Here is a 144,179-nt window from a genome sequence, read left to right on the forward strand (position 1 = left end):
ATAAAATGCGCCGACAAATGACCCTGCTACAATCTGACGAAGGGACACAACAAGAAGCTGTCCGAGGCTGGAGGACCGCAGCCTTGGCCGCGGCATCTGCAGCTTCGTTCCCAGGGATACGGACATGGCCAGGAACCCACATAAAGCTAACCGGAGAACCGACGTCCACCAGCTGCTGAAGAGAGCGTTGGATCCGGTGCACGAAAGGGTGAACCGGGTACGGATCACTGAGGCTCTGGATAGTGCTCAGGGAATCGGAGCAGATGACATATGCAGAATGTCGGTGGCAGCAGATGTAAAGAACAGCCTGATAGAGGGCAAAGAGCTCAGCTGTGAAGACCGAACAATGGCCATGGAGCCGGTATTTGAAACTTTGTGCCCCGACAATAAAAGAACACCCAACCCCATCATTGGTCTTAGAGCCATCTGTATAAATGAAGGTCATATTAATGAACTGCGAACGAAGTTCGACAAAACGGAAGTGGTAGACTGAACCGGGGGGTAACCTCCTTCGGGAGCGAGCAGAGGTCAAGGTGGACGCGAACCTGAGCCTGGAGCCAAGGTGGTGTGTGGCTCTCTCCCACTCGAAAGGTTGCAGGGAGTGAAAAATTAAGGTGTTGAAGGAGGCGACGAAAGCGAACTTCAGGGGGTAGCAGGGCAGAGACATACAACCCGTATTGACGGTCGAGAGAGTCATCAAAAAAGGAACGATAAGACGGGTGGTCGGGCATTGCCAGTAGCCGACAGGCATACCGACAAAGCTGTATATCGCGCTGGTAGGTGAGTGGCAACTCACCAGCGTCAGCATGAAGACTCTCGACGGGACTAGTATAAAACGCTCCGATCGCAAGTCGTAAACCCCGATGTTGTATGGAGTTGAGGCGGCGTAAGATGGATGGCCGTGCAGAGGAGTATACGAAGCTCCCATAATCCAGCTTGGAGCGGACGATCGACCGATATAGGCGAAGTAGGACGGTTCGATCCGCTCCCCACGACATACCGCTGAGAACACGGAGGACATTTAGAGAACGGTTACAACGGGCAGCCAAATATGACACATGTGGAGACCAACTAAGTTTCCTGTCAAATGTAAGACCTAAAAATTTTGTTGTCTCCACGAATGGGAGAGCAACGGGACCGGGTCGTAAGGACGGTGGGAGAAACTCTTTGTAGCGCCAGAAGTTAATACAGACCGTCTTCTCGGCAGAAAAACGGAAGCCATTGGCGACACTCCAGGAGTAAAGATGGTCAAGAGAACGCTGAAGACAGCGCTCCAGGAAACATGTACGCTGCGCGCTGCAATAGATGGTAAAATCGTCCACGAAAAGGGAGCCTGATACATCAGCTGGGAGGCAATCCATTATTGGATTGATCGCTATGGCGAAGAGAGCGACGCTCAAAACTGAGCCCTGTGGCACCCCATTCTCCTGGCGAAAGGTGTCTGACAGGACAGAACCCACACGTACCCTGAACTGTCGATCCATTAAAAAGGAACGAATAAAAAGAGGGAGGCGACCGCGAAGGCCCCATGTATGCATGGTGCGGAGAATGCCTGCCCTCCAACAGGTGTCGTAAGCCTTCTCCAAATCAAAGAACACAGCCGCGGTCGGGCGCTTCCGCAAGAAGTTACTCATAATGAAGGTCGACAAGGTAACCAGATGGTCAACAGCAGAGCGGCGCCTACGAAATCCACAGTGTACATTGGTAAGTAGGCGTCGAGACTCGAGCAGCCAAACCAATCGAGAGTTAACCATTCGCTCCATCACTTTACAGACACAGCTGGTAAGTGAGATGTGTCGATAACTGGAAGGCAAGTGCTTGTCCTTCCCCAGCTTAGGAATCGGGACAACAATAGACTCGCGCCAGCATGCGGGAACATGTCCCTCAATCCAGATGCGATTGTAAGTACGAAGAAGAAAACCTTTACCCGCAGGAGAAAGGTTCTTCAGCATCTGAATATGAATAGAATCAGGGCCTGGAGCGGAGGACCATGATCGGCCAAGTGCGTTTTCGAGTTCCCGCATGGTGAATGGGGCATTATAACTTTCACGATTTGAGGAGCGGAAGTTAGGTGGCCTAGCCTCCTCTGCCTGTTTGCGGGGGAGGAAGGCAGGGTGGTAATGAGCGGAGCTCAAAACCTCTGCGAAAAAGCGGCCGAAGGCATTGGAGACAGCCTCAGGGGCCACAAGGACGTCATTCATGACCGTCAAGCCAGAAACTGGTGAGTGGACCTTAGTGCCAGATAGCCGGCGCAGGCTACCCCATACAACAGAAGAAGGAGTAAAACTGTTGAAGGTGCTTGTGAAAGCAGCCCAGCTGGCTTTCTTGCTTTCTTTAATAATACGACGACACTGTGCACGTAATCGTTTATAATTGATACAATTCGCCACTGTAGAGTGGCATTTAAAGGTGCGTAAAGCACGTCGACGAGCACGTAAAGCGTCTCTACACGCTGCGGTCCACCAGGGAACCGGTACGCGGCGTGGAGAAGAAGTAGGGTGAGGGATGGAATATTCCGCAGCAGCGAGAATGACTTCCGTGAGGTGTGCGACCTGACGATCGCAGCTTGTGAAGGTTTGATCCTGAAAGGTCGCCCTGGAAGAGAAGAGCCCCCAGTCTGCTTTGGAGATGGTCCAACTAGATGAGCACGGAGAGGGGGTATGCTGCAGGAGATGGATAACACACGGGAAGTGGTCGCTCGAATATGTATCAGAAAGTGCGTACCACTCAAACCGGCGTGCAAGTTGGGGAGTACATATAGAGAGGTCTAAATGGGAATAGGTGTGACATGTGTGTGAAAGAAAAGTAGGGGCGCCAGTATTGAGGCAGACAAGATTGAGCTGGTTGAAAAGGTCTGCTAACAGGGAGCCCCTCAGGCAGGATGCTGGAGAGCCCCAAAGGGGATGATGGGCATTGAAGTCTCCAGTTAACAAAAATGGTGCAGGTAGCTGAGGAATAAGTTGCATCATGTCTGCCCTGGTAACGGCAGACGACGATGGAGTGTAAACGGTACAAATGGAAAATGTAAAAGTGGGGAGAGTAATGCGGATGGCAACTGCCTGCAGGCCGGTGTGCAACGTGATGGGATCATAGTAAATATCATCCTGGACCAGCAACATAACCCCTCCATGAGCCGGGATACCTACCACAGGGGGTAGGTCAAAACGCACAGAGGTGTAGTGTGCCAAGGCAATTTGATCGCATGGGCGTAGCTTCGTTTCCTGGAGGGCTACGACAAGCGGACGGTGCAAGCAGAGCAGCAACTTCAAGTCCTCTCGGTTGGAGCGAATGCTGCGAATATTCCCGTGAATAAGTGCCATCGTAAGAAGAAAAGGAAGATGAAAGAAGGGGTCACCTCGAAGGCCGCTGAGAGCCTGGCTTCGAGCGAGCACTGCTGCCGCTATCAGTAGGCGGACAGTCATCGTCCATTGGGTCTATAGGTTCATCAGCCATCTTGGGAAGATGGCCGGGAGGGGGAGCTTCCTCCGCCGGTGAACGGCCAGATGTTCGGCTACCAGCGATGTGGCCAGGCGAAACGGATGACGGCCTGGGGCGGCAACCGCTGGGTGGCGCAGAAGAAGAAATGCGCCGTGGCGGAGCAGGAGAACTGTGCTTCCTATGAGCCTTCTTGGAAGGTCGTTTGGTGGAAGTACTGGACGAAGGCTGGGAGGCCGAGGTACGTAGGAAGTCTGCATGGGACGGTTCCTTCTTGAAGGCCCGTGCATCTGACTTCTGGGTCTTCGTCTTAGCAGAAGCTGATGAAGGGGCTGGTGTCTGTGGGGTGATGGGAGGAAGAGGAGACATCGACCGCGCGATCTGAGCACTGGCCGAACGGACGACCGTGGTGCTGAAGGTCAGATCGCATGTCTGGGTTGCCACCTCCCTGGTAGTCCGGGGAGAGGCGAGGACAGTACTGTATTTCCCCGCTGGGAGCAGCATGGGCTTCCTACTAGCCAATAGCTTGCGAGCAGCCGAGGTGGACACTTTCTCTTTGACCCGAATTTCTTGGATACAGCGTTCTTCCTTATAGACAGGACAGTCGCGGGAGGATGCGGCATGGTCACCCTGACAGTTCACACAACGAGGAGACGGAGGTGGACAGTCACCCTCATGGGCATCCCTGGCACAAGTGACACATTTAGGCGCATTGGAACAAGACTGTCGAGTGTGATTGAAATGCTGACACTGGTAGCAGCGCATAGGTGTCGGGACATAGGGGCGAACAGAAATAACCTCGTAGCCCGCCTTGATGCGCGATGGCAGCTTAACACTATCAAAGGTCAAGAAAAGTGTCCGGGTCGGTACAAGGTCATTGTTGACCTTTTTCATGACCCTATGGACAGCCGTCACGCCCTGCTCAGCGAGGAAAGATTGAATCTCCTCGTCAGTCAATCCGTTGAGGGATCTAGTATAGACCACACCACGAGACGAATTCAAAGTTCGGTGAGCCTCCACCCGGACAGGGAACGTGTACAGGAGTGTGGCCCGAAGCAGTTTTTGTGCCTGAAAGGCGCTCTCAGTTTCTAGTAATAAGGTACCGTTACGCAACCTGGTACAAGATTTGACAGATCCGGCTATGGCATCTACGCCCTTATGGATAACGAAAGGGTTGACAGAGGAAAAATCCTTTAGGTCCTCAGATCGAGAAACGACGAGGAACTGTGGGGCAGGCGGTAGTACTTTTTTGTCACTGGTGGCTGGTCATGTTTCCGTTTTTGGGCAGAAGTCGAGAGAGATGGAGTGAAATCCATTGCGGAGGAATCCCCCATGATTGCCAGCGTCTCCGATGGCGCGCTCCTTCCTTGTGGGGACCCTCTCAGAGGGCACTCCCGCCTTAGGTGAATGTTTACACCTCAGGTCACACCTCCCGAAAAACAGACGGAGGGACCAATCGGCATGGTCAGAAGGTATCAGCTCAGGCAATCACCCCTCCCTGGGCCTGGCCTTTACCAGGGGGTACGTGTGTGCCTTACATGTCTACCCAGGGCAGGGAATTACGCGTTACGCCGTCACCGGCTACGCGTGCGAATGCGTGGGTCGGCCTTCAGGTGCGCACAGGGAGGAAGGAAGAAGAGGAAAAAGAAGAGAGAGAGGGAGAGAGAGGACAGACTGTCTCAAACGCCGAGGCGGAGACCAGAGAAGGCAAGGAGAAGAAAGCAATGAGAAGGCAAGGAGAAGAAGGCAATGAGAAGGCAAGGAGAAGAAGGCAATGAGAAGGCAAGGAGAAGAAGGCAAGGGAAAGAGTAAGGAAGACAGTGAGATGGAGAAGAGCAAAGAAAGGAACCAACCAAAGGAAGGAAGAAACGAGAAGTGAAAAAGCAAAATGACCGCAAATAGAGGTCGTGGAACCGTCCGTCTCCGGACGCAGGCGCTAACTACCCCCTTGAGGGGGAGGGAGTCCTTTTAGTCGCCTCTTACGACAGGCAGGAATACCTCGGGCCTATTCTAATCCCCGGACCCGCAGGGGGATGAGAACATTTGATTTACTATGGAATTAGAGAAAGATGGTTGTCTGGATGTTTCAGTTAGACAGAAGATTGACAGCTCCCTGGGACATTCTGTTTATCGTAAGCCCACTCACACTGATTTGTACTTACACTCTTCAAGTTGCCATCACTCGGACCAGCTGGGATCAGTAAAGGATAGTTTGTTGTTGTGGAAGGCAGGAATTTATAAATACCTCGTTATTATGATATGGCCTATACAGTACAAACAACAAACACAGTAGAAACTCTGCATGGAACATAAATGTTGCGCCAGCCTTCTGCAACCAGCAAGCCTGCAATTGCAAAACTTTGTATCTCCAATGGGCATTCAAAGGAGTATGACAAAATATTTATTTTGGCCACAGTAACATCTTTTGGGGACTCCATTATAAAAGAGTCCATTGAATATGCATCTTGGAAAATCTAATGAACTGTGACAGTGGCTACGAGCCAGATAATGTGTGGAATCCCATCATGTCTGAGATTTGGCCCAGATGAAGATGCCAGAATACTCTGATGACTGTGGTGACGGGCAATGCCGAAGACAGCTGAATTTGGCAGTTCCACCAGTGGGAGCACTGCCACTGGCCAGTGTGGTCCTTCTGTTGCCTTGACTCTGACACATGTGCAGCAATACTCTCAGCACGCTATATAAGGCAGAGTGGAGAACATCTTCATCAGTCTTCACTGGTTCACCTGAAGATGAATGGCAAATTGCCAGTCAAAATATCATGGAGTAAAGTTTACAATGACCAGCTGCAATCCCGAGATCTCTCTGAACTGAAAATTGTGTTTCTCGTAGTTAGACAGTGCATGTATTTGTGCTTTCCTTTCTCTGGCAGTGCTGCTTTTTCTGTTTTTGCCATGTAACAGAGGTCATATTTGACTGCCTAAGGTTACTGTTTTAATATATATAATTAATTTTTTTTATAGTGGTGTAAGTCCATTGCTTAAAAAAAAAAAAAGAGAGAGAGAGAGAGAGAGAGATATGGCAGAAAATAATTTTGCGCTAGATTAATTACAAATTATGTGATATTTTATTTTTCAGAAAGCTCTCTTGTTGAGGAGTCACAAAAATTTGTATTGACAACTGTTTGTTGTACCTGTCTGATAAGTAATGCATCATTCATTAGTGTATTACTGGTTGCACAATTGATAGAGTCTAGCTTGAGCCACCAGTGGTTTGTGCCACCCGACAGAACAATCTAGTGTGAGCCACTGGGGGTGCACTTCACCCAATAAGAAGAATCTAGTGTGAGCCATTTGTGGTACATGCCAACATTAATGTGTTAAACAAAAATAAAATAAATGAAAACTTATATATCCATAAGGGTAGATGAAGAAAAATGTTAGAAAATTAAGGGTCCTATTACAAGCAGAGACGTGGTTGCCAGCTGACATAAAACTACAGTTACCTACTAACTACCACTGTCCTTGTGGACTGAGTTTGGCCTTCACAGGGACATCAAAGGCACTGCACCAGACATCCATTAGACAAAGACCGCATGAGAAAGTAACAGTAATAATGGCAATGGCAATGAACACTGGTATGAGAAGTTCTGGAACAAACCAGAAGAGCCAGAAAAACATTTCTTTATCATCATTACATACCTTACCACACATAATGCAGTCTTTGACTACACCATTTGGCAGTGAAAAATAGTCATCATGTTGTAGATTAGTTGTGCCACAGTTTCTAATATTTTGATTTCTATTTATGTTCAAGAAAAATCATCCAACATTCTAAGCTGGTGCACCAGCACATAATAGTAGTGCCTTTCTGTTATCAGCCTTGCAAGGGGCCACACGTAGAAAAGTCAGAAGCTTAATTTAGCTGTTATGACAATGCAAGCAGCTGTTCCATGTCCTTGCATGACATAGAGATGAGCTGGCACCTGATTAAGTCCAACATATGAGGCCAACAGTATGCCATATTAGTTACTCACATAGTTGATTCCTTTTTTTGTGAACTAGGTACTAACTAAAAGGGATGCACTCATCATAGGACAAGTATATTTCTGCATCTACATTTATTCTATGCAAATTATTGCGAAGTTATGGTAGAGGGTACATCCCATTGTACCAGTTATTAGGGTTTTTTTCCTTTCCATTTATGTATGGAGTGCAGGAGGAATGATTGTTTAAATGCCTCTGTGTGCTGTAATTAATCTAGTCTTGTTCTCATGATCCCTATGGGAGCAATATGCAGGGGGTTGTAATATACTCCTAGAGTCATCATTTAAAACTGGTTCTTGAAACTTGGTAAGTGGGCTTTCTTGAGATAGTTTATGTCTACCTTCAAGAGTCTGCCAGTTCAGTTTCTTCAGCATCTCTGTGACGCACTCCCATGGATCAAACAAACCTATGACCATTTGTGCTGCACTTTCCTGTATATATTCAGTATTCCCTGCTAGTCCTATTTGGCATAGGTCCCATACCCCTGAACAATGTTCTAGAATGGGCTATATGAGTGATTTGTAAGGAATCTCCTTTTTAGAATGATTGAATTTTTCCAGGTGCAAATTTTATGTTTCTGAACATTTAAAGCAAGCTGACAATCTCTCCACCACATTGAAATCTTATCAAGGTCTGATTGAAGATTTATGTGGCTTCTATCAGATAGCACTTCATTATAGATAACTGCATCATCTGCATAAAATCTGATTTTACTATTAATATTGTCTGCAAGATCATTAATATACAACATGAACGGTAAGAGTCCCAACACACTTCCCTTGGTCTCACCCAAAGTTACTTCTACATCTAATGATGACCCTCCATCAAAGGTAACATGCTGCGCCCCCCCCCCCCCCCCTACCAGAAAATCTTCAATCCTGTCACAAATTTCACTTGATATCCCATATGATCGTACTTTTGGTAATTAGCATAGGTGCAGTACTCAGTCAAATGCTTTTCAGAAATAAAGAAACACTATATATACCTGATTGGCTTGATACAAAGCATTCAGTATGCCATGTGAAAAAAAGTGAGAGTTGTGTTTTGCGTGATTAATGTTTTTGGAATCCATGCTGATTGGCATTGAGGAGGCCACCCTGTTCTAGTTACCTCATCATGTTTGAGTTCCGAGTATGTTCTAAGATTACACAACAAACCAGTGTCAAGTATATTAGATGGTAGTTTTGTGGATAACTTCTACTAACCTTCTTGTAAACGTGCTTGCTTCCAACCACTATGTTAGTTTTAGTTCATGGTATCTGTGACAGATTATAATTAGCAGAGGGGCTAACTCAGCTACAAATTCATTTTAGAATATAATGGGGATTCTAATGGGCTGTGGAATTTTGTTCAGTTTTAATGATTTCAGCTGCTTTTCAAAACCATTGGCATTAACAATTATTTCACTCATCTTTTCAGTGGTATGAGGATTGAATTAAGGCCATTCTGTTGCTTTCCCCTTTGAAAATGGATTCAAACATTTCAGCTTTTTCTTTGCTACTCTCAATTTCAGTTCCTGTCTCATTTGTGAATGACTGGCCACCTACTTTGGTGCAACTAACAGCCTTTACTTATGACCAGAATTTCTTTGGGTTTTGTGGAAGATCAATTGACAATATTTTGATACAGTAGCCATTGAAGGCTTCATGCATTGCTCTCTTGACAGCCAAATGCATTTCATCCAGTATCTCCTTTTCTAAAGCCCTACATTTTGTTTCACACATATTTAGCAGTAATCTGTGGTTCTTTATAAGTTTCTTTACAGTGACTGTATACCATGGAGAGTCCCTCCCAAAGCTTATGCTATTTCTTTGGTTATCAGTCCTCTGAAAAATACTCTCAGAACATCTTGGCATATCAGCCCCAGTATTTCCTGGAATAAGGCAACACTGGGTATATAAAACCATAGTTGATGTAACTAGGACTGTCACATGCCATAATCAAGAACGATATGGCAGTACCCAAAATATGACTTGTATAGGAAGCAGACTAATTCTAAATGGAATCTTCTGCAATACAACAAGTAGCATTACCTGTTATCATTGGAAGCATTAATATAAAACTATCCTTACCAAAAATCTACATTCCTGACAAGTCCTTCAAAATCCTAGCAACTACCGACCTAACCTACCGAAATACCACAATTGACTTCAACCTACTGGCCTCATTTGACCATGTGATATGAATCCAACCAATAATGGATACTTTAGGTAGGTAATTACTCCTCCAATGTAGTGGTGTTATTTTCATTGCATTAGTAGATGTTAACTACTACCTGGGTAAACATTTTATCTGGCCCACATCCACTGACAGATGTAGCTGTTCCAACAAGGAGTTCCAATTATTTAGTAATTCTCTCCCTCTTTCTCAACCTCCCCCCCCCCCCCCCCCTCTGCCTCCTCCCAATAGGCCACATTCACAACAAATTACTAGTTTTAATCTTGATCTACAACAAAATTTGATAAATGTAACCCAATCATGCACATTATCTACTGAAAAATTCATCCAAGCAGTAGGAAAGGCTGTCAAGCAGAAATTTCAGTAATGCCATCACCCTTAATTCACAAAGGAGATGATCAAATATTTTTGTATCTGCATACTTTGCTCCTTTCTGTGTGATGGTAATGTTAAGTGTGGATAGTGGACTCTATTTTTTAATAATGTTATATTTATGAATGCTGCTACTACTACTACTACTACTACTACTACTTTCAAATGGTGCTTGATCCTCCTCCTTTTTATTGTGCCTTTGTGCCACATTGGTGCAGGGTTGGCATGGTTAGTTTAAGAGTTGGCTAACTTCCCTTGTTGTTGCCACACCATTATCGCCTCAGGACAGAATATGTCTGTCTGCATGCAATGTTATTCTTGTAAAAGTGGATGAAAGTTTTCTACATGTTTGAAAATCATGTAACTGAGGTGGGACTTGGGTGTCAGTCCAGTGTTCACCTAGTGGGATGTGAGAAACTGCTTAAAAATTACATTCAGACTGGTTGGCACGCTGGCCCTCATCGTTAACCCACTGAGCGAATTAAATCTAGAGTCGGTACAACTCCCGATCCCAGAAGGGATGCTTTAACGTGCACAGCAATATGGCTGAGTTCAAGTAGGGCCTGACTTAACAGTTTGTAATAAACATTGTAAGTGAGAGGATGTTGTCAATATGACCACATTTTTAACAAATTGCCTACACGAAGTTCAAGGATATCCCAGGTATTATGATTACAGCTCGGTTCTATGCATGACTATTTTATATATATATATGTGTGGAACTGACCCAGAAAATTATTCCACATGACATCGACGAATGGAAGCGAGCAAAGTAAACTAAGTTTCTGATACTTTTATCACAAACCTCAGCAATTACGTATAGCAGAACTGTTGCTGAACTGAAGTGCTTGAGAAGTTCTGTGATGCGTGGTTTCCTGCTGCTGCTGATTATGGATTTAAGGAGACCAAACATCTAAGGTCATCAGTCTCCCATTCGCATCCCCATCCCCTCCCTCCAGGACAAATCAGTGTAGTCCATCTGCCTACATCTAGAGTGAACTCTATTTGCAAATGTGAGAAAATTTTCCAAATGTCCACATAGCATGTATCCATCTAGTGGAATGTGGGAAACAGCCTAAAAACTACATCCATACTGGTTGGCACACTTGCCATTGTTGTTAATACCCTGGGCGGATTTGAAATGGAACTGGCATGTCTCAGAAGCATATGCTTTAATGTGCATAGCTACTGGGGCAGGTATTAATTTTCAATTAAAGTTCTGATCAATAAATACACCCACGAATTTTGAACAATCAGTTTTACATATTTGCATCAAAGATACATCAAACACAGCATTTACTACTGCCTAAATATCTGTGTCAAACATATCTGCTCAACTGCTGGATCCTTCATTACCTACACCAACAACCTCTCCCAGCAACTATCTGACAGATCTTAGTCACAAATAAATCCCTCACACAGTACCCTCTGACTAACGCAATTCACCGTTCCAATACACTCGGAAGCATCTTTTTTTCATCTAGGCCTTGAACACCTCAGTACATTACTCTGCCATGGCTATGACTTTTCAAGTCAAGGCATGAGTGAGATACTCTCTCATTGGTATTCTGCCCACACCACCCAGTCAAACTGGAGGATAACCATGTTTACCTGTGCTAATGAGCCTAAGGTAGCTGCAGCTCCACTGAAACCGGTTAAAAAGTTGGTAGTTGAAAGAGGGCAATTTTAAATGAAGTGCTCCACACCAGGTTTGCATTTCACTTATTTGTACTTAGTTGTTGAATAACCTACTGTTTATGGCCAGATTAGGTCCCATTCACTATAATTTATGCACGGATAAATGGTTAGCCAAACACTACACTATACACTCTTGGTGAATTGCGAATTTGCTGCACGAATGCGTAAGGATTCTCTACCGCCCAGATTCGCACATTGTGTCTGTTCACTTCACCATTAAGAAAAAATGTTGCTTCATCACTGAAAACAAGTTGCGCACTGAACGCATCCTCTCCCATGAGCTGTTGCAACCGCGCCGAAAATTCAAAGCGTTTGACTTTGTCATCGGGTGTCAGGGCTTGTAGCAATTGTAAACGGTAAGGCTTCTGCTTTAGCCTTTTCCATAAGATTTTCCAAACCGTCGGCTGTGGTATGTTTAGCTCCCTACTTGCTTTATTCGTCGACTTCCGCGGGCTACGCGTGAAACTTGCCCGCACGCGTTCACCGTTTCTTCGCTCACTGCAGGCCGACCCGTTGATTTCCCCTTACAGAGGCATCCAGAAGCTTTAAACTGCACATACCATTGCTGAATGGAGTTAGCAGTTGGTGGATCTTTGCTGAACTTCGTCCTGAAGTGTCGTTGCACTGTTATGACTGACTGATGTGAGAGCATTTCAAGCACGACATACACTTTCTCGGCTCCTGTCGCCATTTTGTCTCACTGCGCTCTCGAGCGCTCTGGCGGCAGAAACCTGAAGTGCGGCTTCAGCCGAACAAAACAAAGCTTTATATGAGTTTTTCTACATATCTGTAGTGTGTCGTGACCATATGTCAATGAATGGAGCTACAGTGAATTTATGAAATCGCTTCAATCATTTGTAATAGCCCTGTATATAACACAATTGATTGAATGCAGTAAACCAATACTGAAGTGACACAAAAGTTTACGTGTAGCAAGTAAATCATTAGCACATTCCCTAATTACACTGTCTTCAACTATAAGTCATATCAATATGAAAAATGATGTTCACTGTAAATATAATTTGGAAATAACACAATTCATAGTCCATTACTATTTTCACAGTTTGCAGGATGCATTATTGAAGATTAACACTGTTCCTGAAATTAATCAGAAATTTACAGTCAATCATTAAAAACAGTCGCTGAATTACAGAATAATCTCCTGGATGAGAAATTTTGATAAAAATTTGCACATTGTATGAGTTGTAATTTATGAAAACTTACCTACAGTACATTTCCTGTTATCGGCGGATGTAGATCTTGCACATTTTGTAACCTTCCATAGTCCGGCTAAAACGGCTTCCAACAGCCTCTCTTTTATAAGATTACAATAATTAAAAGTGCATTTAACTATTGTTGTTCAGTGGCTTTTCACAAATTACAAATAAATATTTAAATTTCTGATTAACTTGAAGCATTGCAGGTAGATTCTTCTGAATGTGAACTTTTAGATATAACAATAATTGCTATTGAATTATGCTGTCTAGTTTGCCAAAACATGATATTCTATTTCAGTAAAAATATTTTAACTATGAATGACATGCACAATCATAAGTCTCTGTATAATAGTTCTTTTGTGCCTAACTGAAGTTAAAGTGCCACAAAGCTAACTGTCCTAGCTACGAGTTGACATCTCTGCAGATATGTAAACACTAAAAAGTGATATATGTCACTGTACTGCTACGTAGCTCTGCTGGTTCATTGTAGACTAGACTGGCTGGGCCCTGAAGAGTACTTGAGGAGTAACCGGCAAGTAACTCTCTACCTGTGATTGAGTCACACTGTCTCTGCCACACAGGGGCTCTGCTCGGGGCTGGATGGTGCCCATCACAGTAATGACTGCTCATGGATGGTCGCTGCACTTGTGGTGCAAACTTCCAAGTCTTCAATGATGATAGCCCCATGTGCGGTGATGACAGGGCAATAAAACCACAGTTAGTTACTCTAAAACAAAATGAGGGCAAAAGTTGCTAAAATGTTTTCAACCTTAGCTGTATAAATGCTACCACTCTTTATATGCCTTTTTTCTATATTATCAGCAAGTTAGCAATCAGATGTATGTTTACATATGAACAATGATAATGAACTTTTATGTTACTGGCATTTGTAGTTAGCATGGTGAATTAATTACTCCTATGAGTGACAACTAACCAAAAGGATGTAAAGGATAATAAAATTTAGTTGGCTCAGCCCTGAGTTAATAGTTAAGATTTTTGGTACTACGCACATATCATAAAGAAAACATTATTGAAGATATTTGCAAAGAAATAAAATTTAAAAAAATTGAGGGGAAGAAAAACATAACAGGAGGAAGGAATCAACCTGCTTTGTTACAAAATCTCTAACATTCACAAACCCTTGCAACTATCCCTTCTGTAAACCCTGTCCCATCAACTTTCAACTACTCTAGTCCCACCAATGGAAAACCCTACCTCAAAAGGAAAGTGACTTGCAAAACCACACATTTGTCTATTAACTACCTTGCGTCCAACGCCCAGCATTTTTTTTTTTTATAGACACGACCACCACTAAATGTGAAGCTTTTGGGGCTCCTTTGTCAATGAATCAGTCGAAATACAACTGTCTGAGCCCTCATCCAGTTAAATTCTGTACGAAATCCTGTCTTAGAAAAGCTTTGTGCTCTGCATGGCCAGCATCATTCTGTGATTTTATCATACAAAGAAAATCACTTTGATATCAAAGATTTGTGTTTTCACCATGGAGGGCACATTGCACAGCTGTTACAACTGTTGCCTGTACAATCCTTTTCAAAACACCTCTTCACCGACCGGGTCTCCTCCCTACCTCCAACCTCTTGTGCTCGCTCTTTGATCTGCTCACAGCCATGCCACCTCATGACTGACCCACAAGTGCCGGAAAGTATCTCTGGACGAATATCGATAGTTGCAAAGTCGGCATGGCTCAGTTCTGATATTTGTTGATCTTATGGTGAGTCAGTTTTATCTGTGCTGTAGGCCCACATTGTATATATGGAAATTCATGAAAAACTGCATCACTGGTTTCTCTAATATTCACTTGAATGTGGGATCGACAGCAATGTGCTTTAGGCTCTTATGGATCTCAGCTCTTCATTTGTATTCTAGTCAAGTGATCATGTTGGTAGACATTACTACTAGAGTTTAATCATTTCTACAAATCACAGTTTGTGTTTGGATTTGGTCATTTACTGTGTGGAAATCAGCTCTTGTATGCAGTGTAAACATGAACTATATTGAATCTATTTTAAATGCTAACAGAACAGTAAAGTGAGGACACACTTTGAGTCATGCTTGGGTAGCTCAGTTGGCAGACCACTCCTCTGCGAAAGGCAAAGGTCTGGAGTTCGACTCTCGGTCTGGCACACAGAGTTAATCTGCCAGGAAGCTTCATATCAGTGCATGCTCCACTGCAGAGTGAAAAATCTCACTGAGAATGTAAAAGTAAATTATCAGAAAAGTTAACTGCAAAGGAACTAGGGCCTCCTGTGACAAAGCAACCTGGGATGTTTTTACTTCCCCTCTTGTTTTGCCATCTGCCTCCTTAAAATTCAGTTTTTTTCTTGACTAATTACTACTAACATACATGAGCATAATTTGCATTTTCATAAAAGAGAAAGATTGCCCCTCAGTTTTAAACAATATAACACCAGATCTAATTTTGTGCTTAGTTTTATGTATGTAGTTGAATTTCTAATTTATTTCGACTACTACTAGTTAGTCTCTTTTGTTATAGGGTGAAATCAGTAATTGTTTTGTAACTTAAATTCTATTGTTCAGTTGTAAGCAAATATAAATTCAGTACTAATTATAAACAATTGTAGCAACAGCTAGTAGTATTCTTAAGGGATCGATTTGGCTCTATTTGAAAACATGTTAGCAAAGCCAGCCCTTAATTAATTCGAAAGTAATTACCAGTTTCGTCAAAAGTATTGTATGGTAACTGTATCTGTTAATTTAATCATTTACACAAATAATTCGACCTAACTCTTGTAGTAGAAGAAACTGTTAAAAAGACGCAATTTTTCAATGTATTCAGTTAATTTAATGAGTCAAGTTTTAATTGTAATTTCTGTAAATTAAACATCAAACAATGTGTAGCTTCAGTGCCTATTATTGTGATGATATACAAGGGCACAATTTTTGGTCCTGAGACAGTCAGTCCATGGCTGAGTTTCAGATGAGGATCTTGTATTGGTTAGATCGACAACAATGCATCCACTTAACTGTGAAATAGGTGTAATAGGCCATGTGCTAGAACAATGTAAGTGTCTGTTCAATACATACCGTATTATGCAGCAAGAACTCTGTGGTTAGGTTTTTACTGCTCGTAGATGATCAACAGTAAACTATTGTAGCAGTATGTTGATGTTTGCCTGCAAACTATTAATGAGGCTTATCAAAATTTAAATAATAGTGAACTGGCCATATTACTGTGTATTATTGGTGGGGGGAGGGGGGTTGTGAACAGTGAAAGTAAAGAATTGTGAAACGCAAATGTGCACCTGTCGGCTACATCATCCCACATCCCAAAACAAAAGGGTGAAGATACATGAATCAATAGACTGAAGAGTGTATTTATTACTTTGTTTCATACAGATATTTAATGATGTATCAAAACATTATTCTTGCAACAAAACAACTCACTAATTTACCTGTAGTGCTGTCTATAACTCAGTCAGTTTACATATAGCTCATATATATGAAAAGAAAAGAATGAAAAAGTAATATGATTCAGTACAACAGAAGTGTGGATAGAGCCATTGGAGAGGTGGTGATCAACATCTAGGAAGGTGGCACGCTGGGTTGAGGGGGACCACTGAAGCAGATGGGAGAAGGTGTTGTGGTTGTGAAGGAATGAAGATAGGGCGTCTTGACCCTGGGTCCTGCTCATGAAGATATCATCAATGAACCAGGACCCAGGGTCCAGACAACCTTCAAGACCTCAACACCTTCTCTCCCATCTGCTTCACATGGTTCTCCTCAATCCAGGGTGCCACCTTGCTAGATATTGACCTCCTCCATCTGCACCTCCATCCACATTAAACATTACCTGCATTTTGACAGCTGTCATCTCTTTCGTACTAAAAAATCCTTCCCATATAGCCTGTCTACCTGGGCATGGCATATCTGAAGTGACAAAAACTCCATTGCTCGGTGCACTGAGGGTCTCACCAGGGCCTTTACAGACAGGCACTGTCTCCCAGACCTAGTCCACAAACAGATGTTTCATGCCACTTCCCTCACAACTCAATCCTCCCACCACCCTGGACTGGGATAACTGAACCACATCCTTTGCCAGGGTTTTGGTTACCTATCATCGTGCCATGAAATGAGGGGCATAATTCCCACCTGTCGTAAAGTGGAGTTCCATCACCCATTCAACCTCCACAACATCCTTCTCCATCCCTATGCCACTCGCAGTCCCAACACCTTGTCGCAAGAACCATACTCCCATGGAAGACCCAGGTATACAACCTGCCCAATCCACTCGCCCAGCACTCCCTATTCCTGTCACAGATTTATCCCAACCTAGGCCCTCTGTGAAAGCAGCAATGTCATTTACCAGCTCTACTGTAATCATTGCACAGCTTTTTATAGTGGTATGACTACCGACCAACTGTCTACCAAGATGAACGGCCATTGACAAACTGTATCCAAGAGCAAAGTAAACCACCCTGTGGCACAACACGCAGCTGAACATAACACACTTGATTTCAATGGCTGCTACACTATTTGAGCCATCTGAATCCTCCCCTCCGCCACCAGCTTTTCTGAACTGCACAGATGGGAGTTATCCTTACAACACTTTCTCCACTCCCATAACTATCCCAGCCTCAACCTATGGTAACGTACTGTCCCCCCCCCCCCCCCTCCACCCAACAGTTTCCATCCCCTCAGTCCTATCATCTCCTCCCCATTCTCCTCTCCCACGCTGTTATTTGCAGCCCTCTTTCAATGCATCCACCCATCTTTCCCTGCTCCCCTCCTTTTTTGTTCCTTTTTTCCACACCACCTTGCCCCACAATCTTATGACACTGCAACTGCTGGCATTGTAGTTCCTACACCTTCCACCAGACAGCATTCATCTCTCCCCCCACCCATACACTACTATCCCTTCTCCTCGTCAACCCCACCGCCTCCAGTTTGCTGTTTGCATCCCTCATGATTTTGCATTTCGGCCCGAGATGCTGAAGATGGTGGTCATGTGTGCATGATTTGTTCTTGCTTTGTGTGTGTGTGTGTGTGTGTGTGTGTGTGTGTGTGTGTGTGTGTGTGTGTTTTGATGTGTCTTCTTTATGGAAAGTAGCCATCTATCTTTTCCTACATTGTTGTTCTGAATCCATGTGACTTTTGGCACTGGGGAGACATAAAAGAATGTGTTTACCAGGGACACATTTGGTCTCTACCTGATCTGAAGGCCAGTATAGAAGAACCTGATTCCACTAGAGATGCTGTGACCGACTGCTAATCATGTCATTTTACAGATGTAGTGTCTTGCCGATGTCTCCCGTTGCTGGCAGTGAAAATTTATGTCAGCAGTGGTTAATAATAAAATCAACATTATACCATTCTCACTTGTTTGACCTTTCCTGGCAAGCTCCCATTCCTATTCCATTAGATATGAAACATTTCCACACATCTTTCTTGCATTCACTTTGCCACATATGCACCTGCAGGCCAAAATTGGAACTTTTTTTTTAAAAAAAAGCATAAATTGGTTCTACATTAACGCTTGTACCGTCCTCAGTAGAAATATTACAAAAACTTGAAAGTGGTATTTGAAAAAAAAAAAACATTTAATATTGGATTACATGTGAACATTAACTGCACAGGCAATATAATTTTCTCGCATGTGTATTATTATTATTATTATTATTATTATCATCATCATCATCATCATCATCATCATCATATAAAATTCTGTGTGTCATTTTCGAGTGCAAAGAATAAAAAAGATGCACTCTGACAATAATGGACCACACAGATGGAAAAGAAACCATCTTTTGTCATCTTTTATCCGTTATCACTCTCTCTCTCTTGTCTTCAATGCGAATAGTCAGACATCTTGGTGAGTGCTGTTGAATGTAAGCATTACTGTATTTGTAATCAGATAATATATTAGTTTCATGCTATTATTCACTTTTAACTGTAAGAGGTGAGCCCTATTTCACATCCACTTCCTTTGAATATCAGTAATTCAAGTTATTTTCAGCGCAACAATTGCAGCCACCATTGCAGCCACAGCTGCCATTACGTGGCAATTTTAATTTATGAAATTAGCGGAAGCGAATTATTCACCCACTTCAATTATAATACACATTTTTTCCACAGCCGCCTGCCACTGCAGTGGAAGACATAGCTTTAAGAGTTTTATTTTCAGTTTAACAGCTGAGATCCTGAGCCACAACTCAGACTGCAATGCAGTACAAAAGAAAATGGTAAGAAATTATTCTCTCGTGTGTGTGTGTGTGTGTGTGTGTGTGTGTGTGTGTGTGTGTGTGTGTGTGTGTGTGTGTGTGTGTGTGTGTGTGTGTGTGTGGGCAAATGCAAACAATAATCAGAGATCTCATGTTTGAGCAGAAACATTTAGCCGAGGCAAGAACCTAAAAAAGTTTATTTCATTTTTCAATTTATATGTATCGTGTTACAAGATGAGTGTGTGTTGCAATCATTAACGTGATTAATGATTTTGCTAAGGATTAACTTTCATTGAACAAACCGTCTTACAAAAAGCAATTTAATTCAAATCAAAGAAAAAAATCAAAATTAAACTAATAGCCAAATTAGTAATTAATCTTGAGAAAAGCCCACCATGTAATAATGACATTCATATAAACAGAAAGAGAAAAATATTTTATATTATCATAAATCACACGAGATGCTTTAGAGTATCTACCAAGTTTCACTACCATACAATAATTACAGCCCATACTGGACCCCTGTGAACAGGTGCGTTTTAATTATAATCACCCAGTACATTGTAAAGAAAGACTGTTTCATTTGTAAATAACAATCTCCATTGCTTTAAAAGAAATATTGATGTGCATGATAACCACACCCATGGTAGTGATAACATTGATCGGACAAACCAGACACCGAAAAAATGTCACAAGTATGTGAGGCACACAGCCGGCACACTCAATAATAAATTACATTGCTCAGTCAAAAGTAATATGAATTCCTTCAGAAAGGACATTACCGATATAATTCTCCAGCAATGCATGTATTCTGTTGTCAAATTTATGGAAACCGTCATTGTAACAAAAGGTTTATGCCCCCTCAACGATTACTACAACTGGTGTCCCATATCACGAACATAATATTATCAATAAATAAATATATTAATGTACACAAGAGAGAATAGAAGATTTTAGGGGGAAGATGTCATGTAGGGACACAGTTAAGAACTTTCTTACTGTGAGATGTGTACCTCAGGAGTAAGGCTACCCACCAATGCTGTAAAACCAATCAGTAGTCTGAAACCATACAAAATAATAATAGTTAGAAGAATTCAGTACTCAGGACACACTTTTAAATCAAATAATAGGTAAGGAGCCTCATACATATCACTCAGGTAATCAACTCCACTCTTGACCACAATTTATTGCAGAGCACTTGAACAGATAACTGCTCCTGGCAACTGGAAAGAGAGCTCACCTTCTAAGAAAAGAGGCTACACACCCCATATGGGTTAGCTCTAATTGAAGCAAAATTCTATAGCATATTCTGTGTTCAAACATAATGACCTATCTGACTTCTATGAAAACTAATATGTATTACAAACACATCTATTGAGGGAAACCAAATTCTTAATTCCTCACACATAATATGCTGAATTTCATGTATAAAGGCAACTTCATGGATTTGGTGTTTGTAGAATTCTGGAAAAAAAAAGACAGACACGATATGTAACGACAAGTATGAATCAGTCAACAACTTTGTTACAGTATGTTATCCAGGATAAAGAGTCTTTCACAGACAGAAGTATTATGTGGTATGATGTTATGCATTAATGACCCAGTGGGTAGCATTAGATGCAATCTTATATGTACTTTTTTCTTCAGATAGTGTGGTTATCTACTATGCAGTTTTCTCTGACAAAAACTGCAATTTCCAGTTAGATCTTGACAAAATCAGCAACTAGCTCTTCTTGTAAAGGAATACTGGGTAATGAAAAAGAATCATCCAATTTTTTAAAAAATATAACTATTATGTTATTTGAAATGCATGTGTGAATAAAGTAGGAATGAGCAAACTCTTGAAATTTTCATGATTTCTGCTAGGTAGCTGCAGAATGTGCCCACTTCAGCTCAAGTCAAAATGGTGTTGGGGCAACAGAAACTGTCTTCTGTTCTATGTTTAGTGCAGTGTGGGTCATAAAAAACTCTTCAGTGTTACTTTCACACTAGGTATGGTGTGGATCCTTCTACAGCACAGAGCATTAGATGATGGAATGAACAATTTTGAGAAATTTTTAAATCAAAGGATTACTGAACAGTGGATCAGTCACACTGGACCAAATGATTCAGCCTTAGATTACTGGCCTCCAAGGTCACCAGATCTAACCATATGTGATTTTTTCTTCTGGGGGTTTAAAAAAAGACTCTGTTCATGTGCCTCCAAAACCAACAACGAATGAACTCAGACATCGTTTAACAGCAGCTGTGGGAGCTGTAGTTCACGACATGCTCACAGCAGTGTGGGAACAGTTGTAATACCACATTGACATATGCCGTGAATCTCAAGGGGGGTATATTGAACGCCTTTGAAAAGGTATGAAAAAAAAGCTTCTTGACTTCCTCGTTCATAAAAAAACAAAAATCATTGTATATGTTTATTAGTTTCAGCAATATAGACGTGCCAAATTGGATGATTCTTTTTGATACACCCTGTATAAAGTGGCATAGTTTATGAAACTTAAAAGTGTACTAGCCATTGACCATATGATAAATATATCACAACTATAGACAATCCTGTCACAAAAGTATAAGAGAGTATTCATGTGCAGAGGGCAAAAGAACAATCACATAAGATCACTTGTAGGTTAAAAAAAAGCTAGCCTTCAATCTATTGGCAATGCACAAGGAAATTGTAGTTTGTCCACAAAAGAGATTGCTTATGAAACACCCGTATGACTAATGCTGAATAACTGCTGGAATATGTGGCATCAACTAAAAGGAAGAATAACAGGAAATATTGATCAAGAGTGCGTCATCCATAGGAAGATGAATCAACAGAGGACTTTTTTGTTTTGTTTTAGGATGCTAAAACAACTGAGGGCACAAGCACCCATTTTATAACTCAAAAACCCTAGCAAGTAAAAGAAGTTGAAAGCAACAACACATTAAGCCCAATTGACAGAAGGAAAGAGAGTTAAAACTGAGTTTTTTTTCTTGGAGAAAGATCCAGAGGCAGTGGTGGTCCTAAATCAAAGATTAAATGTCCTTCGCCATATTGCTATGACAGATAAAAACTAAAACACTGTCAACAGCCTGAACGTTGTTAGCTAAAATGGTCGATAACACAGTTAGCAAACATTCAGTGAGGAACTGTGAACCATCAAAGGTTGATAACAATAAGTATAAAGTGATGGGCTATCACAACTTAAAAAGTGGTGATTGCTGAAAAGACAGTGCCCAATACGCAACCTAGGTAAGGTGATCTCCTTGTGGCAAGAGGGCTAAGAGGATGTTGACCAAGCCGCTGGCAGCGGTTTAGTTCCCCAGAGCTTATTCCCATGAAGAGAAGACCACTGGTGATACCAAAGTGGTACCATCTGTGAACAGATGGCAACATGGAGACCATGCAAAGGAATGGAAGATCTAGCAGGCCGAGGTAGAAGAACAGCAGCCTTGGCTGCAGCATCAGCCGCCTCATTTCCCATCAGACCGATGTGACCAGGAACCCACATGAATATCACAGTGGCCCCCTCAACAGCGAGCAAGTGGAAGGTTTCTTGGCCCATAGCACTAATGGATGGGCTGTGTACAGCACACAGATGATCTAAAGGGCACTGAGAGAATCGGAGCATATAACAATTAAAAAGCTTGTGTCACTGGATGTACTGGGTTCTGATAAAGGGTGAAGAGCTCTTCTGTAAAAATTGAGCAGTGTCCTGGAATCTGATACCAGAAACGGTTAGTGCCAATAACAAAGGCACACCTGACACCACATTCAGTCTTAGAGCCATTAGTGTACACAAAGGCATTATTGTTAAGTTGCATGCGAAAGTTGAGAATGTTACATTGATAGAATGAATCTGGAGTAGTTTCCTTGGGAAATGAACGAAGTCGAAGATGACACAGGCCACCATACAAACCCAATGCAGTTCAGGGCTCACACCCATCATGAAAGTGGCAGGTAGAATGGAGTTAAGCTGTCAGAGCAGTAGCTAAAAATGAACTCTGGGAGGTAACAGAGAAGAAAGGCATGCCCCAAACCGGCGGTCAAAGAAGTTGTCAAAAAGGAGGGCATCAGATGGGTGGCCAGGCATGGCAGACAAACAGCCTGCTTATGCACTGAGGAGGACATCAGGCCCGGTACGACAGTGGTAGTTCGTCAGCTTCTGCATAGGCTCTCAACCAGGCTAGCGTAAAAGGCACCAGTGGCCAAACACATTCCATGATGGTGGATTGTACCAAGACAGTGCAAGATGGACAAACATGCAGATGAATAAACAAAACACCCACAGCATAGTTTCGAACGGATAAGGGATCAACGCAAATGGAGGAGGGTGATCTGATCTGCTTCCTGGGAAGTACCGCTGAGGACATGTAGAATACTGAGGGACCAGGTGCAGTATGTAGCCAGGTAAAATATTTGGGAGAGCCAAGAAAGTTTTCTATGAAACATAAGCCTCAGGAATTTTGTAGTTTCAGTGAATGGAAGAGTACTAGGCCCACGATGTAAAGGCAGTGAAAGAAACCCATTGCACTTCCATAAATTCATAAAAACAGTGTTTTCAGTGGATAAGCGAAAGCCATTGTTGATGCTCGAAGAGTAAAGATGATAGAGACATCGCTGAAGGTGCCAATCAGGGAGACAAGTACATGGGGAACTGCAAAAGATCACAAAGTTGTTGATGAAAATGGAGTCAAAGATGCCTTGCAGGAGACAGGCCATAATAGGGTTAATGGCTATAGCAAAGAAGATGACACTCAGGATACAGCCTTGAAGCACCCTATAGCGTCCCCAGTGCCAAATTTTTATCATGTAGCCATAAAATAATAATTTCTCTGTGTAGGTTTAGATTGCAAAGAAATAATTTATGACAGAATGATCTAAAGAGACGACAAGTTACACTCTTTTGTTAGTTTTTTAGTCGACCTTACTTCTTCACTTGTCTTTATGGTGACAGATGGACATCTTGCAAGTACTGGCAAATGTAAGCATATTTGTATGAGTTAAGCATATAATATACTGATTTAATATTATTGTGCACTTTTAATTTGTAAGAGGTGATCCCGATTTCATGTCCGCCTTCCTTGAATTAACCTGCATTCAAGTAATTCACAGCTCAACAATCGCAGCGGCCGATGCAGCCAACGACGCCATTACGTGGCGATATTAACTTATGAAAAATTAGCGGAAGCAGAAAACTCGCCCGCTATTAGCATAATATTAATTTTTCTCCACAGCCGCACGAAGTTGCAGAAATACTTAGCTTTAGGATTCTTATTTTCAGTACCATAGCCGAGACCCAGAGCCAGGACTCTGACTACAATACAATGGTTAACGGAGGTAAGAAAAATACTCTCGCGCCTGTATGGGCCGCAATTTTAATTAATAACTAAAGATTTCTTGCTTTAAAGTGAACTGACTAGCCGAGGAAATTAATATGAAAAGTTTATTACATTGTTCAACTTAAATATCATTTTTATTAAGGCCCACCACGTAAGTCGGCAACAATCAAAAAATAATAATAAGAATAATAATATATATATTAAATTACGGCGGACGCGAGATTGGCGCCGCAACTTTGGGGCCCAATTAATATGATTCTATTGTAATGAATGTAATTATGTATGTGTCTAATTGTTGTAAAATATTAATGCTTGTATGAATTCTTTTACATGTACAACAACAAAACCACACCCTGAGGAGATCTGGAGAGGAAAAAGTGTAGAAAAGAAAAAGGATTGCGAGAAAGAAAAATAAGTGAGGTAAGGCCTATTGTGCAAGCATCCTGTGTAGCTCTGTGCGGAATATCGAACCCATGTGCACATGAGATACCTTCGGTGTTTTGTGTATTTATGTGTTTATTTTTGGAGGGATAATTATTCGTTTTGTGTATTTATGTGTTTATTTTTGGAGGGGATAATTAATCGTGTGTGTATCAGTGTTAAAGATTCATCAGTGGCTTAAAGTGAATTTAGTATGGGTAAGATAGGACAACCTAAACCATCCGTACCAGAAGAACAAAATTCTATTAATATGGAAAGTGAGGATCATTTGCAATACGTAAACGAATCCTAAGCCACCGCCTTGGATAACATAATTTCCGGAGCGGGGGGCGAGGATCTGTGGACGGTGAATGACGCTCCACAGCAGAATGGGAATAGAGTAACAACTCCACTGCCTGGGCAGGGGGGCCAATCGAGTGCTAGATTAAGCGGGGCACCAGTATGCTCACCGATTGCAGACCCATTTGCAGAATTTCTGCGCAGGTTAGAAGAAAGAGATAGGGAAAGAGATCAGAAACTGGCCCAGATGCTACATGAGCAAGAGCAACAAAGAGAACAGAAAGAAAGGGAAAAAGAAAGAATGTCAGAACAGAGGGAAAAACAAAGAGACGAGAAACTGGCTCAGATGCTCTATGAGCAAGAGCAACAAAGAGAACAGAAAGAAAGGGAAAAAGAAAGAATGTCAGAACAGAGGGAAAAACAAAGAGACGAGAAACTGGCTCAGATGCTCTATGAGCAAGAGCAACAAAGAGAACAGAAAGAAAGGGAAAAGGAAAGAATGTCAGAACAGAGGGAAAAACAAAGAGACAAAAAACTGGCTCAGATGCTGCGTGAGCAGGAGAAAAAATTAAAGCAAAAGCTCATTGAGCAAGAGCAGCGCAGTGAAGCAAAACTAGACAGTATCCAAAGCGAACTAGCCGAGATGCAGGATGCGTGCAAAGAAATACCCAATCTTGTGCAAAGCTTAGCCGGCGAAATGCAAAAATTACAGATATCGCAGGCTAGGCTCGAAGGTAATGTCCAGACTTTAACCAACCGCGTAGATAATGTGGAGATAGATGCACGGAAAAGTATTGATGCATATTTGGAAGTGCAAGCTCAAAAAGTAGAAAAAGAATTAAATGAATGGCTAGAAGTAAAGGATCGCGAGATATCTGCAAAGATTGAAAGCGACGTAAAAACAGCTGTAGAACAAGCGACTGTGGCCGCGAGTGTAAATATTGACGCTAGCGCTGCCGCACTACGTACCGAATTAACACAGATTAAGTCCCGTGTGAATGCGGAGTTGCCAAATTGGCAACAGGAGGTCGCGCGGAGACTGTCGGCGTTGGAAAGCAATGTAAACAGTGGCGGACAGATCATGAATCCGACTCCGCGTACTGATTACTGTAATAACGCTGACGGTAGGCAGGGTGTGAGTGCGCAACCGCAACCTAATGCGAATTATGAGCACGAACAACATGCGATACCGTGCAGCGCACATCACGAAGTGATGAATGTCCCAGAATGTAGCAATCAGACGTGCAAAAAAGAGGACAATGTAATAAAACACAGGACATTCCAACCTTTCAATAGCGAAAAACGAAATGTCCACCCTGTTGTATTTATTAAGAGCTTCAGGAATGTGTTTCCCAGGACATGGACGGAAAGATAAAGAATACAGTTCGTGGTCTCCTTTATTCAAGGTGACGCGGCACTGTGGGCCACCGACGTGTCCGACAAATGTCTAACAATGCAACAGTTTGAAGGTGCATTCTTGCAAAAATTCTGGTCCGATAGTATCCAAGAAAGACTACGAAAGGAGTTGTACAGTCCAGAAATGTACAATCCTAAGATGGGAACGTTACGCAAATATTTCGAAAAGTATATAAACAAAACCAGGTACTGGGACGAGCCAATGTCCGATCGTGACATAATCAGATTAATAAAAATGAAGTTGCCCAGTGAAATTAAAAGATATTTCATCAATGTGCCGGAATACGATATAGAACAATTCATGGAAATAGTGGATTCTGTTGACTTATTGATCGAAGATATGAAAACCGAAAACAAGTGGAACTATGCAGGCTGTAATCAACAAAAAGCCGATTACAATAGCAGCCACAGTAATGGTAGTAACTTAGTACCAAATGGTAACGGGAATAGGGAAGAGCACCGGCAACAGAATCGAGGCACAAACAGTGGCAATGGTTATAACGGCAACGATTACAATCGTCAAAATCGAAAAAGACATCATGATGGACGCACGAGTAATGGATATAATGGTAACGGCAATCCGCAATGGCGGAACAACCGAAACCAGTGGCGTGGTAGTAATGAACCGACACCACAGTGGCAACAAAACACAACACCACAATGGAACGCCAACCCTGGTCCATCACAGAACATGTCAGGAAGTTACAACCGACCAACCGCAAAACCAGAGCCATACACAGTGTCAAAATACGCCATTGGGGAGGCAGGGCGGCCAACCCAACATAGCAACAACAACAACCAGAACCACAATGTGAGGTTAGTGGAAGTGACAGACAACTGTCAACCCACTAATGCTCATCCGTTAAACTAAAGACAGCCACAATACGCTCTCTGTTGTTGGCTGCAGGATGGTGTAGTGAGGGCAGATTCACAGATGACAGCCATCAACTTTGTATGCTGAGATACAATGAAGGAACAAAAATAGAAAAGGAACTTGTAGACATACCGCAGAAGTGTAACCGAACCGACAAAAGTGTTGTGCAGGCTATATTGCAAGCAGATATGTACGGAGCACCAATACAGATAATAGTCGATACCGGTGCGTCAACCAATGTCATGAGTGCAAATTTTTACAAGTACTTGAGTCAAAATAATAGAATACCAGTATTGCCAGTGAAGAATTGTCGTGTTACAGGTGCAATAGGTGCACAATCTCATATCATAAAGCACCAGGTGCAAGTCGAGTTTACGGTAGGAAATGAAGCAATGAAAAGCTCGTTCCTAGTAGTTAAGGGATTAGGTGTTGCTTGCATCCTGGGGATGGAATTTTTACGCCAGAGGGACGCAAAAATTGACCTCTTGTGCGGGGAAGTAAGCCTTATGAATGAGGATAGACGTGTAATTTTGCCATTGTTGAGGACACGGGAAGTGCACGGTAAATATTGCCGGAGCTTTCAGTCGAGATTCGAAGGAATACAGGTAATGAATTTATATTCTGACTTAAGTACAAGACAAGCATATTATAAAGAATTTATTACTGAAGATAAAGAGGAAAAAAGGAAACTGATAGCCATGAAAGTTAGGGAGTCAGAACATTTGACTGAAGCACAACAAAACGAATTGACTCAGCTACTTACAGATTATGAGAATGTGTTTTCGGAAAAACCCGGTGTTATCGAGGGCTACACCTATAACATCGAAGTGGTACCTCACGATACTTTCTGTCACGCAAACTACACCATCCCGTGGTCAAAGAAGGAGGCAGTTACGAAGGAAATAAGAAAAATGCTTGATTGGGGGATAATTGAACCATCTCTATCCCCGTACAGCAGTCCGCTCGTGGCCGTAGCGAAAGCGGACGGCAGTATACGTCTCGTGCTTGATGCGCGCGATATTAACAAAATAATTGTACCTGTCAGAACGCGACCAGAAAACCTGGATGAACAGATACAGAAGTTTTATGGAGTTAAATATCTGACCTCTGTCGATATGCGTTCGTCGTATTGGCAAATCCCACTAACTGAATCATCAAGAAAGTACACTGCCTTTGTGTTTGCCGGCAGAAGTTACCAATTTAAAGTTTTACCATTTGGATTAAATGTTAGTGCAGGTGTCTTCATTGCAGCGCTCGATAAAGTATTAGGACCGGATTTGTTGGACCGAGTAACGTTGTATGTCGATGACTTATTAATAGCTACTCCCGATTGGGAAAGCCACATGGACACGCTGAGATGCCTACTAAAAAGATTTTCTGAGGTAGGCGTAACAGCAAACCTCGCAAAATCCAAATTTCGCAGGGAGAGAATAAAATTTCTTGGTCATGTAATATCACCTACAGGTATTGTGCCCGATCCGAAGAAAATGGCAGCAATTGAGAACTTCCCTCCTCCTAGAACCAAGAAACAGTTAAAGGCATTTCTGGGTCTAGTGTCATTTTTCAGACGATTCATACCTGACCAGCTTTTAAATGATAATACCCTGTTAAACTTGTTGAGAAAGAATACACCCTGGATATGGAATGAACTGTGCCAGCAGTCATTTGAGCAAATACGACAAGCCCTTCTAAATGCTAATCTACTGTCACATCCTGACATGTCAAAGGAATTTTGCCTTGCTACAGACGCCTCCACTGTCGGACTAGGCGCTTGTTTATTTCAAATCAATGAGGATGGTGGAAACAAGAACGTAAGAATAATCGGTTTCGCAAGCCGAGTGTTGTCAAGTTGTGAACGATCATATACAGTCACCAAACTCGAAACACTAGCAGTAGTATGGGCCATGAAGAAGTTCAGATACTATGTGTACAGAAAAAATGTAAAAATTTTCTGTGATCATCAGGCCTTAAGTTTTTTGCTGACATGCAAGTTAATGCACGACAGGTTGACTAGGTGGGTGCTTGCTCTGCAGGAATATCAATTTCAAATAATGTATATAAAAGGTTGTGACAACGTAGTACCTGATGCTTTGTCACAGTTGCCACAAGGTCTGCCTGAGTTAACAACAATACTAGAACAGGCAACAGAGTACAAAATTTTAGTTATGAAAGACCCTACTTGTCGAAAAAAGTTCCTGCAGACGTGCAAGCAATTGCCTAGTTTACGGGACGAAGATCCCGCTTGGGGAAAAGTCAAACAAGAACTCCTATCTTCGGGTGGAAATCATATAGGTAGCCATTATTCTGTGCAAAATGGGGTATTATATTACCGGAAGGATGTTAACAAGGACTTGTGGTGTATCTGTGTACCGGAAGTATGTATCAGTGATTTAATCTGGCACGTACACCTTTCGTGGGGACACGTGGGTATTGAAAAATGTAGAGCACTTCTCGCAAGACAATGTCATTTTAAGAATATGAAAAGAATAATTCAGAATGTTGTAAGGACATGTGTAGTTTGTCAAAGGACGAAACCTACAAATCTGCCCACTGTAAGTGAATTGCATCCTGTTGTTCCTAACATACCATTACGACTAGTTTCTGTTGACATTCTAGGGCCACTACCCACTGGCAGAGGTGGTGTGAAATATGTATTTGCTGCATATGATGCCTTTTCCAAATTTCTAAAATTGTATCCTGTAAAAGCTTAAACGGCCACACCCCTCATTCAGAAATTACGAACAGATTATTTTGTTAATGTTGGCAAACCACAGATCATATTATCTAATAATGCCACCTATTTTACTGGTCTCAAATGGAAAACGTTTCTACAAGAGCAAGGTATTAAACACATTTTTGTAGCCCGATTTCACCCGGAGAGCAGTCTTGTAGAGCGTACCTTTAAAGAGTTGAACAGATTCATGAGAACTTAAATTCCGAATCGCCACACCAAGTGGGCAGAATACGTTTCGACTTTTGAGGAACTCCACAATAGATTGCCACATTCAGCCACCGGTATACTCCACTAGAAGTCATGTTTGGAAAGAATGAAACCGACAGCTGGCTGTCACCATTACCAACTGTACCACGACAAGTTGTACCTCACGAACAAATTATAGCTGAGACTCTAAATAACTTAACGAGGTGCGCGGAGCGCCGAAAGGAGAAGCATGACAAGAAAATAAAGAAGGTAACAGTGTATCAACCAGGTGACTTGGTGCTAATAAGGACTCATCCCAAGTCATCTCTGTTAGCGAAAAAGAATAAAAAATGGCAAACGGTGTATGCCGGGCCCTACCAAATCATAGACATACCACATGGATGTAGCTATTTGTTGGGTGACGTAGAATCAGAAGAGATTAAAGGACTCTATCCATACAAAGACTTAAAGAAGTTCGCTCAGTAGAGCAACGTTTACATTTATGTGTAGTAGGTTAAGTTTAGAGTGTATTTTTTTTTTTGTGAGTAAATGTTCAGATTTTAGTGTAACATTTGAAGACAATGAGGCACACAAGATTAGTGCGATTCAATTTTGTAGATGTTAAGGAATAATAGTAGTTTTAAACAATTGCATTTTGAAAAAAAAATGAACGTAGATTTAAGAATATTTTAAAAATTTCACGTTGAAAAATGCTAAAAAAAATATTTAAAAAAATTTTCAATAGCATGTAATGATGACAGAATTTTTCATTAGAGTGTCATGAATATTTTTGAACTGTAGTAGTAATGAAACTTATGAAAATTTAATATTATAATGTATATGTTGTTCCATGTATTTATGTCTATACCGATCTTGAAATATGCTCAAGCATAATTTACTTAACAATATGAGTACAGGGTGTACATCACCCAAGGTACCTCATGTGTTGTGGACAAGGTACAAAGCAAATCAGTAAATGCGACTACCGCTAAGCACTGTTAAAATATATTGCCATCTGCTAAGGCAGAGATTTACACGAATTTATAGTGTAAACAAAAGTCACAGATCAAACACTAATCTAGGAACTTGTACGCTAGGCCTAGATTATAAAATGTGTACGATAATGCGAGAGGCAAAGTTTTGTAAAGTCGAGCCTGGCTCTGGGGGGCAAGTACGCAATGAGTGGGCAGACAAGACATGGGGACTTACCTCAGATGAGACGGAAATACAATTGTATAGTCAAAGAATCTGAAGGCAAGTACGACTCTAAGTGGAAAATGAAAAGAGACAATTAGTGCGAGAGACTGGTAAAATCCAGCACGAGCCAAAATCCAGTTCAGACTGAATGAAATACATTAGTGTTTGTGAACTAATCGAAACAGTTACTTTAAGCAGTGTGAAAAACTGTGAAGGTGAAACTGTGATATGGACATTGAATTGCTAGTATTGAACGTTCAACAGCGGTGAGGACGCCAAATGCCAATATTACGCACGAAAAACTGTGAATTTGCTTATAAATGTGAACTGTTAACGTGAAGTGAACCCACAGTCAATATTTTTGGGACAGACTGTAGTTTCAGTGAGCACAATAATGCGAGATTGGAATGCGATGCGTGGACTGTTGCAAAACAGCGACCGCAGAAACGGCGAATGTTTGTGCTAAGCTCATATTGGGACACTCAAGAGTGCCTGCGAGTGCGGCGAAAACATAAATAATTTTATCAAGACAAAAACTGACGTGTAATGGAAACAGTGGTGCATCAAAACTTCATTCACGGGAGAAGATCCATGTCATGCATTCTGCAAGACAGTGCTAGCTTGACACTCGGAAACTGGCGAAAACTTAACAACTTCTGCCGCACTAATAATGGCTTCTTTCCCACTAGCGTAACCATCTGCAGCGGGAAACAAATATTACGTTGGTTGTGTGTATGTTTCATGTACTACGTCGGAGATGCGTAGCAGAGCTAACTCCTGCCAACAAGAGCGGGGGGCGAATATCATCCCACTCCGCCACGCTCGGGCGAGACAGAAGCGCATCACCAACGGTGCAGCCGATCAGCTGATTCTGACGTTCCGCGACGGCGAGAGACACGCTGGCGTCGAGCGGGCGTTGACCTCTCCGCAGCTGCCGCGACCGCCGAGCACCGAACACACCAACCGACGCCGTCGCGAGCTAAACGTCGCGGCGTAGATCATCAACGACACCGCAATCAATTGTTATAATGACCTCATTTCTTTGCGTAGTGCAACAAAACATTATTTGCACATCCTGTACTCCAATGACATCCCAGAAACATTTAAGTGAAAGTGACCCAAGTAGTTAGTCTGTCGCTCCGCCGAGGTTTTCCCCAGGTTTCCCTACGGCCGCGCCAAATGGGGAGCGAACAGTTGACACCCCTGGGACTTCAAATATTCCGGACTAACTCGTGATTGTATACCTTTGAACACTGCAAAAGTTGCAACCCTAAAAAGAAGCAGCCAAAATGAAAGTAATTGTATTGTATGTCCTTTTGTACATGACTGTATACGTAACCAATTGTATATTATATTGTTATGTAGATAACTTCATCTGTATTACACTTTGTGTGCAACACACCTCAGTAATTACAACATACAATGTGACATATGTAAACTGTGAAAGAAAAATCTGCGTGTGGACACTGTGGACATGAAAGAGAAAATATTTATGTAAAAAAAAAAAAAAAAAAAAAAAAAAAAAAAAAACACGAACATTTTTTATGACATAAACATTTTGGGGGGCAATATAGCGTCCCCAGTGCCAAATTTTTATCATGTAGCCGTAAAATAATAATTTCTCTGTGTAGGTTTAGATTGCAAAGAAATAATTTATGACAGAATGATCTAAAGAGACGACAAGTTACACTCTTTTGTTAATTTTTTAGTCGAATCTTGCGAGTACTGGCAAATGTAAGCATATTTGTATGAGTTAAGCATATAATATACTGATTTAATATTATTGTGCACTTTTAATTTGTAAGAGGTGATCCCGATTTCATGTCCGCCTTCCTTGAATTAACCTGCATTCAAGTAATTCACAGCTCAACAATCGCAGCGGCCGATGCAGCCAACGACGCCATTACGTGGCGATATTAACTTATGAAAAATTAGCGGAAGCAGAAAACTCGCCCGCTATTAGCATAATATTAATTTTTCTCCACAGCCGCACGAAGTTGCAGAAATACTTAGCTTTAGGATTCTTATTTTCAGTACCATAGCCGAGACCCAGAGCCAGGACTCTGACTACAATACAATGGTTAACGGAGGTAAGAAAAATACTCTCGCACGTGTGTGGGCCGCAATTTTAATTAATAACTAAAGATTTCTTGCTTTAAAGTGAACTGACTAGCCGAGGAAATTAATATGAAAAGTTTATTACATTGTTCAACTTAAATATCATTTTTATTAAGGCCCACCACGTAAGTCGGCAACAATCAAAAAATAATAATAAGAATAATAATATATATATTAAATTACGACAGACGCGAGAACCCCCATTCTCCTGGATAAAGGTATCTAACAAGGACAACCCACACGTACCTTGAAAACTCTGTCTTTTAAAAATTTCTGAAGAAAATGGGGCGGGCTGCCTCAGAAGCCCCACATGCATGGAACATAGAGGATACTAGTCCTCAAGCTGGTGTCATAGGCTTTCTCCAAATCAAGAAACACAGCCACAATCTGGTATTTCCACAGAAAACTGTTCATGATATGGGTTGGCAAAATGACGAGATGATCAACTGCAGAACGGTGCTCTCGAGTTCCATATTGCATACTGGTTAGTACAGTGGAAGACTTGAGCCACCATATCAGCTGACCATGAATAATATGTACCATCATCTTCCAAACACAGCTGGTGAGAGAAATGGGGTGGTAGCTAAAGGAATGTGTTCTTCCTTATTGCGCTTAGGTATGGGTATGACAGTGGCTTCATGCCAGCATCTGGGAAATATGCCATCTGCCCAAATGCGATTGTACTTACGATGGAGAAAGTACTTGTCTGCAAGAGAAACATGCTGCAATATCTAAATGTGAACACAACCTGACCGTCGGGTGGAAGATCAGGATGAAGTGAGAGGATGGTCTAGCTCCCTCATAGTAAAGGCAGCATTGTAGCTTTCATGGTTCTGAGAGGAAAAGGGTACCACCCGAGCCTCTGCTCGTTTGCGACGAAGGAAGGAGGGATGATAGTGGGTGGAGCTCAAAATCTCCACAAAATAGTGGCCCAAGGTGTTACAGATAGAAATAGGGTCCACAATGACATCATCTGCTACACTAATGTCAGAAATTGGGGAATGTGCCTTGGTCCCAGAGAGCCAATGGAGGTCACCCCAGATAACAGAAGAGGGAGTGATACTGTTAAATGAACTAGTCAACAATATCCAGCTGGCTTTTTTGCTACCCAGAAGACTGTGATGACACTGCACACACAACTGCTTATAACATACAGTTTTTTATCATAAGACGATGGTTAAAAATGTGGAGAGCACTTCTCCACACGCGAATCTCATCCCGTCACACCTCAAGTCCACCAGGGAATAGGGACATGGAATGGTAAAGATGAATTGCGAGGTATGAAACGTTCTGCAGTGGTAAGGATTACATACTCCTCCTGGTCATCATTTCTGGGGAAATGTTCTTTGTTGAAGGTTGCCAGGCAGGAGTAAAGCATTCAGTTGGTCTTAGAAAGCTGCCAGTTGGGTTTACATGGCAAATTGCCTGCGGTCAGGAAATGGTCACTCAGTTATGTGTCAGAGAGAATGGACCACTTGAGACTACAGGCAATCTGGGCAGTACAGAAGAAGAGACCCAGATGGGAATAGGTGTGCGTGGAGTGAGTCAAAAAGGAACATGGGTGCTCCAGTGTTAAGAACAATGAGGTTCAGTTGGTTCAGTAAGTCAGCCAAGGGGAAACCTCTTGGACAGGTTCTTGAAGAGTCTCAAAGGGGATGGTGGGCATTAAAGTCACCAAGCAGCAAAAAAAGGGGGTGAGGCAGCTGACCAATAAGCTGGAAGAAGTCTGCCCTGGTGAGTGACAGCAAATGACAGAAGGACGTAGACTTTACAAAGAGAAAAGGTGAAATCAGGAAAGAAAATGTGCACTGCAATAGCTTGCAGCAGGGTGTTCAATGAGATGATTTGGCTATGGACATCATCCCAGATGAGCAACCTGACTCCCCCATGAGATGGAATGCCAACCTTGGAGGGGAAGGTCAAAGCGGACTGGAAGGAAATGCAACAGGTCAAAGCAGTCGCAAGGTTGCAATTTTACTTCTTGGAGGCAGAAAACAACCAAATGCAGCAATTCCAAGAGGAGCTGTAATTCCTCATTGCTGGATCTAATGCCACAAATGTTCCATCGGAGAAGAGTGAAAACTGGTAATGGTGAGGAGAGAAGAAATGAAGGGTAGTTACCTTAGTGGCTGCCGAGTGCCAGCCTTCGAAGACTCATTGTTACTGGGTGCAGAGGCTGGAGGATCCTGTTCTATGAAATCTACAGAGGTGTCAGCATTCTCCCTGAGTTGACCTGTGCACTCTGGGGCTGGAAAATGGTAGGCGGTGCGCACCAGTGAAATAGAGGGCAGCCATGTGAGGGTATCATATAGCGACATGGTTGAAGAGGATCTCCAAGTTGCCGGCCAGAGTGGCCGAGCGGTTCTAGGCACTTCAGTCTGGAACCGTGCAACTGCTACGGTCGCAGGTTCGAATCCTGCCTCGGGCAGGGATGTGTGTGATGTCTGTAGGTTAGTTACGTTTAAGTAGTTCTAAGTTCTAGGGGACTGATGACCTCAGAAGTTAAGTCCCATAGTGCTCAGAGCCATTGATCTCCGAGTTTGGAAGGGGAATATCTTTTGCCTTTATTCATTTTCTTGGAGCCTTTATAGTTGGCAAACAAAGGCTCAGATGTTTTTTGGCTGGAGGGACATAGAAGTCTTCATGAAAATATTCCTTTTGTCCTATCTGGCCTACCAGTTGTGTAGCAAGTGATTTTCCTGCCGGGGGCGAAGATCTGGTGGTTGTGGCACAACTGCAGGAGAAGGAGACAGGGATGCTAACATGATACTGGGTGATTTCGGAACTGTAGTACTGAACTGGAGGTTGCAAGTCTGTGAGGTCACGTTCCTCATGGAGTGAGGTGTAGCAAGAACGGCACTATAAGTGTTGGATGGTAAAATGCAGAGCTTTCTACAAGCCAACAACTTGTGAGTGACAGGGAAAAGTACTTTTTTCTTCAGCTGGATCTCCTGGACGACCAGCTCATCGACATAAATGGAGCATTCACAGGATGAGGCAGCATGGTTGCCATTACAACTGATACAGCAGGGAGAAGGAGGTCGGCAATCACCCTCAGGAACAACCCTACCAAAAGTAATACATTTGGCAGTATTTTGACAGAACACATGAGCACGGTTATAACGTTGACTCTGATAGCAATGCATCAGGTTTGGAATGTATGATCTGACTGTGATGACCTGATAGCCTACCTTAATCTATGATGGAAGCACTACTCGATCAAACTTGAGAAAAAGAGTGAGTGTAGGCACTAAGGCTGCATCAAACTTTTTCATTACCTGATGGACTGCAATGACACCCTGCTCAGAGAGATAAGTTTGGATTTCTCCCTCAGTCAGACCATCAAGCGTCTGACTGTAAATAACATCACCTATACGAAAAAAAAATTTCTAAATTTGTGGTAAGTTTTATGGGACCAAACTGCTGAGGTCATCAGTCCCTAGTCTTACACACTACTTAATCTAACTTACACTTAGGACAACACACACACCCATGCCCAAGGGAGGACTCGAAGCTCCGACTGGGGGAGCCACGTGAACCATGGCAAGGCGCCTCAGACTACACGGCTACCACGCATGGCCATCACGTGTACAATGGGCCTCAAAATGAACAGGATAGATGTGGAGATGCAAAGCAGTAAGAAGTTGTTGGGCCTGAAAATTGCAATTGGCCTCCAAAAACAAAGTCCCATCACGTAAGTGAGAGTAGGATTTAACAAGACTTGCAGCTGCATCAAACCTTTTCTGAATAATAAATGGATTAACCATAGAAAAGAACTGACCCCCTTCAGCATGTGATACCATGAGGAACTGAGCTGCAATTGCAAGAGCCTTTGCATCTCTAGCTTCACTCCCTTTATGTTCAGTAGATGTAGACTGAGATGGTGATTGGCTCACTGCAAAAAAATCCCTATAACTGCCAGCATCTCCGATGGTGCGCTCCTTCCAACTAGGGGACCCCTTCGGAGGGGGGCCACCAACCTTAGGTGATTCTTCGCATCTCAGGGAGCACATCCCGAACTCCTGACAGAGGGATCAGTTGGCAGTTGGGAAGTTAAGAGCTCAAGCAATCGCCCAGACCTTGACCTAGCTTGTACCAGGGGATATGTGCAAATTCTACCTGTGGACGGGAATTTCTTGTTACTTAGTCACACATTATGCGTCAAACATGAGGGCCAGCCTTCTGGAGTGCATAGGGGGGAAGAAGACTCAAAGAGAAACCTCAAATGCCAAAGTGGAGGAAGGAGAGAATGAAGAGAGAAAGAAGAAAAACAGGTAAGGGACTGTTCCAATACCGGGCTATTGAAATTGCAGAATGTATTCCCTAAAATATCCAAGGAGGGAAAAACAATATCAGGAGAACAGACATGCAGCACAAAAGGGAAGGCTTGTCTGACTGGCACAACAGTGCAACCAAATTAATGAAAAATTATCAATGGAACACACTCAGAGACCTGTAGGTCTTGTGAAAATGTACTTCGAAAATCCCACAAATTGGCTTCCAGTGCAAAAACCACAAATATTCTGGGCTCAGCAGCCAGACACTGTGGTCATGTGTGTATGAGTTGCATGACCATTAGCTTACTTGCTGACAGTCACTTTGTTGCGTGAATCTGTGACTCAGCAATCTCTGCTATACAGTGAGCAGCAACTATTCTTTTCCTGGATTTTCCATTGCTTAAATATTCTACATTCTTGCCTATTACTTCCACAGAGTGACAATAGCTGATGCAACCTGCCTCTGTGCACACTTGTGTGGTGATGCTCAGCCTGGGGGTAAGCTGATTTGAATCCTGGTGTTGGCAAAAATTTTCACTACCAGTATTTGGCCAGCAAGGGGAGGAGAGGTAGTGGTATAAAGTTCCAGAGTTCCTGATCACCATACTTTGCACCAGGTCCTGGTTTTCATGCCAAATTGTTCTGCAGTGTCTCATGAAGTGAGGGCATGTGACACTGTTGATGGCCATCCATCAGTCAGATGGGAACGTTAAGCCTGGCAGCCCCTTTGGAGCTATTTGCGAGGAGTAGGCTATGTGCTGGCACTGGGTTTCACCCTCTCCCTTCTCTCATCATCATCATCATCATCATCATCATCATCATCATCATCACCATCCAACACAAACATTATATACTGAAGAGCCAAAGAAACTGGTACACCTTACTAATATCGTTTAGGGTCCCCGCAAGCACGCAGAAGTGCTACAACATGACATGGCATGGACTTGACTAATGTATGAAGCAGTGCTGGACAATTGACACCATGAATCCTGCAGGGCTGACCATAAATCCATAAGAGTATGAGAGGGTGGAGATCTCTTCTGAACAACACACTGCAAGGCATCCCAGATATGCTCAATAATGTTTGTGTCTGGGGAGTATGGTGGCCAGCAGAAGTGTATAAACTCAGAATTTTCCTGGAGCCACAACTGTAAATGCTAGTGAAGTTCAAAAGCATTAATTATTTTGTTAATTAAGGCTTATGCCTAAATATTGTTAAAACTGTCTTTTTTATAACTTCAGAAGTAATTGTCAAATGCTTTATTATTTTAAGTGTTCAATCTGTGTTTACATTTCATCATTTATGCCACAGTGTGATCTAATTCAATTAAAATTAATTTGTGAGGCTGTAAATTTGTTAAAATTGTGATTATAACTATGATGGTATTAAATCTGACTGTCAAGGTTATACAATCCAGCAGGTGTCAGAGCTCGCAGTAGCTGTTGTTATTGTTGATGTTGTTGTCAGCGGTACTTTCACACTGAATTTAACTTCTGCTTTTTTTGATTTGGAAAAAATACTAGACATGCATTAAAATAATGCAAGTTTATGTTAAATTAGTATGTTCATTGTTCCTTTAGTTTGGTGTAAACATGTTTCACATAGCAAAAACATGGAAAATGTTAGTATGGAGCAAAGAACTACTATCCCTAATGTTGAAGTCCGGAAAAAAAAAGAAACAAATCAGTGATGAGTTGTCAAAAGACACACACACACACACACACACACACACACACACACACACACACCACCGACTGGATGCACAATTCTGCATTTCAGCAGGTGATCTATGTTGAGGTGGGTGTTGTGTCAGGTGGGATGGGTAGAGAGGAGAAAGATGCCGGAGGCAGGGCGAGGGATTAAAGTTCAGTAGCTACTGGCTTGGTGGGAGGTAGCTGGTTTGCTGGCTAGGAATGAGGGAGGGGGAGACGGTAGGAGCACGAGCTATGCATATGGTGCACAGTTGTCAGACCCGGTGGGGAGCAGCATGCTTTGAACGTGACACTGGGACATGAATTTGAGAGGGGGTGATGGGATGGACGAAGGGGAAACTGTTGGGTGGACAGTAGGGGGAAGGTGGGTTACCGGAGTTTGAGGCCAGGATGCCAGTCGTCTTTGTTTGGACCCCCGGATGTACTGGGATGTCAGGAAATGAACATGCTGATCATGTGGCAAAGTTGGCTACCAGAGTGAAAGATGTGTTCTGAGAATAACTGCCATCTGCACAGTTCAGAAAAGCTGGTGGTGAAGGGGAGGATTCAGATGACCTAGATTGTGAAGCATTTTATATCTAGCTGCATGTTGTGCCACAGTTTGGCAGTGGCCATTCATTCTGGTAGACAGTTGGTTAGTAGTCACATCAATGTGAAAAGCTGTGCAATAATTGCAGCAGAGCTGGTATACAACATGACTGCTTTCACAGGCAGCCCAGTCACTGAGGGGGTAGAATAAGCCTGTGACAGAACTGAAATAGGAAGTTCAGGGTGGATGCATTGGGAGCGGTCTTGCACCATTGTCTTCCACAGGATTGACTCGTTGGTTGTTGGAGTTAAAAGGACCAAACTCCATGGTCATCAGTCTCTTCATCCAATATGCATCGAATCAGGAATAATCTTCAAAAGAAGGACACAAAAGGCAAATCTGGGGAAGCCCAATTGGATGCAGCATACATTAGCACTGTGGCAAAGGGTTGGGAGTAGGGATGGCATAGGAGTGAACTAGAATGTTGTGTAAGTATCAGGTCCAGCGACAGCAATGCTGAGGGCAGTGCCAAACCATATGCCAAACTCCCACAATCAAGACGGGACAGGATCGGGGCTTTGTAAAGCTGCAGAAGGGTAGTGCGGTCTGTACCCCAGCTAGTGTTACTGAGTCAGCAAAGAGTACTAAAGTATAGCCAGCACCTTTGCTTAAGTTGGTGAAGATGGGGAACCAATGTCAGCTGCGCATCAAAGACCAGTCCTAAAAAGTGATAAGTCTCCACCACATTGAGTAACTGGTTGTCCAGGTAAAGTTCTGGGTGTAGATGAACAGTAAAACAGCGACAGAAGTGCATGACATGAGTCTTGGTGGTGGAAAACTGAAAGACGCAAATGAGAGTCTTTGACTGCACCTTTCGAAGGGCACTCTGCAGCCAGCCTTCAGCAACACCCACACTAGAGGAGCAGTAGTAACAGTAAAAATCTTTGGCATATGAGGAGGGTCACAATGAAGACCCCAGAGATCCTGCTAGACTGTTGATGGCTATTAAAAAAAAGAGGGACACTTAATACAGAGCCCCGTGGGACCTCGTTCTCTTGCACACAGTGAGAGGTGGGGGAGGAAAAGGAAAGTAGTACTGCAAAGGCAGGTGCCCCATGGTAGCCAATCAAGTATTGACAAAAGAGTTGTGAGCCAACTGGGGGACTTTCACAGGAATATGAGCACTGTGGCAAAGTGTTGGGAGTGGGGATGGCATAGGAGTGAACTAGAATGTTGTGTAGGTAGGGTGGGCAACAGCCCACCACTTTAGAAGCAGTGGAAAGGCTCTTGTGTAGGATGTCACTCATTTCAGACCACGATGAGAGATAATCAAAGCCCTGACAAATGATGTGGTTTAGTTGTTCCAATCCAGGGTGGTACCGAGTGAGGAAGAGCATGCACTCCTATAGCTGATTCTTGGAGGTGGTGGGAGGATTGGCGGTGTGTGAGGACAGGGCACAGGAAATCATGTCCGTGGACTAGGTTCGGGGGAGTAGTGCCTGTCTATGAAGGCCTTTGTGAGACTTCAGCATAATAGACAAGGGAATCTTGCCACTGCAGATACTCATCTACAGTTATCCAAGCTACATAAAAGGGGTTTTCTGATGTGGAAGGAATGGCAGCTGCCAAAATTTAGGTACAGTTGGTGGTTAGTGAGTTTAATATGGACAGATGTGTAGATGTAGTCATCAGAGAGGTGGAAGTCAATGTCCAGGAAAGTGGCACAGTGGGTTGAGGAGGACCAAGTGAAGCAGATGGGAAAGAAAGTCCTGAGGTTGTGAAGAAATGATGATAGGGTATCTTGACCCTGAGTCAAGATCATAAAGATATCATCAATGGACCTGAACCAGACTAGGGGCTGGGAGTTTTGGGAGGCTAGGAAAGTATCCTCTAAATGGCCATAAACAGGCTGGCATAGGAGAGAGCCATGCTGTGCTGCACTTTTGTTTGTATACTTCCCCTTCAAAGGAAAAGTCAGGATATAGTTTATAGCTGATAAGATGTATAAGAAATGAGATAGCGAGTTTGGACCCTGAAAGTCATTGGGAGAAGTGGAGTTCAGTAGCCCAAGGCCGTGAGCATGAGGGATGTTTCTGTATAAGTAGGTGGCATCAACACTGACATGAGGGATACAGGAGGTAAAGGGCTGAGAATGGTCGAGAGTCAGTGAAGGAAATGGCTGGTATCTTGGATGTGGGAGGCTAGGTTTTGGGCAATTGGTCTGAGATGTTGGTCAACAACAAAGGAAATTCTTTCAGTGAGAGTACAACAGCTCCCCAATCCTCTTGCCACGCCCAAGAATCAGCTACAGAGGAATGCCCCCTTTGTCACCCACACTGGAACAACTTTATCATATTCTTTGCCAGTGCTTATCCTGCCCTGAAATGAGGGACATCCTACACAAGACCCTTCCCACCCTTCCCAAAGCAGTGTTCCACTGTCCACCCAACCTGCACGTCATCATAGGTCATGTACTGTGCCACCCCCACTTCAACTCCTTGCCACAGGGATCATATCACTGTGGAAGACCAAGGTGCAAGACCTGCCCAATACACTCACCTAGCACTTCCAACTTCAGTTCTGTAACAGGCTTACATTACCCCCACAGTATGGCTACAAAACAGCTGTCCACCAGGATGAATGGCCACCGACAAACTGTTGCCAAAAACAAAATTGACCACACAGTGGCAAAAATGTTGCAGGTGAGCAAAATGTGCTTAATGTCAATGGCTGCTTCATAACCCGGGACATCTGGAAACATCCCTTCACCACCAGATTCTCTGAATTACAAAGATGAGAGTTATCCTTGCAAGACATCCTTTGCTCCAGTAATCAACCTGGCCTCAATTTCTGGTAACCCAATCTCCCCACATCTTCCACCCAACAATTTCCGTTTCCTCTGTCCAGTCACTCCCTCCCTGCCTCCACAGTCAGCAAACTGGCTGCCTCCCAACAATGCAGTGGCTACTAACCTGCAACCCCTCTCCCTGCTTTCTGCCTCTCTCCCCCTCTACCCTATCCACCCGACACAACCCTTACCCAACCAAGTCCAGCTGCAAAACGCAGCATTGTGTGTCCAGCCGGTGTCACGCAGGGGCATTGGGGTATTTAGAGTGAGTGAGTGAGTGAGTGTGTGTGTGTGTGTGTGTGTGTGTGTGTGTGTGTGTGTGTGTGTGCCCGCGCGCGCGCATACTCAGAGAGAGATTACTCTGAAAGCTAACAGGTTTTCTTTATATGTGTGCCTGTTGGCGACTTAACACTTATGCTGTTCGGTCGTTTCATTTGACTGAGTCTCTGAACAGTGCTGCCCTCTCTGGAGGTATTTATACATTGGGGACAGTTGTCAGTAGGCCACTCCTCCAAGGGCATCTAATGGTACACTCACTGTGGTGAGGGAGTGATTTGGCAGTGGTGAATGGGCTGTCAGTCGGGCAGCTGTACTTAGCTCATGGCCGCGTGTGCCATGTAAATGGCAAAGATGTATGTTTTGGTTGTTAACTTACCTATGAATAATATGTGATTATCTCAACTCTTGTGTTTCATTACAATCTGAATGGATTTGAAACATTATACAGTCCTCTTCAATTCATTGTCCTCTGCTACTTTTATGTTTTTGGCTGCAGACGGTAACATTTTGGTCCTCTGGGCCAGATTGTGATGGGTTCGACAAAGTAACGTGCAGTGACTTTCATCCACTGGCGGAACAGTAACGACGAGTGTTGATGGAGCAACATGGAGACGCAACTTGCAACGTCGAGATGACGCATCTGAAAGTTAAGTACCTGGTCTGGCTGTCCTGCTTCCTGTAATTCCCGCTCACTTTAACTGCTGTTGGCTACCACCACTAGATTTACATGATGGCTGAAGTATTAAGAAACAAACTTGTAACCACACACTTGGTTGTTTGCAAACAAATTCGATGTAACTGGCAAATCAGACACTTTGGACATTACTGTCAGGCTAGAACAGTTGCCAAAGATAGTGGAGAAGTATGAAGATACGCAGTCACAGCTCAAATTGTTTGAAGATGTAGAGAGTCATACTGAGGACAGAGAAACTTTTGAAAATATGGTATTCGAGGTTTTGAGAAAAATGAGAGTGATTCAGATGAATCACACAAATGCAGTTGACAAGGTTTCGTCAGATGCTGGGTCTGCCTTGAGAGTATCAAAATGTAGCATCAAGCTGCCCACCATAATACTGCCATCATTTAACGGTGATGTAACACAATTCCGGCATTTTCACAACACTTTTGTGAGTCTCATCGTAAACAATGAGGAACTAGAGGACATTGCTAAGTACCATCATTTGTTGAGTTCATTAGCAGGTGAAGCACACAATGTAATTGCCGATCTCCCTGTGACTAATACTAATACCGGCTGCCAAAGAAATACATGATGATTCTAAAGTCACTATACATTGCAGTGATATAGTAACTGAATATTTGTTTCTTGCAGGTACTACGACAGAATGCTAACCAAAGAAGAACAAATCACTGTTGTTTCTGCTCGTCTTCGTAGAATGACGTATGAACTGGTGCGGACAGACTTTGCCCATCAGTTCCGAAAAACAGACCCCACCAGGCTTGCTATCAAGACCCTCATCAATAAATTCCGGTGTACTGGTAGTGTTGCAGATGAAGAACGGCCAGGGAGGCTGGCCATAACACCACACACCGTGCAAAGTGTGCAGGATGTGATCACACGTAGCCCTACTGCATCTACCAGGAAAATTAGTAGGGAGCTTAGTATTCCTCAAACCACTGTATGGAGAGTTCTTCGTTACAAGCTGCACAAATGTGCATACCATATCCAGCTTGTCCATAAGCTTGAAGCGGAGGATTACACAGCCAGACGAACTATGTGTCATGACATGCTATAAGATGTGGAAAATGATAATTTGATGCAAAATGTCTTGTTCAGTGCTGAAGCTACATTTCATACCTGTGGACATGTGAACAGATACAATTGCAGGATATGGGCAGATGAACAACCAAGTATGCTGCAAGAGTGGCAACGGGACAGAGCAAAAGTGAACGTGTTTTTAGGGATAATGAGGTCAACAGTGTACAGGCCCTTCTTCGCAGAACAAACCATAACTGGAACCACATACCTAGATATGTTGCAACAGTTTTTGGAGCCCCAGTTGATATCTGACGGGTTTATGGATACTGTTGTTTTTCAACAGGATGGTGCACCACCCAATTTTGCCCTCGTTGTTTGAGATTATCTGAATCAAGCATTTCCCGGCAGATGGATTGGTCGTGCCTCTCCACGGATGTAGATACCCCACTCTCCTGACTTGATACCCTTAGACTTTTTTGCATGGGGGTTTATCAAGTCTAAGGTATAGCAAGTGAAGATCTGCAGCACTGAACACTTAACACAGTGGATTTGAGCCGCAGCTGCTGAGATTACACCAGATATGCTTGGGCAGGTTTTTCGGTCTACAGTGGAGCGCTGGAGGGTGTGCCTAGACATGCAAGGTGGTCACATTGAGATGTACTGAAATTATGTCATATTGTAACATAAGTTGCAGTGCCATTACATATTGATTAATAAAATTTGTTTAAGTATAAAATGTTTAGTGACTTTAGAATCACCCTGTATTAATTATATTAATAATATTAATAATAATATACCCCGTGGAGGCCCGGGAAAAGAATAGGCCTCCGGTATGTTCTGCCAGTCGTAAAAGGTGACGAAAAGAACAAACCACTAATAGGGCTAACCCCCCTTTTAGTGTGATTAGTTGGTTCAGGACAGAACTAAAGAAGCCTCGGACAAGCGCCGTCATGCTCAGGGATGACACTTGAACCCTATGCCCACCACAATGGTAACGACACTGCTAGCCAACTGGAAAATGATTTAAATCCAAATACAGGTGTTTTGCAGGATATGCTTCATGCAACCACCCTAGAAGGAAAACTAAGACAGAGGATGAGACTGTCAGATGAAGTTAACCGACACCTCATGTTCTGTTATTACCAAGCAACAAACCTAGGAACCAACACAACTGGATACAGATCACAAGTACAGGGCTATTACAAATGATTGAAGCGATTTCATAAATTCACTGTAGCTCCATTCATTGACATACGGTCACGACACACTACAGATATGTAGAAAAACTCATAAAGTTTTGTTCGGTTGAAGCCGCACTTCAGGTTTCTGCCGCCAAAGCGTTCGAGAGCGCAGTGAGACAAAATGGCGACAGGAGCCGAGAAAGCGTATGTCGTGCTTGAAACGCACTCACATCAGTCAGTCATAACAGTGCAACGACACTTCAGGACGAAGTTCAACAAAGATCCACCAACTGCTAACTCCATTCGGTGATGGTATGCGCAGTTTAAAGCTTCTGATACCTCTGTATGGGGAAATCAACGGGTCGGCCTGCAGTGAGCGAAGAAACAGTTGAACGCGTGCGGGCAATTTTCACGCGTAGCCCGCAGAATTCGACGAATAAAGCAAGCAGGGAGCTAAACATACCACAGCCGACGGTTTGGAAAATCTTACGGAAAAGGCTAAAGCAGAAGCCTTACCGTTTACAATTGCTACAAGCCCTGACACCCGATGACAAAGTCAAATACTTTGAATTTTCGGCGCGGTTGCAACAGCTCATGGAAGAGGATGCGTTCAGTGCAAAACTTGTTTTCAGTGATGAAGCAACATTTTTTCTTAATGGTGAAGTGAACAGACACAATGTGTGAATCTGGGTGGTAGAGAATCCTCAGGCATTCATGCAGCAAATTCGCAATTCACCAAAAGTTAACGTGTTTTGTGCAATCTCATGGTTTAAAGTTTACGGCCACTTTTTCTTCTGCGAAAAAAACTTTACAGGACACGTGTATCTGGACATGCTGGAAAATTGGCTCATGCCACAACTGGAGACCGACAGTGCCGACTTCACCTTTCAACAGAGTGGTGCTCCACCGCACTTCCATCATGATGTTCGGCATTTCTTAAACAGGAGATTGGAAAACCGATGGATCGGTCATGGTGGAGATCATGATCAGCAATTCATGTCATGGCCTCCACGTTCTCCCGACTTAACCCCATACGATTTCTTTCAGAGGGGTTATGTGAAAGATTCAGTGTTTAAACCTCCTCTACCAAGAAACGTGCCAGAACTGCGAGCTCGCATCAACGATGCTTTCGAACTCATTGATGGGGACATGCTGTGACAAGTGTGGGAGGAACTTCATTATCAGCTTGATGTCTGCCGAATCACTAAAGGGGCACATATCGAACATTTGTAAATGCCTAAAAAAACTTTTTGAGTTTTTGTATGTGTGTGCAAAGCATTGTGAAAATATCTCAAATAATAAAGTTATTGTAGAGCTGTGAAATCGCTTCAATCATTTGTAATAACCCTGTATACACAACATTTATTACCAGATACCCAGAATTAAAATTTTTAACAGAACAACGAGTAGCTGATCAGATCCGTGTAATAATAAAAAATAACAGGATACCCCAGTCAGAATTAGAGAACATCAAACATCAAGTACAGCAAATACTGGAACAAAATAATGTGCAATCAGAAGAAGAAGAAAATACAGTAATTGACTCAAACATCCCAGAGCAAACAAACAAAGAACAACACGCATCAATTAAACAATCAGAGGAAAACGAAATCTTAAGACAGCCACCAGAACAAGCACAAATAGAACACGAAGTGACACACATGTTAGATGTAGAAGAAAAATTTCAGCTGACATATATAGAATACAAAGACACAAATACAGACATTAGACCATTCTTGCATAGACCACCAAATAACCCACAAGTCGAAACAACAATAAAAACTATCAACACAATAATACAGAACAAGATAAATGAAAACACAACGATGGAAGAGTTACAATACTGGTTTATATAAGAGCACTCACTACACTAAATATACACACTGGGCAGAGATCAGAACCAACCAACACACAGAAGAAACCCACAAAACCAGCATGGCAACGCAGGCTACAGATCAGAATAGAAAAACTGAGAAAAGACATCGCACAGCTAACACAGTTTATAAGAAAAGAAATATCAGACAAAAAACGAAAAAGGTTAGGTAAAATCTCACAACAAGAAGCGATAGAGCAATTAGGTGAAAAGAAGCAGAAAATGCAAGCAATGGCCAAACGACTTAGAAGATACAAAAAAAGTGAAAACAGAAGGAAACAAAACCAAACATTTAACACAAACCAAAAGAAATTTTACCAGACAATAGATACCACACACATTAAAATAGACAATACACCAAACATAACAGACATGGAACACTTCTGGAGCAACATATGGTCAAACCCGGTACAACATAACAGACATGCACGGTGGATACAAGCAGAAACAGACACATACAAGATGATACCACAAATGCCTGAAATGATAATTTTGCAACGTGAAGTCACCCCAGCAATTAATTCTACGCAGAATTGGAAAGCCCCTGGAAAAGATAAAATAGCAAATTTCTGGCTAAAGAAGTTCACCTCAACACATTCACATCCAACTAAATTATTTAGCAGTTACATTGCAGACCAATACACATTCACTGATACACTTACACATGGAATAACTTATCTGAAACCTAAAGATCAAGCAGACACAGCAAACCCAGCTAAATATCGCCCCATAACATGCCTACCAACAATATACAAAATATTACCTTCAGTCATTACACAGAAATTAATGACACATACAACACAGAACAAAATTATAAACAAAGAACAAAAAGACTGTTGCAAAGGAGCACGAGGGTGTAAAGAGCAACTGATAATAGATGCAGATGTGACATATCAAGATAAAACTAAACAAAGGTCACTGCACTACGCATACATTGATTACCAAAAAGCTTTTGATAGTGTGCGCCACTCATGGTTACTACACATATTGGAAATATACAAAGTAGATCCTAAATTGATACAGTTCCTAAACATAGTAATGAAAAATTGGAAAACCACACTTAATATCCAAACAAATTCAAATAATTTCACATCACAGCCAATACAGATTAAGCGTGGAATATACCAAGGAGACTCATTAAGTCCTTTCTGGTTCTGCCTTGCTCTGAACCCACTATCCAACATGCTAAATAATACAAATTATGGATACATTATATATAAAAAAACAAAGATTAGGTGACTTACCGAACGAAAGCGCTGGCAGGTCGATAGACACACAAACAAACACAAACATACACACAAAATTCAAGCTTTCGCAACAAACTGTTGCCTCATCAGGAGAGAGGGAAGGAGAGGGGAAGACGAAAGGAAGTGGGTTTTAAGGGAGAGGGTAAGGAGTCATTCCAATCCCGGGAGCGGAAAGACTTACCTTAGGGGGAAAAAAGGACAGGTATACACTCGCACACACACACATATCCATCCACACATACAGACACAAGCAGACATATTTGATAGTGTGCGCCACTCATGGTTACTACAAATATTGGAAATATACAAAGTAGATCCTAAATTGATACAGTTCCTAAACATAGTAATGAAAAATCGGAAAACCACACTTAATATCACTTAATATGTCTGCTTGTGTCTGTATGTGTGGATGGATATGTGCGTGTGTGCGAGTGTATACCTGTCCTTTTTTCCCCCTAAGGTAAGTCTTTCCGCTCCCGGGATTGGAATGACTCCTTACCCTATCCCTTAAAACCCACTTCCTTTCGTCTTCCCCTCTCCTTCCCTCTTTCCTGATGAGGCAACAGTTTGTTGCGAAAGCTTGAATTTTGTGTGTATGTTTGTGTTTGTTTGTGTGTCTATCGACCTGCCAGCGCTTTCGTTCGGTAAGTCACCTCATCTTTGTTTTTTTATATATAATTTTTCCCACGTGGAATGTTTCCTTCTATTATATTGAAATTATGGATACAATATTACTGGAACATACCAACACAAAATCACACATTTGCTATATATGGATGATCTAAAACTACTGGCAGCAACAAATCAACAACTCAACCAATTACTAAAGATAACAGAAGTATTCAACAGTAATATAAATATGGCTTTTGGAACAGAAAAATGTAAGAAAAATAGCATAGTCAAGGGAAAACACACTAAACAAGAAGATTACATATTGGATAACCACAGCAACTACATTGACGCGATGGAAAAAACAAATGCCTATAAATATCTAGGATACAGACAAAAAAAAGGAATAGACAATACAAATATTAAAGAAGAAATAAAAGAAAAATATAGACAAAGACTAACAAAAATACTCAAAAAAGAATTGACAGCAAGAAACAAGACAAAAGCTATAAATACTTATGCTATACCAATATTGACCTACTCATTTGGAGTAGTGAAATGGAGTAACACAGACCTAGAAGCACTCAATACACTTACACGATCACAATGCCACAAATATAGAATACATCACATACATTCAGCAACAGAAAGATTCACATTAAGCAGAAAGGAAGGAGGATTTATCGACATAAAAAACCTTCATTATGAACAGGTAGATAATTTAAGAAAATTCTTTATGGAACGAGCAGAAACTAGCAAAATACACAAAGCAATCACTCATATAAATACATCGGCTACACCATTGCAATTTCATAAACACTTCTACAACCCTTTAGATCACATAACATCAACAGATACAAAGAAAGTAAATTGGAAAAAGAAAACACTACATGGCAAGCACCCGTATCATCTAACACAGCCACACATCGATCAAGACCCGTCCAACACATGGCTAAGAAAAGGCAATATATACAGTGGGATGGAAGGATTCATGATTGCAATACAGGATCAAACAATAAACACCAGATATTACAGCAAGCATATAATTAAAGATCTCAATACCACAACAGATAAATGCAGACTTTGCAAACAACAAACAGAAACAGTAGATCACATCACAAGCGGATGTACAATACTAGCAAATACAGAATACACCAGAAGACATGACAATGCAGTAAAAATAATACATCAACAACATGCCATACAACATAAACTAATAAAACAACACGTTCCCACATACAAGTATGCACCACAAAATGTACTGGAGAATGATGAATACAAATTATACTGGAACAGAACCGTTATAACAGATAAAACAACACCACATAACAAACCTGACATCATACTCACCAATAAAAAGAAGAAATTAACACAACTGATCAAAATATCCATAACCAATACAACAAATATACAGAAGAAAACAGGATAAAAAATTGAAATATACATCCAACTGGCTGAGGAAGTCAAGGACATGTGGCATCAGGATAAAGTTGACATTATACCAATTATACTATCAACTACAGGAGTCATACCACACAATATCCACCAGTACATAAACGCACTACAGCTACATCGAAATGTATATATACAACTACAGAAATCTGTAATTACTGATACATCTTCAATTACCCGAAAGTTCCTAAATGCAATGTAACATATACCATACAGTTAAAAGGAAGTCACGCTTGATCAAGGTCCGCGTCACTTTCCATTTTTAACCAGACATAATGTCTGAGGAAGGGAAGAAATAATAATAATAATATAAATGAAGAACAGAAAGGCTGTTGCAAAGGAGCACGAGGATGTAAAGAGCAACTGATAATAGATGCAGAGGTGACATATCAAGCTAAAACTAAACAAAGGTCACTACACTACGCATACATTGATTACCAAAAAGCTTTTGATAGTGTACCCCACTCATGGTTACTACAAATATTGGAAATATACAAAGTAGATCCTAATCTGATACATTTCCTAAACATAGTAATGAAAAAGTGGAAAACCAAACTTAATATCCAAACAAATTCAATTAATATCACATCACAGCCAATACAGATTAAGCATGGAATATACCAAGGAGACTCATTAAGTCCTTTCTAGCTCTGCCTGGCTCTGAACCCACTATCCAACATGCTAAATAATACAAATTATGGTAACAATATTACTGGAACATACCAACACAAAATCACACATTTGCTATACATGGCAGCAGAACAGAACAGAACTGACAGCAAGAAACAAGACAAAAGCTATAAATACCTATGCTACACCAATATTGACCTACTCGTTTGGAGAAGTGAAATGGAGAACACAGACCTAGAAGCACTCAATACACTTACACGATCACAATGCCACAAATATAGAATACATCACATACATTCAGCAGCAGAAAGATTCACATTAAGCAGAAAGGAAGGAGGAAGGGGATTTATCGACATAAAAAACCTACATTATGGACAGGTAGACAATTTAAGAAAATTCTTTATAGAACGAGTAGAAACTAGCAAACACACAAAGCAATCACTCATATAAATACATCGGCTATACCATTGCAATTTCATAAACACTTCTACAACCCTTTAGATCACATAACATCAACAGATACGAAAAAAGTAAATTGGAAAAAGAAAACACTACATGGCAAGCACCCGTATCATCTAACACAGCCACACATCGATCAAGACCCGTCCAACACATGGCTAAGAAAAGGCAATACATACAGTGAGACGGAAGGATTCATGATTGCAATACAGGATCAAACAATAAACACCAGATATTACAGCAAGCATATTATTAAAGATCCCAATACCACAACAGATACATGCAGACTTTGCAAACAACAAATAGAAACAGTAGATCACATCACAAGCAGATGTACAATACTAGCAAATACAGAATACACCAGAAGACATGACAATGCAGCAAAAATTATACATCAGCAACTTGCCATACAACATAAACTAATAAAACAACACATTCCCACATACAGGAGTCATACCACACAATATCCACCAGTACATCAATGCAATACAGCTACATCCAAATGTATATATACAACTACAGAAATCTATAATTATTGATACATGTTCAATTACCCGAAAGTTCCTAAATGCAATGAAACATATACCGTACAGTTAAAAGAAAGTCACGCTTGATCAAGGTCCACGTCACTTTCCATTTTTAACCAGACATAACGTCTGAGACAGGAAAGAGAAATAATACAAGATGTTCTGCCAGTCGTAAAAGGCGATGAAAAGAACAAACCACTAATTGGGCTAACCCCCCTTTTAGTGTGATTAGTTGGTTCAGGACAGAACTAATGAATCCTCGGACAAGCGCTGTCATGGTCGGGGACGACGCTTGAACCCTATGCCCGCCCACAATGGTAACGACACTGCTAGCCACACGGAAAATTATTTAATTCCAAATAGAGGTGTTTTGCAGGATATGCTTCCTGCAACCACTCTAGAAGGAAAACAAAGACAGATGATGAGATGGTCAGATGAAGTTAACCGACACCTCATGTTCTGTTATTACCAAGCGACAAGCTTAGGTACCAACCTAACTGGATACAGATCACAAGTATACACAACATTTATTACCAGATACTCAGAATTAAAATTTTTAACAGAACAACGAGTAGCTGATCAGATCCGTGTAATAATAAAAAATAACAGGATACCCGAGTTGGAATTAGAAAACATCAAACAGCAAGTACAACAAATACTGGAACAAAGTAATGTGCAATCAGAAGAAGAAGAAAATACAGTAATGGACTCAAACATCCTAGAGCAAACAAACAAAGAACACCACGCATCAACTAAACAATCAGAGGAAAACGAAATCTTAAGACAGCCACCAGAACAAGCACAAATAGAACACAAAGTGACACACATGTTAGATATAGAAGAAAGATTTCAGCTAACATGTATAGAATACAAAGACACAAATACAGACATTAGACCATTCTTGCATAGACCACCAAATAACCCACAAGTCGAAACAACAATGACAAATATCAACACAATCATACACAACAAAATAAATGAAAATACAACTACGGTAGAGCTACAACTACTGATTTATATAGGAGCACTCACTACACTAAATATACACACTAGGTAGGGATCAGAACCAACCAACACAAAGAAGAAACCCACAAACCAGCATGGAAACACAGGCTACAGATCAGAATAGAAAAACTGAGAAAAGACATCGCACAGCTAACACAATTTATAAGAAAAGAAATATCAGACTAAAAATGAAAAAGGTTAGGTAAAATCCCACAGCAAGAAGCGATATAGCAATTAGATGAAAAGAAGCAGAAATTACAAGCATTGGCCAAACGACTTAGAAGATACAAAAAAAGTGAAAATAGAAGGAAACAAAACCAAACATTCAACACAAACCAAAAGAAATTTTACCAGACAATAGATAACAAAGGCAATCCACCAAACATAACAGACATGGAACACTTCTGGAGCAACATATGGTCAAATCCGGTACAACATAACAGGCATGCACAGTGGATACAAGCAGAAACAGACACATACAAGATGATACCACAAATGCCTGAAATGATAATTTTGCAACATGACGTCACCCGAGCAATTAATTCTACGCCCCTGGAAAAGATATAATAGCAAATTTCTGGCTAAAGAAGTTCACCTCAACACATTCACATCTAACTAAATTATTTAACATATCTAAAAACAAAGATGATGTGACTTACCAAACGAAAGCGCTGGCAGGTCGATAGACACACAAACAAACACAAACATACACACAAAATTCAAGCTTTCGCAACAAACTGTTGCCTCATCAGGAAAGAGGGAAGGAGAGGGAAAGACGAAAGGATGTGGGTTTTAAGGGAGAGGGTAAGGAGTCATTCCAATCCCGGGAGCGGAAAGTCTTACCTTGAGGGAAAAAAGGACGGGTATACACTTGCACACACACACATATCCATCCACACATATACAGACACAAGCAGACATATTTAATATATGTCATATTTAATATATGACACGTGGCTTGTTTGAATTTGCTGCACTTGTGCAGTGTATGAGGCTAGTAGACATGACACATGCAGTACCTGTAGCAATGGATGTCTGTTTTGAATGCTCAAACTGCTTGGTCTTGACCACATTCTGATGTTTATTGACTGTTGTGCTGTGACAATGTGGTGCATTCTCGAGACAGGCACAAGTTTCTTTATGTTGGAAAGCTACTTGAACTCAAGACTGCCGTCAGACTTGGTTCTTATAGAATGTTCAACCCTTTCTATAAAGAGCTGTGATGTAATTATGTCTTGCCAAGAGATATCTAGCTGCAATGCCATCAGTGCATGCACAATGCTTAAAGCTTCGTTTAGTAGTGCACGAAGTTCACTTGAACATGGCTTTGTCATTGCCGGTAGCGTTAGCAGTTTCTTTAACTGTGCCGATGCAATCAGTCGAGGATTATTGTATCTATTATGGACCAAATCAAAGGCTACCTTAAAGTTAGTATTGGTCACTGGGGGATGACAATTACATTGTGTGCTTCACCTGTTAATGAACTCAGCAAATGATGGTACTTAGCAATGTCCTCTAGTTCCTCATTGTTTACGACGAGACTCACAAATGTGTTATGAAAATGTCAGAATTGCGTTACATCACCGTTAGATGATGGCAGTTTTGTGGTGGGCAGATTGATGCTATGTTTTGATACACTCAAGGGAGACCAGCATCTGACAAGATCTTGTCAACTGCGTTTTTGTGATTCACCTGAATCGCTCTCATTTTTCTCAAAACCTTGAAGATTATATTTTCGAAAGTTTCTCTGTCCTCATGCTGTGATTGCGCATCTTCGTACTTCTCCACGATCTTTGGCAACCGTCCTAGCCTGACAGTAATGTCCAAAGTGTCTGATTTGCCTGTTACATCGAATTTGTTTGCAAACAACCATGTGAGGCTTGCTTTCACCACCGAGTGTGTGGTTACAAGTTTCTTTCTTAATACTTTGTCCATCATGGAAATCAAGTGGTGGCAGGCAACAGTAGAAACAGCAGTTACAGTGAGTGGGAATTACAGGAAGCAGGTCAGCCTGACCAGGTACTTAACTTTCAGATGTGTCATCTCCGTTGACACTCGTCGCTGCTGTTCCACCAATGGATGACTGTTGCCGCATGTTACTTCGTGGAATCCATCACAATCCGCAGACGAAAACATAAAAGTATCAGAGGACAATGAATTGAAGAGGACTGTATAATGGTTCGAATCCATTCAGATTGTAATGAAACACAAGAGTTGAGATAATCACTTATTATTCATAGGTAAGTTAACAACCAAAATATACATCTTTGCCATTTACATGGCGCATGCGGCCATGAATCAAGGACAGTCACCTGACCGACAGCCCGTTCACCACTGCCAAATCTCTCCCTCTCCGCAGGGAGTGTACCGTTAGATGCCCTTGGAGGGATGGCCTACTGACAACTGTCACCCGTGTACAAATACCTCCGGAGAGAGCAGCACTGTTCAGAGTCTCAGTCAAATGTAACGACTGAACATATGCTTTTCAATGAGTCCTTTAATCCAAAAGTACTTACATTATATCAGAATGTTATGTATTATTAGTTAACATTTTCAACTCTGCAACTGTACTGCTACTGTGTGTATAATGTTTTATATTCTTCATACTGATTATTCAAAAGGATCGCAATGAAGTTATAATCTAAGATTTTGTAAATTAAGTGGTAGCAAATAAAATGTTGCATTGGTTTAGTTCTTTTTAAGAAACAGTGTGGATCATAATGTAATTCAGAAAATGACATTTCACCATCTACATAATGAGAAATTACAGTGTGTTTCCACACGATTGGGACTAGCCTATTATTACAATGCCTGCCTTATATTAAAAACTTACCATCTTATCTTAATGAACAGACAGAAATAGTCGTTCTTCCAGATGATACAAGTATTTTTGTTAAGTTGAACAATATCAATGTGAAAGTTATTGTGTGGTTTTTGAGAGAGAGAGAGAGAGAGAGAGAGAGAGAGAGAGAGAGAGAGAGAGGGTGGGGGGGGTGGGGGGGGGGGGGGCAATAATCTTTTATTGTCTCATAAGCATCTAAATAAGGAGTGAAAAGCAATGTCTGTGGGCTCAACAGCATATTTTTACAAGAACACAAAGACTGCAAGTCTTTTCACATCGTAATCTGACCGCACATGTTTACGAACATGACAGCATTAATGTTTATGTACGAGGGTCAGTCCAAAAGAAATGCACACTATTTTTTTAATCCATCTTTTATTCTACATGTCTGAAAGTTTTGCAGTGTGTAGATACATCCTTTAGGAACAATATTTTCATTTCTCCACATAATTTCCATCCCTCTCAACTGCCTTACGCCATCTTGGAACCAGCGCCTGTATACCCGCACAGTAAAATTCTGGACCAACCTGTTGGAGCCACTGTTTGGCAGCGTGCACAAGGGAGTCATCATCTTCAAACCTTGTTCCACAAAGAGAGTCTTTCAGTTTCCCAAAGAGATGATAGTCACATGGAGCCAGGTCAGGACTGTAAGGCAGGTGTTTCAGTGTTGTACATCCGAGTTTTGTGATCGCTTCCATGGGTTTTTGACTGACATGTGGCTGTGCACTGTTGTGCAACAGCAAAACATCCTGCTTTTGCTGATGTGGTCAAACACGAGTCAGTCAAGCTTGAAGTTTCTTCAGTGTTATCACTAATGCATCAGATTTTATGGTGGTTCCACTTGGCATGACGTCCACAAGCAAGAGTCCTTCGGAATCGAAAAACACCGTAGCCGTAACTTTTCCAGCAGAAGGTGTTGTTTTGAATTTTTTTTTCTTTGGTGACTTTGCATGATGCCACTCCATTGATTGCCTCTTCATCTCTGGTGAAAAATGATGGAGCCATGTTTCATCACTTGTCACAATTCTTCCAAGACATTCATCTCCACCATTCTCGTACTGTTCAAAAGTTCGCTGCATACTGTTTTTCTTGCTTCTTTGTTAGCCACTGTCAACATACTGGGAACCCACCTGGCACAAACCTTTTTTAACACCAACACTTTCAGTATTCTGCAAACACTTCCTTCCCCTATCCCAACGTAGCCTGACAATTTGTTCACTGTGATGCGTCTGTCAGCAGTCACCAATTCGTTAACTCTCTGCACATTGCCTGGAGTGTGTGCAGTACGAGGCCTGCCACTGCGAGGTCAATCCTCAATATTGCCGTGCCCGCTTTCTCATCACGTAACCTGCTTGCCCACCGACTAACTGTACTGCGATCGACAGCAGCATCTCCATACACCTTTTTCAACCTCTTGTGGATGTTTCCCACCCTGCTCGTTTTCATAGTACAGGAATTCTATGACAGCACGTTGCTTCTGACGAACGTCAAGTGTAGCAGCCATCTTGAAGACATGCTGTGACGGCGCCACTCACGGGAAAAGGTTGAACTAAGTTTGAAAACAAGCAGGAAGTGTGTATCTACACAATGTAAAACTTTTACACATGCAGAATGAAAACTGTATTTTTACAAAAATAGTGTGCACTTCTTTTGGAGTGACCCTCATACATTCTTCTGCTAGTGAAATACATAATTTCATACTTCATCTCTCAAATGCCCACCATTAATTTTGTGAATGAACATCTTCAACAATGAACAATTCAGTTCATGAAATGGTCAACATGATTTCTTAATCTGAATTCCAAACACCATACCTGGGATATTTTTAGAAGCCATGTTGCTGCTCACAGTCCTCTCCAGACAATTGCCGTGCTGAGAGAAGTCTTCTAAATAGAATGTCATTCTTATTCTATTAAGAGAATGAAAGAGAACTGCCCATAACTGCATGTGCTCTGTAATTTGTACAATAGTAAACTGACATGCCCATTACATACGTAATGTAAGTCTGAGCATAAATCATCCGGCACTGAGCTTGCATATTCCATTCATGCTACAACATATTTTACATTGTGGCTAATTTCATCAGAATCAATGTAACGCTTATAACATTATCTAGATGTTCGCTATTTTTCCTGGATTTATGGAAGTCCTAGCACTGAAAACTGCCACTTTTGCTACATTCTAAGAAATTTGTATCTTACGTACGTTTACTTCACATTCTGACGACACATTTGCCTTACGAACTAATAATGAACTGAAGTCTCAATTTCTGCCATAAATCAAATGCCTTTTCTTCAGCTAGATTTAATTAGTCCTGTTAGCGATTTCTTAGCATATTCCTTGATACATGAGCTAAGGCCTGTATCAGTTATACACAAAGAGCTTGTTGGGTCCACACGCAGAGGTTTAACGAGTCTGCAGAAAACCATTTCCTGTATTCTAAGAAATTTATATCTTTTTCCGTCTTAGTTTGGAATTGTCAACTAAAGGGCCATCTTAAGATCATACACCTTAATACTGGTTTAAACTGTCCCACTGCCCCCCCCCCCCCTCCCCCTCCTGAACTAGTCACCAAACAGTTAATACATGCATGTTGACAGATACCATCCTCACATGAATAAAACATATCTAAGGTGTACTGATGACACTGAGGCTCCCTCATTTCTGGAGAAAGAAATGCTGTTACTTCGCTTACTTCAAAATACAACTTTAAATTAACACACTCAAACTGATTTGAAAACTAGGCCTAACCAATCATATCTGATCAATACCCCAAGCAAGAAGTGCTGACATCTCCTTACTTCAGTGACCACACTTGGAAACTGGTCAGTTACAGGGTGAGCTACAGTTCAATATGGACTTCAAACAATGGTGCAAAATTTTTCACAAATGTGATGCACTATCAGAAATGAAAGAAGCATTAAGCAACAGAAAAAATCCTATGATCAACCAAGAGGGCTCTAGAGAAAGAGAGGTATCTCAAAAGGTAATGACACGTCAGTTCTGCTATATGTGTGTGGCCATAAATCAATAGCTATATGTGATAACTGTCTTTCCAAATTTTTGTTTACAGGTTCCATCTCAGAATTTCATTTGTTCTTGTGCACAGCTAAGCTACATTTTCACTGTTTTCAGTCCATGAGGAAATTATTCTGACTTAACATGTGACTGCACTGCTGGTGTGACTGCACTGCTGGCAACTGATAGGAAGTGGGTATGTGTTTCATTTATTAAGACTGCTCAAATTTACTGACTGCAGTTAAGTCCTCTATGTGTACCCTCAACATCAGTAATTTATTACTGTTGTCTTCCACAACACTGCATAAATTTTAATCTTTTAGTCTAATAATTAATCTTGCTTTAGTAAGAAGGATGTGGCAACTAGAAAACTGTTTACTTATAACAAGATCATTTCAGTATTAGCAACAATATCAGCTGATAATGTTCGAATTTTTTTATTGGATATATTTATAAAAAAATACAAGATTGATTTCCAGTTTGCTTTATTTAGATTTTCTGGAATTCCTCTTCACAAATTGATCTTTGGTTTTTTCTCTGGTGGTGGCTTCATGTTTCGCTGACTATCTGGTTTCTCCTGTTTAATTTCACGAGGTTCAGCTTTCACTTCTTCTGCAAACACAAGACCAAATTTAAAAAAAATTATAACACAGCATACTACATTTTAATGTATAACACGATTTGACATTAAGCATTATTTTACCAATTGCTGGTTTCTGTTGAGGAATGACTTGAACTGGGAACTTTCGTGTAAGTTCTGCCAGCAACATATCCACTCTTTGTCTCTGGAACAATGAGCTCGGCTCTTCCCTTTGAGTCTCCTTTTTTGATGCAGTCCTTTCTGATGGTTTGCGTTCTTTTAGATCCCATGAATACCCTTTAGAAGGGTGATATCGAGAATAAGAGTTTGATTCTTCAAATGCAGATTGTAGATGATGTATTGTTGACATCTAGGAGAAAGAAAAAAAAAGAACATCATAGTTCCATATTTAATACATTTATCCTTAATAAACAGATTCCAAAGCCTCTTTGCAGAGGATTGCCAGGTTGAGAGCCTTCAACTGATTAATATTAAATTCACGCACATCTGTTATGTGAGAAATGATATGAATAAATAATAATATAAAACTATTGTGAAAAGCTTTGTAAAGTATGCACCAACAGATAGATAAAGTGAAATTATTTTGTCTCTGTCTAGTTATGTGTACTCTTCACTTCATTCTCTAATTCTCACTTCTCATTTTAGAAACTAATTTTTTGAATACTTCATACAATGCCTATTGAGATGCAATGTATAGTGACAAATGGCACAAACTGCATACACATGAGTGAATTTAATTTCCCTAAGATGATGGCTTGTGAGTATATATTAGTTGTTACTTTAAATCAGGAAACTTCACATATTCTTTCCGGATCATCTATGTTTTTCATAGCAAGCAGTCATATCCTGTGTACCATTAAGCACCAAAAATAACAGCCAACATGTCACATAATAGGTAAACATCAAGGAAGATATAATAACAGAAGACTGTCCATGTCTGTTTACACACCTTACATATGCTTGTAGTATAAATCAAATATGATATAGATTGAAAACATGTGCATGCCTGTTTGAAAATGGCCTAAAGCCAAAAATGGGTCAGTAGGGGTTAACTTACAAGTGTTCCTGACACTTAAGCCTTAGAAGAGGGAAATGATTATGCCTGTTCTGGCATAAACACAAGCACTGGAACAAAGATGAAGAACACAAGAGAAGAGAAGAGAAGGCAGTGAAACAATGTTGGCCAATGGTGCACCACCACACCACGACAGGAGCGGCCTCTACAAGAGGAGAATATAAAAGCCGCTCCAGCCTGCCTTGGCTGCTCAGGATCGGCTCAGTATTGGGACAGTATTCAAAGAGTATTAGCACGGCCTAGCAGAGAGTGCTATGGCAGCAATTATTAGTGATCAACAAGCAGTGTGACAAACTTGCATGAACACTGTATATAGCAACTAGGACTCTGATTTATATTGTATGTCACCCATCACTTGGGACACATTCTTATAAATACAAGTTAAGTATTGTCAGTCTTCTTTTTTGCAATAAAAACTATTAACCTGATTCACTTGAATTGTTGTACAGCACTCCGAGAATGCAACATCCTTTAGGCACCCTATACGAGACAAGTGGGCAGGACCCCACAATGTCTTTCACCAATTTTCTGGCTATAGCTATTACATGTTCCATTTCAGTCCACTTTCTTATCTGAGATTGCCCAAGGCCCTGTAAAACTTGAGGAGGTAAGTTCCACCTGCTCCTTATGTATTGTGGCTAAGATATTTTATAAGACCGAGAGTTTTTAGTGACAATCTTTTCATGTCCCTAATTGTGGCAATCATATAAATTGAGGATCAAATGTGAGACCTAGAAACCTCACTGTGCCTTGAAATAACAATAGAAAAGAATGGGAACAGTTTAAAGGGATGCAATTTTAACCTTCCTTCTATACAGAATATTTTTAAGAATAAAGTGCACACACCTCTCATTGGAGGTATTAAAACACATCTTCTATGCCTAGTTATCCAACCATTGAATAGTCAGTTGCAATGGACTAATTGCTATTGGAAGGCTCGAGGAGAAACAAAAGACAGAGAAATCATCAACAAATAAGGAACACTTGACAGGATGCTTAAGAACAGCTGTGATACTATTAACAGCTACAGCAAAGACAGTCACACTTAAAACGTGGCTTGAGGGACAAGGTTTTCCTGTTCTAATCGATCAGCGGTGACGCCACTGACTTGATATCCAAAATAGTGTGATGATAAGGACCATATAAAGATATAAGAAATTCTCTAAAACCCATTCAAGGAACTGCCTGAGGGTATCATGTTCCCAAGCAGTATCATAGGTCTTGTTGATGTCAAAACATATACCCACTACATGACACAGGAAAACCTGCTGTATAGCCACTCCTATGAGAACCAGTTTACCAAAGGTGGAGCAATATCTCCTGGATCCACACTGTAAGGGACTAAGGAACTGCCTGGATTCTAAGATCCAGACAAAGCACCAATTGACCATCTGCTCCAAGACCTTTCCCACACAGCTAGTGAAGGCAACACTTTGATAAATACTCCCAGGTTTTGAAAGTGGAATTGAAACTGCCTTTTGCCAAGAGCTGTGAAAGTGTCCTGGTGCCAAAATGAGGTTAAAAAGGGCAAGGAGGAGTTGTTTGCTCCATTGTGTGAGGTGACATAACATACACCTCTCATTGGAGGTATTAAAACACATCTTCTCTGCCTAGTTATCCAACCATTGAATAGTCAGTTGCAATGGATTAATTGCTGTTGGAAGGCTCGAGGAGAAACAAAAGACAGAGAAATCATCAACAAATAAGGAACACTTGATAGGATGTTTAAGAACAGATGTGATACTATTAATAGCTACAGCAAAGACAGTCACACTTAAAATATGGCTTGAGGGACAAGGTTTTCCTGTTCTAATTGGTCAGCGGTGACGCCACGTCATGAGTCCTATCATGACCAGGTGATGTGTCATGAGCTGTAGACAGTGCCAAAACCAGCCCCCACATGGTGAAGAGGCAGCTGTATTCATTATCTGCAAAGCAACTGAAGCCTCAAATGTCTCTCTCAAAAGCCACTATGTATTGTTGGAAAGCTGAATCTTGTCTGGCAGTGACAGTAACTGTAGGAAATACTGTGGGAAATAGGCCACTGTAATCTGGACAGTGTCTTACAGGTTGGTTGGAGACTTACATTCTGTATTACAGTAGTCACTGGGCACATCCCTCTTCTTCCACAAATCCTCCTAGTGTCTCCTATACGAATGTGGTTTTAGTGGAAGCATTCATGGTGGGCAGGAATTGTTTCCACATTCTTCTTTTGCTGTCTCTAATTATTCAGCAACATTTAATTCTCGCTACCTGAAAGGCAGTGAGGTCATCTGCAGATGGCCAGCACCTGGAACTATGGAGAACCACTCGCCTGGTCCTGACTGCAGGACAGCATTTGTTTTTCCACCATGCAACAGGCTGCCTTTTCAATTGGCATAAAGACAGCAGAATGGATGCTTCAGGAGCATGGTGGATCATTTGGGTAATATGATTCACCCATCCCTGTGATAGTCTTCAAATGCAGTAAGTTGGCTGAAAGTTTCAGCCTGCCCCACCCATTGTGGTGGCTATCTTCTGAACACCACTCTGTCTGGAAGGTGAATCCAGATTGGGAAGTGATCACAGTGTGCAAGACATCGACCACTTCCCATTGAGCAGTGTTTGTAAGGGCTGGAGAGCATACTGAGAGATAGGTAGCAGTTAATGACCCTGTTTTAGAGCTGAAGTTCGTGCTCTGCACCATGTTCAATAAACACTTACATAAGGACATGAGAAGGCTCTCAACTGCTCTACCTCTAGGAAAGGTGACTGCAGAGCTCCAAAGCACAATGAATGCACTAAAATCACCACAGAGAAAAGAAGCTGTGGAGGATGGGGGGAGGGAGATGAATATGGAGGTCATGGAGAGTACTTTATCTAGCACCTCAGGTGGGGGCTGGTAGAGGGTCAACCTATGATATACATGCTCTTCTACTGTGATTGTTTGTATACTGGTTGTGAGGGAGAGGAGTGAGGAGTGGAAGGAGATGCTTCTGAAAATAGCCACTCCGCCTTTAGCTCTCTCTCAACAAACGTCAATTTCTTTTTTTTTTTTTTTTTATTTATTTACTTTTAATAATGTTGCCACACAGCTCAGAGGCACTAGAGAATTTAAAATGCTTTTAGGAGATGTATACACACTGGTCCACCCAGAGTTAATAGGAGTATTTCCTCTATATGTGTCTTGAATCCATTCAGGATCTGCTATGAAAGCCATCTTAACGGTGATGTTATCCTCAGTCTTTCTCCCCGTTGCTCCTCCGTAGTGGAGAGGTTTCAGGGGGTGAGTGTTTTACTTGAAGGGCTCTCTGGTTACCTCAGGCAGAAGTCAATAACATCGATGGCATGGTCGTTGTTGGATCCATCAGACAGGGCAAAAATCAAGGACGCAGCAAGGATTTTGTGAAAAAGGGAGGGGGGGGGGGGGGTCCAATTTGCTAAAGACGACCTTAAAAAGGCTCGTGTTTTCCATTTTATTCTGAAAAATGTATTTGTTTAAGGTACATAATTTCCTTTCAGGCAGGCCTTCATACAAATAGCATTTGGTCTATAAAATTAAGCAGAAAAGCTTTTCTTAAAAAAAAAAAAAAAAACTATAAATGTATTATCAACACACAAATACACATTTAAATATTTCTTAATTTGACAATATGATAACTGTGGTGTCACCGCCAGAATCCACACTGGCTAGGTGGTAGCCTTTAAATCGGCTGCGGTCCATTAGTATACGCCGGACCCGCATGTCGCCACTGTCAGTGATAGCAGACCGAGCGCCACCACACGGCAGGTCTAGAGAGACGTACTAGCACTCGCCCCAGTTGTACAGCCGACGTTCATAGCAATGGTTCACTGACAACTACGCTCTCATTTGCCGAGACGATAGTTAACATAGCCTTCAGCTACGTCATTTGCTATGACCTAGAAGGCGCCGTATTCAATTGATAATTAATATTATGAAGCATGTACCGTAACGAGAGATGTTCTACAATTGTGGATTAAAGTTAAGTATTATATCAACTACATACTTTATTTGCTACTATTAATTCCCTTAACTGTTCCAGACCTCAAGCCAGTCAGCGTGTAATTAAAGCGTGCATTTCGGCCTCCTCTAGAAAACAGTGTTGGCTCTTCTGCCAACACTACAAATTTGGCGACGAGTCTCAAAAGGGTCTTCTTTTTTCTACTTGCTTAATTTACTTGTGTCATGGCTTCGCCACAATCTCCAGATGTACTGTCCGAATTTTATTGCTTGCAGAATCGGCAGACGCAGGCCTTATTGGATGCCCTTGGACAGCTCGTCCAGGGTCAACGTGCAATGCAAACCGATGCGGCAGCCGCCGCTCCACCACTACCGCAGCCACAACACGCAGTTGCACCACCTTTTCGTCCATTTGATGCGGCGATGGAAAGCTGGACGGAGTGGTCACGCCAATTTGGATTCCATCTCGCCGCCTACAGAATTCGAGGTAATGAGCGGCAGCCTCACTTATTATCATGTGTCGGCGTCCAGACGTACCGTGTGATAGTGAAATTGTTTCCCCGACGCGACATAGCAACTCTGTCCTACGAAGAAATTTTGTCTGCATTAGATGCATATTTCAAGGAATCAGTCAATGTCGTTGCAAAGAGGTATACTTTCTTTCGTACAAAACGTACGGCCGGTCAAACTAACCGGGAGTGGGTTGCAACTTTGCAAGGCTTTACTAGGGATTGTGCTTTTGAGTGTGAATGTGGACTCCCTTATTCAGATACTATGGTGCGTGACGCAATTGCACAGAACGTTTCTGATGTTCGTATATGGGAGCAAATTTTGAAACTAGTCAATCCCTCCATTCAACAAGTGATAGACATATTGGATAGGCAAGACACACTTGACTTTGCTCAGGAATCGTTTGAACCTTCGCCAGCTGTGTGTCACGTTAACCGGCCCGCCAGGCGAGCTGCACGGAACAGTAAACAGCCCTCGCGCTCGTTCGCGCAGCTGCCGCCAAGCTCTCAACCACGTGTCCTGCGGCAGCAAGCAAATGCAGTGCTAAAATCATGCCCGCGGTGTGCTACTAGACATTCGCGTGAAAATTGCACGTCACGCCAAGCTATTTGCTTCTTCTGTAATAAAAAAGGACATGTTCAGAGTGTTTGCCAGAAAAAGCTCAGATCGGACACTCACAACCATTCCAGGCCCTTTGCTTCATGCCGGAATCGAACCAAGAATGCTCAGACTCATGAACATTCGCCCATGGACATTCATGTAGTTAATTCCACTCCACCCAGTGCCACTCTCTCTAAAAGTGACTGTGTGCGTCCCACAAAAAGTGTGCGTCGACGTCGCCAGAAATCACGTTAATTAGCAAGTGATTCTGTACCAGTGTCTGTTCACGTTGCACGAGACAGTCGCTCTTGTCATCAGCAGGACAATAAACTTTTTGTAGATTTGGACATTCATGGCAACGTGATCCCATTCCAGCTCGATACCGGAGCTGCAGTTTCTTTGATCAATAAAGACACGTACAAACAACTGGGCACACCTCCGTTGCATGCCGCAAATGTTAAGTTAAATAGTTATTCCGGTCAGAATATCCCTGTGTTAGGACAGTGCAGCCTTCTTGCAACATACAAGGGACAAACAAAACTTGTGTCATTTTACGTACTTCGTTCTTCTTCTGCAGTGAACTTGTTTGGTTTAGATTTATTTCAGTTGTTTAACTTGTCTATAGTAAAGCCGGTCCTCTCAGTGAACCAGACTGTGCCTTCAGCCAGTGTTTCTCGTCTATGTGATGAGTTTGCAGACATTTTTGCACCGGGCCTTGGTTGCGCGAGACAGTCGCTCTTGTCATCAGCAGGACAATAAACTTTTTGTAGATTTGGACATTCATGGCAACGTGATCCCATTCCAGCTCGATACCGGAGCTTTACCCCGCCCGGAAGATCTTTTTGACAAACTGTGCCCGGGTAAATATTTTTCGAAGTTGGACCTAGCAGATGCGTACTTGTAAATACCGGTGGACAAAGAATCCCAGCGAGTTTTGGTGGTTAACACGCATCTTGGTTTGTATCAATTCAAAAGACTACCATTCGGGTGTGCATCCGCCCCTGCTTTGTTTCAGCAATATCTGCAAACAGTTTGTGCGTCGGTCCCTACTGCAGCAAACTATCTGGACGATATTGTGATCTCCGGAAAGACGGAACAAGAACATTTAGCCAATCTCAGAACATTATTTCAGGTCTTGCGACAAAACGGTCTTCGCTTGCGGAAGGACAAATGTGTGTTTTTTGCTCGTGATTTACCATATCTGGGACATGTAATCAATGCCCAAGGCATACATCCCAGTCCCGAGCACCTCTGTGCCATACAAGACTTGCCTTCGCCGCAGAATTTGAAGCAGCTACAGAGTGCGCTGGGTAAAATAAATTACTACCATCGCTATGTGCGCAATGCCTCTTCCATTTCAGCTCCGCTTCATCACTTATGTCGTAAAGGTGTTCCGTTCGTCTGGACGACGGAATGCGAACGCGCATTTCGCCAGTTGACATCGGCGTTGCTTTCAAATACTTGCCTTACGCCATTCGATCCCCAGAAACCCCTTTTGTTGATGGTAGATGCATTGGATTTCGAGATCAGTGCTGTGCTTGCACACAAAGATGGATCGCATGATCGCCCTATTGCCTTTGCATCCAAATTGCTTTCGTCTGCGCAACAAAATTATTCACATATAGAAAAAGAAGCTTTGGCTCTCGTATTTGGTGTTCCATGATTTCTTGTATGGTCGTCACTTTACAATCATCACAGACCACAAACCTTTGACGTCACTTTTTCATTCGGACAAGCCTGTACCTCCACGTACAGCGCAGAAATTCATTCGCTGGTCTATTTTCCTCTCACAGTACCGCTACGATATCTTGTATCGGTCCACTGCTAAGCACGGAAATGTCGATACGTTGTCCCGTTTGCCTGTTGCTGAGGATAGAGCATTCGATTCTTCTGAACTTGCTTGCATGTTCATTGATTCGGAAACCGATGACGTGGTCGAATCATTTCCGATTGATTTTCGTCGAGTAGCTGCAGCCACTGCTGCTGACCCTGTCCTTGCTGCCGTTTTGCTTTTTGTTGACACGCAATGGCCATTGTCAAAGTCAAAGTCACGGATCGAGAATCCGTTGGTTCGCCGATTTTTTGCTCACAAGGAGAGACTTCTTGTTCGACGTGGTGTTTTGCTGTTGCGTTCTGATAATGATCAGTCCAGGGTCGTGGTCCCACGTTCGTTACAGTCCTCTGTCTTACGGCTTCTCCACCAAGGCCATTGGGGTATAGTGAGAACGAAACAACTTGCTCGTCAGCCCTGTACTTGGTTCGGTATCGATGCTGCGATTACGAATATGTGCTCTTCTTGCATGGCGTGTGCCGAACAACAATCCGCACCACCGTGGAAATTCTTTGCATGGCCGAAAGCCACTTCCCCCTGGCAACGCTTGCACATAGATTTTGCTGGTCCATTCTGGAATGCTCGATGGTTGGTTGTTGTCGATTCCTTCAGTAATTTTCCTTTTGTTGTCAGGATGTCTTCCATGACCTCTTCTGCCACCATCCAAGCGTTATCTGCTATCTTTTGCATTGAAGGTCTTCCACAGACTATCGTTTCCGACAATGGCCCACAAATCATGTCCGCAGAATTTCAGTCATTCTGCAAGGCCAATGGTATTCAACATCCGACATCCGCGCCGTTTTCGCCTCAGTCCAACGGTGCCGCTGAACGATTGGTCCCGACTTTCAAGTAACAGATGTAGAAGTTCAAAGAGTCGCATTCTCGAGAGGACGCGTTGTTGCTCTTTTTGTCTTCGTATCGCTCTCAGCCCCGAGATGGTCGCTCGCCGGCTGAGTTGCTCCACGGTCGTCCTCATCGAACCTTGATGTCTTTGCTGCATCCGCCGCATCAGGTTCCTGTGCAGCGGCAGCCACCTGCTTTTGCTCCAAGCGACATTGTATACTATCGCACCTATCGAGGTTCACAGCGTTGGCTCGCAGGGCGCATTCTTCGCTGCCTCGGCCGCGCTATGTATCTGGTTTTGGGGGCCTCTGGTGAGGTGCATCGGCATCTCAATCAGCTGCGCCTCTGTCGTCGCACGGGTTCTGCCGCTCCCCGTCTGCTTTCAGCGACGGTGCCGTCCGGTCAGCGCCCTGGGGACCCATCTACTGGCTCGCCTCATCCCCAGGTGTTACCGACGCTGCCTTCCATTTTGCCACATGGCGGCGCGCCGCCGCCGCCTGTTCTCCCACCGGCGACGCCCGCAGTGGACTCTTCGCTGCAACCGCCAGGCGCCTCCCTGGGTCACGCGCTGCCGATCGCTTCCCGTGACCAGCTGTCCTCCGACATGGAACTCTTGCCCGCTCTGGACCAGATGTCGTCTTCGCCCGTCGGGTGCCCCGTTCTGATGGAGGTCGACCCTTCGGCCCCTCCTGTCTCTTTACGGGCGCATACACCGCATGTTGGCGTGCACCCTGGACTAGGTTTTCAGGCGTTTCCTAGCTCCCCTCGGACCGAATGGCCGGGTGCGGGTGGCACAGTCGCGCCTGTTGTTAGGCTCCCCACCTCGTCACATACGTCAACATGGGGTCCTCCCCACGGCGGGCGGAAGCCTTGTAACACAACTGTTCGCCAATTTGCGGGGGAGGAATGTGGTATCACCGCCAGACACCACACTGGCTAGGTGGTAGCCTTTAAATCGGCCGCGGTCCATTAGTATACGCCGGACCCGCGTGTCGCCACTGTCAGTGACAGCAGACCGAGCGCCACCACACGGCAGGTCTAGAGAGACGTACTAGCACTCGCCCCAGTTGTACAGCCGATGTCCATAGCAATGGTTCACTGACAACTACGCTCTCATTTGCTGAGACGATAGTTAGCATAGCCTTCAGCTACGTCATTTGCTACGACCTAGAAGGCGCCGTATTCAATTGATAATTAATATTATGAAGCATGTACTGTAACAAGAGATGTTCTACAATTGTGGATTAAAGTTAAGTATTATATCAACTACGTACTTTATTTGCTACTATTAATACCCTTAACTGTTCCAGACCTCACGCCAGTCAGCGTGTAATTAAAGCGTGCATTTCGGCCTCCTCTAGAAAAACAGTGTTGGCTCTTCTGCAAACACTACAATAACTGCACTCTACCACTGAACGCTGAATGAATTGAAATTCAAATATAATTTATTGCCTTAAAGAGAGAAGAAGAAGAAGAAGAAGAAGAAGAAGAAGAGAGAGCGCAGTTTTCTCATATAAGGTTCAGTATCGCAGAGCAGAATAATCTTAAGGCTGGGTTGAATAACTTATAAAGTTAAATGGGTTCTGTTCTTTTTTTGACAATAGGTATCTTTCTCCTACTGCAACCTTGTATTTAAATTTACAACTTAACAGAAAGCAAGTCAGAATTTATTCAACACATCAAAGCATACAATGTTCCTGATTTCAAACTCAAATTTTAGTAAAGTACGAGGGCAGTTCAATAAGTAATGCAACACATTTTTTTTTCTCGGCCAATTTTGGTTGAAAAAACCGGAAATTTCTTGTGGAATATTTTCAAACATTCCCGCTTCGTCTCGTATAGTTTCATTGACTTCCGACGGATGGCAGCGCTGTACGGAGCTGTTAAAATGGCGTCTGTAACGGATGTGTGTTGCAAACAACGGGCAGTGATCGAGTTTCTTTTGGCGGAAAACCAGGGCATCTCAGATATTCATAGGCGCTTGCAGAATGTCTACGGTGATGTGGCAGTGGACAAAAGCACGGTGAGTCGTTGGGCAAAGCGTGTGTCATCATCGCCGCGAGGTCAAGCAAGACTGTCTGATCTCCCGCGTGCGGGCCGGCCGTGCACAGCTGTGACTCCTGCAATGGCGGAGCGTGCGAACATACTCGTTCGAGATGATCGACGGATCACCATCAAACAACTCAGTGCTCAACTTGACATCTCTGTTGGTAGTGCTGTCACAATTGTTCACCAGTTGGGATATTCAAAGGTTTGTTCCCGCTGGGTCCCTCGTTGTCTAACCGAACACCATAAAGAGCAAAGGAGAACCATCTGTGCGGAATTGCTTGCTCGTCATGTGGCTGAGGGTGACAATTTCTTGTCAAAGATTGTTACAGGCGATGAAACATGGGTTCATCACTTCGAACCTGAAACAAAACGGCAATCAATGGAGTGGCGCCACACCCACTCCCCTACCAAGAAAAAGTTTAAAGCCATACCCTCAGCCGGTAAAGTCATGGTTACAGTCTTCTGGGACGCTGAAGGGGTTATTCTGTTCGATGTCCTTCCCCATGGTCAAACGATCAACTCTGAAGTGTATTGTGCTACTCTTCAGAAATTGAAGAAACAACTTCAGCGGGTTCGTAGGCACAAAAATCTGAACGAACTTCTCCTTCTTCATGACAACGCAAGACCTCACACAAGTCTTCGCACCCGAGAGGAGCTCACGAAACTTCAGTGGACCATTCTTCCTCATGCACCCTACAGCCCCGATCTCGCACCGTCGGATTTCCATATGTTTGGCCCAATGAAGGACGCAATCCGTGGGAGGCACTATGCGGATGATGAAGAAGTTATTGATGCAGTACGACGTTGGCTCCGACATCGACCAGTGGAATGGTACCATGCAGGCATACAGGCCCTCATTTCAAGTTGGCGTAAGGCCGTAGCATTGAATGGAGATTACATTGAAAAATAGTGTTGTGTAGCTAAAAGATTGGGGAATAACCTGGTGTATTTCAATGCTGAATAAAACAACACCTGTTTCAGAAAAAAAATGTGTTGCATTACTTATTGAACTGCCCTCGTATATTTCATTTCATTACAATCATTCAATTTTCTTAAGTGATCATAAACTTGTTTTAAACTTATTATTTCAACAGTCACCTTGAAACTGTAGCAACCACATTATTTAACACACAAATACCATGAGCTATACTTCTGTGATCCTAACACTGATTCAGGCATTAATTTCAACTAGACCTCTAATGTATGCGATCTCATAAATGAGTTGTATATATCCATGATAATATGGTTATACAGTCTTTGATGCTAATAAACTCCTCTATGAAGAACAACATACATTGTCGTTTGTATGTCATTTGTTTACAAATGCATTAGAGTTGTGACAATTGGACTCCTAACATCATTCTTGTAGTAAAACATGAAGACATGACATAATGCCCTTCCACAAGTGAGCTATGTATATGCACAGATATACAGTACAAAATGACGACGCAATTTGCTTTCCAATGTACATACGGCTTTTAGTGCCAGCAGTCTCTGAAGAGAGATTCGGTATGCCTTTGATACAACTCTTTTCATTTAAGCAGAGATGCTGCATCTTTAAGGGAATTGGAATCTGTCACAAAAGAAAGGAATTCGGAAGAGATTGGCTGTGCCCTATACTAAGGGATCAACTCCCACATTTGCCTAAACTGAAAGTGGAGAACTACATAAAAACCATTTTCAAGGTTGTCAGCAGACATATCGAACCACCTTGCCTCCTGAATCCAGGGATTGCTAGCTCAGCACCTCATGGTACGGAGCTACTCATGTCTGTACCGTGGAGAATTTAAAAAAACTGGTTGTTGTAAATTGTTTTTGAAAAAAAAAAAAAATGCAATGCACCATAATAAAAGATGGGTTTCTCATATTGCATGTTTTTCTTTTCTGTGCATGTTTTGTCATTTGATAGTGCATGAATGCATGCATATTTTAAGAGTTAATTGTGCAGGGAATCCGTGGCTCTTGTTATTACAGTTTTATAAGAGTGTGAATACATTTTTACCATAGAAAATCACCAAACAGCTGTACATTTTGAGAAGTTATTTTATTTTATTCTGGTGACCAGTTTCAGCATTTCAATATTCCATTTTCAGGCACCATCTGCACTTCATGTGTAGACATTCAGATGTATCGATGCTGGCCTAATGGAGCCACCAGTATCTGGATATCGTTAATTTGTTGTTCGCATGCTTCCTTCAATGACCTGACAACAATTGACCAACATATTAAATGCTGAAACTGGTTGTGAAAATAAAAGAAAAAAACTTCTCAAAACGTACGGCTATTTGGCGATTTTCCTTTGTAAATATTTGACTAGTCACTGCCCCATGTCCACAATGGATCAAAAGATACTGAATAGATATTAGACAAAGGGGGGGGGGGGGGGAGGAGGCGGGGGGGTAGGTTGCAGTGCACAGTCAGCTCTGACAAATTCAAGCAGCCCACTGAAAAGTCTATGGAAACAAACGAACTACAGAATGTGCTATGTGCTTTCATCACATACCCCTTCCACTCTCCACAAAACCCTGCAAATCGTTTCATATCTGACAGGTTTCCATAATCGAGTACCGTGCAGGTGACCAGCTGTGATGATATTTTGACATTTTGTCTAATAATTGTAGAATTTTGAGCATTTTTTTTTTTTTTTTTTTTTACAGAAATGCAGCCATTGCCTACATTTTTGTTGATCAACGCAATTTCTGGGCAAGACAGGCAGAATATTATATGTACTTATTCATATATTTTTTTAATGTTTACTACTCAGCTGTGTTGTGAAATACTGAAATATTTCATCCCCAACATTCTACCAGCCTCCAGATAACAACTCCATCACTTACATTAAACTGCTATAGATAGGTAATTAGATTATTATAGTACTGTGTATGTGTTTTTAACTTATCATAATGTTAGTGGACAACTCAGAATCTGTTTTCCTGTTCTTTCTTGTTACAAATTTATCCAAAATTGGAAACAGTCGTAACAGCACACAGCATGAGAACAATAAACGACAGCATTTACGTTAAGTACAGCTGAAAATAAGAACTGATCTGATTAACAAAATAACAATTGAAGATGGCTGACAGTGCCATCAAAATATCGATAGTAAAATGTATCCATGGTTTTGTTGATTATCAATAGTATGTATCCCTTTTTCTCATGCGATTCACAATCACAAAAAAATAAGGGGCAATCAAAAAGTTTCCACTCGAAGGGCGTACAGTCCAGAATTGGTAGGCCCCTACAATTCAGGCAAAATCGCCATGGGCATTAAGGCAATCATCGCATATATGCGCCAGTATGAAGATACCCATTTGGTAGTGAATAAGTTCGTAATTGCCTGCTGTACATCCTCATCTGACAGGAATCGTCAAGCCTTGAACACCTTTTTTTAAGTGACCAAGGGCATGATAATTGCTTGGGGAGAGATCAGGACTATAGGTCGGATGCTCAAGTGTCACACACTTGAATAGACCCCATGTCACACCATCCACAACTGTGCTTTTCGACAGACATGCTGCCCCATATACATTCTTCATTGTCAGATGGATATCTACCAGTGCTCATCCTTTGGCATCCGAGAAGAATAACAGCATGTTGATCTTGACTGGACACATTTGGTAATTATATCTCCACAGTTCACATTTCTGCAATTACCGCATGCATGTTGGAAAGACACAAATGCCACACTAATCCCTTGCCCACGTTTTGGAGCAATACATACCCACATCGGACCACAACTATATGTTACAGCAATACCCTCAACTGGAAACTTTTTGATGGCCCCTTATATCTTTAAATTTCACAATACGACAACTAGATCATGTGTAATTTCATTTAGGTGATAATGGGAGTCCCTTTGGCTACGTCCTTGTGAAGATCGCATGGTTTGATGCTATCTTTTGGCCTATTGTTTTTCATTTGCAGTCTGGATTTTGGGGATGGTGGTAAGGCTGTTTTACCAGAAACACTTTGTTGGTGCTCTTCTGCTGTCTGCTGTGAGACTCTGTTATACTTTCAAACATTAGGTTCTGCAACCACCATTATTTTAGTGGTGGGAAGGCTTGGCTGGACTAGTGATGCAGACCTGTAGCTCCATTTACAGGAGCAAGTTATACCCTACTCGGCTGTCAAAAGTCTGGATATTAACACTGGTCTCCTGTATAGACTGTATCAATGCTGAGATGAACTACATCACAAAATTTGGTGATTGTCTTGTCTTACACTCCTCCTTCACACCTATATCTATACTCTGCAAACCACTGTGTAGTGTACGGCAGAGGGTGCGTTCTACTGTACCAGATATTAGAGTTTCTTCCGTTCCATTCATGTATAGAGTGCGGAAAGAATGATTGACTGAATACCTCTCTCTCTCTCTCTCTCTCTCTCTCTCTGTGTGTGTGTGTGTGTGTGTGTGTGTGGTAATTATTCTAATCTTGTCCGCATGATCCCTGTGTCAGCAATACATAGCAGTTGTAGTATATTTCTAGAGTCACTAAATCTGGTTCTTGAAACATCGTTAGCACACTTTCTTGGAATAGTTTACATATATCTTCAAATGCCTGTCAGTTCAGTTTCTTCAGCAGCTCTGTGACACTCTTCCAAGGGTCAAACAACCCTGTGACCATTTGTGCTGCCCTACTCTGTATACATATACTTCTCAGAGTATGAGATACGATGGGTAATTAATCTCCTGGATTTTCTTGTCTTCTGCGAAGACAGGGCATTCCTCGGTCCCAAATGGATTGGCTTGGTAGCAAATTGATACACAAGGGTATCACACCGAACTGAATACCTGGTTCCTGGACAGTGGAGCCCCATCTTCCACATGTGGACAATTCATTATGGTGTGACCACAGCATTGCCAGTTAATACAGCACATTGGATTACGTACAAAGGGTTAATCTTAAGATGGAGAAGGACTGCTACAATACATTCAGGCAATTTTGACAAACTGGAGGTCAAGATAAAGGATGGCGATTTCTGGAGTTCACCATCAACCTTCTTCACAAAATTCTGAACTTAGTGACATCAATTTTTCCATTCCTGTTGGAGTACTTTGGTATCTATACCCATAATGACCTGGCATGTCACAACACCTTTCCAATAATTTAGCTCACTGTGCAACTCACTGTTGATAGCACATTCTTCAAGTAGTAGGAATTTAACAACCTGCTGATTTGAGTAGCTTCCAGTGCTTCGATCAGGAGCGTACCATGGCGCAACCTCTTGATAGATTTCTGTTGCCTTGCATATGCCTCTAAAGTTTTATGGATGTAGAAAGGCGCAAATTCTCAAATGAACCTGCTACAGATTTAACAACAATATACATTACTCATCCCAAGATGAGGTCTGTTACTATTACTGCTTGCAGTGATATTCAAAAATGTCTCAGATGGACTTGCCACATGAAGCCTCTTTTGGGTTTTGGTGTTAACACTGCCCAATGGACCACCTAATCTTCTGGGATTAAAAGAAAGATTTAGACTTCCTGCAAGTCTCACAAGCATCTAGGGAAGTAAGTGCACACACCGACAGAGCCCCCACTTGTCTGTGTAAGCCTTGTACAACAAAGGTTTGGCAGGCTCCCAAGAGATTGTCTACTTGAATTTCAAACACTTGATGACATAAATGGTGTTTTAAGGAAGTGTTTATGACCACATTCTTCTGTAATTTCCTGTTTATTGCTGATGTAATTTTGCAATGTAAGCAAGTACCTTGACATTTAACTCAAGTCATGGAGTTATTATATAACAATCTTTATTGCTCAATTCCCTATTTTACAAATACAATATATTTCCAAATGTTCATGTTAATGTGGGGGAGAAGATGCACAAATAATTGAAAAATACCAATAATCAAGATATTTTCAAATCTTGTATTTAGGACAATGTTTACTGATCAGATAATAGTGGCAGTGTTGGCAGCCGACTTCTAAGTGTGCACAGGTGCACCTCGGAGCAGTCATCTTCCACTGTCGGTCTGGATTAGTGCCCCTAGCACTGGATAACCCTTGCTGCTGGACCCCATGTGCTACATGTGACTGCTTTTTTTTTTAGATGCATGAATAATCCACAAAGCGGATAACCTGCATGAATAATCAGGAGTACAATGTACATTCAATTTTTTACAGACATCCTTCTTTCAGGGATCTGGAAGAAACAAGGGCAGAACTATTACTGTATTTGAGTGGTTATTCGTCCCTAGGTGCCATATCCCTTACCCTCCAGTTAGTGTGTCAATCTAACTGCACATAACGAAATGTGATTAGTATCAGTTTTTAATTAAATTTTTCTCCACCATTCCGATTTCATAAGTACTATCGCTCAGCCATATTAAACTGGAGCATGCCATCAGCCTGCTGCATCATTTCCATACAGCAAAAGTATCTTCCACGAGAGACAGCAATCTGTTTGATGTCTAAAATGAAGACATCCTAAGTCCTCATATCGCAATTTCTCTGAAACTACTGATCCAATTTTGATGAGTGAAATACTGATGAATTTGTCCCTTTTAGAACTATGACACTGGCAGCAGAAATAACTACAGTACTGTTTGAAAAAGTGAACCTGATACCGATGTGTCTAATATAGCTATAGAAAGAGACCATACGTCATTTAGTGAGAACTTTTTTTGCAATTGACTTGGGTGAAAACACAATCACAGCATCTTAAATGGTTCAGGAAATACCTGAGATGAACAGCTTAATTGAACTGCCCTGCATAGGTGATAGTAATTATATTATAGGAAAAATTAGATTGAGGACATTGTTAAACTTGCAAAGAGACAGAAAGGCTGGCCAGAACTTTCCTTCCAGAGGTAAAATTCAGAGGTCTGTTGAGAGAAACTTGTTAAGTATTATTTCATACTATGTGTTCCTATTGGCATCACTAGGAACTACACCTCTTGATAGTACTTACCAGCCAGCCTTTCTGTTTCTGTCATTTTCACAATAAACTACATTATACTTTGCATTGTTGAAATTATTTAAATTCCAATATTTTATGATATCTTAACTCACCAATCTTGAATTTATCACAGACATAAGGTCAGGGGCTTGATAAACTGTGCCAGCAATAATGTAATAATCTGCAAGAGGTGTTGCCTGGGTGGGAGTATGTCGATGCTGTTTGCGAATTACATACAGAATTGGTTCCTGGACGTGAAGCAATATGTATTCAAGTCCAGTCATATTTCTGTAATTGCAACAAAATAAATGTTTACATACAGGAATTAGCATTACATGAGAAGCAATAAAACAATTTTTGCAACAAAACTGAAAATAAAAAAAATAATACACAATTTAAAATTCAGGACAGGGGTGAGCATTTGCACTGTAGTTTCGTCTTGATAAAATGGCAAATTAGGTCTCACAACATATAAAAAAAGTGATACATGGAAAAAAAAATTACAGCTTATGCACTGCTAAGCTTAATAATAGCTGTAACATTTCTAAATCACATTAAGAGAACTAACCCAAACAAACAACTAGCAGTCTATAAACACTTGCCCAAGTTGGGGTAACATGACATCTTGAAATATGTACTGTAGGACAAAGTAATTTATGACAAGGGGTACAGCTTGGTGGTTTGATGTATAAGTGCCAGACTATCGAACCCAAAAGTCCATGACACTGACTTTGCAATGCAGTGTTCAAACCGATCTTCCAGTTGAGGGCAGCTTCACCATATACCATGTGGGACAAGGTCACAAAACACACAGTAAAGTGCCATATGAGAAACTGTGACAGAAAAATGCATACTCATACTGAAATACTATGGCATGTAGTACATGAGAAACACATAACTGTTACCTTTTGTGAAGTTGTAGTACAACTGTATCATGATATCAGTATGAAGATAATTATGTGCTAATTGTCCAAATGTCTGATATTTAATTTAACACTGTGCTGTTTGCATATTTTTAAATTAAATAAACAAAACATCTGAAAAACTGGGAATAATAATCTCCTAACCGACATAAATGGTTATATGATTTGATTTCTTAACAGAAATACCATCTTGCTGCAGCCCACAACAATGAAAAATAGTTGATTTTTGGCAATATTAGTTATTTAAATTGGTAACTTATTTGTACTAACACAAAGCAAACTGATTATGCTACTTATGATTCCCTCTTGATGCTTTAATTAGTATGTGTTGAGGGGTAGTGAAAACAAGTAAACAGACTTCACAAAGGAACTAAGGATTGTTAAAAGTGTTTAATACATTGATCAACACAACAAATATTTCAATGGGGTTGGCTGATTCTCATTTGGTTTCCTCCCTAGATTCCCAGTAATGGAAGCCAGCATTTTAAATTTACATTTTTCTACTAAATAAATCCTGTTCAGAAGCTTTTATTATTTTCAATGACATAGACACTGATACAGCTTACTTATCAAGTTTAACACAAAAGACGAATAAACTCTTGTAGACATTATTAGAGAACTGCTGGACATACTGAGTTACAGGATGTTCAACTGGCTACAGAGTCAGGGAGGCACGTGTTCCAGCACATAGTTAAGTATCAGGGTTACACTAGTGATTAAAATTTATATTTTTCAATAGTTTCAAACTCTGTCTTTTCAAGCCAGTCACTACATAATTTTCATTTTGCCATCTTGAAAAGTTTATTTTCAGAACTGAATAGAGTATCACAGCAAGTATTTTGTTCCAACAGAAAAATAAGAATCTGCCACAAACATAGATACAGTTGTAATGGAGGAATATTTGAAACTAATACTAAATGCACAAAATACGAAAAAAAAAACACTTGAAAATGAGAAAAGACCAATTTAGCCCAAATTTCAGGAGCCTTTCACAATAGATTCCATCTACTTTAATCATTTGAGTATACCAAAAAAATTCAATGAACAAACATAAATAAAGAAATTTAGAAACAAAAGTAAATGACTTATTTTGTTCCTAAAAGACCAAAAAAGGTTGAAAAGTGACAAAATCAAAAAAATGGGTGAGAAAGACAACTGAATCCTCACACTACTATTGATGAGATGGCAGCTTGTCAAAAAGCCTGTACCACTGAGCAAAAAGCTATTAAACAAAAGGCAGAAGAATGGCCATCATATCAAGCTCAAAGGTCAAAATCAGAAAAAAAAAAACCTGCAGCACAGAGCACAGTCATAGGATTGACAAATGGTGTGTGCGTCAATAGGAAGATCTAAACAAGAGGCCCAGAGCCATTTTACCTAACAGAATGAAGAAATTGTAGCCTTCGTTGATTATAGATCAATCTCGAAGTTGACAAATCTGGAACTAATGAAGGTTAATGAAGCTCAATGTCCTAGCTGATGAAGTATCTGAAGGTACAAAGTGAACTGCATGCTGTGGAAGTTGAGGAAGGTAATACCCCTGACACAAGATCTGTAGTGGAAAATCTACACACATAACTCTGATTTAAGCTGAAGACAAGGATGCAAATTCTGTGTGCACCCAGATTAGCACTCCAGTATGAACTAAAATGAGGGCAGGATTAGCTCAACAGGTACTTAGTCTGAGAAACTTTGAACTTGCAGCTTGTCATCATTAACTACACTCTTGGATGTGGCATTGAAGATTGACAGAGAAGTCCCACATTTCGCAATTTACAAGTGTGTATAAGTATTCCGCATATGCAACAAGATCGTGGTGACAGACTGACCAGAATGTCTGGTGGGCAGCACCATCACTGGTGGAATTGTAGAACTCAGCTGTCATCACAACTGCCACTCTCTGCAGCCATTTGTGTACTCTATCATCTTTGATTAAAACAAATTGTGAAGATGTTAAGGTTCTACACATAATCCAATTGGTTAGTCACATATTGTGCTATGTGTATTTCCACACATGTTGCTCTGCCCGAAATTATTGTTTTATGATAAACTTTAGATTGTAAGATTATCTTATGCTATACTTTTTACACCAGTAGAATTTGTGCTGTATGATAAAGCTGGACAATTAATTTTGCAATACAATGTAATACAATAGCCTATTTAAACAATAAAATACAAGAAGTAGATAGTGTTGTTTTCTGGGACTATGGATAGTTTACAATCTGAAAGCACATATGCTGTGAACAAACTCAGCTCAGCTACATATGGAATACCCATGATTAAAGCCAAAAGTGATTTTGAAATGAAGAATAATGTATTGTGCCCTCTAAAAACCACAAGCAAGATATGAACAGAATTATATCCAGTATTTATTCTAGAATATCTAGCAGAGAACTCTTCAAAAAACTTGGCATTTTGATAACTGTTATTCTCTTCTTTGAGTAACAATAATAGTTACACTGTTATTACACTTTTTGTAAAAAATAGTCTAAAGCAAGACTATAACACAAGGACCAAAATTAAGCTCTAGAGGCACTTCAAGGGTTTGACAGTACTACAGTCATACACATTGGTATACATGTATTTAAAGACCTGCCACAGCATAGTAAATATCCTGTGACTAAGATGATGGAATTTAAGAGAGAATTAAACAACTTTTCTCATGGGAAAAGTCTTGAACTCAACTGAAGAGTATCTTCACAGTGGCTCATAATATTAATGTGATAATATCTTCAACAATGGCACCATAATATTCAATATTTCGTACAGTCAGCCACTGTATAGTAAAGTGTATCAATAAAAAGTACTTCTTTGACTTCTGACAACAATGTAGATGTGTAGATGTACCTCTCCATGTGATATATGTAAAAAATAAAACTGGACTAACTAAATTTATAAACATTGTTTTCACCTGATCCAGAGTTGTACAGGACTTTCCTTTCGATACATTATCTATATGTTTTTACCTCCCCTCCCCCAATCCCTGAACTGGCTGGGACTGTACATCAATGTTCGACTGATGTTGCCTTATACTCACTGAACATTCATTTATATGCATCATAAGGAAACAAAACAACTGAACATCCCCAGACTCAGCAAAATGCCATGACAGAAGTTGGATACTGTTTTGTGATGGAATAATGTAAGGACTACATAAGGCACATAATGATAGCAGCATGCTGCTGAAACACGATGTGTTCGATTTGATTGTATATAACACCACCAACAGCAATGTAATGTGCCAATAAAACACTTTTGAGATCCCTCTTAGTGATTTGTGTCTCATGTGTAAAGAAACTGAACAATAAGTACGGGACAGAGGCACAAGAGCTCTCTGAAATCATAATTGCCTCACCTGAGATCAGAGACGTACTAGGGTGCTGAACAGGTCAATCAATTTTGCACAAATCACAAAACCGACAGACAAAAATCACTGAACAGTCTACCTTACACTTTCTGTAAATGACAAGGAAATGTGTTTTCATATGCTTCTGGAGGTGTTGATGGAGCGCAATCATAGTTTTAAGAAAGCTGATTTCAGGTCCATTAACAAGTTTCAATAATACATATTTATTAGAAACAATGATGAATAATTCACTGCAATCCTACACATTTGGTGTGGATCTTTGTTTCAAGAGAATACATTTGACACTAGGAGATCCATCTCCCATGACCAAAAACTTCCATCAATCCTACAAATTCAGACACACTACATATTATCTATAAAAAAGAAGTAGCAATTACATTTATGCAACAGAAGAGAGTGCTGACGGTGTCACTAGCCAAAGAAAAATCACTGATGAGGAAGCCCTGTAAACAGTCCATTCAATATGTTCTTGGGTTTGCATGAACAGATATCACATCATGTAACTGGGAAACAGAGGGCACAACATTTAACATTCTGTCATCAGATGCTTCCATATTGATAGTCACATCCTTATTTATGCTGGAACGTGACTTATCAAGCCAAAGCAGCTGTCATGTCCCTAGATCTCCCTCTGTGATACTTAATCAACAAAAGTGTAGAGGGAAAACAAAAAGCAAACCAAAAATTCGTTTTGGGTCTAGTTAATGACGTGGTCATAAGAAACTGAGCACAAGCTAGTCCTGAACAAAACAAAAAGGAAACTGTCTCCATCATTTATCATTTTCTCATTTTCAAAGGAACCTTGTAGCCCTACTGGAGAGAGGGGGGGGGGGGGGGGGGGGGAGAGAGAGAGAGAGAGAGAGAGAGAGAGAGAGAGAGAGAGAGAGAGAGAGAGAGAGAGAGAGAGAGAGGGGGGGGGGGGAGAGCAATAGAGGTGATATACAGTTTCCATGACAAAAATAAATATATCAACACAATCACACCTTCAGACAGCAGGTCAGCAGCTGGGTATTGGTATGCTGCTAAACCGTTCAAATAATTCAGAAGTGGGCCACAGTGGCATTGTAGAGGATTTTATTCCATCACAAGAATTTGCTTTCTATTACAATAAGATGCTATTTCACAATGTGGCCAATGTAGAAGCATTTCACACCTACACATACATCTAACAACACAAATCCACTTAATATGACTAATTTCCCCTGTTAAAAGAGAAAGGAAACAAGGATAACCGACTTGCTGTCTTGAGGAACAAATGTGTGAAACTTTTTAGACGGTGCATCATTGTGTCTTTACTACATAGTTCTAAAGGAAACATCAGGACATTCCAGTTGAAAACGAGCACTTTGAGAAAATGTGAAGTTAAGGCTTTGTGAAAGTAGGATTATTACTTGATACAAATATTCAAATATCTTTGTACTGATTTCTCCAGCTCTCCTAAACCCGTTCAGATGGCAACTGTACTCAAAAATAAGATACCAGTAATTGCCCCGACCTCAAGTCATCTGCTATTTTATAACAATTTTTAAACTACCTGGTCTCCTTTTATATCACACCACCATCTGTGAATTGCCTTGAAAACCTGCAATATATTTTCTGACACATTGGTAGCAAATCTTTATAAATATTAATGGTCTTCTCTCACTTCCTTGAGCTATATACTGGACACTACTTTCACTTCTGCACTTTTTATGAATACCATGCCTTAAGATTAGGGTGACTATAAAATTACTTACTGCAACTGATCTGGATTCAGGCGTTGCATTTTAACTATTTCATTATTACACGTCCGGTCAAAAAATGGGTTGCTTCGTTCTGAAAAGTAATCCATAATGTTGGAAGGATTTAATATGGGGATCCAAGCACTGTCATGCCACGACAGGCCCAATAAGTTTTCTGTGGAATAAAAAGAAACAAAGAAATAAACACATTTGCTTAAATTATACTCATGGCATGTATATCAACTCCAACCTTCCTTCTATTTACTGTAGGCACTACTATTACAATTTAACATGCGAATTCAAAAGCATATGTCATTAACATTGTCAAATGTAGGGCATTTAAAAATGATTCATCTGGCTTTGGATAATTATACTTCATAAAATATTACAGACAAAATAATGAATGATACATGGTATGGAAAAGTTTATTTTCAGGTTTCCTACATATCACTACAATGTTCAATGTGCTATCTTTGGGTTACACGACAAGCATCAACGGTAGTCAAGTTCGATCCATAGAAGTTCAAGCATGTCCCTGTCATTATTTGCCAGCACACCAACGATGCGATCCAGGATTTCATTCAGAGTTGCTGCAAAGATGGTATGTAAGCATTGTTTCCTATGTATCCCCAAAGAAAAGATATCACAAACTGTAAGATCAGGAGACCTTGGGGGTCACCTGAAGAGCTGCATAGCATCCAGAGTCCACTGGTTTGGAAGCTCCTTGTTGAGATAGCCACACACTACTCTATGAAATTTGGGCTATCAGCTTTCAGTTCAGGAAAAAAAAACAGCCTTGCACCATACACCATAGGTACACTGCACCTGTCATGGTTTTCCCAGGAAAAAAGTATTATGAGTCATACACTCTGCTACATGAAACAGCACAGAAGGCATTCACCTTCACAGAGTATCTTTCAATCCGCCCAGCACATTGCTCTGCTTGCTCCCAACCAGGATCTTCGGTTTCTTGCACAGGGTATGTACGTACACAACATATCTTCCATATTTCTCCATCCTTATGTGGCTTGATAGATAATGATCACATTGTTTGAAATTAGTGATGAAGTATTATCCATTCAGCAACATCTAGTGATCGACTATGATACACTTCAAAAATTGTTCCACTCTGCTTTTATTTTCAGTTCTGCTTGTAATTTTATGTACAAAACCATTCTCGAATGCTCTACATTTGGCTGTAGACATCAGATGTGATATTAATTTGTTTGAGTAATTTTCATAAACTCCTGTTTGAATGCATTAAGTTCTGAGAGGAAGTAAAGTCTACTCATTTCCTTCACACTATTTGATTCAGTAGTTCTATTACTCGTCCAGTAGTATCAGGATTGTGTGTTTTTATAGTCTCTATACAATTTTTTTTTAAAAGACATCTCAGCATTGGATGTGTGATTTTTGATGCCTTTTCAATGTTAAATTTATTTGCACCAATGAAGTAAAAACAAAGGAAGTAAATCTTTAACATATCATTCGCAATGAGTTCATTAAACAGAGACCAAGTTGAGATACAGGCTGCTAACGATTGTGCTGTTCTGTTCACAAGCTGCACCACACGATTTTGTACATCTTTTAAGTTTCATGTTTCAGCTATATCTAACATTAGTTGCTGCATCTTCACTCTTAGATTTCTTGATATCAACCTGAGGAATGGAATATCACAGTCAATGTCAATTACAGTGGAGTGGTGCTGAATTCTTGGGAAGAGTTAAGTGTTATTGGTGAACAAATAATCAATTCTTTCCATTTTTATTACTACCTATATACTGGGTGGTTATAACTAAACTTTCCCTATTTAACACATTATAACATGGAAACTAATAACTGTACAAGTACCAGACTTGGTAGCATTAATGTCCAGAGTATGGGGTGCATGATTACTATGCATCACAGCACCACCATCTAGTTCCAACTAGGGCCACCAGATGCCGTGATAAGTCATTGTGATTCATAGTCTCACACATCCGACCAGTTGCAGTGCACCTGTTGATGTGTCAACATGAGCTTGGAAAAAAGGAGCAGGGCATTATTGGTGAAGCTCTATTATCAAAACAAACGTAATGCTTCAGCTGCACTTCAAGAATATTGCAGGCTAAAAGGATTATGGAAGGGTCTTCTTTCTCCACCTGCTGTGCAGGGCATGATGAAGAAGTTCGAATCAACTGGAGAACCGGGCGTCAGTCCAGGAAGAGGCAGATGACCAGTTGCACCGCAGAGGGTTGACAAACTCCTGTTGCTATGGAAGACAATGCTGCCCGCAATTCCCGATCATCAGGCAGTGCGCATGCGCTCTCACAACAGTCGAACATCCCGTGGTCCACTGTACAGGAGGTGCTTCGAACCATTCTCAAATGGTATCCATACAAGATCTATATCGCACAGCAGCTTGCACCATATGATATACGCCGACGTGTCGACTTTGCTCTCCACTTTCTCACAAGGACTGAAATTGACAAGGGCTGGTCCTGGACCATCCTATGAACAGATGAAGTTCATTTTTCTCTGACAGGTGAGATGAACACACAAAATTGTCAAGTATGGGGATCTTCACCTTCAGTTACTGTGCATGAATTTCCTGTGTACAGTGAATGTGTCACCATATGGTGTGGCTTCACAGCTACATTCATCACTGGCCCATCCTTATTTGAACAGATTGGCAATGTGACTGGCCAGCATTACTGCTATATGCTTCGCCAGGATGTCACACTCACCCAACAGGAGAGAAATGCATTGAAACCAACAGTTTTCATGCAAGATGCAGCCATACCACAAATGCTCATGAAGTTCACCGAAACACATTTGGAAATAATCAAACTATCAGCCGACTGTTTCCAAATGCTTGGACAGCAAGATCACCTGATCTCACTCCCTGTGATTTCTGGTTGTGGGGCTACCTGAAGGATAGGTTTTATGGGGCAAGATTCACCCATGTGTTGATCTGAAGTGCAACATAACGAGAGGTAGCCAGCATACCAACAGACATGCTTCATTCTGCTGTTCACAATGCAATCCTGTGTTTTCAGACTCTTCTGAACACTTACTGTTGCCATACTGAGCCCCTTTTGTAGCAGTACTGGTATGTAATCATATGATGTACTGTAGCAGCACATTAAAAGTGTTTCAATTGAAGTGATTCTTCATTATTTATCTTCCCCATGTCCTTGACATTAATGCTACCAAGTTTGGTACTTGTATGGTAATTAGTTTCTGTATTATAACGTGCTAGATAGGGAACGTTTAATTGTAACCACCCAGTATATTCATGTTGAACTGAAGGATAGGGTGCAGCACAGCTTGTATAAGGGTAGGATGCATCAATGAATATTTATAATTTATAAAGCAATGCATAGATTAAAATGAGAACTATTATATTAGGTGATGTATTTATTAGTTTTTATGCATACCTGTCATGATGTTTCTCGACGGCATCATTCTTTTATCCACTTAACCTGCAAGGGAACAAAATCGCTGCATTATGTTATAAGTACACAAAAAGTTCTAATTTATTTTAAAAGCTACATTTATTCTAAGTACGCTAAAGTTCACAGAGCTACAAAAAAAGTTATCAGAAGTATTCAAAGTTGCAAGGAGCACTTCTTATGGTACCTCATTTTCCTGCATAGGCTGCTATTTAATTTTGAAATCACACTACATAATAGTAAAATTTGTTAACCTTGTAGCATGATGTATTCCATGCATCCATTACAACATGCAATGGTGTCCCTAATAAGAGTTTCAAACAACTGTAATAGGTATGGTTGCTACTGTCTCTGATGAGAGGCCTGCATGGAGGAGGAGGAGATTAGTGTTTAACGTCCCGTCGACAACGAGGTCATTAGAGACGGAGCACAAGCTCGGGTTAGGGAAGGATGTGGAAGGAAATTGGCCGTGCCCTTCCAAAGGAACCATCCCGGCATTTACCTGAAACGATTTAGGGAAATCACGGAAAACCTAAATCAGGATGGCCGGAGACGGGATTGAACCGTCGTTCTCCCAAATGCGAGTCCAGTGTGCTAACCACTGCGCCACCTCGCTCGGTGGGCCTGCATGGAAAATGGAAAATACAAACCCTTGTGTGGGTTTTCCCATTGTGCCAATGTACAATATATTAAATATGTTAGTGTAACTATTAAAGTAAAAACAAAATTTGAAAAATAAAAAAACATTTTAATAGCTACAGTTTTTACAGTAAGTTTTACCTAAATTACATTCGGCCTCTTGGAGAATGGTATCTGGGATGTAGATAGAAGGCAAGGACACACATTTAATTTAATTCAGTGCAATACAGCAAAATGATATTACTTTACAGTATCAGAGTACTAATTCTAGTGATACAATCACCTAAATCATTAAATTTAAGAGTTTCTGTGAAGATACTCTTCAATGGAGTTGAAGGAGTTGCTCAATAGAAATTTCTTCAATTCTACCTTGAATTACGTCAACGTGACGTTTCATGTAGTCTGGTAGGCCATTGAATACATGTACACCCATTTATCACACTCGTTTCTGTACTAATGGCAACCCCTTGAGGTCTTTGTAGAGGCCGTTTTTGGTCCTAGGGTTATATTCATGATGTTCACTAAATTTTGTGCAAAGAGAAGTATTAATAATGACAAAGGATATTAATGTGCATGTGTATTGGTTAACAGCTATCAAAATACCCAGTTTTTTGAAGAATCCTCTGCAGGATGTTTTTGAATTAGTACAAGACGTAATTCTTATAACACACTTCTGTACTCCGAAAATACTATCCCTGCTTCTTTAATTCTCGCCCCCTCCCCCTCCTCAAAAATACAATAAAATAAAATAAAATAGATAACAATAACAATAATAATAACAATAATAATATTCCATTACTCATTAGTGAATAGACATATGAAGAATTAACTTGTTTCTTCATTTTTAAATCACCTATTCTAGTAATCATGCACACAGTAAACATACTTGAACCAAGGTCCTTTATTACAGGCAGTGAGTTTTCAACTGAGGTTCTGATCTTCTTGCAGTTCCAGAAACTTAACACTTACTAGTTATTGTATTTCACTGCTTGAAAAATGTAGACTACAATTTGATGCTCCGATGACTTCACTTAGAATTTTACAGTACAGCTTATAATGAGATCTCTGACCCTCTCATCATCCATTTCCCAAGTCTTCCCTTAGTTTTGAATGACATTCAGGACACATTAGTAACCCATGGTTTATGTGTATTTAATCTGCTTCACCTGTTAATTTCTTAGGAAAACGGTTTTTAAAGTTGCTCAGCAAATAATCAATTATATACTTCATGAACAGAATGTAAGCATGATGTCTGTCACAGTGTTGTTCTCAGGTGGGTGTTCTTGTAGGCATTAGAAGAAGTCATAGACTGAGGGAAGATCACAGCATTAGACTGACAAAGCTATTCCTAGAAGCATAAATAACAAATATTGTTCTAGACCAGTTATTGCCATTGGAGACATTCTAGCACTGTCATCAACTAGACAAGTTCTATTTATCAATCCAAGTGCCCAGTTAAACTGTGAAGGTTTTGTCAACTGCAAAAATCTAATCATGCTCAAAAAGAAATCTAAATGCCATTGAGAATTGTTAGCACTATAGGTGATCAAGGAGAACTTCAGATCACTAACTATCATGAGCAGCCACAACTCATCCCTAAAAGGTACATGCTTAGGGATAGGTGAAACAGACAAGGAAGGGCAGCTTAGTGCTACTGATGAAAAATCATGCTCTGCTACCTCTACAGACACCACAGGCAAAAAAAGCTAATATTGAACTATCAGTAGGATCTGGCTTGACCGATGAAAAACAATGGTGAGTGAAAGCCCCAAGTATCAGAAGATTTCAAGTCCAGAGAGGAGAAAAGTCAGCATTCACGTAAAGTGTTGCTAGCTGAACAGCGGATAATCCAGGAGAAAATGGAGAAGTTGCTACATGGAGACATCATTAAAACTTCAGAGTCCTGGGTCCTCTCCTGCAGTCTGTGTGAAGAAGGAGAGCACATAGTGTTTCTGTGCCTACTATCGATGATCAAACACAATCATGAAGAAAGATAGGCCTATCTATCCATTGCTATATATTGATGACAACATAGGCTGCTTGAAAGGAGCAAAGTATTTATCAAATATGGACATGTACGCAGGCTACTAGCAAACCAAGTTTTATGGGATCCATGTGGAAAAGACCACTTTCGAAACTTCTGATGGACTCTGTGGGTTTAAAGTTATTCTGTTTGGACTGTGTAACACTCCAGTACATATATATGTATGACAGGCAAGTTGCGTAACCACCTTAAGTGGACAAAATGTCTTTGCTATTTAGATTTCAAAGACATTTGAAGAACATTAAATCTGCCCGACTATCATGTTGAAGTGTGATCAGACTACAGGCCTCTGCCTGAATCCAAAAGATGCCTCATCACTACCCAAGAAATAAAAATCTTGGGGCATTTATGAATGGTGATCAAGTCCGTTCCATCCAGATAAAATAAGAGCAGTCACAGATTTTCCAACTCCATGGCACATTCATGATGCAAGAAGTTCTCTCAGAATGTGTTTGTACTACAGGTGATCCATGAATTCAGTGGACTATGATAAAAGATGTAGACAGTGTGACATGTGGTAGTTTGAGTCTGTGCAGGGAGGGTGCACAGGCAGTCAAAGTAGTTAAGGTGACCACTCGCAATAAGTGGTTTCTAGTCTTGGTCCGACGGAATCTAACTTTGAATTAATTTGTACAACTGTGGATTGCCAACAGCACTTGCTCTTTCAGACATGCATGAAAGGATTCACAAAGGGCTTCTGTACCAAGACACATACCTTGCAAGAGAGATGCCAAATTTTCCTGACATGAGGTGTAAGAAATATTCTTTTCTTATCCTAGCTCTGTACAAAGAGAATGCTGAACAGAACTTACCACTGACACTAGCTGCTATGGTGCAGCTGTAGTGCAAATTCAAGAAGGTGCTAGAAACATAACAACTTATGGTCTCAGAATACACCCAAAGTCCAAGATAAACTACTCTACAAGCAAGAAAAATACCTACATTTGTTTCAGCCATAAAAAAGTTCCACCTGTATTTATTTAGCAAAGCATTCACCATTGTGAAAGACCATCATACTCTATACTGGCTGACCACCCTGAACATTACACCGGACATCTGGTGAGATGACCACAGTGGCTATATGAATACGATGTCACATTGATACACAAAATGAAGTTTACTGCCTTTCAAGGAATTCTTTGGCAGATCGCAGAGCATGCTGCACTACATGGCATTGATGCTGAACATAGGGAGGATCCAGCACTGCTGAAAACTACATAAGCCTTGAAGCAAGAGGAACCAACCGAAGGGGAATTCCAATTAATAAAGGGAACATTGTATAAGAGGAACTATGATCCAACAGGGTGAAAATATTTGCTCGACATCCCAGTTCTTCTATTGCCAGCTATCCTGAGGAATTTCCAACATCTGGTCATCTGGGATTGGTGCAGACTCTAGACAGAATCAGACAAGTATCAATGACTAGGTCTCTACCAATCCATTAGACACTATATGAACCACTCTCAGGAGTGCCAACAGCAGAAGCACGTGCTGCAATTATTCCAGGGCATCTGTTACCAATCCCACCTGCAGCAGCATGATTCCACCGCATTGGAGTTGGGAAGGCTCCCGAAGTTCACAAACAGGGATATGGATAATAGTCCGCATTGGCTACTTCACCCACTATGCTGTCACCAAAGATGCGTCAAATGCTGAAGCACCAGATATAGCAAAGTTCCTCCAAAGTTCTCCTTTGGGCTGTACCATATCCTTTAGTGCTTGCTGGATGTCATACATGCAGTTGAGGACTATGACCCTTCATTAAGAAGACATAAGTGCAGATATATTGTCACTGTCCTTTGCATTAAGCCCTACGACCAGGGGCACAGACTGACAATGGGAGTTTAGAGGAAACTGAAGACTCACTCAACAATCGTGAAGCTTTAGTAGAGGGGGCTTCCTCCGATACTCATTGTGCCGGCATATGCTGTTGCCAGCACACTGGTCAGCAAAGAGGTTGCAAGAAGATCGATAATAGGTGCTGGGTAAAGTGTGCCTATCAGGAGAAAGGTGTCAAAGCCAAACTCGCAAGCAACATGCTGCCAATGCCCTCTCAATTGCAAGTATTTAGATCGCCACCGTTGACCAGACGGCCCAGTCAGTCACAAACAGTCACCCAGTAAGTCACAGTTGGAGTTGCAGGCACAGTCTCTAGCTCAGAGCCAGTCAGTACCTACCGACCAGAGTAGTAAACATAGTGGGACTTGTACTTCACCAGCAGTGAGGCTAACGAGGACTATTACAGACGAGCTTGTACCACAACACATGGAAACTTAAAGATAAGTAGCTTCTTGTCCTTGGTAAATAAAGAACTGTGTTAATACATGTGTGCTGTTTGTGTTGTGGAAGAGGATACCGGCCACCAATCAAGATCCTCTACAGTATCAACGACGACACAAAGGTGGCGACGAGTATAATTCAGTGCAGAAGAAGATTTTGCTTTCTTCTCTTGTGTTTTAGCTTGCAAGGATGATCATTTTGCTGTTGTGTTCTTGCATATATTCCAGGAGGGGAGCCGCAGAACTAATCAAATTTCTCTTTTCAGAGGCTTTGCTTGCTTTTAGCTACAACATACCACGGCTACCCCACCCCTTCCACTCTCCACCCTCACGTCTCGGCCGCAGACGGTCAATGTGATGAATCTAACACAAGCTTTTCGGTTTCAGAATCAACAAATTGCTGCCCTACTAGCTATGATACAACAACTTCTGGCTGCACAAACTGCGTCGGAAGCACAACAACAACCGACCGACCGATCAGTCCAACAAGTGCTGCAGACCAGCACACCAATGTTCCGGCTATTTAATGACACCGAAGACAAATGGCTCAAATACCTGACAGTTCCAAATACATTGTGAAATTCATCAAGTTCAAGGTACTGTAAAGCTACAATACTTTCTTTCGATTGCGGTGTCCCCAGTATTCAGGTTAATACAAAAACTTTTTCCGACAACATCTCCCACCGAACTCAGTTATGACCAAGTAATCACTGCATTAACTCAATATTATGACCAGCAAGTCCCAAGCAGCTGCAACCAGGTATCAGTTATTTCACTTGCATAAAAAGCCAGAACAGACATACCATCAGTGGTACACATAATTAACAGGCATGACTAGGAGGTATAAATTTAAGTGTAGCTGTGGCAACTATTACAGTGATTTAATGATTAGGAATGCAGTAACGTTCAATGTCCCAGACAGTAGAATACAGGAACAGATCTTAATATACTCAGATCCATCACTTCTCCAAGTGTTGCAAACCTTAGAGCAATATGGTTCGGGTGTCACAGCGGCCGATAAGTTTGACCGGGCCCCGATTTGTCGAGTCGCCCCTTGCTCGCAACTGCCCCAAGCAGCCACAATAATGAGTGTATACACAGCCATGCAGACAGTCACGAAGACATGTAAACAAGCTTGTGAATGTAGTGAAGTCTTGCCCTTGATGATTTGCTCGCCTAAAAGACAGGATTGCCCATCATGCAATGCAACGTGTTACACATGTGGGGAAAAAAAGGCCATATCCAAGCACATTGTTTGCAACAGCAAAAAAATGCCAATTTTGCCTACTCCCAGAAAAAACAGGCTCATGTACACGCAGTGAAAGTTGTGTTTCCCAAACATGTAACAGGTTCTGACAACAGTACGATTAAGGTTGTGCCTCATTCTCCCCCTAGTGCTGTGCAACGATGATCTAACAAACTATTTGTCTCATTAAGAATTGCTGGCCATTGTGTGAACTTTTAGTTCGACACAGGTGCCACATATGAACAGTTAGGCTCACCACGCTTTTCTAAATCTTGCAAGCACCTCACTGCTTACAATGGACAAGAAATTCCAGTGCTTGGACAGTGTAGTTTGCCTGTCACTTACAAATCTCACTCTAGAACAGTGAATATTACTGTGTTGAAATCAATAGACAGTGAGAACATACTCAGTTTAGATGCCTCCATTGGACTTAGCATCCAAGACAATATATTGTCCATATCAGCTGGTGCACTAAAAGACAGTGTCGCTAGCTTGCTTAAAGAATTTCCTGAACTATTTTCAGAAGGAATGGGCAAAGCTAATAACTTCGTAGTGCATGTTACAATGAAAGACAATGCACAACCTAAGTTTTTCCGGGCCAGTCCCGTTCCAATTGCTTTAAGAGAAAGTAGCCAGTGAATCGAAAAAAAAATCGCATTAGTGTTGACTTCAAGTGTACAGTAAACCCACAGACAATAGTTGACACTTATCTGTTACCTCGCCCTGAGGAACTCGTGGACAGGCTTGGTGCAGGACATTACTTTTCTGAGATAGATTTGCGTCATGCCTACTTCTAAATTCCATGGGATGAAGAATCACAGAAAGTGTTTGTTGTAAATACACACATAGGGTAGTTCAAGTATTTGCATTTGCCCTCTGGCAGTGCTTCTGCATCCGCCATTTTACAATGTTACTTGGAACAGCTGACTGCGAAAGTGCCATTTTCCTCAAACTAACTTGACAATATTGTCGTCTCAGGTCGTACACCAGAGGAACACATTGTCAATTTGCGTACTCTTTTTCGAGTGTTGTCAGATGCAGGACTCAAGTGTTGTCTCAAAAAATGTGACTTTTTTCGAACTGAACTACAGTACTTAGGTCATGTGATAAACAGTCAGGGTGCGCACCACTACATTCTCATTTGCTTGCAAGCCACGACTTATGTGTTCCTTGCAACAAGTCTGAACTACAGTCACTACTAGGCAAGATGACCTACACATTGGTTCATAATGAATGCTGCTCAAATTGCAGCTCCATTGCATCACTTGCATCACAAAAATGTACCTTTTGTGTGGACTAAAGGTTGTTAAGATGCATTTCAAAACTCAAAAAGCTTTTCTTGGTGACAGATGTTTAGTGCCTTTTGACCCTGCCAGGCTGGTACTTTTGCAAGACGATGCTTCTTCCTATGGAGTCAGCACTGTGCTTTTGCACAGATTTGGTGCACAGGACAGAGCTATTGCTTTTGCCTCAAAGTTGTTAACTCAAACTCAGTGCAATTATTCACAAATTGATAAAGAACCTCTCCAATACTGCATATGGTGTGACAAAATTCCATCACTCTTTGTGTGCTCGCAAGTACTATTTAGTGGCAGATCACAAGCCTTTGCAGTCATTGTTTCATCCGTCTAAGCCGGTTCCTACACGCACCGCTCAAAAATTGCAACAATGGGCTTTGTTGCTTTCGCAGTATAAGTATGAAATTGTGTACAGACCTACGGCAAAGCAGACACCCTACCTCACCTTCCAACTGGCCCAGACTCTGATTTTGATGCATCTGCTTGTTGTCAAATCGATAATCGATGCGCAGTACTCCGAATTGCTGGAATCTTTTCCCTTGCACTACAGAAAAATTGCAAAGGTCACGGAAGTGGACCCGGATCTCAAGATTTTGTTGCCTTACATTCACAGATCTTGGCCTCATTCATTGAACGGTATCCAGCCTCAGTAGCACACTGATATTGTGCATGTCGGCATAACCTTTCAATTGAACTGCGTGTGATTCTAGTTCAAGATGACAGTAGACAATCATGTACGCTTATTCCCAAAGTGTTACAAAAGGATGTGTTGCTATTGCTCCACCAAGGAAATTGGGTAATTTTTCACACTAAAATGGTTCGCATGACGGCACTGTACTTGGCACAGTCTGGATGCCCACACTGAACAGATGACGTCACAATGTCGTGCACTTACGGAAATCCAATCAGCTCCACCACAGACATTCTCACGTAGGTATAAGACGCAATCGCCATGGCAACGAGTGCACAATGACTTTGCAGGACCATTTTGGAATACTCATTGGCTCATAGCGGTAGACTCTTTTAGCAAGTTTCCATCTGCGGTGCATATGACTTCTACCACATCATGTAGCACCATTTAACCATTGCCCTCCATATTTTGCATCGAAGGATTGCCAGAAATACTTGTGTTGGACAATGGACCACAGTTCACTTCACATGATTTTGAATGGTTTTGTGTACGAAATGGCATTTGTCATCTAATAAGTGGTAGTGTTGCGGATCACTTCTATTGCCCTTTTTGTAAATATGTGCACCCTGCACTTTTTTCCAACCACTGAGCATATTTTTTGCTGGAGAGATCTTCAGTGTATTGTGGTTAAAAGATGCATTAATTCAGCCACAAATTCAGTATAGAATTTGATAGGGTTGCTGTTAGGCCCTGGAACTAAGTTAAGTTTTTAACGATTTGAGCTGTTTCTCAATGCCACTTGACACTAACATCTATAACACTCATCTGTGCAATGGTATGAGAATTAAAGCTGGGCAATTATTCCAGGCTTTACTTTGCAAAAGAATAAATGAAAACAGTTGTGTTTCTGCTTTTGCTTTGTTATCATCAATTTCAGTCCCTGCCTCAGCTATGAGTAACTGGTCACATTAGTGACTCTAACAGCCTTTACAGTTATATTTGACCAGAATTTCTTCAGGTTTTGTGAGAGATCTTTTGGTAACATTCTGCTCTGGTGGTCACTGAAGGCTTCACACATTGTCCTCTTGACAGCCAACCATCTTCATTTAGTATCTCTCTGTCTACACTCTTATGTTTTGTTTTACATCTATTGTGTAATAGTCAAGGGCCTATGTTTCTTGAGAAGTTTCTTTCGGTGACTGTATATGATGAAGGGTCCCTCACATCATGAACCATAGTTCTTCTATATGCTCCTGTAGTGAGAAAATGTACTGAACACACAAATCTTCCTTTTACTTGCCCTTTGTACTTTGGTAATTATAGCCACAACAATTGTCTCATGGTCAGTGATACACAGTTTCAATGAATCATTCTCAAAGATGTCAGCCCTGTATGTTGTCCTTCAATCTAATATATTTCCAATATGAGTACTGTTACCAACCATCTGTTCGAAATAGTTTTCAGAGAAGCATTTAAAAATGTTTCATAATATCTTGTCACGCTCCTCCTCCAATGATTAAAATATGACTGAGGAATTTGCACACTCACAAACTGATGTTTTCTCAGAAATTTGTTTATAGAAGAATCCAATTATAAGTTTATATCCACTCCTGATCTGGAGCCTTACCCTCACAATCTTACATGCGTCTTCAGTTCCATGATGATGTATTTGAGTTTCATGTCTACTATGACAAATACACAACTTCAGTTTCCAATTAGGCTATCCTTCCAATCTACATTTAAATTTTCCCCATGAATCTCACTGTTGTCAATTTCAGGTTTTAACTTGCTTTCTGTATCTAATATGTGAGCTTACTGTCTTTTTAGGAGTACTTAAAAATTTGGTACTTTTTTGCAAATACTTCTGCAGTTAATCACAAGGATTTTAATATATCTGTTGGTGATTTTTCTTTGGATGTTACACTGATTCTTCCAGGTCTCTTGTTGTTGTTGTGGTCTTCAGTCCTGAGACTGGTTTGATGCAGCTCTCCATGCTAATCTATCCTGTGCAAGCTCCTTCATCTCCCAGTACCTACTGCAACCTACATCCTTCTGAATCTGCTTAGTGTATTCATCTCTTGGTCTCCCTCTACGATTTTTACCCTCCACGCTGCCCTCCAATGCTAAATTTGTGATCCCTTGATGCCTCAGGACATGTCCTACCAACCGATCCCTTCTTCTAGTCAAGTTGTGCCACAAACTTCTCTTCTCCCCAATCCTATTCAATACCTCCTCATTAGTTATGTGATCTACCCAACATTCTTCTGTAGCACCACATTTCGAAAGCTTCTATTCTCTTCTTGTCCAAACTATTTATTGTCCATGTTTCACTTCCATACATGGCTACACTCCATACAAATACTTTCAGAAACGACTTCCTGACGCTTAAATCTATACTCGATGTTAACAAATTTTTCTTCTTCAGAAACGCTTTCCTTGCCAATGCCAGTCTACATTTTATATCCTCTCTACTTCGACCATCATCAGTTATTTTGCTCCCCAAATAGCAGAACTCCTTTACTACTTTAAGTGTCTCATTTCCTAATCTAATTCCCTCAGCATCACCCGACTTAATTCGACTACATTCCATTATCCTTGTTTTGCTTTTGTTGATGTTCATCTTATATCCTCCTTTCAAGACACTGTCCATTCCATTCAACTGCTCTTCCATGTCCTTTGCTGTCTCTGACAGAATTACAATGTCATCGGCGAACCTCAAAGTTTTTATTTCTTCTCCCTGGATTTTAATACCTACTCCGCATTTTTCTTTTGTTTCTTTTCCTGCTTGCTCAATATACAGACTGAATAACATCGGGGAGAGGCTACAACCCTGTCTCACTCCCTTCCCAACCACTGCTTCCCTTTCATGCCCCTCGACTCATGCCCCAGGTCTCTTACAGCTATCATTAACAATACTATATGAAGAGTCGCTTATTCTAAAAAACAACTTGCCTGCATCCTGTACCCAGTCAACTACCTGGGCAGTTGCCTACCTAACACATTTAGGTAGGACCACACAGTTCTCAACCCCACGACTCAAGGGTAAGAAGCTGCAGGTGGCCAAGACAAGTTCTAGGGACAATGCTGCAGATTGTGAGCTTCGTTGAAAATCCACGAGCAAAGCTCGTATTCTCAAACTTCTCTGGCAGCTGCCATAATGGTCCAAGTATGACATTGATGCCCAGATGACAAGCATCCTTTGTCGCAATGAGCATCACAATCTGCAGTTGGTTGCATCCTATTACCTTAATGGTCGCTGGAATAGCGCCTTTGACATGTTGAATGAGGCACACAGACATGCACACTAAGTGTGCATGGTGTTCTTTCCCATCCTTTGCTACCATATCCCAAAGGAGTGCCACTTTTCACCACACAACTAAACTTCCAAGAATTAATATTACCTTATCATTTTGATGTTGTCTCCACTTCACACAGGACATTTCTCAACTGGTGAATTGAGTCTCATTGGTTCAGCTTCAGTGGAACACAGCACCTTCAACTTGTTGGTTACGGCATTGAGTATAACACACACAGTTCTCAGTACTCCCTGTCTCCACTGCACAGAACACCTAGGCCTAACACTGACATGCTAATCACAGTCAGGTAGACATCTATATAGTAATAGATGTTTTGGGATCCCCAATTTCATATGGTTGCCCTGTTAGTTTGATTTTACTTTAGGAGGAAGATGTTACTGTCTTATTTATACATATTTTTGTGTTTGTTGCCATTTGTATGTAGTGACATCATAGGTGCCATATTGGAGATGCTTAGAGTAGCCATTTCCGCCATATTGATGACATCATGGGTTAAAGCATAAGGGTGGAATCTGACACTTCCATAATACCACAGATCACAACCTCAATTTGGAAACTCACTGCCTAGAATTAATGTAGCACCTTGATTCAACTATGTCTGCAGAATGCTACACATGATTACTACTATAGGAGGTTTAACATGAAGAAACTAGATTATTTTCCATATTTCCATTCTCTAATAAGATATGCAATCATAATTTGGGGAAATTCAAGTTGCAAAAATAGTACTTTCAGAATACAGAAGTGTGTCATAAGAATTATACCTGGAGTTAATTCAACAACATCCTGCAGAGACTTCTTAAGGAACAAGTATTGTGACAACAGTTCCACAATACACATATTCGTTAAGATGTTTTCTCTTTTCACCAAAATATCTGCAAAAACCATGATTATATCACTAACACGAAATATTTCATCTACAAAGATGACAAATGGTTAATATTAATACAGGAAAGAGTCAGATACACGGATACGCATGTATTCAAACAACCTATCAGGCAACATTAAATGTCATGTAGATAATGCATTGGAGTTTCAGACTGAATTAAAAGATTCCCATTGTAATAAAGTACTTTAATGTCATTGCTTTGCACTTAAATGTACATCCTAGACTTCTTTAACTTTCCAGACACCATTTTCTGTGGGATACACGGAATATGATTAATGCAATATAAAATGTAATGTAAAAACAATTTCCCTATTGTGAAAAATATACAAGAATTGGGGGTGGTGGTGTATTAATTCTTTCCTCCAAAAGCTACCAGACGGAAAAGTGACATTCATTACTCCACATTATGGCTGTGACTAGCACAAAAAGGGATGCACAACTCTGCAACAAAAAATTCTGATCACTTAACTGGTGGTATGAAATGTCCGACAGACACCAAAGTACAGTTTCAAACCAGACTAAAAAAGGTTCTCCTTGACAACTCCTATTCCGCTGAAGAACTATTACTGTAATGTGTTGAAGGTGGTGGGGAAAAATTACTAACTCACATTTGTATATTTCTCTAAATGACTCGATCCACATCACTACGACTTATCGTGCAAAATGATCCATGGAACATGAAACTAACTAATTACCTGAGTCTGTAAGGAGTTTCTTAGCATAGATTACGACAGATATACTGCACTTTACTACACGATACTGAACTTCGTTATGTGGGAAACAAAAACATTGGGAACAGTTGTACAAAATATATATCAGAGAGCTCCCTCTCAGCAGGCATTTAATCCAGCTTAAAGCAACAACAGTGACTTGTGAAATACAGTTGCAAGACATAGTTACCTCGTGTATTTGTTGTAAGTCAAAATTGACTTCGCAAATTATATACAAACGTACGATGAAAGTCCTTTCTTTTCGTCGTATGTAACCACGGTATTAGAAGGTCACTGAGGAATCAAAACTGGTACCCGCCTTCATCTCAAAACGTCATCTCCCCCACACACACAATCAACATTCACAATTTTGCGTGTACTCTTTAGTGTTTATATTATTCCATCAGCTGTTGTATCAACAACCACATCACTTTATCTCGCTAGATTAAATCGTTATACTTTACGAGATATCGATAGTACTGGAAACTAATTTCAGCGATCGAAGCAGCTGAATATCGTATCTTGATCGTATCCTGCTCTTGTCCTTGGTCGAGATTGTTTTTGATATCACCTTCATCATCCATCGGACATAAAAAAATCTGTACACTTGAACGATAGAAGTAAAGCGTATTCTCTAGTCGATACTGATTTGCCATCGCAAGCAAGGGTTCATCCAACTGTTGCGTAATGCTCTCTTCCAAACATATTCGCATGCTTTGGTGTCAGCTTAATAATAATAATAATAATAATAATACAAGTACAAATGCTTTATTCACCTTACATCATTTCTGAAAGCAATCGGTTCGTCAAAGTTAAGTGAAATACTAATAATAATAAAACTTAGGCAAACATCACCAAGTATAGGAAAATGATGTAGGATGTACAAGGTGTTACGAAACTATTCGTTCAAATTAATACAGGAAATGGGGAACATCAAAACAATTATTTTGATAAGGAACATGTCTCTGAATGCAACATTAGTGTGCTGCTGTGTTGATATCTATGTCGGAATGTGTGCGAATGGTTGGCTCTGAGATCTGCTTGGAAACACATCGATTGATAGCACGTGTTGAACACGACTCGAAATGCTCGAACAGTTTACGTCACAGTTCGGGAAATCTCTCTTGATCAGCCTACCGTCTATTGACTTTTGTAGGTACCATCGCGACGATCTGTGTTAGCATTTTCGATGCACTATTGATTTTACTATTAGAAATAATTGTGGAACACGGTCTCAAATATCTTCTAGGGTGCAAGTCATGCGTAACAATGCCAACTAATAAATAAATAAATGATCGAAATCATGATTTTATGTGATTCTCAAGTTTTAGTTCGTCCCGTGATCTAGTGACGTTTGATTATACTAGCCTGAAGACGGGTCTTGCCCCTGTACCTCATTCTCGCGATAAATATTCGTCGTTTTATTACAATCTGTTTCGTTTGTTCGACATTCAATTCTTAATTACTTGCCTTGTTTATTTTATGTGAATTTTGTGGTCTTGTTTTCAAACTGATTACAATCTGGTAACGTTTTTATCTGTTATTCTACTATCTGAACAGGAATTGAATTGCTCATTTGCAACATACTCCGTAAGTCATTACGTCATAAACAAATAAAATATTGTACTGGGTTCAGTCAAGTATTATTTTTTGGGGGATAACATATTCGTCTTTGTTACCTTAACTTAAATATCAGCATAAATGATTATATGAGGGTTGGAACTTTAATAGTGGCAACTATTTATTTACAGATCTTACAAAATAGATATGTATTTCAGAGTTTTACTGACCTTCAAAGTAGTCACCACCACTGCGTATAACTCGTTGTCAGCGATGTGGAAGTCGTAGGATACTCTTAGCAGTGCCAGTTATGTTGACATTACGAGCGCCGCGGTCTATTTCCCGACGAATTTTTAGCAGTTCTGAAGCGAATGCCGTGAAATGTTTTCTTCAGTTTATAAATCGAGTTGAACTCACCAGGGATTAAGTCAAGGGAGTGCAGTAGGTGGTATAGCACTTAGCAGCCTCATAACTTAAACAAATCAGTAACAGCTTGCACTGTACGTGCTTGAGCATTGTCTGGAAAAAGGATGGTCAGGTCCTGCAGAAAGTGTCTCTATGATGTTCATTTTTAGAACGCAACCTACGACCAGCTTAGAGACAGAAGTGATGACACTTTCCGCAGAACCTGACCATTTATTGTATACTGTTAGCTCAAATGTCGATCAAGTTGAAAAGCTGTTACTCTTTCGCCCATTGCTTCTCATCTTTACCCAGTTCTCAAGACCTTTTCCCCTCTTCAACCGATCTACATTAAATTTCGCGTGATTTAATTCAGCCTGAAGGGCACAAATCTTTACCTCCTGCTCAGCGATTCTCATATCTTTTTTACAAAGCCTACAGTTCCATGGGAGAGCCTCGAATTCCCTATTCAGTTTCCCACTACAGATACCCTGATGAAATTCCAACCCATAGTCTACACATACCACTCCTCCCTCTTTGACTGTTTTATGACAACATCCACACTTATCACTCATTGCAACACAGATAGCACACTTCAAAACAGGATTAAATCACTTAACACACTTTACATTACACGAGTTTTCAGATCAAAAATTAGGGCTACAGGTAGTTATCTATTTCCACTTACAACAAGAAATTAGCACTCACTCAACTGCAGTAACCGTTGAATATCAAACACAACAGAGTGTAACTTTATTGTACGCAAACAGAACATAAACAACTGACAAGTGCGAAAGATTCTAAATCAAACAAATTAAGATTCACGCTACTTCCCAGAAATATGAACTTTTAACAGACCCCTTCCTCTCCAGGTAACAGACTAAACAAAGAATTTCGGTGTTGCTAATGGTTTGCTATTAATTTGGAATAAGGCATCGAAACCGAAGTGAAAGTGTTAGCTGGAGGAAGTTTGGTGCTGTCACAACTTGACCGTTATTGTGCTATTTACTTCGCGCCATAACGATTGGCAGAAATAAAAATGTACAAAATAATACGGAAACTGGCAAGTGAAATTTTGGTCCCAAATTATGAATTAATTTTGACACTGTTTGGAAATTACTGTAAATGAACGGTCGCCAACTCACTTAGCATGCTGGCAGACATAGACAGTCGCAAAGGCAACGACTCGCGCTCATTATCAAAACACAATGATCATCCAAAAAAAAGTCAATCATGGAAAGAAGAAAACTTGCAACTGTTGTGTCGGTAGCTGGGCCGACACCGTGAAGTTGAGATGGCTGAAAATGCACGCTAGACTAACGCAGACGGGCGTGAAGTACTGGAACAGGCTACGTTATTAATGTTAAGAAGAAAAGTACGTAGCTTGATTAATACTTATCTTTAATATCATTGTGGTACATCGATCTTGACGATACACAGGAGACTTTAATTACAATCACTGTATGGCTAATGGCGCCTTGCTAGTTCGTAGCCATTAACTTAGCTGATGGCTATTCTGTCTCTCGGCTAATGAGAGAGAAAAGGCTTAGTACATCTGGTCGGTAGCTAGGTTCTCGTACAACTGGGCGAGTGCTCTCTCGTATCACGAGACCTGCCTTGGTGGTGGCGCTAGGTCTGCGATTACACAGTGGCGACACGCGGGTCCGACATGTACTAAATGGACCGCGGCCGATTTAAGCTACCACCTAGCAAGTGTGGTGTCTGGCGGTGACACCACATTCCTCCCCCGCAAATCGGCGAACGGTCGTGTGATAAGGCTTCCGCCCGCCGTGGGGAGGACCACATGTTGACGTATGCGATGAGGTGGGGAGCCTAACAACAGGCGAGGCTGTGCCACCCGCACCCGGCCATTCGGTCCGAGGGGAGCTAGGAAACGCCTGAAAAACTAGTCCAGGGTGCACGTCAACATGCGGTGTATGCGCCCGTAAAGAGACAGGAGGGACCGAAGGATCAACCTCCATTGCGTCGGGGTAGCCGACGCGCGATGACGTCATGTGGTCCGGAGCGGGCGGGAGTTCCATGGCGGAGGACAGCTGGTCACGGGAAGCGATCGGCGGCGCGTGACCCTAGGAGGCGCTTGGCGGCTGTAACGAAGCGCCGAATGCGGGCGGCGCCGGCGGGAGAACAAGCGGCGGCGGCGGCGGCTGCTGCTGCTGCGGCGGCGGCGGCGCGTCGCCATGGGGCAAAATGGAAGGCATCGTCGGTAACACCTGGGGATGAGGCGAGCCAGTAGATGGGTCCCCAGGGCGCTGACCGGACGGCACCGTCGCTGAAAGCAGACGGGGAGCGGCAGAACCCGAGCGACGACAGAGGCGCAGCTGATTGAGATGCCGACGCACCTCACCAGAGGCCCCCAAAACCAAATACATCGCGCGGCCGAGGCAGCGAAGAATGCGCCCTGCAAGCCAACGCCGTGAACCTCGATAGTTGCGATAAAATACAACGTCGCCTGGAGCAAAAGCAGGAGTCTGCCGCTGCACAGGAACCTGATGCGGCGGATGCAGCAAAGACATCAAGGTGCGATGAGGACGACCGTGGAGCAACTCAGCCGGCGAGCGACCATCTCGAGGCTGAGAGCGATACGAAGACAAAAAGAGCAACAATGCGTCCTCCCGAGAATGCGACTCTTTCAATTTCAACATCTGTGACTTGAAAGTCCGGAGCAATCGTTCAGCGGCACCGTTGGACTGAGGCGAAAACGGCGCGGATGTCAGATGTTGAATACCATTGGCCTGGCAGAATGACTGAAATTCTGCGGACATGAATTGTGGGCCATTGTCGGAAACAATAGTCTGCGGAAGACCTTCAATGCAAAAGATAGCAGACAACGCTTGGATGGTGGCGGAGGACGTCGTGGAAGACATCCGGACAACAAAAGGAAAATTACTGAAGGCATCGACCAGGACCAACCATCGAGCATTCCAGAAGGGACCAGCAAAATCAATGTGCAAGCGTTGCCAAGGGGAAGTGGCTTGTGGCCATGCAAAAACTTTCCGCGGCGGTGCGGACTGTTGTTCGGCACACGCCGGGCACGAAGAACACATATTCGTAATCGCAGCATCGATTCCGAACCAAGTACAGTGCTGACGAGCAAGTTGCTTCGTTCGCACTATACCCCAATGTCCTTGGTGAAGAAGCCGTAAAACATAGGACTGTAACGAACGTGGGACCACGACTCTGGACTGATCATTATCAGAACGCAACAACAAAACACCACGTCGAATAAAAAGTCTCTCCTTGTGGGCAAAAAATCGGCGAACCAACGGATCCTCGATCCGAGACTGTGACAAAGGCCATTGCGTAGCAACAAAACGCAAAACAGTAGCAAGGACGGGGTCAGCAGCTGTGGCTGTAGCTACACGACGAAAGTCAATCGGAAACGATGCGGACCACTTCATCGGTTTCCGAATCAATGAACATTCAAGCAAGTTCGGAAGAATCGAATGCTTTATCCTCAGCAACAGGCAAACGGGACAACGCATCGGCGTTTCCGTGCTTAGCAGTGGACCGATACAAGATATCGTAGCGGTACTGCGAGAGGAAAATAGACCAGCGAATGAATTTCTGCGCTGTACGTGGAGGTACAGGCTTGGTCGGATGAAAAAGCGATGTCAAAGGTTTGTGGTCTGTGATGATGGTAAAGTGACGACCATACAAGAAATCATGGAACTTAGTAACACCAAACACGAGAGCCAAAGCTTCTTTCTCTATCTGTGAATAATTTCTTTGCGCAGACGAGAGCAATTTGGACGCAAAGGCAATAGGGCGATCATGGGAGCCAACTTTGTGCGCAAGCACAGCACCGATCCCGAAATCCGATGCATCTACCATCAACAAAAGGGGTTTCTGGGGATCGAATGGCGTAAGGCAAGTATTAGAAAGCAACGCCGATTTCAACTGGCGAAAGGCGCGATCACATTCCGTCGTCCAGACGAACGGAACACCTTTACGGCGTAAGCGATGAAGCGGAGCTGAAATGGAAGAGGCATTGCGCACAAATTTATTGTAATAATTAATTTTACCCAACACACTCTGTAGCTGTTTCACATTTTGAGGGGAAGGCAATTCTTGTATGGCACGGAGGTGCTCTGGACTCGGATGTATGCCTTGGGCATTAATGACATGTCCCAGGTATGGTAAGTCACGAGCAAAAAACACACATTTGTCCTTCCTCAAGCGAAGACCATTTTGCCGCAAGACCTGAAATAATGTTCGTAAGTTCGCAAGATGATCTTCTTCTGTCTGTCCGGAGATCACTATATCGTCCAGATAGTTTGCTGCAGTAGGGACCGACGCACAAATAGTTTGTAAATATTGCTTAAACAAGGCAGGGGCGGATGCACACCCGAATGGCAGTCTTTTGAAGCGGTACAATCCAAGATGCGTGTTAACCACCAATACGCGCTGGGATTCGTCGTCCACCGGTATTTGCAAGTACGCATCGGCTAGGTCCAACTTTGAAAAATATTTACCCGGGCACAGTTTAGCAAAAAGATCTTCCGGGCGGGGCAAAGGAAAAGTAGCAGTCACTAGCTGTGGATTCACTGTGGCCTTGAAGTCCACGCAAAGTCTCAATTTTCCGGAAGGTTTCGGCAAAATTACTAAGGGTGAGGCCCAGAGAGAAGCTTGCACACGTTCAATTACACCCTGTGATTCGAGATCGTGTAACGTTCTTGCGACCTCATCACGCAATGCGTGGGGAACATTGCGCGCCCTGAAAAATTTCGGTTGCGCGTGTACCTTCAGTTCTAAATGTGCTTCATAGTTTTTAGCGCAACCTAAGCCCGGTGCAAAAATGTCTGCAAATTCGTCACACAGCCGAGAAACACTGTCTGTAGGCACAGTCTGATTCACTGATAGGACCTGATTTACAATAGACATGTTAAACAACTGAAATAAATCTAGACCAAACAAGTTCACTGCAGAAGAAGAACGAAGAACGTAAAATGACACAAGTTTTGTTTGTCCCTTGTATGTTGCAAGAAGGCTGCACTGTCCTAACACAGGAATTGTCTGTCCGGAATATGTAGTTAGCTTAACATTTGCGGAACGCAACGGAGGTTTGCCCAGTTGTTTGTACGTGTCATGATTGAGCAATGAAACTGCAGCTCCGGTATCGAGCTGGAATGGTATCACTTTGCCTTCAAAGTCTAAGTCCACAAAAAGTTTATTGTTCTGCTGACGACAAGAGCGACTGTTTTGTGCAATTGGAACAGACACTGGTACAGAATCACTTGCTAATTTACGTGATTTCCGGCGACGTCGACGCACAGTTTTTGTGGGACGAACACAGTTACTGTCAGAGAAAGTGTCACTGGACGAAGTGGAATTAACGACATGAATGTCCATAGGCGAAGGTCCACGAGCCTGAGTGTCCTTGGTTCGATTCCGGCGCGAAGCAAAGGGCCTGGAATGATTGTGATTGTCTGATCTGAGCTTTTTCTGGCAAACACTTTGAACATGTCCTTTCTTATTGCAGAAAAAGCAAATAGCTTGGCGTGACGGGCAATGTTCACGCGAATGTCTAGTAGCACACCGCGGGCATGATTTCACTACAGTTGTGGGCTGGCGCGGCACACGTGGCTTAGCGCGCGGCGGCAGCTGCGTTTGTTTGTGCGATGGCAGTTGTGCGGACGTGCGCGAGGCCCGGTTACCGGGCCGCGCAGCGCGTCCAGCGGGCCGGTTAATGTTACACACTGCTGGCGAAGTTTCAAAAGATTCCTGAGCACAGTCAAGTGTGTCCTGTCTATCCAATATGTCTATCACTTGTTGAAGGGAGGGATTAACTAGTTTCAAAATTTGCTCCCGTATGCGAACATCAGAAACGTTCTGTGCAATTGCATCACACACCATTGTATCTGAATAAGAAAGACCACAGTCACATTCAAAGGCACAGTCCCTAGTAAGTCCTTGCAATGTTGCTATCCACTCCCTATTAGTTTGACCGGCCGTACGTTTTGTACGAAAGAACGTATACCGTTTTGCAACCACATTAACTGTTTCTTTGAAATAGGCATCTAATGCAGACAAAATTTCCTCGTAGGACAGAGTTGCTACGTCTCGTCAGGGAAACAATTTCACTATCACACGGTATGTGGACACACCGACACAAGAAAGCAAAAACGGCTGCCGCTCTTTACCTGGAATTCTGTAGGCTGCTAGATGAAAGTTGAACTGGCGAGACCACTCGTGCCAGGTCTCATCGGCTGCCACGTATGGTCGAAAGGGAGGTGCAACATCGTTTAGTGGCAGCGGTAGCGAAGAAGCGGCGGCGGCCGCTTCGGTTTGAATGGTACGTTGACCCTGGACGAGCTGTCCAAGGGCATCCAGTAACGCCTGCGTCTGCTGATTCTGCAAGCGATAAAATTCGGACAGTACATCTGGGGAATGTGGCGAAGCCATGACACAATTAAATGTAAGCAATCAGAAAGAACACTTTAAATCGTCGCCAATGTTGTGTCGGTAGCTGGGCCGACACCGTGAAGTTGAGATGGCTGAAAATGCACGCTAGACTAACGCAGACGGGCGTGAAGTACTGGAACAGGCTACGTTATTAATGTTAAGAAGAAAAGTACGTAGCTTGATTAATACTTATCTTTAATATCATTGTGGTACATCGATCTTGACGATACACAGGAGACTTTAATTACAATCACTGTATGGCTAATGGCGCCTTGCTAGTTCGTAGCCATTAACTTAGCTGATGGCTATTCTGTCTCTCGGCTAATGAGAGAGAAAAGGCTTAGTACATCTGGTCGGTAGCTAGGTTCTCGTACAACTGGGCGAGTGCTCTCTCGTATCACGAGACCTGCCTTGGTGGTGGCGCTAGGTCTGCGATTACACAGTGGCGACACGCGGGTCCGACATGTACTAAATGGACCGCGGCCGATTTAAGCTACCACCTAGCAAGTGTGGTGTCTGGCGGTGACACCACAGCAACTACTTCACGAAATTGATTACAAGTTCTTTACACTACCAGTTACATAACAACTGAGCTGCATTTCTCACTGTAATGTTAACTGATATTAAATTGTTTTGCAGAATGTAAATTGTTCGAAAAGAATATTTTTAGTATTTAAATTGACTGTTCTACAATAATAACTGATTTTATAATATGTTATGGAGTACGCTATTTTGACTTATTGTTAAGTAAATTACTTCTTGTACAAAATTGTCTAAACATGAAATATTGTTAAATACACTGCTTAGTCAAATTACTTGTCAATAATTAGCACTTAATTAGCAATTCCAAAAAACTTTTTTTTCTTCACTTTTATTTAAACTATTGATCAGTTCGATAAACTTCATCTTCTTTAACATTTACTTTCAGTTCATTAATGACACCCTTGCTTCATTACGGATATGGAGAGGATCCTCTCAGGTAGTTGTTACTCAGGATTAGACACCTTAACACACTAAAGTTGCTAAAGAATTTGTTATTGAACGATTGGCAACTAGCAGTGGCTAGTCTTGTAAATTCTAAATGATATACTGGTTGGATCTTACTTGATAGCGGTGCTGTTAGGTTCATTATACCACGACAATGTATGGCCGCAGGCACTTGACCAAAATTAACTTTGGGCCCTCAGGGCTCTTCTTAAACACTGATTAACATTTATGCTTCGCGCTGTGCCGAATTACTTCTCCAAATTATGCCTGGCCATACAGTACGTGGGATGTTCGAGTGAAACAACTCTTGTGTCCTCTCACAACAGAATTCCTCCTTTTCGTCCAACCCGCTCGCTCGCTACAAACCGACTCTTGACTGCCTCTTGATAAACATTTCCCGACTGCTCCGCGCTCCTGCGTCTAGCGATAGTACAACAAAAAAAAAATTACCTGTTTGGTTTACATAATGATATTCCCTGACATGGCCAGTGCGTCTACTACAATTACTTACATTCTCTTTCACTGGTTATTTTGCATTCAGGAAATTGTTGAAACATATATACATCATAATAATATAAACAACATATTTATATACTTCATTTAAATTTATGTAGTTGATAAAGCAGGAAAAATTTATATGTGAGGACTGTGTTGTTGCGTTACACATGCTCCACGTTACATTGATGTATACTGGCAAATGTAGACTCAAGAAATCGTTCAGAAATGCAACAATCAATCCCTAAACCAACCAATTTTAGTACCATGGAATTAAAAGTTAATTAATTATTTGGCACCATCCAAAACATGCTATTCATTACACATTTGAAATCTGTTTGCTAATACTATATAGCTCATCAGAAAATAACTTTTTACAAAAACAATCATGTACACAAAACATTCAGTCATATGGGAAATTTTTCAGCCCAAGAACCTGCTGTAAAGCTCACAATAAAAAACGAAAACATTTAGCCACTAAGCTATAAACAATTGACACCAATTAAACAACATGATTAAAAATGATTAAGAAATATTCACACAGCTTCTAAAAATCTGTGTCCACATAAAATCTATAACTCTCGTAAACCAAACATCATGAGTATTCATTACTCAAAAGTGATCCAAAAATTATTTTTCACACGGCATTTACATTATTTGTGTCCACACAAGTACCGTTTGAATTACTATTTACATTTTTTTTGCACCATACTATTTAAATATGCACTGCTTACTCATAAGCATTTCTTGTATAATCCTCCTTTCCCTGGAAAGCAGAAACTGGTGCACTATCTCGTGCATGTCCTCATCACCTTTTATTTTTGTGTGTGTGCCTGCATCTGTCCCACATCCATAGGCACATCTTCCATAATATTTTTTACTTTTGTCAGGTAATAATTTAGTTTCCTGTAAGTTTGTACCTGCAACCTAAATCACAAGTCCGAGTTCATGAGAAGTCATCAGTTACATACATTATGCATCCCGTAAAACTAATTATAGTGACGTTAATATTCTGACTATGAGTTATATAACTAATTAAACACTCATTATTTCAACATTACACCCACATTGTGTGATCTTTAATAAAAAATTCAGTAGCTTTTTAAGTCCTCAATTAATTGCAATTATTTAAAGGCAGAATAACATAATTTGTCTCTGATAGTGCTTTAAGTCTACTACATTCTGCACACCCAATATTTTACCTGATTGCAGGTATATCAGAGAGTAAGCATTAGAGGGAGGAATGATTTCAATTTTGAATGGTTCAATATAAATAAACTTGAGGTTGGAAGTTTCATTATCTATTTCACTGGATTTCGCGTGCATTTTGACGAGGACACTGTCACCTGCCATAAATTTTACTGGTTTTAAATTGTCATTGTGACTTTTAATTCGTGCCTCAGCACGTTTTCTCCTATTATCCCCTGACATCTCTTTCTTTTGACTGATGTCTAACTCTTGTTGTGGTGGGAAAACGATTATCTCATATGTTATACCCAATATGGTTTCCTCCTGTGTGAAGCCTCTACTCTCATGAGACAATGAGTTCATAATCTTTTCAATATCAGCTACAAACTTGCCCCACGCCCTATGGTTGTTATGACAATGCGTTCCGAAACATCTACCCAATTCACGCATTTGGCTTTCTGAAGGTTTTCTCGATGATTGGTAATCCGAGATATGAATAACCTCTACCCCTCTTTCTTTCATGCCTTCGTTCCATACCTTGGGTATAAATTGCGGCCCATTGTCGGATAATACCGTCTTTGGTTTTCCTACTTTCACGAAATTTGCTAAACAACGTTTTAGCTGTGGCCTTACACAAATTATACAGCTTTACAAATTTTGAAAATGTATCCTATACGACCAGAATGTACGCAAAATTACCTGTTGTTTTAGGTAATTCACTGCAAAGACACATTACCAGAATATCTAAATTATCCTCAGCTTGTATACTTTGCATAGGACCACGACTAGTCCTTAACTTTTTGACACCTATCACATGTTCGAATACTGTCAGTGACCTTCCTATTCATATTCTCAAAACTCACAGATTCAGCGATCTTATCGACATATTTTTCGCTCCACTATGACCAAAAGATAGATGTAAATAATCGATGAACTTTGGGACATATTCTTATGGGCACTTGACATGCCACTCTCCTTTTTTGTATTCTTCCATGAGTGTAGGATACCACAATAGATTTTATAACCCTTGCCATTCCTAACATCAGACTCAGTTTTAACCAACCACAAGCTTCTGTCTTCGTTCTGGTAACGATGCATGTTTCTAGACAAGTTTTCTATTTTCCTTTTTCCGTCAACATCATTGAAGTACATTATTTTAAATATTCACTCTCCACCCTCCTTGGTAATTACTCCACCACGATCATAAGGCAGTCTAGACAACGTGTCGGCTATATAGTTGTCTACATCCCTCACATGACATATCTCGAAATCAAATTGTTGTACATAAAATGCTTATCTTTTCAGCCTATCGTGCAATAACCGACGATTCTTCAAAACTGTCAAGGCCTTGTGGTCGGTGTGCACTATAGATTTGTGCCCCCATAAGGAATCTTTAAATTTTTTAAATCACTATACTATAGCTATCGTATTTTGTCAGAGTCCTACCAGCAAAAGCAGTGGAGAGACACTCTTTGTTTTCCCCTTGTTCTATTTCTTGAAATATTTGTGAATTGGCACTGTCAAACATGGGTGAGGTAATACTACATATTTTATTAGTTCATCCTTCAGTTTACCGAACGCTACTTGATATTTCTAAGTCCAAATAAACGCACTGTTTTTCCTTAAATCTGGTTCATTAAAAGCTCGCCCTTCTGCATATTTACGATAAAAATTACAACGATCAAGGAAAGCCTGCAATTGTTTTTTGGTTTCGGGCAGTGGACAGTTTCTTATCGCCTCTACTTTTCGTGGGTCTTTAGTTATTCCTAAAGTTGTTATGATATGGCCTAGAAATTCTACTTCCTTTTTCACAAATTCATGTTTCTTTAACTTTAGTGTCATTCCTCCGTGTCTCAGTGTTTTGAAAAATTCTTTTAATAATTCGCAATGCTCTTCCCATGAAGACGCTGGTATTAACAAGTGGTCAACATAGATCGTAGTCTGGCGCCGAGTTCTTTGCCCAGTTCACTATCAAGCGCTCAGATGAAAATCGACACTGACGTCTTCAATCCGTAAGGGATAACGTTTTACTGATAACATTTCCCAGCAAACAGGTATGCTGTCAATTTTTTGTGATTCTTCTTCGAGGCTGTCTGCCAATAGCCAGTGTTCAGATCGAGGCTTGTCATATACTGCACGTTGTGAAACGTTTGCAAAACATCATCTAAACACTCAGGACGATCCGTCCCACGCTTTACAACCTTGTTAAGACTGGGCGCATCTATCGCGACACCCACACTGTTATCTTTTTTATTCACCAGAACAAGCAGGTTGTTGTATTGGCTTTTAGAACGTTCTATGACGACTCACTCCTCCATGTGGTTTATTTCTGTTTGTACCACATCCCTCGTAGCTATTGGTACTTAATAAACTGGTCTAAAAAATGGTTCATAGGATATCGTCTCAATTTTATATTCAGATTCACATACAGAGCAGGTTTATCTGAAAATACCTCTTTGTTGTTAGTTAAAATATCGTACAGCTCCTCCTTTTGGTCGGAAGTTATACTCGGCACATTCTCCACTATTGTTGCAAACTCATCATTGGAAGGTGATATATTTTTATGTTCCTAACATGTCAGTAATCAGCACTTAATTAGCTAGTCCAAAAAAACTAAATTTTTGTTCACTTTCGTTTAAACCATAAATCAATTCGATAAACTTCATACCTCGTATCAATTACTTTCAGTTCATTAATGATACACTTGGTTAATCATTGATACAGAGAGAATCCTGTTGGGTATTTGTTACTTAGGATTACAGACCTTAACACACATAAGCTGCTAAAGTATTTGTTATTGAACGATTCGCAACTAACACTGGCAAGCCTTTTAAATTCTAAATGATAAACTGGTCGGGTCTTACTTCATAGCGTACAATGTAAGGCCACAGGCGCATCATCACAATTAGCTTTGGGCCCCCAGCACTCTTCTTAAACACTGGTTAACATTGATGCTTTGCGCTGTGCCCAATTACTTCTCCACATTATGCCTGGCCGTACAGTACTTGGGATCTTGCAATGAAACAATTCTTGCTTCCTCTCGCAGCAGAATTTATCCTTTTTGTCCGACCCGCTCGCTGGCTGCTAATTGACTCTCGAGTGCCTCCTGCTAACACTGCCCGACTGCTCCGCGCTCTTGCGTCCAGTGACAGTACGACAGTAACAATAACCTCTTTGGTTTACGTAACGATATTCCCTGACTTGGCCAGTGCGTCTACTACGATTCTTTACATTCTCTTTCACTGGTTATTTTGCACACAGGAAATTATTAAAACATATATACAGGGGGATTACAATTAAAGTTAAACTTCCAGACCACTGTAGAAATAACACCACTGTTCAGAATGTCGACAAACTGCAATAGAACCTTATCAGAGAAAGGGGAAAACATATTGCAGAAGAAAAATAAATAGTTACAAAATGTAGCAATAGGTGGCGCTGTAAGCATCCTAATTTAATAGTGGTCGACTACAAATGAGAAATGAACCGTACAACAATGCTTAAGGTGTATGTTTGACGTTAAACAAACTGTACGACTCAGTGTGGATGGGTGTACAGGTGTGATACAATTAATTACGTACGCCCATCCACCACGGCAAGGTCATATCACATCAGATGGGAAAAATCGGTTTTTAATTGTCCTGAGGCCAAAAACCGCACAAAAAGGATCACTCACAACGGTTTTTAACTGTCCCAAGGCCAAAAACCGCATAAAAGCATCAATCAAACTCAAATAGGATTATTAATTTCCGTGTGACTGGCGCAAAACATGTTCGACATGCTGTCCACCGTTTTCTGCAACAAGCTGAAATCGAGAAACAGCACATTCCACAACTGATCGAAGTGTTCCCGAGGTGACATTCAGAATGTGTTGCGCAATGCGTCAATGCAGCTAAGTTTGCAATCGGAACACTGAACACAACATATTTCAGATAGCCCCACAGCCAGCAGTCACACCGATCGGGACCACAGGCTGTAGGGAAATGGCGGCTGATAATTCTAGCATTTCCGAAATGGCGCTTCAGCAACTGCTTAATTGGATTTGCAATGTGTGGAGGTGCACCATCTTGCATAAAAACGACCCCAACCACACGTCCACGCTGTTGGAGAGCTAGAATGACATGGTAGCGCAAATGACACTCATGTCGCTTGCCAGTGACGGTATAGGTAATAGGACCGGAAGCACCTGTCTCGTCGAAAAAACATGGCCATATGGTAAATGATGCTGTAAACCGGCACCACACAGTGACCTTTTCAGGATGAAGTGGTACTGATTGATTTGCGTGTGGATTTTTCCTTGCCGTTTCGACAATTCTGTGTATTGACGTATCCTGTCAGATGGAAGTGGGCTTCGTCTGTCCACAAAATCTTCCACGGCCAATCCATTGTCCACTTCCAAGTGAGCGAGAAATTCTAAAGTAAAGATCTCTCTTGCTGGCAGGTTAACAGGAAGCAACTCATGCACATGGGTAATTTTGAATGGATAGGAAAGAAGCGTGTTTTGTAGGATTTTACCCACCGTGCTCACAGGTATGTCCAATGTTCGGGCATTTCTCCATGCACTACATGTTTGCACACCACCACTTGTCTCTTCCTGCATTGCTGTGGATACTGCTTCCACTGACGTCGAATCAGTTCGTTTCCTCCTTCTACCAGGTTGCACACCAAAAGAACCCATCTTTTCGGATTTCCGAATTATTTTCTCCAGACCCACGGCAGTCATCAGATTAATGACTTTTTTTCAAACCCTTCAGTATCCGGAACTTCTGCAGAGCTATGTGTGGACTGTCATCATTCTTGTAATACAACTTTACAACCAGAGCGCGATCCTGCATTGAGACAATCTTGGCGAACATCCCAGGTGCAAATGGAGGAAAAGCCATGTACCTGGCGGGTTTATACCAACTACAATGGGCCGTACGCACGACAGATGTTTTCATTTATGTCTTCTGTCACATACAGCGCCATCCATTGATCAATTTTCACACAATTTTTTTTCTTATGCCATAAGTTTTCCCCTTTCTCCAATAATATTCCGTTGCGATTTGACGTCATTCTGACCAGTGATGTTATTTCTACAGCATTTTGAAAGTTTTACTTTAATTATAATCACCCTGTACATCACAATAATACACACAACATATTTATACGCTTAATTTAAATGTACATAGATAATAAAGCAGGAAAAATTTATATGTGGGCACTGTGAAATTGCGTTACAAAGTTAGCTGTGGAAAATCTGCTCAAATTAAGTTGTTTGAAAGAAAAACAGAACAATCAAGGGGCATTCTCTGAGGTAATTGTGCCAAAACGTAAACAAGTATATTGTTACAACCCGACCTCACGATCTCTCTGCGTTTTCTGGACAATATTTCTAGGATGGTGGAGAAGGAGCACTTGTTCACCTTCACTACTGTGAAACTCATGTCTTTATTGAACAAGTACTTATAGTCCTTAAGGTATGCATTTAAGAGTCCATGTTTACTGGATATTTTGTCTTGGTCTGATCCATACTACCAATTCTGAAAGTTGCCTACCTTACAATGTTGGCAACAACAGTATTAGTACATGTATATCACTGCCAGAGGTATGAGACAGTTTTCGCTTGAAGCTTTCAACTCGTTCTCTTCCGGTACAGGGACCCTTACATCAAATTCATATATTTATCCTTCTCCATCATCCTAGAAACTTTGTAACTTTAACACCGGATCACCCTGCAGATATATACATTTACAGAATCTGGGGCCTATAACTTTGACGCTTTGGAGCGTCGTTGCATGATGTTACCAGACCTTAGTTCCTATGTAAAACTTGCTCTAGTAAGTCTCCTCTACAACCTCTCGCAGTGCATAAAATGAATTGCAAAAATCCCTGCATGATGTTTATTTACCAGTACTGAAGAGCTGTGACGCCTGGACTCACTAGTCCAAGGATATTATGAATAATACATTTCACAGTAGAACAACCAAAGGGGTGCCTGCTATGAAAAGAAATTTGACCCTGAACCACCAACTCTGGTTGTCGGGTCCTTGGGTGGGTGACAGTCAAGCTAGTATCCCGCCACCGTCTCCTCTGGTCATTGGGCCACAATTCGAAGCAGAACTCTTCACTGAAGATAATTCTATTCCACTAAACGCGATTCCAGACTGAAGACGTGTCTGGAGACATCCCAGGCAGTGGTGGGATACCAACCTGACTGTCACCCAACATATGACCCAACAACCAGAAGATATGGCCTGTATTACCATTTTCTATCCACACCCTTTGGTTGTCATCCACCACACATTTACAGCACAGTCGTACCTGGAGCTATTCTACGCCCTGATTTGTTGCCCTCCACAGACAATGGCAAGCCCTCTTGGGCCTACATTTCAGCAAGATAATGCCCGCCTCCAAACGACGAGAGTTTCTAATGCTTATCTTTGTGCTCGCCAAACCCTACTTGGCCAGCAATGTCGCCAGAACTCTCCCCAATTTAGTGCGTTTGGAGTGTTATGAGCAGGGCCCTGCAACCATCCTGGGATTTTGACGATCTAACGTGGAAGTTGTACAGAATTTGGCATGATATCACTCAAGATAACATGCAACAACTCTATCAATCAATGCCAAGACGAATAACTACTTGTTTAAAGGCCAGAGGTGAAACAATTCATTATTGCTTGCTTAATTTGGGGAGCCCTTTCTCTTGAATAAATCATTTAATTTTTCTGAAATTGTGATCATTTGTTTGTCTGTGTATGTACATCAATCTACCGACTTCCATCCCATCCAGATAATGCCTTCGTGGTGCTTCATTTCTTTTGTCTTTGATCGTATTTTAATGTTGTACAAGGAAATGAAAATATTATTTCCTTATATTATACGTGTCGTATAAAACCAGAATATTCATTGAAGATCAGATATGTCTATCAACTAAACAACCATTTAGTTGTTTTACATGTAGGAAGGACTTCTTAGATAATTAAATATTTAAAAATATTTTTGCTGTAATTGAATTAGTCACTAATTTTCTTGAGATTAAGTTTGTATATGCGCACATACAAATACCACAAGCCAGGAGAGACTTGTCTTGGTAACACTATTTCTCAAGCAATAATGTGTTTGCGATACCCTATTTTCTAAGTAAACTTTCAGTTCGATTACCTTATCAAAATTCCCCTGATAGCAGTTAATGGATTCCATTAATTCAACTGAAGATACGAAATCCTGGTTTCGGTGTAATTTCTTCTCCAGATATGAAATGAGTCCAATTATTGCTGATACAAGTATGCCTCTTCTACAGTGCACTTCAGGAGAAGTCCTCTGTATTGTTGTCTCTTTCAGTTTGTTTCTTTACCTGTCTAGGTATCTCGATAACATATTCAAACACGTCTCTATCTAAGGTTGATGATTTTTCAAATATTTTGTGAAATCGTTATTTCCCCTGTATTTTTCGTCATCGAGTCAACTGATGATTTTCTCCTTTACTTATTTGAATTGCAGAAATAATACTTAAAATTTATGTTTAATTGTAAATAAATTTCAAAGATTAATATATTTATAGTGTAACCTGCAAACAAACTCACTTCGATTATATACATTACTAAAGCCTAGATGTCCATGCAAATGCATGTTTTTGTGTATTTTGGTTACACTTCTCGTACTCTGACATTATTTATTTCATGGCCTAACAACACCATATAACCATTATTTTTCTGTGCATGTTTGCATATTTTGACCTTATTGGAAGCACATTCATGCATTCTGCATATTTCATTTTTTATCGTTAATGTGGCATTTTTTATACATTAATCCTGCATGTTAATCTCTTTTCTTCGTCTTTAGCGCATAATGTTAAGGTACTGTGCATAATACATTGTTTCTGTTGAGTTCTACAACATATGGAATTTTACGTGGTGAAGGATAAACCATTTTGTTCGACAATGATCTCCGAGTTTTCACCAAGCAGAGATATGATTTCGTTACTTAGGATTGAATCAGTCCACTCCAATCTCCCTTCGTCCTCCGAGGCCATATTAAACTCTTCTTCTTTCCATCTGGATTGAGCAAAGAAGTGATCAGGAATGTATGAGCGCGAATTTTTCGGGACACCGTCATTATTACCGACAGGGCTGGTGGAATAAAAAGATATGATACTGTTCTGTTCGACGTAGAAGTTAGAACAATTTGTGGTAGCGAAAATGCAAAGAATCTGGAATTATTCAGCCTTATACCTTCCCAAACTTCCTCATTAAGTATGCATTTGTCACTTCTTGCAGTGTAGAAAGGTCATCTTCTGTAGTAAAGAATGTAATAAACGTATTTGAGTTGCAAATACGGACAACCAACATCTGTATAGTGACATACGACAACGAAAATTTGTGCCGAACGGTGACTCGAACCCGGATTTCCCGCTTGTTGCGAGCGGTCTCCTTACCGTTTTTTTTTTTTTCATCGTATCACGGTATAAGTGTATATGTATGTGTGTGTGGCCACTTTATCACGAGATAATTATATATTTTTGTTTTTATAATTATATATTTTATGATTTTGGTTGGGGTGGCTTTAAATATCGTGGGCCAGCATGAGACTTTTAGTTAACTTTTACCGCAATAACAATCGTACGGACATCGGTTGCCCCGAAGTGCGTACGATATAATATATTTTTTAAACACAACGCGCGACTCATCGCCTTCTAATAAATAGTTTGCGCGAGCGCTGCTATTTAGATATATGCGTAATCTTACGTAAACTGTAATTATTAACATGGGTCTCAGAGACTACTGGTTATTTATGTACCAAACTACATAAAGATTAACTGAGATATTGCGGAATGTAATGATTTTCAATATTTCTTGTTCATTATTTACAAGGCAATACTGGAGAGAATCTCATCTGCCGTTAGGCGGCCAAAATGAAACATACTGAACTCATTCAGTGCTCTAAATCTTAATAAACGAAATCTATTTTTACTCTGTTTAACTTTGAAATTAACAAAGATCAAAATTGAGAAGTCTCTCGCATTTACATTTAATATTATGACATGAAATTATAATTAAATAATACAGTCAGCGTAACGGCCGACTAAATCCTGCTAGGGGAGATAAACTCCTTGCACTACGAAGTTTTGTAAAAATTTTGTTAATTATAATTAATGGTTGCGAACGTGCGAGGTGACAACTAATAACAATTTCTATTATATTTTTCAAAAATACAGATAAAACTTATGTCAATTATCAGATAGCACTACAATGGCGGCCTACAGCTAGACCAGTGATATCCGTAGTAATTACTAAGTATAGAGATCACTGCGCTACACGAAACAAAAACAGGAGAGCTTTCGATAAAGCAATAGTCTCTGGTCATGTTTGTGATTTTAGGTGGTATTATTTAACTTTTTTAATCTTTCTTATACATCGAGCACACATGTACAGTCTTGAAATAATTTATAATTCACAAGTCGCAGAACAAAAAATTCCTTTCCCTTTCTCCAAAAGTCCATTTATGTGACATACCGTCACAATTGTTGTGTTTGGTCGTTGCGGACGTCACATGACGTCCGGTCAAGTTCGTTTGTTGATCGTTCCACTCAGTTTTTTTTATATTATTATTATTAGAGAGGCCAATCAACTCTCTGACCAAACAAGCTGAGCTACCATGTCGGCAGCCATTAGGCTATGTCAACCATGTTTCTAAAACTTGCATTCATGCATCCATTATACACTGAAGCGCCAAAGAAAATGGTATAGGTATGCGCATTTAAATACAGAGGTATGTAAACAGGCAGAAGACGGTGCTGCGGGTGGCAACACCTATATAAGACAAGTGTCTGGCGCAGTTATTAGAAAGACCGAAGCAACTGCGCAAGCATCAGCACTGCAACCCAATAACACGACACACACGCCCAATACGTTTCCGCAAGAAGGTCAAATACCTCAGTGTCTGGCTGGACACTAAACTACCCTGGGTGGACCACATTCAACACATGACCAACAAAGCAAACGCGAGGCTCAAACAACTCTACCCTATGCTTAACAGGCATAGCACACTGAACAGGAGGGTGTCTAGGTCCATGTACATGATACTTGATGACGTACGCAGCCGCTGTCTGGGGATACGCTGCACCAACTCGCCTGCGCCGTCTGCAGCTCATATAGAACAAAGTACTCAAAATCATAAGCAACGCTCCACGCTACACACGCATTGCGGACCTTCACCGGGAATACCGGCTAGATACTATCTTGCAGGTATTCCAAAAACTCTCCACACGACTGTACAATAACACGAGACACTCGCGCAACCCGTTTATCCTTTCGCTGGGTAACTACGACCACAACCATAGATGGAAGCATAACAGACCAAAGTCACTACTGGCTAGCAACTAAACATCTACGGTCCATAGCACGCTAACACGACAGTACTGGAGAGCCCCTGCAACACAGTTACTGCTGGTAACGCCAGATGTTCGAGCAGCTGAAAAACAGGTAACCGCAGGGAAACCGTACTGTACACAGCACGCAAACCAACCACACACACCCACTACACTGTCTGTGAGCCGATCTATGACCGATCGCCCACTAATGTACAACGACCTTGAACTGTTGCAGGGACGCAGCAACTGAAGCAAGCCCCGCAACGAGCTCCAGCAACGACAAAGGTAACGATGCACGATACCTTGCACTAACATAACCACATCTTGCATGCACTGTCGCAGATAGCAAGCCGCTACTGCCCTTACTACCCGTCCTACTGTCGCAGAGGTTTTTTTCCCATGGCGCTTGCCTTGGCACTTTTTTTCCTCTGCCCTTACAACCGCTACTCTTCGATCGCTTTCGTCCACTTTCTATCTCCTGATGGACCATATTAATGAGTAACCTTACCCAGACGCATGGATAACATCACAGCCCGCATCCTGTGACTCCTGATTCAAAAACTAACATGTTATACGGAGGTGACAGTAGAACTTTGGGTTTGGTCATCACATTGGTGTGGGCGTGGAGGGGCCCCATCCTTTATTAAAAAGCAGTTATTAGATCGGTTACTGCTGCTACAATGTCAGGTAACCAAGATTTAAGTGAGTTTTCACATGTTGTTATGGTCGGTGCACGAGTGATGGGACACAGCATCTCCGAGGTAGCGATGAAGTGGGGATTTTCCCTTACGACCATTTCACGAGTGTACCATAAATATCAAGAATCCGGTAAAACATCGTATCTCCGACATCGCTGCGGCCAGAAGATGGTGCAAGAACAGGACCAATGACGAGTGAAAGGAATCGTTCAACGTGACAGAAGGCTAACCTAAGACTGCATTTTATTGGTAGGGCACTTAGAAAATGTAACAGATCTACTAAGGAGCCTGCCTACACTACACATGTCCGTCCTCTTTTAGAATACTGCTGTACGGTGTGGGATCCTTACCAGATAGGACTGACGGAGTACATCGAAAAAGTTCAAAGAAGGGCAGCATATTTTGTATTATTACGAAATATGGAAGAGAGTGTCACTGAAATGATACAGGATTTGGGCTGGACATCATTAAAGAAAAGGTATTTTTTATTACAACGGAATCTTCTCACGAAATTCCAATCACCAACTTTCTCCTCTGAATGCAAAAATATTTTTTTGACACTGACCTACATAGGGAGAAATGATCATCATGATAAAATAAGGGAAATCAGAGCTCGTACGGAAAGATATAAGTGTTCATTCCTTCCACACACTATACGATATTGGAATAATAGAGAATTGTGAAGGTGGTTCGATGAACCCTCTGCCAGGCACTTATATGTGCTTTGCAGTTTAACCATGTAGATGTACCAATTCACAGGAGTTGCTAAGTATGATACTATCATCATACCTTTCTCTCTTGCCAAATGAATTGTATTTTTGTACAGTGGTGAGCACTCCTTGGGCAGATCCATGGAGAGAAACAATCAGGTTATTATTTAAACATTATGTAATTGTATGCTTTGTAATCTTTCATTGCCTTTTTTTGTTTCATGGTTGAAATATTATTGCCATCATAGAGGAGGAGGGGCAGATACATGGTATGCATGAACTAGAGAGGATTAACTGGAGAATTAATATCAAAAAAAAACAAAAAGAGTGACTTTAAGATATAAAATTTATCCCGATTTGAAGCTTCTTTGTCAAAAGATAGGTATTTATGTTAAGAAATTATTTTGATGTTGACAAGTGTGTGCATCCAAGTAGGTCATGCTAAGAGTTGTAATGGAAAGAAATGTCGTGCATATGCCAGTGACCCACTACAGATTAGGTTGTTAAGTGGTATTACAATTCTGAAAAGGACATTTTATTACACAGTTTTCAGTTGTTCAATTATTTTACTGAAAGTAGCAAAAACGAGTACATCAGATAGGTCTGTTGTTGGTAGTCCATTGCAAATACACAGATACAATATGTCATTAACATGGACATAATAACAAATGACAGAGAAGTTGAAAATGTCAGTTGCCATGATGACTGCCAACCTTTAAATACTATGGACACAGATGACCATGATTACAGTAGATGTAACAGCTTCTCAGTTTTCACTGCCAAGCATTTTCTTTTATGGTGAGAATGAAAGATGCAATATCACAGTTTTGTCAAATTATACTTTTCCTGTGACACAGACACCTGATGGGAATATAACAATGAAACATGATGGACACACCCACAACCCAAAATATGATGCAATTAATGCAAGAGATAACAGAATACTCTTATGCAAAATTCAATACTAAAACATAACAGTTCAATGATTTAAAATATGATTTTGCAAAGGAAAAGAAGCAAACGTTTGGCAAATATGCTGAAAAACAAACACCAAGTTTTAACACACTTACAAATGAATAAAAATGAATGTTTGATGGTCTTAAAGTTAATGTAACACATGAGTTCAATGACCTTAGTCAGAATTCACATACTGACCTGCCCAGTCAATTACTGTCTAAACTAGTAAACATCAGAAAGGAATTAAAAGCATGGTTGCTCCCTGACTTATCTCAGGATATAAATAACTTGAATCAAAGAGCATCGTCAGTAGATGAGGCACAAAGACAACTGGCAGATAAGTTAAAAGGTGTAAGTGATGTACAAACTAAAATGAAACGAGCACATTCACAAATATATAAGAATTGGGATGCCCTGACAGGTGGTGTGAACGAGTTGCAGTCAGTACGTAACAGTTTACCAGAAGAGGTACAGGATTTGTCACTGCAACTAGATAATTTCAGTTTAAACACTGTTTGTATAAAAGGGGCAAGAAAGAACTGACAAAGATGTAAAGGAATTAAAGGATAAGGGTTAAGTACGTATGCTAGACCCTTGTGCAAAAGGTATTTCAGGAACATAGAACTTACTTGAAAGTAGTTGTGGAGGTGATGAAGGAAAAAGGAAATGAACTATTGGGCAAGATAGATTCAGGCATTAAAGCAGTGGAGGAAAAGTTGCAGAGTAACCTAATCAATGTTGCAAAAGTAGTAAAAGAAAATCCAATGTCGGGCAGTCAAGTGCCATTAGACCTGATAGATAATCCTAGTACCTATCCACAGTTTGTTTCAAGCCTGTCAGACAAAGCAGATAGGAGCTACAAGATGCAGCAGACGCTTGTGAATACTGTGCCTGTTGCACAGGAATAATACTCAGAATATAATGCTATTTAATTGGATAGATAAAAAATCTACTCAACACGCAGTGACAGAACATACACTTAAGGGGAGTTGGAATGCCGGAAAATGGAAAAAATTCACATTTTCAGTTTTTAACCTTATAACTTAATTTGAAATTTTCTGCTTAAAATGGTGCAAAATTTGTTAAGAAATTCCAATTGGAAGTATTTTTATTTAATTTTTCAAAATTACATGTGCGCCCAGCAAAGTTACCCATCTTGTGATTTGTACACATTTAAATCTTCGCATTTCCGAAAACATTACATATAGAAGGCTGTGGATTTCACTCTTCAGTTGTAGAATCTTTGATCCTTCCATAGGTACCATTGTTTTTACGACTAGCTGTGTTTATTGTTCAGTTTTTGATCTGTGAGTGTTTGTTTTGAGCCTCGAGTTTAGTTTGTCGCTCATTTGGAGTTTGTTATCTGTCTTGTTTTGACTTTCAGTGGTGAGTGCGTAGTTTCTACGATGCCTAGGAGTGCATCATTATTTAAAAAGCGAAAGTTTCGCGGTAATAGATTTACAAATAACGTTTGTTCAAGTGATTCTGCTTCAGCACCTGTTGATGCTGGTGAAAGTTCTGACGTTTGTACAGCTGAGATGTGTGAAGGAGACACGCCCACCAGTGCATCAAAAAAGAAGTTATCAAACTGTGCAAGTGAAATTACAGATGAAGCTTCTAATGAACAATATGTTTTAGTCGACTTTCCTGTTTTTACTGAGTTTATGAAGAAATGTTTGTGTTGTAATCTTTGTGGAGGTTCTTTTGATATGAACATAACAAAATCTATAGGACTTTCCTGCAAAATTGCTATAGTTTGTGCCAGTTGTGAAAATGAGACCTGTTTTTGGAGCTCTAAAACATGCAGTAGCAATTTGTTTGAGAGTAATATCAGGCTAATGTATGCAATGAGAGCAATTGGTAAAGGACATACTGCTGCTCAAACATTTTGTGCCATAATGAATCTTCCACCTCCACCTGCTAAAATTGACAATTACACTGAAGTGATAGGAGATGCTGTTCAGTCTGTAGCAGATTTATCAATGAAAGCTGCTGCCAGTGAAGCAAAATATATAAATGAAGGAAACCCAGATATCCCTGTTGCTTTTGATGGAACCTGGCAGAAAAGGGGTCACACATCCAAAAATGCTGTTGCTACTGTTACTAGTGTGGACAGCGGTAAAGTTTTGGACTATGAAGTGCTCACTAAACATTGTTACCATTGTGCATCTGGTAAGATAGAAGCAGCTCACATATGTAGCAAGAATTATGAAGGTACGAGTGGAGGCATGGAGGCTGCCGCTGCTGTGAAAATGTTTAGCAGATCAGAAAAAGAACGGGGAGTATTTTACACAAAATTCCTTGGAGATGGGGACTCCAAGGCATACAAAAGTGTTACAGAATCCATGCCATATGTCAATAAGACAATAACTAAACTAGAATGTGTCGGTCATGTTCAGAAACGAATGGGCACTCGTCTAAGGAAACTGAAACAGAATCTGAAGGACAAAATTTTGTCAGATGGTAAAACCATTAGAGGTCGCCTGTCAGATAAAATTATAAATGAATTACAACAATACTATGGTATGGCAATAAGAAATAATGCAAATAATTTGCAGGAAATGAGACAAGCTGTATGGGCCACATATTTACATCGATCATCAACTGATGATAATCCTCAACATTTTGCTTGTCCAGATGGTCCTCAGTCATGGTGCAATTATAGAAAATCTCAAGCTACTGGGGATCCTTATCACCATAAAAATTATATTCCATTGGCTGTTATGGAAGTAATTAAACCAATATATAGAGACTTGGGGCATCCTGATCTTCTGCGAAAATGTCTTCATGGTTGTACCCAGAATCAAAACGAGTCGTTCAACAACCTCATTTGGACTCGTGTACCTAAGAATGTATTTGTTGGGATAAAAACATTGAAATGGGGAGTCAGTGATGCTGTTATTTCATTCAATGATGGTCATATGGGTAGGCTAAAGGTCATGGCAAGGCTCGGCATTGCTCCTGGTATCAACACCATCAGAGGTCTTCAGCTTCTGGACAGCGTGCGAGTAAGGAAGGCTCAGTATGCAGCTGAATTTAATACAAAAAAAGCAAGGGCAGCAAGGAGAAGAAAGCTTCTAGGTGAAGAAGAAGAACTAGAAGATGACCCTGATTACTCTGCTGGACACTTTTGATAATAGAATAAAAGGTATTTGTGAATTTTCATAATAAATTACTTTAATCGCATTTTCTGGCATTTGACATTTTTAGTGTTACATGTACCTTTATCTCATAAACCACTCAACCAACAACATTCAAATTTTCAGAAATGCTGCAAAACAGTTCAAAGAGGCCACTGAACTAGAATCATGACAAGAACTGGCTTATTCTCTGAACTAGGGAAGTTTATGTTATACTTTTTCCAATAAAAAATGGCTTAATGGTAAAAAATTCATAAATACTATACCAACAAAAAGAAAACATTGGTTCTAGTTCAGTGGGCTCACAATATATGCTGAAAACCTCTGCCAGAATTTCAAAGTTCTGAAGATAATAGTTCCAAAGAAAAAGGTACACAAAGTTAGCAAATTTAACATTGGCGAGATAGGGCATTCCAACTCCCCTTAAAAGACTGTTGTGATTGGCAAGCTTTTGGAGCCAGAGGCTCCTTCTTCAGGCTGAAGGGCTGAAGGTGAAGGAAGAAGGGTGAAGGAAAAGGACTGGAGAGGTATAGGAAAAGGGGCAGATTTTGGGAAAGTCACCCAGATCAGGGGAGACTTACTGTACGTGATGAGAAGAAAAGACTGATTGTTGGGGACTGCATCAGATGAGATTTGAAAACCTGAGAGCTTAAAAGTGGAAGACAGGGTAATATGCATTACAAAGATTACTACTAAAACATCATGCATGAGTTAATAAGAGTGAGAAGCTAAGTGCATTGTATGTAACAGAGGTGGAAGGGAGTGGTGACTAGTAGACGGGAAAGACAATGAGAGATGTAGGAAATTAAAACGGAGTGAAGCAAAAAGTAGTTACAGTGGAGAAAAGTTGAGAATATAATCCCATGTACCAAAACAATGCCACACCAGCAAAATGCAGTGCTGCATGTCTTTTCACCTTATTAGCAGATGAAGGTTTATTATGGTGTATATAGTTCCCTATTTTTTCACTGGAAGGCAAAAGAATGAAACCAGTGGTGTTCATAAAGGCCTGTGATAATGTGTTGCGTAGAAACTGGAAGGAGACATAAAAGATGCTGTTGTAGAATATATGCGAGGTGATGTCTTGCTACGGGCTATGAACTGTTTGAGAGAGCGTTTTTGGATGAATTTTGATCTGCCCCAGTACAAGAGAGGTTCCACCATGTAGTTTTTAATCCACCACCATTCAGTAGCAAACATGGGGGCCTAAGAAAATACTTTGAGAGGTATTTGAATAAGACTGGATATTGAATGAGTTTTTTATTTAATTTAATTTTATTTTGTTTTGATCCAACATCAACTGATTACAAAAAAAGGTTTTTTTTGTTCCAGTCTTCTGGATAAGTCAGAGCCTTACTTACTAGGGTTACATATTATTGGCTGGCACTTTTATCTACACAACTTTTTCTAAATTTAGTTGAGAGAACAGAGTTACATATATGGACTATACAGAAAAAAAAGTTGTTATTGCCATACTTAGATTAAGGATTCTACAGTTTGTAACAGTATGCATATCTGACATACAAATATTTACAGTTTGTGACACAGTCTAAGACCTGAGATTACATATATTTTTTAGATAGAAGGTCTTCCATCATACGAGTGTACTAAATCGAGAAACTCATCTATTGAATATACAGGATTGTTTAGGAGCCATAATTTTAATTTCATTTTTAGTTTTGTAATGGGCAATTTGGAGATATTAGGATGGAAGCAATTCAGTAATTTTATGCCTGCATAGTGAGGGCTTTTCTCATAAAGTGTTGTTCTATGAGAGATGATGTGGGGTCTCTCTCTACCTCTAGTGTTGTGATCGTGTATTTCTTTATTAAGTGTTTTGTTACTGTTTACTGCCATAATGAGTATCTTCAGCACATACAGGTTATGAACAGTTAGTATTTTAAATTCTTTAAACAAATTTCTGCAGGACTCCCTGGCACATTTCTTTTCCATAATTCTAAGTGCCTTCTTTTGTAAGGTAAGTACACTTTTCATATTACCTTTACTGCTGGATTCCCATACCTCTATCCCATAACTTAGATGGGATTCAAATAGTGCAAAATATTTTTGCCTCAGAGTGGTGATGTTGCAAAAAGGTGTCAGTTTTCTTAGGACATATATGGTAGTACATAGCTTTTTGCAAATATCATTCACATGATCAGACCAGTTTAAGTCTGCATCTAGTGTCAGGCCAAGAAATTTGGTCGAGTATTGTTTTTTAATGTATTTGTCACCCATTAAGATTTGGTTTTCATGAGTTTTTTGCCTCCCAAGATCAAATTCAATATAGACAGATTTATTTGTGTTTAATTTTAGTTTGTTTTCATTAAAATACTGCAGAATTAGGCCCGCTGCAGTATTGGATTCCACTTCGAGCTGTAAATAGCTTGGATTGCTGCATATTAACGTGGTATCATCTGCATATAAGATAGCTGTTGCATGGTTTGTTATGGACTGACTATCATTTACATAGATAATAAAAAGGAGTGGTCCTAATATTGATCCCTGTGGGATACCAAAATTTATGTCAGTGGTGTTTGATTTGTATGTTCCCTCTGTAGTGCTAATAGACACAAACTGCTTCCTATTTGTCAAGTAGGACCTCATCAGCTTATGGGCTGTGCCTCGAATGCCATAGTTCCACAGTTTGTCCAGCAATATGGTCGTATCAACACAGTCAAATGCTCTTTGTAAGTCTAAAAAGATGCCACATACATGTTCTTTATTATCTGTTGCTTGAGTGACACCTTCGATTAAGTTTGTTGCTGCTGTAATGGTGGATGACCCCTTGACAAACCCATACTGCCCCTTAAAAAGCACTTTTTTGCATACCAGGAAGTTCCAGATTCTTATGTATATTACTTTCTCAAAGATTTTGGATATTATTGGAAGAACAGAAATGGGTCGAAAGTTTTCTACTAAATTCCTGTTTCCTTTTTTGAAAATAGGCACAACTTGGGCAATTTTCAACTGATCTGGAAATAAACCATCTTCCATATGAGAATTGATAACTGTTGATAAAGGTGATGCAATTTTATGTATACATTTCTTAAGAGTGTCCAGACTAAGACCATCATATCCTGCTGCATGGGAATTCTTTAAGCTACTCACTATTTTAATTATTTCTTCTTTACTTGTTGGCATCAAAAATATACTTCCTGACACTGGTGTTCCTCTGAATTTGTATTTATGATTTTTAAGCTGATTGTTTATGCTGGAGCCAACAGAAGCAAAGTAATTGTTAAATAGATCTGCTATCTTATTCTGATCAGTTTCTATTGTGCCGTTTATCAGCAAGTGATTTTCGGTTGTATGGTTCCCAGATTTACCTATTTCTCTATTTACTAGTGACCATGATGTTTTGGAGATATTATTTGAGTTCTGAATGACACTTTCAAAATGTTTCTGTTTTTCTGAAATTAGGAGGTCTACATAGTATTTCTGATACTTTCTGAATTCTTCTTTTAATTTTTTATTGCTCAAGTCATTTAACATAGCATACTCATACCATCTTAGTTTTTCTCTAGCCTCAGTGATTGAACTTCATATCCAGTTTTGGGTTACAGCATGTGGCTGAATTCTCTTTTTATTAATGGGCAGGCTTGGTTAAGAATGTAGAATAATAGTTCACTTGAGAATTTGCCATAACTATGAAGTGTCGTTAGAACACTGCTCCAATCCACATTCCTTAGCATATTATTCAACTGAGTTATATTTTGGTCTGTATTCACCCTAATATATCTATAGCAACTGTGTGTAGGAACCTTTTTTATGTGCACACTTAGTTCTACTGCATGGTGGTCTGACAAAGCACTTATAATAACAGAAGATGTAAGATTGTAAAGATGAATACCAGTGATTATGTTATCTATTGCAGACTGGCATGTCTCAGTCTCCCTGGTTGCAGTGTTTATCAGGTATCTTACATTATATTCAAGCAGAGTATTCTTGAATAGTCTAGTGTGTAACTTCTCTGCTAATACATTTATGTTGAAATCTCCTATAATTACTAACTTGTTCAGGTGTGATATAAAAACATTCTCTATCATGTCACAAAACATTGTTAAGAAAACTTCGAAGTTTCCACCTGGTGGTCTATATAAACATATAACATAAATTTCATCATTTGGTATCTTTATACATGCTGCACATAATTCAATTGTCCCTTCTAATGAATATTTACTTACATTTACAGAATTAAAATCAAATGTGCTCTTAACATACATTGATACACCCCACCTCTGATAGTAGATCTGCAAAACTTATTAGCTAGTACCATGTTTAGAGGTTTAAAAAGTTCTAATTTGGCATCAGATAGCCAGTGTTCACTAATACCAAGCACATCAGACATAATTTCATTTACAAACACGTCTAATTGTTCATATTTCTTGCTCAAGCCCTGTACATTCTGGTGTATTATTTTAAAGTTGTAAATACCTTGTTGTAGATTTCTCTGCTTTACTGACTTAAATAAGGTATTTTGTGGTGTCATACTTTGTTCCTTGCCCTGGCGAGGTACCAAAAATCCTCCAGATGGACAGGTTTTCTGCACCTTGTAGGTCGTTCACTGGGATATGGTGAGTTGCTTGCTGCTGCTGCTGTTGGTGTAGCTCCCGGTGTCACTGATGCTGTCATTTCTGTTGTTGTTGTTGTTGCTGTTGGTGATGATGATGTTGTATCTGTTTCTGATACTTCAGGTGTTGTTTCTGTTGTTTTTGATATGCTTCCTTGTGAACTACTAGCACTTGGTGTGTTTTCTTGCAATGTCAGAACATCACACTTGTCTTGTAGTGGTGATGCTTCATTTTCAGATTCACCAAGTAGTTTGTGGGTCTTGTCCTTGAGGTGAATTACGTTTGAAGTGTCACAACTTAGTTTCGTGTTGGCATTTACTATTTCTATTATTTTTGCAGTTACGAAATTTTTTCCTAATCTATTTAAGTGGAAACCATGTCTAGTATGGAATCTCCTTCCTAGTTTGCTTATATCAATGAAAGTCACATTTTCGAATCGTTTGCATATCTGTTTCATTTCACTATTTGCACTTTCCACTTCTTTGTTAATGCAGGACCATTCTGCTAGGTCATGACGATGTGGTACTGAAAATACAATAACGTTAGTACATCTTAGTTCATACAGTCGGGTCATTCCATGTCAAGCCACCCAGGCCTTGACACCAACCATGTCAGATTTTGATGAAACTTGGTACAATTACTTCTTTTATCATCCTGAAAGCACTTGTAAAATTTTTTTGCTCTATCTCTTATTTTTTTTTTATAAATTTTTAAAGTTTTTAGATTTGGCTTTGTTTCAGCAGTCAGAAATTGTAACTTAAACGTGTCCTCACAACTAAACAAATTTGTATATTAAAGAATACTCAAGATATCAGTATGAAATTTTGGAATAAGTTTGTGTATTATATCTAAATGTTAAAAAAAATTACCATAAAGATATATTAAATTCTTTCAAATGAACAAAAATTTATAAGTTTTTTTTTTTTTTTTTTTTAGCTAACGGATGTTTAGTTTTACAAAAACTGCAATATCTAGAGTCTCAGACCTGATAGAAAGCTCAAATTATGTTGGCTTTTTAACCTGTTTAATAGTTATCTAATTTTTAAAATAATATTAATTATATTTTAAAAATAAAAAATGCCAAGTGACTTAGACACCGAAAATAAGTTTTTGTCTTCTTGGAGTAACAATGTACACTTGGATTTTGTATTGTTACTCCTGTGTTTTGAAGTAAAAAATTATTACAGTGTTAAATAGTGCTTGGATAGTATTTTATTAAGTTTATTCGAACTCTCAGTAAGTGCTGTTGCTTAGTTTACAGAGATTCTTTCCAATATCCTACAAAAGTAACCAGAACAGTAATCAGACCAAAAGTGAAATCAGTATGTCAGATATTCAAACCTGTAGTGTAGGGTTATTTAAAAAATCTGACTGTTTCAAAACAACCTACACACCTTCAAAAAAGTTACAACCGGTATCAGAATTGAGTGAGGAAGAAAAAGATTTTATCCACTTACGATCTGGAATTAATCTGTGTGAATTTAAGAATATATGTTCACACCACAGCTACTACTTTTTAAATGTTTTTGAAAAGTGTCAAACAACATGTGTAGACCCACTAAAAAAACACAAAAAGCCCATCAAAAAATCGTTGAGAAGTGTAGGCTTGGATCTTTCTAAACAATTACTGACAAAAAATATTAGCATAAAACCTGGACAAAAGCTTTGCTCAACATGCCGTAACTTTTGTGAGGAAAAATTAAGAGTTGAAGTCAATGAAAGTGAAACAGATGATGAAGTCATGGTTGAATTAGAATCATTGGAATCCAGAAATGAATCCCTCGTACAAACAAACATTGCTCTTGATTATTTAGGTTTAACACCGATAAAGCTTCATGGCTTGTCAGAAAAAAGTAAAGGGTCTTATTTTAAAAGGAAGGTTAGCAGTATTGAAAAGACTGCAAAAAAGGCGGTTTCAAAAGCATTAAAATATGATGCACCAAGTTCTCATGATGACGAAGAAGATAAAAGTGTGGTTGAGAAAGCAAAGGATTTTTATGTAATGATTTCTCTTATGAAAGAGAAGATTTCATCTGTTGGGAGGTCTAGAAAAATCCAGATTCTGACCTTGGCTCCAGATTCTTGGACTCGAAATAAAGTGATGAAATAATTTAATGTAAGTGAGTACATGGTGCGACAAGCTAGAAAGCTAAAATCTGAAAAGGGTATTTTGGAAACTCCTGGTCCAAAAAAAGGTAAAACTCTTTCTGAAAATACAGTAAGACTTGTAACAGATTCTTATGAAAAGGATGAAAGTTCCAGAGTGATATCTGGAACAAAAGACAAAGTAGGTGTTCAAAAAAATGTGTACATGCAAAAAAGACTCATTTTGTGTAACTTGAGAGAACTCTATTATTCTTTCAAATGGGAGAATCCCGAGGTAGAAGTAGGATTTTCAAAATTTTGTTTCTTGAGACCTAAATGGTGTATCCTTGCTGGTGCTGCAGGCACACACACTGTATGTGTATGCAGTATCCACCAGAATGTTAAACTATTACTGGATGCTGTGAAAATTGAAGAATCTTATAAAGACCTAATTAAGATGCTTGTGTGCAACACAGAAAACCAAAACTGCATGCTACATCATTGCAACAGCTGTCCTGCAAATACTGCACTAACAGAGTGCTTAACTGAAAAACTAAGTGAAGATTATGATTTAGAAGAAGAAATTGTCATCAGTCAGTGGTTTAACACAGACAGGGCAGAAATGATCAAACAGTCTATCAGTGTTGAAGACTACGTTTCTTTATTGGTTAGGTCATTGGAAAAGCTCACCCCACACTCGTTTATAGCAAAATCCCAATCAGCAGCATTTAAAGGCTACTTGAAGACCCACCACCCAAAACAGCAATTATTGTGGTGGATTTCAGTGAAAATTATTCCTTTGTTATACAAAATGAGATCCAAAGTTACCACTGGAATAGAGGTGGTTGTACTCTACACCCAGTTGGAGTTTTTCTAAGAAATGAGGAAAACAATGTTTTTGTTTCCAGCCACTGTTTTATTAGTGATGACCAAGAACATGACACTGGTTTTGTTAACTTTGTACAAAAAGAAATTACAAAGTGGCTGTCATTACATCATACTGACATTGACTCAGTTCACTACTTTACGGATGGTTGTGCTGGGCAGTACAAAAATAGAAACAGTTTCAAAAATTTGACTGAACACTTGAGAGACTTTAATTTGAAGGCCCAACACTCTTTTTTTGCAACAAGTTATGGGAAGGCAATTTGTGATGGCCTAGGAGGAACTATTAAAAGAATTTTAAGGAAAGCCAGTCTACAGCTTTCAGACAAAGAACAAATAATGACAGCAATCGATGTGTATAAGTTTTGTGAAAAAAAATATTGAAAACATTCATTTTCACTTTATTGACAAAAAAGAATCTGATTTGCTACGGTTAAAACTAGAAAAACGTTTTTCAGCAACCCAAACCATTCCTGGAACTAGAAGTTTTCATAACTTCAAACCAGTTCCAACAAACAACCTTGAAATTAGAAGGACTACAGATAGTGTAAAACCCTCCTTAGTCTTTTCTTTCCATTCTTCTTCTGATTGGGTTCGTGTTGAACCATCCATAAATTGCTATGTGGCTGCAAATTATGATGGTAACTGGTACTTTGGACTGGTAAAAACAATATTCAATGATGAAGAAGATGCAGAAATTCTATTTCTACATCCTTCAGGACCCGCTGCATCATTTTATTGGCCTGAAAGAGAAGATTCCTGCATAGTGCCTTTGGAGCACATAGTCTGTGTAGTAGACGCACCTCAATCAAGCAGCACTGGGAAAATGTATTACTTCAAAAAAGACTGTATCAAAAGAACTGAAAGCTCTTGGATGAAGTGGAAAAACAGTTTGAATCAGCATTAATGTTTATTAAATAGACAAAATTACTCAAAAAATTCAATGTTTCAAGCAATCAGTTGGGTTATACATAAGTGCCGTAAGTAAACTATCTTTGTACATAATTCTAATGTAATCTACTATAATTAATAAACATGTTAAAAAGCCATCATTATTTTTGTTTTATCAAGTAGCCTATATGTTTAAGAGTAAATTAAAAACAAATTTGAGCATTCTATCAGGTCTGAGACTCGAGATATTGCATTTCTTATAAAACAAAACATCCGTTAAAAAAAAGAAAAAAATACATATATATATTTTTTTCATAGAAAATATTAATATATTTTAATAGCATCATTTTTATCTTCAAATATGTATAATAAATAAACTTGCTGCAAAAATTCATGATGTTATCTAAAAGAGTTTTTAAGATAAGCAAATTTAAAGTTTTGAATACAAATTAAACTGACCATTTCCTAAGGTTCAGAAAACGCAAAACATAAAAACTTTAAAAATTTATAAAAAAAACTGTAAGAGATACAGCAAAAAAAAATTGCAGGTGTTGTCAGGATGGTATTAGAACCATTTGAGCCAAATTTCGTGAAAATCTAAGGAGTGGGTGTAAAATTTATTTTTTATTGGGTGATTTGATATGGAATGACCCTGTCGCCTTTTTAGAGAAAGCAACAGATCTTGTTTTTCGTTTCTTGCGACGTCGTTTGTTCCCGCCAGGAAAACGACGAAGTCTTTGTTGCTTAATGTGGGAATTTTTTCGTGGCTTATTGCAGTTGCTGTGCAGAATTTCGCACCTGGTTTCACCATGGAAGTTAAGTTCACTTTGCTTTTATTACGAAAGTCAGTAGCTATGTTTCGCCCTTGGCTGTCTGAATATATTTCGATTTTTGTAATTGTTTTGGAGCTACAAAATGTAGGCTTAACTGAGTTGTTTATTTCCTCTTTCTTTTTCACACAAGCCGATAATCCATCGGAACTACATAAGGTCGGCAGATGTTTGTTTACTAAATTTACGTCGGATTTCTTATTTTTCTGCGTCAACGAATTCTTTTGTTCTGGCTTATTTACAAGATCCTTTTGCTTTTCACATGGTTCATGAGCACTATCACTAAACACTGCACTTCCACAATCTGTTGTGGAAAGTACTTGAAGTAAGTTGTCGTGCACGAAGCTTACATTTATTTCACAATTCTCTTGATTTTGTACATTTTGTTTGCGGCCGGCCGCTGCACTTCACCTTTGTCCACTTTTCGGAAACTGTCGAACTATCTTTCAGAAAACGTGGCGTGTTCACTTTGGTTTTTCTTTCTTGAATTTTAGTAATATCCATTTTCAGGGCATTGATTACGAACTGTAGGCTACTAATTCGTTCATTTAGGTTCTTAATTTCGCCCTTGCAGTTTTCATATGATTTCTTTTTTGTCGCAAAATTTACGTTTTTGTGGAGAGACACATTTCGAACTTTTACCTTCGACGCCATCTTATATTCAACATGTGGATGTGTTAAAGATTTTGGAAAGCTGTGTGCTTAACCACATTAATTACCATTCCAGAACATGACATAGAGTATTTTCTATCAGTACTTGATTCCATTGATCTTATTTATGCTGAAGGGACAGTGTAAACACAAAATCTCAACATGTGTTGACCCCCCCAAGATTTAGCGAACAGCGAGGTGGAGGTGGTAATGACAACCAACACAGTTGGCAACCATACCTAACCTGCAACAATGGTAATAGGAAGCCCTTTGGCAACAGGAAAGGCCAAAAATACAAACAAGGCTACGAGAACAACCAAGGACAAAATTTTACCTGATTTGGGCTATACTGATCAGAAAGGGTACAGCCAGAAGGTTCACAATGCACCACCGACTAATGGCAATAACCAGTGTGGCAGTTGACAAGGACAAAACACAGACATACAATCAAACAATCCACCAATAGCTGATTATAGTCAACATAACCACCGTTACATTTCAAATAGAGGGCAAGGCCATCGAAATTTCTAATTGAGAGCTGCACAAGCCGGCAATTGGAGCAAGAAAACCCACAACATAGATTTAGATGACATCACTTCAAATGAGGAGGTCAATATTCTGGTTAACGAGGAAAACTTTAACAGGTCTCAATAGGCCTCCATTTGACAACCAATGAAGGGGATGGGGACGTAAGGCTAGTTAAAAACTGCTTATTAGATATGATCAGAGTGGAGATATCAATGGTGAATTGTGCCAGGAAAATATCACTAACCATGAAAGGAAAGGTGAGGAAAAAGTGCAAGCAATAGTTAACGCCCAAATAGTCAGTCTAAATGTACCTATGGTACTAGACACTGGCGCCATGACTAACATGATATGGTAAGGGAGTCAAACTGCAAGCATTAATCCCTGTTAAAATTGGAAAATTTTCCTTACAATGTATTTTCCTAGTGGTTGAGAAACTGATAGTAAATTGCCTTATTGGTATGGACACTTTTAGAAAATATCAGCACAAATTGATATAAGAAAAGGGAAATGCCGTTTTACAATAAATGTCCATCAGTTCTCAGTAGATTAGGTTAACACAAACACCAATGAAAATAAGCAAGAACACACCTCAAATATACAAATAGTATTATTTTATCCAGATGTTTTTTTAAATATACAAGATGTAGAACAGCTACCAGAAGAGGACATAGATCCCAACACCATACACAACAAGGTAAGTGAATCTATGTGTTTGACCAAAGACAAAAAAGAGGAGCTACAGGAACTGAAAGATATGCAAATGTTTTTGGGAGACACTCTGGCACAATAAAAGGATATAAATATAAAATGGAGGTGTACCTCCACAATACTTTCTGTTTCTCTTCATACCCCATTCCATGGATGAAGGAGGAGGCAGTGAGAAAGGAAATGAATAGAATGATAAATTGGAAAACTATTCAGCCTTCTTTCTCTCCATATTGTAGTCCTATCTTGGCTATTGGTAAGACAGATGGTAGTGTCCACTTCATGTTTGACAGCCAAATGATAAATGAAATGATTGTACCAGTTAGGACACGCCCTGATAACCTAAAGGAACAATTTTTAAAATTCCATAATGTCAAATGCCTCACAATACTAGATCTGAGAACCTTGTACTACCAGACCACATTACATGAGGATAGTCGAAAATATACAGCCTTTGTGTGCAGGGGCAGAAGTTGTAAATTCTGTGTCTACTGTTCAGTCTGAATGTAAGTGTGGGTGTATTCATTTCCATTCTGAATTGAGTCCTGGGGCCTGAATTACTTATCAGGGTCGCTGTTTATGTTGACGATCTACTGAGAGCCACCCCCACCTCAGTAGAGCATTTAAAACTATTAGCGCAAGTCCTATACAGGTTTTTGTAGTTTGGAGTCGCAGCCAATCTAATGAAATTACATTTTGGGACAGAAAAGCCTAAATTCCTTGGCCACATCTCCTCAAGGTAACCCTCAGGCCACAGAAACTTGATGCAATCAAACATTGTCTTGCACCTTAGAATGAGAAGCAGCTAAAGGCATATCTAGGACTAGTATATTTTTTAGAAAAGCGATTCCATGTTAAATCTTCTAAGAAAGAACAACCCACGGATATGGACTGACCAGTGTCAGGCAAGAGGAAGCCCTATTGAATGCCAATATTTTACACTACTCTGATATGACTCAAGATTTCTGTTTATCTTCCAGTGCATCCTTGCAAGGGCTAGGCACCCTTGTGTTCCAGATCACTGATGAGGCTGGGGAGCTCACCGCCAAGGTGATTAGTTTTGTATGAATGCATGCTTTCATGGCGATATCCGTCCCAGCTCTTTGACGACACCACCGTGGATTTATTTAAGCATGCTCTGACATCATATTTCTTACATGATGGAGAATATTTTAACCAAACTGATGGCGTGGCCATGTGAAGTCCATCAGCTCAAGTAGTAGCGAACCTCTTAATGGAGCATTTGGATGACATCACCTTGGACACGGCTTCTGCAAAGCCGAGCTGTTTCTGTTGCTACATCGATGATACCTTCGGCATTTGGCCACATGGGCAAGAAAAGTTAGAAGAGTTCCTGGAGCACCTCAACAGTATCCACAACCACATCAGCTTCACAACAGAAGTTTCCCCGCCATTCTTGGACATGCCTGTCCGTCGTAAACCCGACGGATCTCTAGGTCATAGCATTTACCGCAAGCCCACCCACACAGATTGGTATCTGCACGCCACCAGCTTCCATCACCCAGTACAGAAACAGTCAGTTCTGAGGACCTTAGTACATCAAGCTGAAACCTTCTCAGATGCTGAAAACTTGCCGAGAGAATTGAGCCACTTACTCAAAGTTTTTAAGGAAAACGGTTACAACAACAAACAGATCTCACAAGTAGTGTCTTCCAAGACTCAAAGGAAGAAGACCTCTGAAGAAGACACCAAGCAGGTTGCATTCTTACCGTTTTGTGCTTCGACAACAGGGAAGATTAGTTGGCTCCTGAAGAGGTATAAAATAGACACAATCTTCAGGCCTCCGGCAAAGATCTGGTAACTAATGAAATCTGTGAAAGACGATGTAGGCCTCAGAACACCAGAAATTTACAAGATACCGTGTGGAAGTGGGCAGTTCTATGTCAGCCAGACTGTTCACGCTATTGAACAGCACCGCATAGAACATGAAACGTGTTACCGACTGCGCTATCCCGAAAAGTCGGCTGTAGCAGAACACGCTCTGGAAAACGGACACCGGATTGCATTCGATGAGACGTCTATTATAAATGGTCTAATGGCTTCTGGGATAGCATGATAAACGAGGCCATATAGATTAGAATTCCTGACAACACCTTCAATAGAGATGGTGGATTGCAGCTGAGTACAGCGTGGGATCCGGTGTTGAGGAAGTTGAAGTGGGCCCGGCAATCGTGTGGCAAAAACATTACCGTATATGAATAGTGGACTCCATGTGGTTCCCAAGTTGTGCAGCGACTGTAAACCTTAAAATTATCAAATATGCAGCAACCAGTCGCAAAATCATGTTTTATTTATTCACTTTTGCAAATCAATTTCAACTGATTAACAGCCATCATCGGTGCTTTCAACGAATACATGCCCTGAGTAGTAATACTTTCTTAAGCAGAGGTCAAACATAAGCTCAATTTCAATCAGTTGAAATTGATTTGCAAAAGTGAATAAATAAAACATGATTTTGCGAGTGGTTGCTGCATATTTGGTAATTTTATTACCATATATGGTGCGGGACCGAGCACCAGTGACGTCACGAGCGACGGCGTGGCTATATAAGCATGACAATGACAACCACACGACAGTCATCCATTTGACAATGGCAGAGGAGATCTCTGCCGAAAGCTCATGGGCAGTAAACCACTTGACGCAGCTTGAAACCCAAGAATGTTTTATTAAGTAATTAGTTTTGCTAGATGAAAATTATGCAGAAGTTACAACTCATGGTCACATTCAGTGTTTCTGCAGGATAAAATAACCAGTGTCCTCTACATTTCACAAGCTGTTATCCCCATACTTCTGCCACTGCTTTTTCAGCAAATTGATGTGATGTGACATGATGTCCAGTGGGAATACATCCTGACATAGATAGAGAGATACTGAATGAAATACATTTTGCCGTCAAGGGAGCAATGTATGATGCCTTCAATGACTACCATAGCAGAATACTGTCAAATGACATTTCACAAAATTCAAAGAAATTTTGGTCATATGTAAAGGCTGTTAATAGCACTAAAGTTCAGTCCCTCGTGAATGAGACAGGAACTGAAATTGAGGGTAGCAAAGAAAAAGCTGGAATGCTTAACTCTATTAGAAAATCTTCCTTTAAAAAAATCCTGGATAATCATTCCAATTTAATCCTTGTACCACTGAAAAGATGAGTGAAATAAGTATTAGTGTCATTGGTGTTGAGAATAAGCTGAAATCGATAAAACTGAGCTAAGCTCCGGCCCCAATGGAATCCTTGTCAAATTCTATACTGAGTTTGAGGCTGAAAAAAATGGCTCTGAGCACTATGGGACTTAACATGTAAGGTCATCAGTCCCCTAGAACTTAGAATTACTTAAACCTAAGTAACCTAAGGACATCACAAACATCCATGCCCGAGGCAGGATTCGAACCTGCGACCGTAGCAGTCGCGCGGTTCCAGACTGAAGCGCCTAGAACCTCTCGGCCACATTGGCCGGCAGTTTGAGGCTGAGCTAGCCCCTCTTCTCACTATAATCTACCATTGATCCCTCAAATAAAAAACCGTGATCAGTTCTTGTAAAAAGGCAGAGGTCACACTCGTCTACAAGAAGGGTTACTGAAGTGATCCACTAAGCTACCCTCCAATTACTTGATGTCGCTTTGTTGTACAATCTCAGAACATAATGAGTATCTTGAACAGAATGACCTCCTCAATGCCAACCAGCATTGATTTTGAAAACATTGATCATGTGAAACCCAACTCGCACTTTTCTCACATGACATACTGAAAGCTTTAAATCATGGCAACCAGGTAGATGCAGTGTTTCTTGATTTCCAAAAAGCAATGACTCAGTACTGCATCTACACTCACTGTCAAAAGTACGATCCTATGGAGTTCATTCACGGGTAAAGCAGGTAGTAGACTTTGGTTTATTGGTAGTATACTGGGGAAGTGCAACTGGTCTACAAAGGAGATTGCTTACAAATCACTTGTGTGACCCATCATGGAATATTGATTAAATGTGTGGGACCCATACCAGATAGAACTAATAGAGGATATTGAATGTGTACAGAGAAGTGCAGCACAAATGGTCACAGGTTTTTTTAATCTATGGGAGAGTGTCATAGAGATAGTGAAGGAACCAAAATGGCAGACTCTTGAAGACAGACATAAACTACCCCGAGAAAGTCTATTAACAATGTTTCAAGAATTGGCTTTAAATGATTGCTCTAGTGATATACTACAACCCCTTACATATCACTTGCATAGAGGTCTTGAGGATAAGATTACAATAATTACTGCATGCACAGACACATTCAAATAATCATTCTTCCCACGTTCCAAATGGGAATGGAACAGGAAGAAACCCTAAACACTGATACAATGGGACATACCCTCTACCATGCACCTTATGTTGCTTTTCAGAGTATAGATGTAGATGTAGATGTGGATAGTTTGCATCTATCTTCAAGAGTCTGGCAGCTCAGTGTGTTCAGTGTCTCTGTGACACTCTCACATGGATCAAACAGAACTGTGGCCATTTGTAATGCCATTATTTGTATGCATTCAGTATCACATGTTATTCCTTTTTGGTACAGGTCCCACACACTAGAGCACATTTACAGAATGGGTCACACAAGTGATTTATAACAAATCTCCTTTGTAGAATGATTGCATTTTCCCAGTATTCTAGCGATAAACTGAAGTCTACCACCTGTTTTACCCACAACTGAGCCTGTGTGATCATTCCATTTCATATCACTGTAAAGGGTACACCCATGTACTTGTAGGAGTGACCAATTCCAGCTTTGACCCATTGATATTATAGTTGTAGGATACTACATTTTGTGAAGTGCACAATTTTACATTTCTGAACATTTAAAATAAATTTCCAGTCTTCGCATCACTTTGAAATCTTATCAAGATTTCATTTATCTTGTCAGTGCTAGAGGGATTAAATTGGGGCAATTGTCTTAGGTTTCCCTTTGTAAAGAGCATTTTAAAATGGAGTTAGGCATTTCAGCTTTTGCTTTGCAACCCCCAATTTCAGTTCCTGTCTCATTCACTTTCAGCGTCTCTGTGACACTCTCCCATGGATCAAACAAAACTGTGACCATTTGTAATGCCATTATTTGCATGCATTCAGTATCACATGTTATTCCTTTTTGGTACAGGTCCCACACACTAGAGCACATTTACAGAATGGGTCACACAAGTGATTTATAACAAATCTCCTTTGTAGAATGATTGCATTTTCCCAGTATTCTAGTGATAAACTGAAGTCTACCACCTGCTTTACCCACAACTGAGCCTATGTGATCATTCCATTTCATATCACTGTAAAGGGTACACCCACGTACTTGTAGGAGTGACCAATTCC

The 144,179-nt window shown here is 40.8% G+C and overlaps 1 protein-coding gene across 4 annotated transcripts; it reads right to left on the bottom strand.

Annotated features, from left to right (window-relative positions):
• Window positions 1-60,304: 60,304 nt before the first annotated feature.
• Window positions 60,305-101,222, bottom strand: LOC126463621 (mediator of RNA polymerase II transcription subunit 6). Of its 4 annotated transcripts, XM_050096174.1 has the most exons (7): window positions 100,947-101,222; window positions 99,922-100,032; window positions 87,689-87,733; window positions 84,285-84,444; window positions 78,372-78,546; window positions 60,587-60,833; window positions 60,305-60,495 (listed from the first exon to the last, which is right to left on the bottom strand). In XM_050096174.1, the coding sequence occupies exons 3-7, from the start codon at window positions 87,714-87,716 to the stop codon at window positions 60,395-60,397; spliced, it is 711 nt and encodes a 236-aa protein (XP_049952131.1). In that variant the 5' UTR covers window positions 87,717-87,733; window positions 99,922-100,032; window positions 100,947-101,222; the 3' UTR covers window positions 60,305-60,394. The 4 variants fall into 4 exon arrangements, with proteins under 4 accessions (XP_049952131.1, XP_049952130.1, XP_049952133.1 ...); XM_050096173.1 differs by lacking the exon at window positions 99,922-100,032 and having other exon boundaries at window positions 100,947-101,221; XM_050096176.1 differs by lacking the exons at window positions 99,922-100,032; window positions 100,947-101,222 and adding an exon at window positions 100,742-100,766.
• Between the last annotated feature and the right edge of the window lie 42,957 nt (window positions 101,223-144,179).

Source organism: Schistocerca serialis, chromosome 1 (assembly GCF_023864345.2).
Source record: "Schistocerca serialis cubense isolate TAMUIC-IGC-003099 chromosome 1, iqSchSeri2.2, whole genome shotgun sequence".
Taxonomy (NCBI): Eukaryota; Metazoa; Arthropoda; class Insecta; order Orthoptera; family Acrididae; genus Schistocerca; species Schistocerca serialis.

Bases quoted from the DNA above. Each gene is read 5' to 3' on its own strand.
- LOC126463621 (XM_050096174.1), bottom strand. From the start codon at position 87,716: ATGATGCCGTCGAGAAACATCATGACAG. The intron at 84,445-87,688 runs GTATGCATAAAA...TTTATTCCACAG, and splicing joins GTCGAGAAACATCATGACAG to AAAACTTATTGGGCCTGTCG. The intron at 60,834-78,371 runs GTGAGTTAAGAT...TCTTTCTCCTAG, and splicing joins CTGTGATAAATTCAAGATTG to ATGTCAACAATACATCATCT.